We start from the raw sequence: 133476 nt of genomic DNA on the forward strand, positions 1-133476 counted from the left end.
TGTCCCTGGGGCTTAGTGCAGCAGCATGCATGACCCAGGTCCCTGTTGGCCCTCCAGCTCTGCCTGGGTACTGGTCCCCATGCCACCCTTGCTCATGCCAGCACAGTCAGGAGAAAGGACCCATCCCGCTGCTCCCAGTGGGGTTCCCATGCACCCTGGTCTGGGTGGGGAGCAGGAGCCATCAGCCTGTTTCCAGCTGGCCTGTGTCAGGACAGGAAGTGAACATTTCTCTCCCCCAGTGACTTCTGGGGGCTCGGGGAGGACCGGCAGCTCCTTAGAAGGTATTCTGGGAAAAGGTCCTAGAAAAGTGCAGATTCAGTCATCCACAGAGGAATCAGTGACTCTGGGTCACAGCCTATGGACCTGACCGAAAGCCCATAGTAGGCAAAGGAAAAGACTCCCACAGACAAGGGGGACGAAATGGCAGAATGAATGGCAGTAGGGTACTGCCATTCACTACACAATTAGAGAGTTGGGAAAATGTGATTTCAACAATATTTGTGATGGTGGCAGCTCATGCTGGTTTCTTCCCAGCAGGGAAAGGTTACAGACCGTCTTTCTGCAGCAGCCTGAAACCCTCAAAGCTGGGCTGGCTCTCAGGGATAATTATCCCCTGAATGTGCAGGGGGCAGTAGCTCCCTCACCAGCCTGGGAAGCCCCAAAGCCTTGTCTCAAGCTGCCTCCCATACACTCAGGGCTAAGGTGAGGGGTGCACTCTGCCCGCTGGGCACACAATGGGTGGGGGTCAGGGCGCTGGAACAATTTGCATAAGTGGGGTTGCCCAGAGCCATTGAACCAAATTGTAAACCCTGTTTATGATGGAAACCACTTCAAGTCAGGGTGCAGCAGAACCCGTGCACCCCTAGTTCGTGCGGGGTGGAGGGGATGGAGTGGAGAGCCAAATGATGAAAGAATAACTGAGTTTTCAGTTCAGTGGCCTAACAAAATAATAATAATCATAATAATTAATAAAAAATAGTGTTTTGAACAAAAACTGATTTCCCACGCCCCTCAGTTTTTCTCCTTGAAAGAACATTGTTTATGTCCAGTGCCATTTTGAAATGAAATGCCAAAGTGGTTAATTTAAAAAATGTGGAAAAGAATTTTGGGGGCAAAACTACTCATTGAATTTGCTTGGATTGAGCAGATAATTTTGGTGGCCTGAAAAATGCATTTTTCTGTGAATTTATTATTCCTCAGAGAAAATTTGGCCCGGCTGTTTTGTAGTAGTCACACAAATGGGACATCAGTGTTTTTACCGCCATGTCACCTGACTGCTTACAGCACAACTAGATGTTACGGTGGTGGTAGAGTTAGTTGCCTGATTCCTGTCCATCCTAGTGCTCCAGTTGTGGCTACTAATGGTGGAGCTGCTCCTGTGTGGGTACACTGGTGGGAGATTTCCAGAAGAAAACATCTACTCTAGACAAAGCCAAAGAAGCTGGGTTTAAAATCCTGGAACAGTCTTTGTGACATGTTCTCAGCCAATATGTAACAAACCCTGATATGGTCTGTTCTCTCCCTCCTGAGCAGGATTCCAATGCCCAGACTTGATCTGACATCCCAGCTGGACAGAGGGGAAGCACCCTGGCTCCAAGAAAAGGGAGCTCCTGAGTGGCATCTGCACAGGTGAGGAAGTGCTTAAACCAACTCAAAAGGCTTTCAGGCCTTGCTCTTAGTTCTGCCTCAGCTCAGGTCATTCAGAATTATTACCAGTACATGTTGTAGTCTCATGGCAGATGTCACTCGTGGCTTCCCATCCATCCTACCTGATATCTGGCCACTAACCCTTCCTCATGAGATTCATAGATTCTAAGGCTGGAAGGGACCACTGTGATCATTTAGTCTGACCCCCTGTATAATACTGGCCAGAGAACTTCCCCAATCTAATTCCGAGAGCAGATCTTTTAGACAAACATCCAATCCTGATTTAAAAGTTGTCAGGGATGGGGAATCCTCCATGACCCTTGGTAAATTGTTCCAATGGTTAATTACTCTCACTGTTAAAAAAAATTCTGCCTTATTTCCAGCCTGAATTTGTTTATCTTCAACTTCCAGGCTGTTGAAGCATGGTTTTCCCCGATATCCTCTTTTCTGTAGAACTCAGTTCCTGATTTTCAGTTTTACCAACAGAGATTTTAGTTTGGTTTTTATCCTTGTGAAAAACCCTTCGCCATTCACCTCTCTCAGGTTCCCATGCCCACCAGCACTGGGAGTGGCTCCTGTCTAGATCCTCTATCCCTGCAGGTTACGGGATGGTGAGGGAAAACGGGGAAGAGACTCCTCTGCAGGCAGGTCCAGAGCAAGCGGCACCACAAGGGAGGGGATCTGAAGGGAGTGTTTCCAAGAGTCCTGAGCAGGAAAAAGCCTGTGACCATCAGAGTGAGCCAGTCATGGAGAATGGAAACCTCTAAGGAAGAGAGGGAATAAATCCACTCACAGGACAACCAAGACACCTGAAGAAATTGACCAGCCGTGACACTTCAGTGGAAAGAGATCAAACGTGGTGAATGCAGGAAAAGCTTCCTTTGGAGATCCAGGCTGATCACCCATCAGTGACTGCACACAGGGGAGAAACCCTACAAGTGTGATTGCGGGAAAAGCTTCAATGAGAGCTCAGCCCTTAGTGTGCACCAGAGGATCCACATTGGAGAAAAGCCTTTTATATGCCCTGACTGTGGGAAAAATTTCACTCAGAGCTCAAACCTCATTCAGCACCAGAGGATCCACACAGAAGAGAAACCCTACAAGTGTCGTGACTGTGAAAAAAGCTTCAACGACAACAGGCACCTCATTAGACACCAGGCAGCTCATGTTTCTGGAGAAAAGCTATACAAGTGCCCTGACTGCAGGAAAAGCTTCAGCCAGAGCTCAGACCTCATCAGACACCAGAGAACCCTCTCAGGAGAGACTCCCTATAAATACCCTGTGTGGAAAAATCTTCAGTCAGAGCTCGAACCTCAGCACCCACCAGAGAATCCATACAGGAGAGAAACCCTACACATGCCACAACTTCAGGAAAAGCTTCGGCCAGAGCTCAGCCCTGACTAGACATCAAAGGATCCACCTGAGTTAGCCCTCCACCTTCGGGGCCCTGCCCCATCCAAATCAGTGACGAAATTCATGGTGTGAGGGTTGGTTGGGAGCAGGAGGGGAAGCCTCTGGTCACTGGGAAACAGAGGATACTGGTGCTATTGTTATTTGCAATGCCTCCTTGTCCTTTTGGCTGTGTCATAAATATAAAGGGAAGGCAAACCACTTTTAAATCCCTCCTGGCCAGAGGAAAAAACCCTTTCACCTGTAAAAGGCTAAGAAGCTAAAGATAACCTTGCTGGCACCTGACCAAAATGACCAATGAGGAGACAAGATACTTTCAAAGCTGGAGGGGGGGTGGGGAAAACAAAGGGTTCTCTCTCTCTGTCTGTGTGTTGTTTTTGCCCAGACCAGAGCAGGAATGCAGGTTAGAACTCCTGTAAAGGGCTAATAAGCAATCTAGTTAGATATGCATTAGATTCTGTTTTGTTTAAATGGCTGATAAAATAAGTTGTGCTGAATGGAATGGATATTCCTGTTTTTGTGTCTTTTTGTAACTTAAAGTTTTGCCTCGAGGGATTCTCTATGTTTTGAATCTGATTACCCTGTAAGGTATTTACCATCCTGATTTTACAGAGGTGATTCTCTTACTTTTTCTTCAATTAAAATTCTTCTTTTAAGAACCTGATTGCTTTTTCATTGTTCTTAAGATCCAAGGGTTTGGGTCTGTGTTCACCTGTGCAAATTGGTGAGGATTTTTATCAAGCTTTCCGTAGGAAAGGGGGTGTAGGGTTTGGGAGGATTTTGGGGGGAAAGACGTTTCCAAGCGGGCTCTTTCCCTGTTATATATTTGTTAGACGCTTGGTGGTGACAGCAATAAAGTCCAAGGGCAAAAGGTAAAATAGTTTGTACCCTGGAGATGTTTTAACCTAAGCTGGTAAAAATAAGCATAGGGGGTATTTTATGCAGGTCCCCACATCTCTACCCTGGAGTTCAGAATGGGGAAGGAACCTTGACATGGTGGCAGAGTAGTGGGATTAACTTGAAATCCTTTTGAGATCAATTTGAGATTTTTTGAACCAGAAGCACAGATTTTTTAAAAGGAAATATTCTTTTTTTCCTTTGGGCTACTGGAAAGCAGGTTTTAAGCTGAAGGCAGTTAGAGGTATTTTTTGTCTCTGCTTGGGGGCCAGAGCAGAGACAAAAGGGAATTGTCTTTTGTGAGCTGGAGTTTTCTCTACCTAAAGGCAGGCTAGTTAACCTCCTGCAGGGAAATTCACAAGTCTTCACAGACCTGAAGTTGTTTTTTATCTAAGAGCAACTAGAGGGGTTTTCTGTCTATTTGCCTGGAGACAAAGGTGTTAGGTTTTTTTTAAGGATTTTTCTGTAGGGTGTCAGTCACTATCAGAGAACATAGGTATCCGGTTACAGCACAACCTATATATATATAGTTTTTTAACAAGCCAAGTTTTTTTTTGTTTGTTTGTTTTATTTCTAACTCTCAGGTGTAAAGTTAGTTAAAAGCAGAGAGGCAAACATGACAGAGCCCAAGGCAGAAACAGCCAAAGAGGCTGCCCACAGGAGAGTACTGGAGGCAGCGGAAAAAGAAATGGAGGAGAGGGAAAAAGAGAGGAAGCATGAACTGGAGTTGGAGAAGGTAAGGGCTGAGCGGAATCTACTGGATAACCCTAACAATCCTTCCCTAACAGTCCACAAATGGGAGCAACTATGTCCACAGTATGATGAATCCAGTGATATTGCTGAATATTTTCTCACCCTTGAAAGACTGTGCACTCTCCATAAAATTTCTGAAGCTCACAAGATGACTACATTGGTCACAAAATTAACTGGAAGAGCTCTGGACATATTCAAAAAGATGCTTATTGATGAGGCTTCTGACTATAATAAGTTCAAGGATTTGGTTTTAAAGCAATTTCAAATTACATCTGAAATGTACAGAGTAAAATTTCGAACCCTTAAGATAGGGCCTGGACTAAGTAATGTGGCTTATCTAAACCAGATGAAGGATCTGTTAGATAAATGGGTCCAAGGAAGGGGTGTCACTAGCTTTGATGGAATGTGTGATTTGATAGCTCAGGAGCAATTCCTGAATATGTCCAAGGAGGAAATAAAACAGTGTTTATGGGATAAGGAAATGGACTCAGCAGAAAGTTTTGCTTCTTATGCTCATCGATACGAGCAGTCCCAAACTGCCAGAGAGGCGGGGCAAGCCGGAACAAAACGGGTGGAGAGAGGAACAACCCAGGTCACAGTTGGAGCGGATACCAGAAGGAACACCCTCAGACCACACCTTACTACAAGGGGCAGCCCAAGGCCCCAACTACACACCAAGGAATACTCCAGACACCTTATCGTCCTGCCACACTGTTCTCCAGCAACCACCTCGCACCAGTGACCCGTCATCTGGACGATGTTTTAAATGTAATGAGCCAGGGCATGTGAAGGCCAACTGCCCCAAGAACCCCAACAGATTACAGTTCATTGCACTGGAATCACACCAGAGGTCCTCAGGCCCAGATACCTCCCAGATACCTTCAGAGCAGAGGGAAACTGTGAGTGTGGGCGGAAAGAAGGTCACCGCGTGGAGGGACACCGGAGCACAAGTGTCATCTATCCATGCTTCCTTAGTGGACCCCAATTTAATCGACCCGGAAATCCAAGTGACCATTCAACCCCTCAAGTCCAACTCTTTCAATTTGCCAACAGCCAAGTTGCCTGTCCAGTACAAGGGCTGGTCAGGAACGTGGACTTTTGCAGTCTATGATGATTATCCCATCCCCATGCTCTTGGGGGAAGACTTGGCCAATCATGTGAAGCTAGCCAAGAGGATGGGAATGGTCATCCACAGCAAGGATAAGCAAGCCGTCCCGCCTAGCTCTATTCCGGAAACTTCTACCAGGACCCGGTCAGAGGTGATGGACCCAGACCCCATGCCAACATCTGCAACGGCAGTGGTGGATCCAGTCCCAGAGACCCAGACAGAGCCAGTCCCAGAACCGGCAGCAGCCAATAACCCTACACAAGAGGCTCAGCCAGAGCCTGAACCCCAACATAGTGCACCAGCAGAGAGTGGTTCACAGTCAACGGAAACAGTCCCATCCCTTACATAGCTTCCAGAGGGACCAAGCATAGGTTCACAATCCAATGAGGAACTGATTTCTCTCCAACATCAAGGGAACAGTTCCAGACCGAACAGGAAGCAGATGAAAGCCTCCAGAGAGCTTGGACGGCGGCACGGAGCAACCCACCGCCTCTCAGCTCTTCTAATCAATCTAGGTTTGTTGTAGAAAGAGGACTTTTATACAAGGAAACTCTTTCTGGTGGACACCAGGAAGACTGGCATCCTCAGACAGTTGGTAGTTCCAACTAAGTACTGGGTAAAGCTTGGCCCACGATCATCCTAGTGGCCATGCTGGGGTGAACAGGACCAAAGACCATTTGGGGAGGTCATTCCACTGGGAGGGAATGGGCAAGGATGTTTCTACCTATGTCCAGTCTTGTGAGGTATGCCAAAGAGTGGGAAAACCCCAAAACCAGCTCAAAGCCCCTCTCCAGCCACTCCACATCACTGAAGTTCCATTTCAGCGAGTAGCTGTGGATATTCTGGCTCCTTTTCGAAAAAGACACCTAGAGGAAAGCAGTACATACTGACTTCCATGGATTTTGCCACCCATTGGCTGAAAGCAGTAGCTCTAAGCAACACCAGGGCTAAAAGTGTGTGCCAGGCCCTCTGACATCCTCCCAGATGCAAGAACTTATTTCCTGGCAGGAACTATGGAAAGCCTTTGGGAAGCTCATGGGGTAAATCACTTGGTTGCCACCCCTTACCATCATCAAACAAATGGCCTGGTGGAGAAATTTAATAGGACTTTGGGGGCCATGATACATAAATTTGTAAATGAGTGCTCCAATGACTGGGACCTAGTGTTGCAGCAGTTGCTCTTTGCCTACAGTGCTGTACCACATCCCAGTTTAGGGTTTTCACCATTTGAACTTGTATATGGCCACGAGGTTAAGGGGCCATTACAGTTGGTGAAGCAGCAATGGGAGGGATTTACACCTTCTCCAGGAACTAACATTCCGGACTTTGTAACCAACCTACAAAACACCCTCCGAACCTCCTTAGCCCTTGCTAAAGAAAACCTACAGGATGCTCAAAAAGAGCAAAAAGTTTGGTATGATAAACATGCCAGAGAGCTTTCCTTCAAAGTAGGAGACCAGGTCATGGTCTTAAAGGTGCTCCAGGCCCATAAAATGGAAGCGTCGTGGGAAAGGCCATTCACGGTCCAGGAGCGCCTGGGAGCTGTTAATTATCTCATAACTTTCCCCACCTCCAACCGAAAGCCTAAGGTATACCATATTAATTCTCTAAAGCCCTTTTATTCCAGAGAATTAAAGGTTTGTCAGTTTACAGCCCAGGGAGGAGGTGACACTGAGTGGCCTGAAGGTGTCTACTACGAAGGGAAAAGTGCTGGTGGCGTGGACGAGGTGAACCTCTCCATGACTCTTGGGCGTATGCAGCGACAGCAGATCAAGGAGCTGTGCACTAGCTATGCGCCAACATTCTCAGCCACCCCAGGACTGACTGAATGGGCATACTACTCCATGGGCACAGGTAATGCTCACTCAATTAAAGTCCAACCTTACTGGGTGTCTCCTCAAGCTATAGAACAGGAGATCCAAGATATGCCTCAGATGGGTGTAATCCACCCCTCTGGCAGTGCATGGGCATCTCCAGTGGTTCTAGTTCCCAAACCAGATGGGGAGATATGTTTTTGCGTGGACTACCGTAAGCTAAATGCTGTAACTCGCCCACACAACTATCCAATGCCACGCACAGATGAACTATTAGAGAAACTGGGACGGGCCCAGTTCATCTCTACCTTGGACTTAACCAAGGGGTACTGGCAGGTACCGCTAGATGAATCCGCCAAGGAAAGCTCAGCCTTCACCATACATGTCGGGCTGTATGAATTTAATGTACTCCCTTTCGGGCTGTGGAATGCACCTGCCACCTTCCAAAGACTTGTAGATGGTCTCCTAGCGGGATTAGGAGAATATGCAGTCGCCTACCTTGACAATGTGGCCATATTTTCGGATTCCTGGGCTGAACACCTGGAACATCTACAAAAAGTCTTTGAGCGCATAAGGGAGGCAGGACTAACTCTTAAGGCTAAGAAGTGTCAAATAGGCCTAAACAGAGTGACTTACTTTGGACACCAGGTGGGTCAAGGAACTATCAACCCCCTACAGGCCAAAGTGGATGCTATCCAAAAGTGGCCTGTCCCAAAGTCAAAGAAACAGGTCCAATCCTTCTTAGGTTTGGCCAGATATTACAAGCAATTTGTACTGCAATACAGCCAAATCGCCGCCCCACTGACAGACCTAACCAAAAAGAAACAGTCAAATGCCGTTCAGTGGACCAAAGAGTGTTAGAAGGCCTTTAACCAGCTTAAAGCGACACTCATGTCTGACCCTGTGCTAAGGGCCCCAGACTTTGACAAACCATTCCTAGTAACCACAGATGCCTCCAAACGTGGTGTGGGAGCAGTTTTAATGCAGGAAGAACCGGATCAAGAATTCTACCCTGTAGTGTTTCTCAGCAAGAAGCTGTCTGAGAGAGAAAGCAACTGGTCAGACAGTGAAAAAGAATGTTACGCTTTTGTCTACCCTCTGGAAAAGCTACGCCCATATGTTTGGGGACGGCGTTTCCACCTGCAAACCGACCATGCTGCGCTACGGTGGCTTCATACCATGACAGGAAATAACAAAAAACTTATTCGGTGGAGTTTAGCTCTCCAAGATTTTGATTTCGACATACAACACATCTCAAGATCTTCTAACAAAGTGGCTGATGCACTCTCCTATGAAAGTTTCCCAGAATCTACTGGTTAAAATCGTCCTTGAGATGTAGAAAATATTTTTAGTCTTTATATACTTGGTAGTATATTTAGAGGTGCATGTGTCTTATTACTCTTGCATAATGACAGGTTTCAGAGTAACAGCCATGTTAGTCTGTATTCGCAAAAAGAAAAGGAGTACTTGTGGCACCTTAGAGACTAACCAGTTTATTTGAGCATGAGCTTTCGTGAGCTACAGCTCACTTCACTTCTACCAATGTGATATATGCCATCATGTGCCAGCAATGCCCCTCTGCCATGTACATTGGTCAGACTGGACAGTCTCTATGTAAAAGAATAAATGGACACAAATCAGATGTCAAGAATTATAACATTCATAAACCAGTCGGAGAGCACTTCAATCTCTCTGGTCACGCGATTACAGACATGAAAGTTGCGATATTTCAACAGAAAAACTTCAAATCCAGACTCCACCGGGAGACTGCTGAATTGGAATTCATTTGCAAATTGGATACAATTAACTTAGGCTTGAATAGAGACTGGGAGTGGCTAAGTCATTATGCAAGGTAACCTATTTCCCCTTGTTTTCCTACCCTCCCCCCCCCGACGTTCTTGTTAAACCCTGGATTTGTGCTGGAAATGGCCCACCTTGATTATCATACACATTGTAAGGAGAGTGATCACTTTAGATAAGCTATTACCAACAGGAGAGTGGGTTTGTGTGTGTGTGGGGCGGGGGGGGGGGGTGGAGAAAACCTGGATTTGTGCTGGAAGTGGCCCACTTTGATTATCATACACATTGTAAGGAGAGTGATCACTTTACATAAGCTATTACCAGCAGGAGAGGGGGGTGGGGGGAGAGAAAACCTTTTGTAGTGATAAACACCTATTTTTTCATGATTTGTGTGTATAAAAACAAACATCTTCTGTATTTTCCACAGTATGCATCCGATGAAGTGAGCTGTAGCTCACGAAAGCTTATGCTCAAATAATTTGGTTAGTCTCTAAGGTGCCACAAGTACTCCTTTTCTTTTTGCGAATACAGACTAACACGGCTGTTACTCTGAAACCTTTTTATTTTTTGTGACATTTTCAATCAAAATTTTGTATTTGTCTTTTATTGTTCTCCATTTTTGAAATATTAAATGTTCATAAAATTAATTATTTGGGGGTTGCTTAGTCTCATAGTGAGATTTTGTGAAGGCTCGGCACAGAGTGCCGTTAGTGAAGGGCTCTCCCCACACAGACCCCACTGCAGAGCAGCAGCACCTGGGAAGCTCAACCTGGGAGATAGTGAGCCAAGAGAGCTGCCTCCTTCCTCTCTCCCAGCAATAACCAGAACCTTCTGGTGGTGACAGTTAATGATCCTCCCCCCAGCACTGAGGACAGAAACAGGAAAAGGGGAGCGAGTGGGGTGGGGAGGATCCAGGTCAGGTCAGAATCCTTCTCTTTTTCCTGAACAGAGAGAAACCTCCAGAGCGAATGGACCAGAGACAGAGCCCCAGAGAAACCTGCCCCTGCTGCCAGCCAGGGCTTGGGGCATGCCCTGGGGTCAGCTGCCCATCAGCCCAGGGCCCTTTTAGTTTGAGGACACCCTGGGACAGCCCCAGGTCCATGTAAAATCCTCCTCCGGTTCTGCAGGAGTCTCAGATTCCTGTCCCTGCCTGCTGCACACAAAGAAGGGGGAGGCTAATGCAGATGCAGCCATGATAATGAGAGTAGGGTTGACAGTCAAGGCCTCATAAGGGCCCCAGATCCATGGAGTCTCACACGGTTCTGGACAGAGAAATGACTGGCTGAGGGCAGGCGGCCTTATAAGGGGGCTGGACACTTCTGGGACCCTAACTGGAGCTGTCAGAGGCCATGGCTGGGATCTGATATGTCCATGAACTGGGGGTTCTTGTAGCAGGGCAGTTCACCTATTAACAGCTGTAGGGCCTGGGGTTAGCGATCGCTGATGACTAATGGGGCACACCTGGGTTAGATTAGCTGTTTCCCTACAAAGAGCAGCAGGAGGCACTCAGGAAATTGCAGAGTGAGGAAGGCTGCTGTAGTGAAGACTCTGTGACTGGGGAGTTGCCCCAGTTAAGAAGGGCTGGGGGGTGCCTGCCGACTCAGGAAAGACAGTGTAGAGAGAGTTTGCAGGGAGTACAGCAGCTGCCTGGGGAGGGTGAGCTCCAGCAGAGAAACCTCGGGTTCGGGAAATGAGACAACAGGCAGGAAAGGCCGGGGGAAATGGGTAGACTTGAGAACTTTATTCTGAATGCTGGCTAATGTGATAGAGCATGATGTGAGAAGGGATGGGGACGGGACAGGTGTTTATGAAGTTTATGGAACATCCCAATAAATGGAGACTGCCTGTGGTGTGAGCCTAGAGGGAGCACTGGAGGTGCCCTGCCTGCTTACAGTTCTGTTATTTCTGGGTGTGTTTTCAACACCAATAACTCAGGTGCGAGGAAGCAGTGGGAGGGGGTTGAAATAGCAAAGACAAAAGTGAGGCTGAGTCTCTGGAGAAAAGTCCTGGCAGTCAGATCTGTGGGGCTAGGAAGCATGTCCCCAGGGGAAGCAGTTTGGGGGCTTGGCCCTAAGGAGTCAATGGAAGGGTTTGGTACTGGGTGAGGGGGTCTCCTCTTTCCCTTCCCTTTATGGCAATGTCAGCAGAAATTTGACATTTTTTTGGCAAGGGCTTTAGGGGCTTAGTTCCCCACTCCAATGACACTGAAAGAATCTGCTCTCTTCTCTATCCCCTCCCCCAGAGATGCCCACACCATCATCAGCCTGTGCATGCAGAAGGGAAGGAGAAGCATGCACCATGAATATTTCTGCTAGAATGATCTGCAGGGAATTAATGAATAATATTACTATGGAAATGTCATCATTAGGCCCCAGCATCAACATCAGGCTTGGATGGACAGGGACTGAATCTTCCAGGAGCAAAATCCTTACAGAGGTGGGGGACTCTGTGCTGGTGCCACTCTTTATGGCACTGGGACTCCTTATCTACCTGAATAACAAGGAAGGGGATTGGCTCAGGAGTGGGGCAGGTGGCACCAGGATTTCTGTTGAGGGAATTGTCCCCAGAAGGTCTGCTGGTCAATGGTCATAGACAGGGGTGGCCCTAGACTAGCTGCCAGCAACTGGCGCCTGAGGTGAGCCATGCAATCGGCGCCCCCACCCCCAAATCCCAAGGGCAGATCTAAGCTGAGGTTTTTGGTAAACTGGGAAACATTTTACCCAGTTTTTTCTTTTAATGTTTTTTAAAAGTGTTTTTTGTTTTTGTTTTTAAATAGAGGCGTTTGTCAGTCTGTCTGTCTAACCAATGTTTCTGAGATCAGATAAAAGAGACACAAAATTTTCAGAATATATTTGTACACAACAACTAAATGATATTTCAGTCTGATTTCAAATAAAAATGCATTAAAATGTTAATTATAATTATAATAAAAATTATATTTTTTATTATTACAAATCTAATTGCCATTACCACCCCATCCAATATAGAAAGAAATAAGAAAACTCTTCAATAACCTGTATTTACAAAACACTCCGAATAAAAAACACTCTGTGCTCTTAAAACATGACTTTTCTTACTTTAAGTTTTGAAAATTCAGTCACTAATTCTTTTAGATCCAGTTTTCCAGCTATTTCATGCTCTATTGCCATTGTGGCAAGTCCAACAAGTCTCTCTTGCACCATTGTTGAACACAGATATGTTTTTATCAATATTAACTTTGAGAAGCTATGTTCCCCATTAGCTACGGAATAGCAGTATCAAGGCCTGGGAAGTAGAAATTCACTTTGAACCTTTGTTTTGGGTTCTGAATGGGTGTGTCTCATCCTTCATATGAAAACTGCTGTTTCTTTTGCCGAACGTGAACTGGCTCTGGTTCAAATTCTGTTGGAAAGTCTATTTCTTCAGCAAGCTCAAGGGAATCTACCAGTATTCTTTCGAACCCTTCATCACTTCTGAGTTACTCCAGAATATTTTTAGTTTGCTGCAGTTTTTGAATAGCAGAATGTACGTTCAAGTTCTTTTCCTGAAGCTGCTTACTCGTGAGGTTAATCTCGAAAAGGATATTATACCACAAAATGAGTGAAGTCACAAATTTGAACTTGGAAAGGACATTTGCAAGAGCTTCTGCATCTGAACATGCCCTATTGCCAGATGATCCAATAAAGGTAGTATCATCAGAAATTTCAATTAGGGCATCATAAATGTTTCCAAATTCATAGCAAAGAGGCTTCAAAGCATCAGTGTGACTCTCCCATCTTGTCTAAGTGGTTTCACAGTTAGAGAATTCACATCGTGAGTCAGAATCTCCCAATTGCGTGTTGAGCCTGAGAAAAACACATAAACATGTTATACCAATAAAATAAAAACCAGCAGGATCTTATTAAAGGGGAAAAGGCAAAATACCACATTTATTGTGAATACAGAAAGAATCCTAGTAAGCAGTTAGTTATAGCTATAACATTCCATTCAATCTCATATTTATTCACACATTCATTCATACAAACACACACACACAGGTTCTGCAAGGTTGTTATCATAGTTACCAGCCTTACAGTTGCTCATGCCAAGCCACTGGCCAGGTGGCCTGGACATGAGGAGGGAGCAGGGCCTTGTCAAATGCACATCTGATGCTCCTGGAAGTTGGTTTGCAGAATCAGATCCCAAAGTTCTCACTTTCTAGAGTCCATTTTTATAGGAATTTCTTCCTATGCCAGTCTCTGGGAATTGCTTCATCATGCTGTTACTGAATCAATCAGCAGATAGCACATTCCTGATGGCTCTGTGCTGATAGATGTTATCTTGTTCTTTGGTTCTCCCATTCTTGAGGCTGTTGGGTGGATTCCAGTCTGCCCTCCGGGGGTCCTCTGGTTATTTCCACTTGATGCCTTCTTCAGCCAATGGATGCTGGATTCTTAGGCTGGCACCTCCCTGATCATTCAGTTATTATCCACACCAAGCATCCATCCACGTACATCCTCTATCTCTATTTTAATCACAATTGTTAAAACAACAAAAGGGCGGGGAGTCTCTGGGTGCTGTTTCTGTTGTTACAGAGTATTGCTTTGAGTCTCTCTCTGTGTGAATTGCTTTGAGAACAGACTCTGTCTTAGAATGTACTAACGCAGGTAGCAGCTTACAAGTTTCACACACAGAGGGAGAAAAACAGTACCAAAAACCAAGAGACCTCTTAATTAGTAGTACCCTGGAATTTAAACTATGGGGAATCAAACTCATTTGTGATTTTAATACAGAACTTCTTTAATATGATCCAACAAACACATTGCACCAGGTCAAAGAAACTGCTTGCCTCCAAACAGCATCTAGCAGCATCATTGACAACCAAATTCAGAGAATGCGCACTGCAAGGAATGAAAAAGGCCCTAGGATTGATTTCCATCATTCTCCTTTGCACACCATTGTCTTTACCCTTCATATTACTCCCACTATCATAGCCTTGGCCACGTAAGTTTTCAACAGATAATGGCATTGTTTCAAGCTCTTGTAGAATAGTTTCAGTCACAAATGCTCCAGTGGTACGAAACCCAAAAATGTTCCTTTATAAGCACTTCAACATTATCTTCATCTGCAGACTTTTCCATATCCACAAAACAAATGATCATCGTCATTTGTTCAACATGACCACATGACTCAACATGACTTACATTTCTACCGTGGCCACAGAATGCTAAATTTTGCCCACCGAGGACTTCACTAAAGCATTCAGACGTTCTAATATTTGTTGCCAATATTCTTCTTTTTCCTTGATCACAAGTAAATTTTCTTTGATAGTTTTTCCTTTTTTCAATTGTAATTCAAGTTCTTTCCAATTTTGAAAACATTCCAAATGTTCTGTACTTCTTTCATGTGAAGAGAGAATTGAAGATATGTTTTTCCAGTCCTTCGAACCATTTTCAGTAAGTGATGTACCAATTGCCTGATTTCTAAACAACTTGCAGCAAAAGCAAAACACAGAGTCCTTCGACACTGAATATTGTAACCAGTTTCAATGAATTCCTTCCCCATTAATGAGTTTCCTGTTGTAATGCTGAGCAGAGAATTTTCTTTTATTTCCATCCGTAGGGAAGGGAAATTCATGAACTTGTTCAGGTCCATGTTCCATGAGAATTTGCCTCACGCTGTCATCACATCTGGGCCATGAAGTTGGGTCCCCATACTATAACTTGTTTGTAACTTCTTCATCCTTTCTTCTTTCTACTTCATTTACTTCAATTTCTGCATGTGTCTCTGAAGGTGAATAAATTTTCTCCACTTCCATATCAATCTGATGCTGTGAACTGCCTTAATCTAGAAGTAAGCTTCCATCATCTTGAGTTTTCAAGCTGCTTTTTTGTGGATGTGAGCTACGCTCATCTCGAAGTAATATACCTTCATCATAGGCGCTGACTCTGTGGGTGCTCCGGAGCTGGAGAAAAATTGCTCTGCATCCACAGGCAGCTCCCTGCCCCCCGCTCCAGCTCACCTCCACTCCAGCTCCTCAGCGAGCACACTGCATGTCCGCTTTTTCACCCTAGCTCCCAGCACTTGTGCCACGAAACAGCTGTTTCGCATGGCAGGGAGGGAGGGGGAGGAGGGGGAACGTGGCACACTTGGGGAAGAGGCGGGGCTGGGGCTGGGATTTGGGAAGGGATCCAATAGGGGTAGCGAGGGGGTGGAGTTGCGGTGGGGACTTTGGGGGGAAGGAGTTGGAATGGGGGCAGGGGCGGGCAGGGAAAGGGTGGAGTCGGGGTGGGGTCAGGGGCGGGGGGGGGGGTGCAAGCACGCACCGGCACAGGGGAAAGTTGGTGCCTATGACCTTCATCTTGATGTTCCAAACTGCTTCCATGCGAATGTGAGCGAACCTCCTCTCCAAGTCAAATTCCTTCATCTGGATTATGTGAACTGCTTCCATCTTTATTTGGATTAAAGAGAAGATATTTCGGGAAGGATCCCTGCTGTTTTGCTTGGTCCTTTTCCTTCTCGGCCTTTCATTTACAATACTCAGCTCCTGAGGGTTTTCTTTTTCCTCTTTCTACATTTGAATGGGGCATTTGAATATTGTTATGTACTGTGCTCCCAACTGCAAGCATTACAGTGTTAAGGATGGCTGACACACCACATGGTTGGTGATTTAAACCACATTGCAGTCATCCCAACATGTCTTTTCACTGCTTAAAGGTTCAATGATTAGTAACATACACTTACTTACCTATTAAAACAGTTAGTTACAGCATTTACATGGAAACAAAATGACCTTTTTCGACTTTATAACCCGACACTGGTTGTTTGGAAAGTAATCCCCTTCCTCACGGTTACCCGCTTGGAGTGTGACGTCATCACTTTCATAGTCTATTAAGCGTTAACACTGTTACTTTTTTTTATGGACCTTATTTATTACATATGAACCAGTTATAACAAAGAAAAGTTCATAATTATACAGCCCGATAATAACACTAAGGTTTAATAATGCTTAAAGATACTCACGTTTTGGAGTTATAATGCTGAAAGACGTTATTCTTTATTCTTTGGCACCAGGAAACACAATTTTCCATAGTATTCACTCGATTCTTAACCATCTACCTGCGACGCGTGTTAAAGTGACTGTTTGACATGTATCTGCTCGTGATATCTCTGCTCTACATGAATTTCCGGCTAAGCGACCTTGATGTATAGTCAAGTTAGGTGTCACTAGCATTGTAGCTCTTGCCGCTGGTGGATGTGTTTCATTGTGGCTGAGTTATTGCTTAACAAAATTGCAGAGTGGGTCATCTTGACCCTACATCGCAAATTGAAAAAAAAAATTCGCTAAAATGTTATTTATTTTTGCAGTAAATAAAAATTTGACATATTAATAAATTCTCAGAAATGTAGAGAAATGAATTATAATTCATATTCCCTGCATACACACATGGGAATTGAAATAATGACATCTTAGTTATTTTATTTGTATTTTTTCTTCTTTTTCATTTTTTTCATTTTATTCTATTTTTTAGTTTTATTTTTTCCCTCAAATTTAGCACTCCATTTAACTTGGCAACCTAGGCGACTGCCTAGTTCACCTATATGGACGGGCCACCCCTGGTCATGGAGCCTTTTGGATTTCACTAGAGCTTAGGCTTATCATGACGATTGACTTGAACTTCCTCTTCAGGAGGAGACATTGGGTTGTTGTAGACACATTTGATAGAATCCAGGAATCATGAAGTTCCTTTTTGTTTATAAAAGAGCAATCTGTGAACTTCTGACCCTGAAGTTTAGTTTGTTGAATAGGAATGGCTTGTCTCATCCTGTAACCTGGATCCCCTTGCACGCAGTTAAACATTTGGAAGATTATTCTCCTCCCAGGAATTGTTATTATATATCAAGAAAACCCACATGGAAGAGAAAATATGGGAAAAGCATCATTCAGTGCTCCTACCTTATCACCCATCAGAGAATCCATGAGGCTTAATTTTTGAAATCTGTGATCCTTAATTTTACCTGCTTCATTCAAACACATCAAGAATTTGTTGTTTAAGGACTGAAAGGGGATTAACGTGTCTGGCAGATGCAGAGGAATCCCGACATTAAGAGACTGAGAATTTTAGAAACAGGCTGGGTTGGATACTATTTGGGACACTGACATGATTTTCAGTGCCCCTGTGAAATTCCATCTGGTTACCAACCAGCCCTACAAAATTGCCTTGGGCATATGTACAGAAAAACTTCTTCAAGACTTGTCCCTTAACTCTGTGAGTATTCCATCCACGTTGCACATGCTCCAAATCCCCGTGAGCCTCCTACATCATATCATATGCCAGACACAGAGTTAGAGCTGCAGACATAGAATCATAGAATATCAGAGTTGGAAGGGAACTCAGGAGGTCATCTAGTCCAACCCCCTGCTCAAAGCAGGACCAATCCCCAACTAAATCATCCCAGCCAGGGCTTTGTCAAGCCTGACCTTAAAAACCTCTAAGGAAGGAGATTCCACCACCTCCCTAGGTAACACATTCCAGTGCTTCACCATTCTCCTAGTGAAAAAGTTTTTCCTAATATCCAACCTAAACCTCCTCCACTGCAACTTGAGACCATTACTCCTTGTTCTGTCATCTGCTACCACTGGGAACAGTCTCGATCCATCCTCTTTGGAACCCCCTTTCAGGTAGCTGAAAGCAGCTATCAAATCCCCCCCTCCCCTCATTCTTCTCTTCTGCACACTAAATAATCCCAGTTCCCTCAGACTCTCCTCATAACTCATGTGTTCCAGTCCCCTACTCATTATTGTTGCCCTCCACTGGACTCTTTCCAATTTATCCACATCCTTCTTGTAGTGTGGGGCCCAAAACTGGACACAGTACTCCAGATGAGGCCTCACCAATGTCAAATAGATGGGAATGATCACATCCCTCGATCTGCTGGTAATGCTCCTATTTATAGAGCCCAAAATGCCATTGGCCTTCTTGGCAACAAGGGCACACTGTTGACTTATATCCAGTTTCTCGTCCACTGTAAGCCCTAGGTCCTTTTCTGCAGAACTGCGGCCTATCCATTCGGTCCCTAGTCTGTAGCAGTGCATGGGATTCTTCCGTCCTAAGTGCAGGACTCTGCACTTGTTCTTGTTGAACCTCATCAGATTTCTTTTGGTCCAATCCTCTCATTTGTCTAGGTCCCCCTGTATCCTATCCCTACCCTCCAGCATGTCTACCACTCCTCCCAGTTTAGTGTCATCTGCAAACTTGCTGAGGGTGCAATCCATGCCATCCTCCAGATTGTTAATGAATCATAGAATCATAGAATATCAGGGTTGGAAGATATTGAACAAAACCGGCCCCAGGACTGACCCTTGGGGCATTCTGCTTGATACCGGCTGTCAACTAGACATGGGGCCATTGATCACTACCTGTTGAGCTCGACGATCTACCCAGCTTTGTATCCACCTTATAGTCCATTCATTCAGCCCATACTTCTTTAACTTGCTGGCAAGAATATTGTGGGAGACTGTATCAAAAGCTTTGCTAAAATCAAGGAATAACATGTCCACTGCTTTCCCCTCATCCACAGAGACAGTTATCTGGTCATAGAAGGCAATTAGGTGATACGGGGTGGATCATAGATTCATAGGGTGATACCCTGGCCCCTTTGAAGTCATTGGAAGCCTCATCAACTTCAGTAGGGTCAGGATTTCACCCATAGATTTTAAGGTCAGAAGGGACCTCTATGATCACCTAATCTAATCTCCTGCATATTGCAGATCAGAGAATTTCACCTAGAAACTCCTTCACTAAATCCGTAACTTGTTGATATACAGTGAATCTTTGAGAAAGAGATTTCCAGTCCTGATACAAAGACATCAAGTGATGGAGAATACACCATATTCCTTCATAATTTGTTCCAGTGGCCAGTTACATTCATTGTTTAAAATGTTCATCTTAATTCCACTCTAAATTTATCCTGCATGTTTTCCAGACATTCTTTACTGAACCCTTTCCAATTTTCAGTTTGTTGTTTTATGCCAGAGGCACCAAAACTAGACACAGGGTTGTCTACACTATGAAATTAGGTTGATTTTACAGAAGTCGATCTTTAGAAAGCAATTTTATACAGTCCATCATGTATATCCCCACTAAGCGCAGTAGGTCACCTGAGTGTGTCCTCAATACTGTGGCTAGCATCAACTCATGGAGTGGAGCACTGTGGTAGCTATCCCACAGTCCCTGCTGCCCACTGGAATTCTGGGTTAAGCTCCCAATGCCTGATGGGGCAAAAACATTGTCATGGGTGGTTTTGGGTATATGTCGTCAGTCTCCCTCCTTCCCTCTCTCCTTGAAAGTAAGGGCAGACAATCATTTTGCACCTTTTTTCCTGGGTTACCTTGGCAGTTGCCATAGCATGGCAAGCATGGAGCCCGCTCAGCTCATCACTGCTGTTGTGAGCATTGTAAACACCTCACGCATTATCCTGCAGTATGTGCAGAACCTGGCTAGGAGCCTCCAGCACGATGACGATTGTAAGGAGGACTTAGACACAGATGTTCCTGAAAGCATGGGCTGTGGCAATTGGGACATCATGGTGGCAGTGGGGCAGGTTGATACAGTGGAACAATGATTCTGGGCCCGGCAAACAAGCACAGACTGGTGGGACAGCAAAGTATTGCAGGTATGGAATGATTCCTGGTGGCTGTGAAACTTTCGTATGCATAAGGCCACTTTCATGGAACTTTGTGAGTTGCTTTCCCCTGCCCTGAAGTGCAGGAATACCAAGATGAGACCTGCCATGACAGTTGAGAAACGAGTGGCAATAACCCCGTGGAAGCTTGCAATGCCTGACTGCCACTGGTCAGTCAGGAATCAATTCAGAGTGGGCAAATCTACCATGAGGGCTGCTGTGATCCAAGTAGCCAAGGCAATCAGTGACCTTCTGCTAAAAAGGGAAGTGACTCTGGGAAATGTGCAGGTCATAGTGGATGGCTTTGCTGCAATGGGGTTCTCTAACTGTGGTGGGGGTGATAGACAGAATGCATATCCCCATCTTGGCACCAGACCACCTTGCCAACCAGTATATAAACCGCAAGCGGTACTTCTCAATGGTGCTGCAAGCACTGGTGGATCACAAGGGACGTTTCACCGACATCAGCATGGGATGGTCTGGAAAGGTGCATGATTCTTGCATCTATAGGAACTCCAGGCTGTTCAAAAAGCTGCAAGAAGGGACTTTCTTCCCAGACCACAAAATTACCATTGGGGATGTTGAAATGACAATAGTTATCCTTGGGGATCCAGCCTACCCCTTGCTCCCATGGCTCATGAAGCCATACACAGGCAGCCTGGACAGTAGTAAGGAGCAGTTCAACTATAGGCTGAGCAAGTGCAGAATGGTGGTAGAATGCGCCTTTGGACATTTAAAAGCTCGCTGGCACTGTTTGCTGACTAGGTTAGACCTCAGCGCAACCAATATTCCCATTGTTATTGCTGCTTGCTGTGTGCTCCATAATATCTGCGAGAGTAAGGGGGAGATGTTTACAGTGGGGTGGGAGGTTGAGGCAAATTGCCTGGCATCCAATTTTGAGCAGCCAGACACCAGGGCGATTAGAAGAGCACAGCTAGGAACTCTGAGCATCAGAGAGGCTTTGAAAACCAGTTTCATGACTGGCCAGGCTATGGTGTGACCGTTGTCTGTGTTTCTCCTTGATGCAAAACCGCCCCCTTTGTTGAATTTACTTCCCTATAAGCCAGTCCCCCTCCCCACTTTGATCACAGCTGGCAAAGGAAATAAAGTCCCTATTGTTTTGAATCCATGCATTCTTTATTTATTAAAAAAAAAGTGAGATCACTGACAAAGTACCCTGGGTGGGGTAGGGGAGGAGGGAAGGACAAGGCCACATTGCTTATTGTAGTCACACTACAAATCAAAGCTGTTTGAATGACAGCCTTCTGTTGCTTGGGCCATCCTGTGGAGTGGAGTGGCTGGGTGCCTGGAGCCTCCCCACCCCACATTCTTGGGTGTCTGGGTGAGGAGGATATGGAACTTGGCAAGGAGGGCAGGCAGTTATACAGAGGCAACTATGCTCTTGTTGCCTTTCCTGCAGCTCCACCAGATGCCTGATCATGTCTGTTTACTCCCCCATTAGCCTCAGCATCTCCTCCTGCATGTTCTGATCATGCTCACTGCATGTTTTCCTGGCCTCTGCCACCAAATGCCTCCTTGCATTCAGCTGTGCCCTATCAGTGCGGGAGGACTGCATGAGCTCGGAAAACATGTCATCACAAGTGCGGTTTTTTTTGCCTTTTAATCTGTGATAACCTCAGAGACAGTGTTGATACATGGAGCATAGAAACATTTTCACCTGCAGGGGGGATTAAATGGAGAGTAAAATTTAAGAAGATACATTTCTAAGAACAAAAGGGAGACTCTTTCACAGTGAATCAAGCAATTCACAGCTGACAGCACATGAGTTTTAGGTACAAAGTCGCATTTTGCCTTTTATATTGAGCGCCTGCCAGTATGGTGACACATCACACTCGGCTGGGCAACAGAATCTGGTTTCCAGGCAAACATGGTAAGCCAAAGGGTACACGGGGTTGGCTTCTTCTGCCTTCATAACATGTGGGAATGGTTTCAAACTGCAATGCCCTCCTTTCCCATAGCAAGCAATGCCCGTTGGGTTTGTAGTTTATAAGGAGGGGCTGTGGTTTTGGGGTGAATGTGCAGCACACCCCTCCCTCCACCATATGGCTGTTCTCCAGGATGATCCCTTTTAGCCAAGCGCAAACAGCTCAGCATGAATGGGGCTCCTTTTACTGTTCCCTTACAAAAATTACCCTATTTAAACCAGGTGACCATGAATGACATCACTCTCCTGAGGCTGACACAGAAAGATAAAGACCGAATGTTGCGTGAATGCGACCAAAACCCAGGACCATTCGCTGCCATACTTTGTGCTGCTATGAATCCAGACTACTTGCTACTGGCTTGGCGTGGTAAAGTGTCCTACCATGGAGGACTAAATAAGGCAGCCCTCCCCAAAAACCTTCTGAGAAAAGCTTTCAGAATACCTCCAGGAGAGCTTCATGGAGATGTCCCTGGAGGATTCCCGCTCCATCCCCAAACACATTAACAGACTTTTCCAGTAGCTGTACTGGCTGCGAATGCATTCCAGTTCTTCAGGGCAAATCAAACATTAAACATTACGGGGCTTATTCCTTCACCCGCTTACTTCCCTGGTCCTTCTCACATGAACAGAGAGCAACAATACCCAAAGTCCAAAGGTGCAAACAATTAGATATTTATTGGCGTGAACTTCCAGCACACATGATTCCAGTTTCCTTCCTTAGTGTCCCCCTTCCCAGCTCTGACACCACAGAGCCTTACCTGTGTCCCTGTTCCCATTCCCCCCCTTAGCAAAACATGATTCCAATTTCCCCACCCCCATTCCCTGTTCCCATTTCTGCCCCTTAGCAAAACATGATTCCAATTCCCCACCCCCATTCCCATTCCCCCCCGCAGCCACACACTTCCTGATTGACTACAGACTATATAGTAAAACTTGAGTTTTGTTTAGCTATGTTTTAACTAATTATTTTACTAAAATTTAACTAACTAATTTTAATATATTGTAACATAATTATTTCACTAATTATATTTGCTATTTTAATTAGTTTACACCCAGCAAAATTAATTATACAGCAGACAGAAACAATCACAGAACCAGACAGAGATTATACAAACAAACAATAAAAAAATGGGGACTACAATAATAGAACAACACAGAAATAAGGATTTCACATCCCAGCTATTGATAAGTGAGTTCTTGCCAGACAGGATGCTATCAAACTAAGTTTCCTTTTACATCTTCTAGGCACTTCCCTTTCTCTGGAGGTGATAGGCATTATCAGGACAGGATTGTATTCCTAACAGCCCAATAGCACCTGATTTCAGTGTGACTAGTTTGGAATGTGAGGATGTGACCATTCGCTTCCCAGCTTATGGCTGCCTCTGCTGCTTAGCCAAAGACTGTCACAGTAAGAGAAGGCCCTTACACCGGCAGACAGTGATTTTGATTCTTTCTTTTATACCTCTATCACTAGCTAAGTAATAAAAATACACCTAAATTCTTAGAATATAGGCCTTTACAGACAGGCCTAAATATCTGTAACCCTTCTGCCAGGCCAAGTTGATAGCAGCAAGGGCCGGGTTCAGTACACAGGGGTTCCCTCTCATCAAAGCAAACGCAAAACTGGCTCGAGCCCCCACCCAGTGACCTGGGAAAATCTTACACACCCCCTGGGCGCCTCAAAGAGGCAATACTTCCCCTCTCACAAGCACAGAGTCTCGGTGTAGCAGAGAATCTTTAATAACATGAGGAAGACTTCTTATGTGGATTGGAGCCTTCCAAGACCCATTGTTTGTTAAGTGTTTCTTGATTGGGCACTTAATTTGCACGTTCCTTTCTCAAGAAGCTGACCAAATGCTTTACCAAGGCTACTTAAAAATCAAGCAAGTATACAGCCAATATTCATAACTTCGAATACAAAATGATACATGCATACAAATAGGATGAATAGATTCAGTAGATCATAACCTTTACAGAGATATGTTACATGGCATATGTAGTATAAAACATATTCCAGTTATGTCATATATACATTCATAAGCATATTTCCATACAGCCTTAATGGGTACACCGTCACACTTACTATCTTTCCTGCGCAATGGGATAGTTTGCTCTTGTGCCCTTAATAATGTCTCTTTGAAAAACTGCCAACTGTCTTCAATTGTTTTTCTGTTAGACTTGCTTTCCATGGGATCTTACCTACCAGCTCCCTGAGTTTGCTAAAGTCTGCCTTCTTGAAATCCATTGTCTTTTTTTTTGCTGTTCTCCTTCCTACCATTCTTAGAATCACGAATCTATCATTTCATGATCACTTTCACACAAGCTGCCTTGCGCTTTCAAATTGTCAGCTAGTTCCTCCCTATTTGTCAAAATCAAATCTAGAACAGCCTGTCCCCTAGTAGTGTTCTCCACCTTCTGAAATAAAAAATTGTCTCCAATACATTCGAAGAACTTGTTGGATAATCTGTGCCCTGCTGTGTTATTTTCCCAACAGATATCAGAGTAGTTAAAATCCTCCATCACCACCAAGCCCTGTGCTTTAGATGATTTTGTTAGTTGTTTAAAAAAAGACTCATCCATCTCTTCTTCCTGGTTAGGTGGTCTGTAGTAGATCCCTACCATGACATCACCCTTGTTTTTTTACCCCTTTTATCCTTACCCAGAGACTTTCAACAGATCTCTCTCCTATTTCCATCTTAATCTCAGTCCAAGTGTATACATTTTTAATATATAAAGCAACACCTCCTCTCTTTTTTTCCTGCCCGTCCTTCCTGAGAAAGCTTCTATACCAATATTCCAATCATACGTATTAACCCACCAAGTCTGTGATGCCAGCTAAGTCATAGTTGTGTTTATTTACTAGCATTTTGAGTTCTGCCCGCTTATTCCCCATACTTCTCACATTAGTATACAGACATCTAAGATACTGATTTGATTCCCCCCACCCCATTTCTGTCTTGTCTCTCCTTTATCCCTACTATAATAGCCCACGCTGCCTCCAAATTCTGACCCTTCTCCCAGGTCTCCAAGTTTTTGACTTACCTGTGGGCTTTGGTCACCTGCCCCCTTCGAACCTAGTTTAAAGCTCTCCTCACTAGGTTAGCCAGTCTGTATCCAAATATGCTTTTCCTCTTCCTCGATAGGTGGACCCAATCTCTGCTGAGCAGTCCTTCTTCCTGGAACAGCATCCTGTGGTCAAGGAAGCCGAAGCCCTTCTGGTGACACCATCCTCTCAGTCAGGCATCTCTCTCTACCTGGGCCCCTACCCTTGACTGGAAGGATCGAAGAGAATACCTCCTGCACTCCCAACTCCTTCACCCTTACTCCCAGAGCCCTGTAGTCACTTCTGATCTGCTGAGGGTCATACCTGCCAGTATCATTAGTGCCCACATGGATGAGTAACATGGGGTAGTAGTCAGCAGGCCGGATGATCCTTGACAATCCCTCTGTAATGTCTCGGATACGGAGCCCTGGCAGGCAGCATACCTTCCGAGATGCCATGTCAGGGTGATGGGTGCTTCTGTTCCCCTCAGAAGAGAGTCACCAACCACCACCACCCTATGTTTACTCCTGGGAGTGGTGGCTGCAATCTTCCCAGCCTTAGGGGTACATGGCTTCTCCTCTTCCAACTTTGGAGGTGATTCCTCATTGCTCGTTGCCAGTGCAGCATATCAGTTTTCCATCACCATGGTGGGTGGGTTGGGAGTAGGGCTGGAGCACTGCCTGCTGTCAGAAGTAACCAGCAGCCAGTGTCCTCCCTGTGACACAGCCATATCCTCCTTTCCCGGTGGTGTGACAGCAATCCTCTGTAGCTGGATAGCTTCCTCAGTCTTGGATGTCTCCATATGAATACTCTTGACGAATTCTTCAAGGGCACAGATGCTCCTCAGCCTAGCCACCTCCACCTCTCCCACCTGCTTCCTGAGAGGAACAAACCATCCTGATGTGTAGAAAGAATAGTAAATATGGCAGGCGACCAGCTTGGCTTAACAGTGAAATCCTTGCTGATCTTAAACACAAAAAAGAAGTTTATATGAAGTCGAAGATTGGACAAATGACCAGGGAGGAGTATAAAAATATTGCTCAGGCATGCAGGAGTGAAATTAGGAAGGTCACATCACACTTGGAGTTGCAGCTAGCAAGAGATGTTAAGAGTAACAAGAAGGGTTTCTTCAGGTATGTTAGCAACAAGAAAAAGGTTAAGGAAAGTGTGGGCCCCTTACTGAATGGGGGAGGCAACCTAGTGACAGAGGATGTGGAAAAAGCTAATGTACTCAATGCTTTTTTTGCCTCTGTCTTCAAGAACAAGGTCAGCTCCCAGACTACTGCACTGGGCAGTGTTAGGATATAGATATTCAGGCCTGTCTGTAAAGGTGTATTTAAGAATTTAGGTGTATTCTTATCACTTGGCTAGTTCTAGAGGTATAAAAGAAAGAATCAAAATCACTGTCTGCCGGTGCAAGGACCTTCTTTACTGTGGCAGTCTGAGGTTCTGTGCTTAGGCTAAGGCCTTTGGCTAAGCAGCAGAGGCAGCCATAAACTGGGAAGTGAACAGTCACATCCTTACATTCCAAACTAGTCACATTGAAATAAGGTGCTTTTGGGCTGTTAGGAATACAATCCTGTACTATCACCTCCAGAGAAAGGCAAGTGCCTAGAAGATGTAAAAGCAAACTTAGTTTGATAGCATCCTGTCTGGCAAGAACTCACTTATTAATAGCTGGGATGTGAAATCCTTATTTCTGTGTTTGATCTATCACTGTAGTCCCCATTTCCCTATTGTTTGTCTGTATAATCTCTGCTCTGGTTCTGTGATTGTTTCTGTCTGCTGTATAATTAATTTTGCTGGGTGTAAACTAATTAAGGTGATGGGATATAATTGGTTAAATAATCATGTTACAATATGTTAGGATTGGTTAGTTAAATTTCAGGAAAATCATTGGTTAAGGTATAGCTAAGCAGAACTCAAGTTTTACTATATAGTCTGCAGTCAATCAGGAAGTGAGTGGGGGGGGGGGGAATGGGAACAGGGAATGGGGGTGGGGAATTGGAATCATGTTTTGCTAAGGGAGGGAATGGGAACGAAATGGGGGTGGGGAAATTGGAATCATGTTTTGCTAAGGGGGGGGAATGGGAACAGGGACACAGGTAAGGCTCTGTGGTGTCAGAGCTGGGAAGGGGGACACTAAGGAAGGAAACTGGAATCATGCTTGCTGGAAGTTCACCCCAATAAACATTGAATTGTTTGCATCTTTGGCCTTCGGGTATTGTTGCTTTCTGTTCATGCAAGAAGGACCAGGGAAGTAAGTGGGTGAAGGAATAAGCCCCCTAACAGCCAGCACAGTATGGGGAAGAGGTAACCAGCCCTCTGTGGAGAAAGAAGTGGTTCAGGACTATTTAGAAAAGCTGGACGAGCACAAATCCATGGGGCTGGATGCGCTGCATCCAAGGGTGCTCAAGGAATTGGCAGATGTGATTGCAGAGCCATTGGCCATTATCTTTGAAAACTCATGGCAATCAGGGGAGGTCCCAGATGACTGGAAAAAGGCTAATGTAGTGCCCATCTTTAAAAAAGGGAAGAAGGAGGATCCTGGGAACTATAGGACAGTCAGCCTCACCTCAGTCCCTGGAAAAATCATGGAGCAGGTCCTCAAGAAATCAATTTTGAAGCACTTCGAGGAGAGGAAAGTGATCAGGAACAGTCAGCTTGGATTCACCAAGGGCAAGTCATGCCTGACTAACCTAATTGCCTTCTATGATGAAATAACTGGCTCTGTGAGTGAGGGAAAAGCAGTGGATGTGTTATTCCTTGACTTTAGCAAAGCTTTTGATACTGTCTCCCACAGTATTCTTGCCAACAAGTTAAAGAAGTATGGGCTGGATGAATGGACTATAAGGTGGATAGAAAACTGGCTAGATTGTCGGGCTTAATGGGTAGTGATCAATGGCTCCATGTCTAGTTCGCAGCTGGTATCAAGCGGAGTGTCCCCAGGGTCGGTCCTGGGGCCAGTTTTGTTCAATATCTTCATTAATGATCTGGAGAATGGCATGGATTGCACCCTCAGCAAGTTTGCAGATGACACTAAACTGGGAGGAGTGGTAGATACGCTGGAGGGGAGGGATAGGATACAGAAGGACCTAGACAAATTGGAGGATTGGGCCAAAAGAAATCTGATGAGGTTCAATAAGGATAAGTGCAGAGTCCTGAACTTAGGACGGAAGAATCCCATGCACTGCTACAGACTAGGGACCGAGTGTCTCTGCAGCTGTTCTGCAGAAAAGGACCTAGGGAATACAGTGGACGAGAAACTCGATATGAGTTAACAGTGTGCCCTTGTTACCAAGAAGGCTAACGACATTTTGGGCTGTATAAGTAGGAGCACTGCCAGCAGATCGAGGGATGTGATCATTCCCCTCTATTTGGCATTGGTGAAGCCTCATCTGGAGTACTGTGTCCAGTTTTGGGCTCCACGCTACAAGAAGGATGTGGAAAAATTGGAAAGAGTCCAGCGGAGGGGAACAAAAATGATTAGGGGGCTGGAGCACACGACTTAGAGGAGAGGCTGAGGGAACTGGGATTATTTAGTTTGCAGAAGAGAAGGATGAGGGGGGATTTGATAGATGCTTTCAACTACCTGAAAGGGGGTTCCAAAGAAGATGGATCTAGAAAGTTGTCAGTGGTAGCAGATGACAGAACAATGAGTAATGGTCTCAAGTTGCAGTGGGGGAGGTTTAGGTTAGATATTAGGAAAAAATTTTTCACTAGGAGGGTGGTGAAACACTGGAATGTGTTACCTAGGGAGGTGATGGAATCTCCTTCCTTAGAGGTTTTTAAGGTCAGGCTTGACAAAGCCCTGGCTGGGATGATTTAGTTGGGGATTGGTCTTGCTTTGAGCAGGGGGTTGGACTAGATGAACCTCCTGAGGTCCCTTCCAACCCTGATATTCTATGATTCCACCAGCAGACACCTTTCACCCTAGATGGTCCCCCTTCCTGGCTTTTTGTGAGTGGGAAATGCAGGCCACAGTCTCTACAAATCCATACCAGGATCTGGGTAGAGGCATCCATGGTTGTCTGTCTGGATACAGATGGCGCAGGTGGAGGAGACAGGAGCAGCGTTAGCACTGGCGATATGGCCCTTCCTAATCAAAGCAATTACAGAATGACTCCCTCCCACAAACTCCCTCTCAAACTCCCCTGTTGGCTAGCTCCCCTTGGTCGCTTAGCCTCTGGCTTTTAAGGCCTTAATGTGGTATATTAATTTTATAGCCTGGACTTTAGCTAAGAAAACAGACAGCATATTTCCCAAGAATTCATTATGTGGGTTTATTAAAATCATTTCACCAATATGAATATTTTATGTGTAACAGCAGAGAACTACACATGGTGATGATAATGTTTTGGAACCCAGAAGAATAAATAACTTCCAGCAAATAGCCGAAGCTGAGGGTTGGAGTGAAAGAGACTGTCATCTTCCAGTCTTCGCCCCAGCTTGATGGGGGTTCTTTTCAAAGCAGTGTGACCTAGTGGATGGAGCACTGGACCAGGAATCAGGAGACAGGATTCCATTCCTGGCTTTGCCAATGGCCTGCTGGGTGACCTGGACAAGTTGCTGCCCCTCTGAGTGCCTCAGTTTCCCTGTGACATGGGGATACTGATACAGACTTCTTTTGTGAAGTGCTCTGGGCTCTGCTGATGCAAAGCACTGGGTGTAATTGTGGTGCTGCGGGACTGATTCTGATCTCCCTCCCATGGCCGTAAAATCAGGAGCAGCTTCTCAGAAGGCAAAGCTGTGTAAAAACTGGTGCATGTGAGCAGAGAATCAGGTCCTCTACATCCATGATGGAGCGATAGCGCTTGGTCTGCAGTTCAGGTTGCAACTGGATTTCTGGTATTGTGCCCTCCCCTTCTCATCTCTCACTGTATGGCACTTTCTGGAACTCTTCCAGCCCCGGGGGACAGCAGGAGCCCTGAGCCTCTCATCTGGACTGTCTAAAATCCATCTCTCACCCCTTTCCCTGCACAGACAGAGCTCACGGTGCCAGCTAAGCTCAGGGGAAACCCTTGACTTCAATGGGCTCAGGATTTCACTCTTGTTTTGGGGAGGAAGTGGCAGACCTGGAGTGATTATTATGTAGTGACTATTCCTGTCCGGAGGAGTACAGGGTGGGAGGTAGGAGCAATCTTCCAGAGCTCAGGGGCTGGGATGGGAGCAATAGGATCTGCCCCCTCTCTCTCTCTGCGGTGGGGTTACCACCTGGCAGGTATTTGACCAGCGTGGCCTGGTTTTTTATGGATTTGCCAATTGCTGGGGGGTGGGGGCATGTTCGTGGGCCTACAGCTTTGCATTATGTTCATAATGCACTGGGATAGCTAATGTTAAAAGTTTCTATGTCCAGCTGAAGATGCTGCCGTGTTCCCACTTCTGTGGTTTAAGCAATAACAGATCAAAACTGTTGAAAATACAGCAGCTGTCTGCCCACCAACACGCAAGTGCACAGCGCAGGTGTAGGAGGGAAGGTTTGAGTCACTTGAGAGGGCGGAGACAGGCGATGTTATCAATCTTATCTAGAGAAAAGAACAGGAGGACTTGTGGCACCTTCGATACTAACACATTTATTTGAGCATGAGCTTTCGGGAGCTACAGCTCACTTCATCGGATGCATTCGCTCAAATAAATGTGTTAGTCTCTAAGGTGCCACAAGTACTCCTGTTCTTTTTGCGAATACAGACTAAGACGGCTGCTACTCTGAAACCAATCTTATCCAGATGTATCATCTCCCCAGATGCGATAAGTGACTTTTGAAGGGGGGGTTGCTGAGTTTCCTTGTGGTTGGGGGTTGTAGAGAGCTTGCCGTGTGGGGGGAGGGGGTGGGGGAAGAAAAACCTCAGTTGGGATTGGAGACACTGGAAATGCTGGACTAGGGTTGCCTGCCCTCCAGGGTGTCCTGGATTGAAGATTAATCTGTAATGAAAGATTCTGTCATGTGATGAAACCCATTCATGCCTCCACAATGGGCAGCAGCCCTGTCTAGACACGGACCCTGGTCCGGCAGGGAGCTGGCTAATGAAATGATGCCCAGTAACACCAGAGGGCCCTGCTCTGCTTATTGCTCCGGGAAGGAGACGGCTGCTGCTGTCTGCCTGCCTGCTCAGCACATCGGGGGTTGAACTTCCCGGGTCAGACGCCGCTGCCGCCTCCATTGTGAGCCGGGAGCCCGGGCCTGAGCAGCTGCCCAGCGGGGTGTGTGCGGGGAGAGCCCTTCCCCAGCGCCCCTCGGGGCCCAGCCGGGGGGACTTTCTGCGGGGGCTGGAACCAGCCCCTGGGCAGCCCCGGGCTCTGCCGACACCAGCCCCTGAGCCGGAGCCTGCAGGTGAGGGGAGAGACCCGGGGGAAGGGCTGGGGCCGGGCAGGAAAGTGACTCTGCACCAACGGCCCCCCCTCGCCCCAGCTCTGCTCCCGGGGGGTCGGGGGTCTGCGAGTCCCAGAGCTGCTGCCCTCCCTGACCCTCGCCAGGCTCTGGCTCTCACAGCCCCCACGGTTGCTCTGACCCTGCAGGGCACCAGCCGAGGACCCAGCCCTGGGGTTTGCTGGCTGTGTCTGCGCTCTGCCCCCATCCCCACCCCTTAGTGCCCACCTGCCGCAGTCAGGGCGCTGCCCACCGCAGGCACACAGCTCCAGAGCGCAGCCAGCCAGCTGTGTCTGTGCTGGGGCAGCAGCAGGAGCAGGGCTGGGGCTGAGCTCCCCACAGCTGATCGGCTCCCAGGTCCCCCTGCTCCTCTGCCATACCCCAAGCTAAGAGGCTGTGGGGTGTGAGGAGTGTAGCGCCCAGGCAGCTGTCAGTCAGGGTTCGCTGACAGGATGACTATGAACCACCAGTGTGGTGTGACTACAAAGCAGGCAAATGTGATCCTAGGATGTATGAAGTGAGGCATTTCCAGTGGAGCTAGGGAAGTGTGTGGATGTCATCCTGCGAGGTGCTGGGGAGACCTCTTCTGGGATGCTGGGCACAGTCTTGGTCACCCATGGCCAAAAACGATTAATTCAAAGTGGCCCAGGTGCAGAGAAGGGTTGATAGGATGCTCGGGGGTATGGAGAGCCAATCTTCTGGGAGGAGGCCAGAAGACTTGGCTTGTTTAGCCTAGGAAAACGAAGGCTAAGAGGAGATGTGATATCTCACTATAAATACATCAGAGGATGCGGGGAGCACCAGGGAGGGAGAAGAACTCTTTAGGCTAAAGGACAACGTTGGGCAAGAACACATGGGGATAAACTTGCTGAACAAATTCAGGCTGGGAATTAAAAGATGATTTCTAGCCTGGGGACAAACCACTTAATGCTTTTTGAGAGAGAGCTGGACAAATTAATGAGGGAGATTGTGCTATGGGATTGTATATGATGGGAAAGAGGTCAGCTGGCCCGGGAGTCCTTTCCAGTTCCTGTCTTATATTGCTAACGCACATGCTTCAGGGCTTCAGTGCAGGGGTCAGCAAGGGATTCCCCCCAATGCATTCAAGGGATGTGGGGTGTTTTTAATCTGTTTTCTTTGAAGTATCCCCATGGCTGGCGGTGGGCACTAGATGGTGGGGGCAGGGCTCAGAGGTGGCACTGAGCATTCTCTCAGGTGCTAGGCTGGCTGGTTCCTCCTCCCATGCTCAGGGTCTATCTGGTCGCCATACGTGGGCCTAGGAAGGAATTTTCCCCCAGGTCAGATTGGCAGTGACTTTAGGTTTTCACACCTTTCTCTGCAGTGTGGGTCACATGCCAGGATTATCCACGTATATCTCACTTTGACATTCCCCTGCCACTGGCGGGGCCTCGGGCACTGGTGCACCTCAGTCCCTCCTGCCTCTGCCTGTGGCACACAATAGTCTAGTCTCCTGTGTGCTGTGATATTTTGGTCTAATTCTGGTTGTTGAGCTTGGTGTGTGGGTGCTGGGTAGTGTTGGGGGCCTGTGATATGTGGGATAGCAGTCTGGATGATCTGGTGGTCCCATCTGGCCTTAAACTCTGTGACACCAGAGTGGGGCATAGCTGGGGTTGGGCGTAGCATACATGCAGTGCGCAGGGCTGGGAGAATGGCAGGGGGCAACATCGCCATGGGCCAGAGACCACTCTCAGCTGTCGATCCACTTCAGTCCACAAAACCCCAGTAGAATTTAAATATGAATATATTTGCATAAATATACATCTATTTGCAAACACCCCCAGTAGAATTTAAATTGGTGATCTATCCAATCTGATGTCTGGCTGTGGACCCTCCCCTCGTTCCTCTGAGGCGTTGATTGTGGGAAATAGGTCTTGTCAGTTTTCCATCTCCTCAGCAGATATTGAGGTTAGTTCCCCTTTCTGGAGTTCCCATTCCCACAGCCACAGGGACTGACTCCCTCCTGGGTTCTCTCTCTGTCCCAGCAGGTGATGGGATGGTGAGTGAGAATGAGGAGGAGAAATCTCAGCAGGAAGGTGCTGAGCAAGTGAAACTGCATGGGATAGTATTGGGAAGAGCTGAAGGGGATGTTTCCCAGAGCCCTGAGCAGGGAGACGCCTGTGAGAGTCAGCACAGGCCAGAGAGGGAGCATGGAAACCAGTCAGAGGAGAGACTGGGTAAATCTACTCGTGGGAAAAGAGGGGACAAGAACATCCATGCAAAAACAAGCAAAACAAGCCAGCAAAGAAACCCAGCTGAGCAGAGATCACTTGCCTGTGGTAAATGTGGGCAAAGCTTCCCCTGCAGCTCTGCCCTCAGCCTGCACCAGAGGAGTCACAACAGTGCCAGAGAGAAACCCTACAAATGTGAGGAGTGCGGGAAAAGGTTCAGCCGGAGCTTGAACCTCATAATTCACCAGAGAGTGCACACGGGAGAGAGACCCTACAAATGCCCCGACTGCACCAAATGTTTCAAGAACAGCTCTGGGTTCCTGAGGCACCAACTAGCCCACACGGGCGATAAACCCTTCATTTGTCCAGACTGCGGGAAATGCTTCAATCGGAGCTCCACCCTTGTCACACACCAGAGGACCCACACGGGGCAACAGCCCTACAAGTGCACTCACTGCGGGAAAGCCTTCAGCCAGAGCTCCAACCTGATCAGACACCAGAGAACCCACGGGGGAGAGCGTCCCTACCCATGTCCTGACTGTGGGAAGAGCTTCACTCAGAGCTCCAACCTCATGACCCACCAGAGAATCCACACGGGGGAGAGACCCTACAAATGCACCGAGTGCGGGAAAGGCTTCGTTCAGATTGCAAGCCTTCTTTCCCACGAACGAACCCACATGGAGGGGAAACCCCATGAGTGTCCTGACTGCGGGAAAAGGTTCCGCTACAGCTCCAGCCTGACTTCCCATCAGAGAACTCACACGGAGGAGAATCCCTATAAATGTCCCGACTGCGGGAAAAGCTTCCCTCAGAGCTCAAACCTCAGCAGGCACCAGCGAATCCACACAGGCGAGAAACCTTATGAGTGCCCCGTGTGCGGGAGAAGTTTCATTCAGAAATCAAACCTGTTTGCTCACCAGAGAACCCACTTGGTAGACAAACCTTCCAAGTCCCCTCCCAAATGAGGGCTAGGCCTCTGCAGAGGCCAAGTGTTACTGCAGAGGGTATAGTGCAGAAGGGCTCATTCATAGCCCTTTAACTTACAGGGTGACGTTGACCTGGTTTAATAGGCTGTGTAAACACGCTATAATCCAGGCTCATTTTGGTTTAGACTAAATTGATTAGTTCAGGTCTCTACAGACAAAAAATTACCCCAGTCTAAGGGCCTCTCCGAGCAGGGAAGTTATTTCAGAATAACGGAGAGTGTGAATTTGAAGTGCTACAGATATCCCCTAATGACACTGCATGTGGACGCTCTCGTATTGAGATTTAGGGTCCGTGTGGAGAGTTGTTCTAAAATAGCAGTAGCTAGTCAGTTTCCCCATGTAGACAAGCCCTAATTAAAAGTAGAATTATAAACTGATTTAGTTTAGCAGACACAGCTGTATGTGTGATGTTCATATTTCCAACCTTGCTTGGCTTGGTTTAGCTTGAGGTGTTTACACTATGTTAATTAGACCTTTGTGAGTTTGTGTAGGAATAAGGACTTTGCTGGAGCACTGACCTCCACTCCTATCAAAGGGGTGAACTTTGGGGACTAAAATTTAAAAAGGAAATGGGCAGAAAAAGTCATTAACAGTAGGTAGAAGATAAACAATTACATGATTGGACCAAGCAGAATCTACAAACTAATTGTAGGCAATGGAATAGGTAGATGTGAAAGAAACAAACAAGAACCACCAAATCTACTTTGTCATTTAATCCTTCCTTGCTATGTTGTGATGTAGCTGTCCCAGTGACCACAGGATCAGTTATTTGTGTTAACCTCCACCTTTCCAGCCCCTTCACCCAGTTACTGGTTGTAAAACCCACCTGCTGCATTTTTCCTCGTTGTACAAATGTGATTAAAGCTGTTGAAATGTGTATCAGGAGTGGTGAAAAGAGTGAAATGTGATTTTTAGCAGCATTGGCTGGAATTGCTGAAAATTGGCATTTGGGTTGAGTTTGAGCTATGTTTTACCATAGCAGAAATACAATATACTAAGGTGCATGTTCCTTGAGAGGAGAGCTGGTCACAAACAGAATTCCTGCCCCACAGAAAATTCCAAGATTCTGAAATTTCATTTCATCCCTAATTGGGACAAAAAGTAGAATTCTCAGAATTTTTCACAAAATGAAATATTCAGAACAATTTCATTTTGACATTATGGAAATGTTTCAGTAAGAGCTAAACATTTCATTTTAATGTTATAATTTGACTGTATTTCATTATATCATATTATTATAGACATATAGAAATTTGGGCTGGAAGTTAACTCAAGAGGACATCTTCTCCAGCCCTCTGAGCTGACGCAGGACCAAGTAAGCTTAGACCATCTCAGATAGGTATTTGTCCAACCTGTTCTTAAAAGCCTCCATTGATGTGGATTATAATATCATATATCATATCACATAATTAATATCGTTGAAATGACAACATCAAATTTAAACGTTTCAATAATTTCCCATAGAAAATTTTAATGAAGTCAATAAGTCCATGAGCAATGTTTTGATTTAATCAAATCAACATCTTCTGATGGAAAAACATTCCACTAGAAAACTGTTGAGCAGTTCCTTTCTAGTGGAGAACCATGGCTGTTTCTGACTTCTTCACATTAAAACAAAAAAGCTGTGCTTATTGTTTTTGTACAATGTAATATTTCAAAGGAAGTGGAATAAGCAGTGTTACCCCCTCACAATTTTATCACCAGTCTTGCAATATGTGGTGTTTTATTAATACCCGAGCTCCCAGAGTCATGTGTTTATGGGTGAATCTCAGTTTCCACTGGTGAAAAAAGTAAGTTTCTAGATCTTGAGGCTGCAGAGAAAGGCTTGAAAATGTGACCCCTGAAGATTCAAACACTAGAAGGCAAATGAAAGAACCAACACATCGTACTTTAAAAAATCATGAGATTTAAAAAAAAATAATCTCATGATTTTAGGGGATTATAATTCTTAAACATTGGATTTGGCAATACTGAGATGGGGTTTAGCTTTGAAAAGACAGGTACGGGACAGAGACCACCCTTTGTGAAGGAGAAAAAGAAAGTAACAGAGGGGAAATGGATAGTGAGGTTCAAAGTAACAGGTGTACATTCAATAAGACTAGCCAAAGGAATATTGAGGGTGAAAGCCTAGGCTAGAGGTTAAAAGTTCTTCTCAATCTCAATCTTCTCTGATCCAGCAGAAACTGAGGACTCACAACTCATTACTCTAAGTGGGATGTGGAATTACACAGTAGGTCAGAGAAAAGTGTCCCTCTTCCTTAGAAGTTTTATTTAGGACACCTCAGGATCTCCGCACATTCCTGCTGAGTCCACAGACAGAATCCAGAGGGGGAGGCTTAGTACCCGAGATCAGGCTATGGGAAAAGACCCGAGTCGAACGAGATACACGAATGGGACTGTTTTTGTGGATTCAGACTAACACAGCTACCCCCTGATACTATACACGAATGGGAGAATTCTGCTCTAGGCCTTGCCCTGTTCCTGAGCCCCCACCTGGGCAGACAGCAGTGCCTCATGCTCCCTCAGTTAGGACACTTCTGAGACCCACCATGCTGCCCAACTAAGGATCCTGTGCAGACCCCTTCCAGGAGTTACGGCAGAGGCTCTTGCTAGAGCCCTGGGTTCCTTGTGAATGGGAGAGTTTAATTCCCAAACTCAGGCTCTGGCAAACTGGGACATGCTAGGTTACAGTGCCCCTTAGATCCCCCTTTATAGAAGGTTGGAAGGAAAAACAAAACCCAAATGTTGGAAAACCAGGAACTGCAGAGTAGAGGTGATGCCTCCAACCAACACAGCCCCACAACCTTAATTCTGCCCCAGGGAGGGAGAACCCAGCTGTGTACCAAGTCCCTCTGCCTTGCCCAATGGGCAGCAAATGCTTCCCAGTTCAATGGTACTGCATGGAGCCCATGGCAAAGGGAGAATTCTCTGGCCTGGGCTTGCATGAGATCAGTCCAGATGACCTCATGGTCTCTTCTGGCCTTAAACTGTATGAAATTTGGTGACTCACATGGGTGGGACTTATTAGATGGACGGCGCTTCTATCCCATTCTCACTAATTCTCATGAATGGGTCAGGGAGACCTTTTGAACAGACCTCGTGGCCCCTCAGCTACCTGCTGCATCCCTCTACCAGCCCCAGTGGGGTGAGAGGGACAGAGAGAGGAGGGAAGCTGGTAGCCACGGAGCTGAGAACTGTAGCTACCAGCTGGAAGCAGCACTGGGTGGGGGCCTGGGGTCCATATATCATACTGGGGCACTGTTCAGGGAGAAGGGGCTCTGCACACCCTTAACCCCAGGAGTGGGGTGGAAGGGGAGGCACAGGTGGCCTAGACCCCAACTCTGGCCAAATATTTTCCACAAAAACGCTGTTGCGACTGATTCATAGACTCATAGGGTTAGAAGGGTCATCTAGTCTGAGCGCCAAATTGGGAACTGAAAATTGGGTTATCACCAAAACATATTTTTCACAAACAAACAGTGTCTGGTTTCCATGGGACATGTTTTTGTTGTCAGAAACTAAACACCCGAAAACAGAAATATTTCTACTTGGAAATGGTGCTGCAATGCATTGTAGGAGTTCACTCTCAGTCACTTGTTCTCTATGACCCCAAGATCCTTTTCACAGTCACTGCTTTCCGGGACACAGGTCCCCACTCTGTAGATACTGCCTGCATTCTTGTTCCTAGATGTATGGCCTTGCATTTGGCTGTATTAAAACACGTTTGAGGGGACTCAGCTTACCAAGCGATCCTCATTGCTGTCCTTATTATTTACCACTCTGGTTGCCCTGTCCTCATTATTTACCACGCCGGTTGCCCTGTCCTCATTATTTACCACGCCGGTTGCCCTGTCCTCATTATTTACCACTCTGCAAATTTTGTCAGCAATGATTTGATATTTACTTCCAGATTGCAGATGAAACTGTTGAATAGAGTCAGGCCTGGTACCGATCCCTGCAGAGCCCTGCTAGAAACACCCCCCTCACGGATGATTCCCCGTGGATGGCCACTTTTTGAGATCTGTCAGTTAGCGAGTACTTAATCCATTGATACTGCATAGTGCTAATTTTTTAATCAGAATTGTCACAGTTCAGGACTACTGCACCTGTGTTCCCCCTCCATGGTCCCTTGAGGGCACCCCTCTAGGCTCTCAGGTCCTCATCTGCCCCTTATCTCTCTCTCTCTCCTGCCAGAGGTTTTACCAGACTGCACAGTTCCCTGCTTACACTGTGCTATCCCCAACCAGCCAGACTGCCAAACCCGGCCAGCCTCTGTGCTTTGCTTTCTCTTTGAAGGCTATGAACAGTTGTAGTTGCCAGAAACCACAAGTTACCAGGTAGTGCTTTATAAGCTACCACATTTATTCTTACTGTGGCAGAATTACAGAGAAAACATTAACACAATAAAAGTTCCTATCTGCATGCTAAAAGTTCACCAGCCGTCACCCAGCAGTCTTCCGGGGCCTCTGGAGGCTAAGGTCCTTCTTACCAAAGAAATCGGATTTCATACTCTGATGAGATCACCTATTTGGCTGATAATGATGATTATGTTGCTGTAATATACTTGCACTTTGTAAGGCATTTGCGTCGTTTTCTCAGCTCTGCTAATCGCGGTGCTGTGTGTCTGTTCCATGCACCTTGTTTACCCATACTCAGCTCACCTGGTCTCAGCACTGGGTGTGGGCACCATGCACTGAATTTCCCTGTTCTCAGCTCCTTGGTCTTGCCTCTGTGTATCTGTGGCATCATGATCTCAGTTTTCCACCTTCTTAGTTCCCCGGGTTGTAACTCGGTGTCTGGGCCATATACTGAGTTTCCCTATTCATAGCTTCTGAGGTATTAGTGCTGTGTTTCTGTAACATGCACCCAGTTTCCCTATTAGCTCTATTGGTCTCAGCGCCGTGTATATGTGTTCTACACCAAGACTCCCTTTTCTCCCTTCTCCTTGTCAGAGCACTGTGTGTCTGTCACATGCATTGATTTTATGTTCCCAGTGTCTCAGTTCTGTGCCATGCACCGTGTTTTCCTGTTCTCACATCCTGTGGTCTCTGTGCTATTTGTCTGTCCCTACACTGAGTTTTGCCATTCTGAGCTGCATTGGAACTCTGCGCTGCGTGACTGTGACGTGCTGACATTTTCCCCATTCTCAGCCTCTCTGGTCTCAGTGCTGTGTGTGTGTGTCATGTAAAAACTTTTCCCATTCTCACCTCCCCTGATCTCTACACTGTGTGTCTGTGTCATGCACACATTTTTCCTGTTCTCAGTTCTCATTGTCTCAATGTTTGCTTCTGTTCTATACAGCAAGTCACCCCATTCTCTGTTCCCTGGTCTCCATGCTGTGCGTCTGTGTCATGCGCTACTTTCCCCATTCTCAGCTGCCCTGCTTTTAGCTCTAGACATGTGTGCTATGCACTGAATTTCCCCATTCTTAGTTCACTTGGTCTCAATGTGACTGATATGTTCCGAGTTACCCAATTCCCTGCTGATCTCATTTGAGTCCTATGTTTGGGTGCCAGGCACTGAATTTACCTGTTCTCAATATCCCTTTTTTTTTGTATTGTATGTCTGGGGCATGCACTGAATTTTCCTGTTCTCAGCTCCCCTGGTCTCCTTGCTTGGTGTCTGTGACTGAAATATTGTCACTTTGCCCATTGCCTGCTGTTCTGATCTGAGCCTTGCGTGTCTCATGCTATCTAACAGATTTCCCCATTCTCAGATCCACAGCTCTCAACACTGTGTGTCTGAGCTCTACACTCAGTTTCACTGTTCTTAGCTCTTCTCCTATGAGTGCTGTGTCTCTCTGCCATGCACTGATGTTCCCCATTTTAGCTCCTTTCATCTCAGTACTTTGTCTGTGACATGCATTATTCTCACCCCTTCTGGTCTCAGTGCTATGTGTCTCTGCCATGCACAGCCTTCCCCCATGTCACAGACTCTCAGGTTGTGCCCACTCTTGGCCCCGTATGGTCCCTGCGGAGAACCCCCTTCAGTGTGACAGCCCTTCTCGGGGCTCCATTCTCTCTCAGGGGTTAAGCCCCTCTGCATCCTGGAACCACACTTCTCTGAGCCTTTAGCATGCCTGTCTTTTGCTGTGGGCTGCCTCAGGGAGTCCATGCTCTCTGGACCCCCGGGGCCTCAACTCCCAGAGGGGATAATGCAACCCTGTTCTCCAGACCAGAGTGACTCTCAGCCAGTGTAAAGGAGAAGGGTTTACCCAGTGTTTGAACACAGCATAGGAAACAATCAGGGCCCTCAGACCCGGCCTCCTTCAACACAGTACATCTAAGTCTCCCCTGCATCCAGGTGGACTCTGTCTGCTCTCTCCCCCTGAGTCCAGAGACCCCACGCTTTCTAGCTAGGCATCTGAAATAACCTGCCCCCACACCCCGCTTCTGTCCTTTGTCTTCTGTCCAGGTAAACAGGATCACCTGGGCCTCCTCTTCTCTCAGCTGTCCTTTGTTCCCCACTGGCTGGAAACTGCAGGTCAGATCACCGGGGTCCTCTCTCCGCATCCCATTATCCTCCCACTGGCCAGAACCAGCTGTGGCATCCGAGCTGGGCCTCCTGGTCACCAGTCGCTGGGGTATCCATTCTCCTGGCCAGTGGCCGGGGTCCCAAGTTCAGTCGCTGGTGCTCTGTAACAACAGGTTTCAAATCTCCAATTTGTCACACCCACTCTCAGCTCTCCTGGTCTCAGTGCTGTGTGTCTATGCCATGCACAGAATCCTCCCACTCTTAGTTATCCTGATGTCAGTGCTGTGTGTCTGTGCCATTCACAGACTTCCCAAACTCTCATCTCTCCTCGTTTCAGTGCGGTGTGTCTGTGCCATATACAACCTTCTCCCACTCGCAGGTCTCCTGGTGTCAGTACTGTGTGTATTTGCCATGTACAGCCTTCTTCCACTCTCAGCTCTTCTGGTCTCAGTGCTGTCTCACTGCTATGCACAGCCTTCTCCCATTCTCAGCTATGCTGGTCTCAGTGCTGTGTCTCTATGCCATGCACAGCCATCCCCTACTTGCAACTCTCCTGGTGTCAGTGCTGGGTGTCCACACCATATACAGCCTTCCCGCACACACAACTCTCCTGGTTTCAGTGCTGTGTCTTGCACAGCTTTGCTTCCCTCACAACTCTCCTGGTTTCACTGTTGTGTGTCATAGAATATCAGGGTTGGAAGGGACCTCTGGAGGTCATCTAGTCCAAGCCCCTGCTCAAAGCAGGACCAATCCCCGATTTTTGCCCCGATCCCTAAATGACCCCCTCAAGGATTGAACTCACAACCCTGGGTTTAGCAGGCCAATGCTCAAACCACTGAGCTATCCCTCCCCCCAAAATTGCAGGGCTTGTTTCTGCCCGGTTTCGAACCAGGGACCTTTTGAGTGTTAGGCAAACGTGATAACCACTACACTACAGAAACCTAGCTTACACTACAGAAACCCAGCCCTACACAGCCTTCTTACACTCTCAGTACTGTCTGTGTGCCATTCACAGCCTTCCCCCACTCACAACTGTCCTGACCTCAGTGCAGTATGTCTGTGCTACTGTAGTAGGGCAGTTACCCCACTCCTAGAAAAAAAGATGAGGCTGATTGGGAAAGGAGCCACAGCTGGGGCCACGCCCCAATCAGGCCACACCTGGCCCTGTAATAAGGGCTGAGGGAGGAGCTGGGTCAGTCTCTCTCTTTCTAGCTGTGAAGATAGAAGGATCTAGCTGCTGGGGAGAAAAGGGTACCCAGGGCTGGGGAAGGGAGGGGCTAGGCTAGGCTAGGCTAGAGGAGCTGGGGAGCTCTAGCCTGGTAACTCCCCAGGCTGAGGCCTTGTTAAAGGCCTATGTAGGTACTGGGGCTGAGAGGTACAGCCCAGAGATAGGTAGAGGCAGCTGGTCCAATCTCCTTGCCAATGATGTGGGGCCATGACAGACAGCAGTTTGCCCCAGTGAGCGGGGGGCTAAATGATGACTGGCAGTAGCCACTGAGGCAAGGTGGGTGAGAGGGCCCCTGGGAGGGGAGACCCAGAGTGTGGGGGTACTGCTGGGGCAGAACCCCAGGGCAAAAGGGACCAGGAGGGACACAGGGGCAGCAGCAGGTGGGACACTGGCCAGTAGGAGGTGCTCTGGATCGGCTTCCCCAGGTGCAATTTAAAGGGCCTGGAGTTCCCAGCAGCAGCAGCTGGAGCCCCCGGCCCTGCTGCCGGAGCCCTGGGGTAGCGGCAGCGGGGCTGGGGCGCCGATTTAAAGGGCCCGGGGTGGTAGCGGCAGCCAAGCCCCGGACCCTTTAAATCGTCTCCGGAGCCCCACCACCACTTCCCTAGGGCTCCGGCAGGCTCCAGGGACCGTAGTGGCAGGTGGGGCTCTGGGGACGATTTAAAGGGCCCAGGGCTCTGGCCGTCACTACTGCCCAGGGCCCTTTAAACCACTGCCAGAGCCCCCGGCTGCTGCTGTTACCTTGGGGAGGGGAAAGGAGGCACTTGCCGGTACAGGGTGGGCCGGAGCTGGCTCTGACCTCCCCTAGCCCTGCCCCTTCTGCCCGAGGCCCCGCCCCTTCCGGGGGCCAGAGCTGGCTCCAGCCTACCCACGTACCAGTAAGTCCCTAGACTTACTTTCACCCCTGGTTGGAAGGGACCTCAGGAGGTTCATCTAGTCCAACCGCCTGCTCAAACAGGACCAATCCCCCTCTAAATCATCCCAGCCAGGGCTTTGTCAAGCCTGACCTTAAAAATATCTAAGGAAGGAGATTCCACCACCTCCCTAGGTAACCTATGCCAGTGCATCACCACCCTCCTAGTGAAAAAGTTTTTCCTAATATCCAACCAAAATCTCCCGCACTGCAACATGAGACCATTACTCGTTATTCTATCATCTGGAACCACTGAGAACAGTCTAGATCCATCCTCTTTGAACTCCCTTTCAGGTAGTTGGAAGCAGCTATCAAATCCCCCCTCATTCTTCTCTTCTGCAGACGAAACAATCCCAGTTCCCTCAGCCTCTCCTCTAAATGATGTGCTCCAGCCCCCTAATCATTTTTGTTGCCCTCCGCTGGACTCTTTCCAATGTTTCCACATCCTTCTTGTAGTGTGGGGCCCTAAACTGGACACAGTACTCCAGATGAGGCCTCACCAATGCCGAATAGAGGGGAATGATCACATCCCTCGATCTGCTGGCAATGCTCCTATTTATACAGCCCAAAATGCCGTTAGCTTTCTTGGCAACAAGGGCACACTGACTCATATCGAGCTTCTCGTCCATTGTAACCCCTAGGTCCTTTTCTGCAGAACTGCTGCCTAGCCACTCGGTCCCTAGTCTGTAGCAGTGCATGGGATTCTTCCATCCTAAATTCAGGACTCTGCACTTGTCCTTGTTGAACCTCATCAGAGGATTGGGTCAAAAGAAATCTAATTTGTCTAGGTCCCTCTGTATCCTATCCCTATCCTCCAGCATATCTACCACTCCTCCCAGTTTAGCGTTATCTGCAAACTTGCTGAGGGTGCAATCCATGCCATCCTCCAGATCATTAATGAAGATATTGAACAAAACTGGCCCCAGGACCGACCCTTGGGGCACTCTGCTTGATACCGGCTGCCAACTAGAATGGAGCCATTGATCACTACCCATTGAGCCCGACGATCTAACCAGTGTTCTATCCACCTTATAGTCCATTTATCCAGCCCATACTTCTTTAACTTGCTGGCAAGAATACTGTGGGAGATGGTACCAAAAGCTTTGCTAAAGTCAAGGAATAACACGTTCACTGCTTTCCCCTCATCCAAAGAGCCCCATGGACTTGTGCTCATCCAGCTTTTCTAAATAGTCCTGAACCACTTCTTTCTCCACAGAGGGCTGGTCACCTCCTCTCTATACTGTGCTGCCCAGTGCAGTAGTCTGGGAGCTGACCTTGTTCGTGAAGACAGTGGCAAAAAAAGCATTGAGTACATTAGCTTTTTCCACATCCTCTGTCACTAGATTGCGTAGAGGAACCCTGTTCTCTAGACTGGAGTGATTCTCAGCCAGTGTAGAACAGGAGGGTTTATTGAGCATCTGAACAGAGCATAGGAAACTCTCAGGGTCCTCAGGCCTGGCCTCCCTCAGCACAGTACATCTAAGTTTCTCCTTCATCCAGGTGGGCTCTGCCTGCTCTCACTCTCCAGTCCCAAGCCCCCGTGCTTTCCAGCTGGGCATCTGACATCACCTCCCCCAAGCCCCTCCTCTGTCCATTGTCTTCTGTCCAGGTAAACAAGGTCACCTGGGCATCCTCTCCTCTCAGCTGTTCTTTGTACCACTCTTGCTGGAACGGCTGATCAGGTTACTGGGGTCCTCTCTTCACAGGCCATTGTCCTCCCCCTGGCCAGAACTAGCTGTGATTCTCTAGCTGGGCCTCCCGTTCACCAGGACACCAGTCACTGAGGTATCCATTCTCCAGGCCATTGGCTGGGGTCCTAAGTTCTGTTGCTCGTCCTCTGTAACAAAATACTCCCTCTCCCATCACCTCGTTAAACCAGTAATACCCAGGGAAACTGAGTCCCACCCCCTCTGCACGCAAACCATTGGAAAAACAAATAAAAAACCAAGAGAACCCCCCACTTCGTCTCACCTGGTGTCAGTGCTGCAAGTTTCCCCATTCTCAGCACCCCATGTTTTATCACTGGTTGCCTGTGCTCTGCACCATGTGTCCCCATTCTCAGCTGCCCATGTCTTAACTCTGTGTTTGGGCCGTGTACTTAACTTCCCCGCTCTTAGCTCCCTTGGTCTCAGCACTAAGTGTGGGTGCCCTCCCCTGAATTGCCCCCTTCTCAGCTACCCTGTTCTCAGCTGCATGTCTGTCATGTGCTGAGTTTTTCCATTCTCAGCTCCCCTGTTCTCAGTGCTGCATGTCTGTGCCATGCACCAAGTTTCCCCATTGTCAGCTTCCCTGGTCTGAGCACTGAGTGAATGTGTGTCTCACCTCTGTTTGTGTGTGGCATACTCTGAGTTTACCAGATCTCAGTCTCAGCACTGAGAGCTTGTGCCATGCATTGAATTTCCCCATTCACTGTTCCCCGGGTCTCAACACTTTGTTCCTGGTCTGTACATTGAGTTTTCCTGTCCTTAGCACCTCAGATATTAGTGTTTTGTTTCTGTGACATGCACTGAGTTTCCCCATTCTCATCTCTACTGGTCAGTATTTGCAAGGCCATGGCAGTGAGGGTGGAGTGGTACGCTCTTAAAAATGGTGTCCTCTGTGTGTGATACTGGACAAAACCACATCTGATTTTGTCTCAGTACTGGACAGCCGGAAAACCATACCCTGTCCCGCCCCCCCGATTGTCTGTCTTAAAACCGGATGAATGGCCTGTCCGTGTAAGAACTCTGCAGTAACAAACGCAAAATAATCTGGCCCTTAGTAGGCTTGGTCTCTATAATAGACACTGAATTAAATCCTGAAGTAGCAGGATTAATATCCCTGCCAAAATGATCTTTTATTGTAATGATTTTGAAAAATTTCAAACCTTGAAAATATTGTTTCAAAAGATATTATGGGGTTTTTTCCTTATTTGTTTAATTTTATTTTCAAATGTAGGAGCAAAGTCTGGTCACACATAAAGGCTGGAGGACTGTTCGTATCCTTGACAGCAGTGACTCTGGGTAGAAATTTAGGATTCATGGTGGAATCCAGCTGAACACAGGCTCCTGGCATGATGCTGTGTTGCTAAGGGTATGTCTACACTATGAAATTAGGTTGATTTTATAGAAGTCAATTTTTAGAAATCGATTTTATACAGTCGATTGTGTACGTCCACACTAAGCGCATTAAGTCAGTGGAGTGCGTCCTCACTACCGTGGCTAGCATCGACTTCTGGAGCGGTGCACTGTGGGTAGCTATCCCACAGTTCCTGCAGTCTCCACCGCCCATTGGAATTCTGGGTTAAGCTCCCAATGCCTGATGGGGCAAAAACATTGTCGCGAGTGTTTTTGGGTACATGTTGTCAGTCGCCCTTCCCTCCGTGAAAGCAACGGCAGACAATCATTTAGTGCCTTTTTTCTGTGCAGATGCCATACCATGGCAAACATTGAGCCCGCTCAGCTCAATTCACCGTCACTGCGGCTGTTGTGTCCTGGGTGCTGCTGTCAGCAGACGGTGCAATAGGACTGCTAACCATCATCATCCACCATTTCCGCTGCAACTCTGCTCTCCTGCAGACGCCACACCACACTCAGCTCACCGTCACCGCTGCTGTTGTGAGCATTGTAAACAGCTTGTGCATTATCCTGGAGTATATGGAGAACTGGGCTAAGAGACGCCAGCGCGAGGAGGATTTTGATGAGGACATGGACACAGATGTTCCTAAAAGCACGGGCTGTGGCAATTGGGACATCATGGGGGCAGTGGGGCTGGTTGATATAGCGGAACGCTGATTCTGGGCCAGGCAAACAAGCACAGACTGGTGGGACCAAATAGTGTTGCAGGTATGGGATGATTCACAGTGGCTGCAAAACTTTCACATGCGTAAGGCCACTTTCCTAGAACTCTGTGAGTTGCTTTCCCCCACCCTGAAGCGCAGGAATACCAAGATGAGAGCTGCCATGACAGTTGAGAAGCGTGTGGCGATAGCCCTGTGGAAGCTTGCAATGCCTGACTGCTACTGCTCAGTCAGGAATCAATTTGGAGTGGGCAAGTCTACTGTGATCCAAGTAGCCAATGCAATCATTGACATTCTGTTATCAAGGGTAGTGACTCTGGGAAATGTGCAAGATATAGTGGATGGCTTTGCTGCAATGGGGTTCCCTAACTGTGATGGGGCAATAGACGGAACACATATCCCCATCTTGACACCGGACCACCTTGCCAACCATTATGTAAACCGCCAGGGGTACTTCTCAATGGTGCTGCAAGTGCTGGTGGATCACAAGGGACGTTTCACCAACATCAATGTGGGATGGCCGGGAAAGGTGTATGACGCTCACATATTTAGGAACTCTGGGCTGTTCAAGCAGCTGCAAGAAGGGACTTACTTCCCAGACCACAAAATTACCGTTGGGGATGTTGAAATGCCAATAGTTATCCTTGGGGACCTAGCCTACCCTTTGCTCCCATGACTCATGAAGCTGTTCACAGGCAGCCTGGACAGTAGTAAGGAGCAGTTCAACTATAGGCTGAGCAAGTGCAGAATGGTGGTAGAATGTGCCTTTGGATGTTTAAAAGCTCGCTGGTTCTGTTTGCTGACTCGGTCAGACCTCAGCGCAACCAACATTCCCATTGTTATTGCTGTTTGCTGCATAATATCTGTGAGAGTAAGGGGGAGACGTTTATGGCTGGGTGAGGGGTTGAGGCAAATCGCCTGGCATCCTATTTTGAGCAGCCAGACACCAGGCGATTAGAAGAGCACAGCTAGGCATACTGCGCATCAGAGAGGCTTTGAAAACCAGTTTCATGACTGGCCAGGCTACGGTGTGACCGTTGTATGTGTTTCTCCTTGATGCAAACCTGCGCCCCTGGGTTGATTTTAATTCCCTGTAACCAAACCACCCTCCCTCCCCCCTTTGAAATAAAGTAACTTGTTTTGAAACCATGCATTCTTTCTTTATTAATTAAAAAAAAAAAAGTGAGATAACTGACAAGGTAGCCCCGGTGGGATGGGGGAGGAGGGAAGGACAAGGCCACATTGCTTTTTGTACAAATCACACTACAAATCAAACTGTTTGAATGACAGCCTTCTGTTGCTTGGGCCATCCTCTGGAGTGCAGTGGCTGGGTGCCCAGAGCCTCCCCCCCTCATTCTTGGGTGTCTGGGTGAGAAGGATATGGAACTTGGGGAGGAGGTCAGGCGGTTATACAACCTCCTGTTGGCTTTCCTGCAGCTCTGCCAGATGCTTCATCATGTCCTTTTGCTCCCCCTTTAGCCTCTGCTCTTCGCACTCCTGCCTCCCCTCTTCGCGCTCACTTAATGCTTTCCTGGCCTCTAACACTGAATACCTCCATGCATTAAGTTGTGCCCTATCAGTGCGGGAAGACTGCATGAGCTCGGAAAACATGTCGTCACAAGTGCATTTTTTTCGCCTTGTAATCTGCAATAACCTCAGGGATGGAGATGATATGGGGAGCATAGAAACATTTGCACCTGGGGGGAGATAAAAAGGGAAAGTAAAATTTAAGAAGATACATTTCTGAGAACAAAAGGGATACTCTTTCACAGTGAATCAAGCAATTCACAGCAGACAGCACATGTGCTTTAGGTTCACATTTTGCCTTTTATATTGAGTGCCTGCCGGTATGGTGACACATCACATATGGCTGGGCAACAGAATTCGGTTTCCAAGCAGCCATGGTAAGGCACAGGGTACGCGGGGTTGGCTTCTTACGCATAACATGTGGGAATGGTTTCAAACTGCAGCGCCATCCTTTCCCAGAGCAAGCAATGGGTTGGGTTTCACATTTAAAAGGAAGGACTGTGGTTTTCGGGTGGATGTGCGGCACACACCTCCCCTCACCCCACCACGTGGCTATTCTCTGGGATGATCCCTTCACCCCTCCTCTCGCCGTGTGGCTATTCTCCAGGATGATCCCTTTTAGCCAAGCGCAAACAGCCCAGCATGAACGGGGTCCTTTTACTGTTCCCTTGCAAATATTCTCCTATTTCAACCAGGTGACCATGAATGATATCATTCTCCTGAGGCTGACACAGAAAGATAAAGAGTGAATGTTGCTTGAATGTGACCAAAACCCAGGACCATTCACTGCGATGCTTTGTGCTGCAATGATTCCAAAATACTTGCTACTGGCTTGCTGTGGTAAAGAGTCCTACCGTGGAGGACGAAATAAGGCAGCCCTCCCCAGAAACCTTCTGCAAAGGCTTTCAGAGTACCTCCAGGAGAGCTTCATGGAGATGTCCTTGGAGGATTCCCACTCCACCCCCAGACATGTGAACAGACTTTTCCAGTAGCTTTACTGGCCATGAATGCATCCCAATTCTTCAGGGCAAATCAAATATTAAACACTATTGCTTTTAAACCCTGTACTGTAGCTACAAAAGTGCACTCACCAGAGCTGCCTTCTCCGGCTTCCGGGTTGGGGATCCTGCCTTGGGAGGGTATTGGCTCCAGGGTGATGAAAAGGTCCTGGCTGCTGGGAAGAACGGATTCACCACTTGCCTGCTGTGTGTTTGCCTCCTCCTCCTCTTCCTCATCCACAAAATCCTCCTCCCTGTTGTGTGAGACTCCCCCCTTGCAGGTGTCCATGAACAGTGGTGGGGTAGTGGTAGGATCCCCCCCTAGAATGCCATGCAGCTGATCATAGAAGCAGCTTGTATGGGGTTCTGACGTGGAGCGCCCGTTTGCCTCCTTTGTCTTTTGGTAGGCTTGCCTGAGCTCCTTGACTTTCATGTGGCACTGCTGTGTCTCCCTGTTGTAGCCTCTCTCTAACATGCCCTGTGAAATTTTGGCAAATATATTGGCATTTCTTCTTTTTGATCAGAGTTCTGCCTGCACAGATGCTTCTCCCCATACAGCGATCAGATCCAGTGTCTTTCTTTTGGTCCATGCTGGAGCTCGTTTGCGATTCTGGGGGGACTGCATGGTCATCTGTGCTGCTGAGCTCGCCACGCTGACCAAACAGGAAATGAAATTCAAAAGTTCCCAGGGCTTTTCCTGTGTACCTGGCTAGTGCATCGGAGTTCAATGTGCTGTTCAGAGCGGTCACATTGGAGCACTCTGGGATAACTCCCGGAGGCCAATATCTTCGATTTGCATCTGCACTAGCCCAAATTCAACCCAGCAAGGTCGATTTTAGCGCTACTCCCCTCGCTGGGGAGGAGTACAGATGTCGATTTTAAGAGCCCTTTAAGTCGACGGAACGGGGTTGGTTGTGTGGACGCATCCATTTTAAAATCGACCTAACACGGCTAAATTCGACCTAACCCTGTAGTGTATGTAAGCAGTGTCAGGATGAGCTCCACCCTGACATCTGGTGGTGAGGTGTGGCAAGTTGTGGAAAAGAACTTCAGGGGCTGATCTCATTTGCATAGGCACATCCACCACGCCAAAAATGTAACCCTTCTGCCCGTCAGAGTTGGCAGCAACAAGGGCCGGGTTCAATATCTAGGGGTTCCATTCCAATAACACAATGCTAGACCAAAGCCGCCATCCAACACAGACAGTGGGCCCCCTGCAGCTAACTTACCCCTATTCTGCACATCTGAGAGTGAGTCTGAGGAGGAAGACACAACCCTGGTGTATCCTGGGATGGAGACAAGATTTCAGTCTCGATCAGCTGAACCAAACGAGAGTTTTCCCTCTTCCGCCCTAAACCCAATGGCGGAACTATTTAGGCCCCTTTCTGATACCCCGGTGCTGCTGATGAGACCCCCCTGTGATGACACACACAGGTTATTGGACAATGGGGACAGACAGGTAGAGGATGTCCTGGGCACCTTGGACCCTCCAGCGTTAGCACTAGGAGTGCAGGGGCCTACGCCAGTAGCCGAGGGACCCTCCAGGGAAGCCTCTCCATCCGTCACTCAAGAGGATGTTCCCCTTACTTCGGCAACAGAGATTCTCAATAGACGAGACAGGGTGATAAGACCAGTGAAACGGTTAACTTATGATGCACCTGGGGTGACTAGTGAGGAGCCAATACATTTAGCACACAGGCTTGTGGAAGCTAAAGTGGGCTTCCTGAGGCCCTTTGGAGGAAACCAATGAGTTGGTATAAAGGGAGTGTGATTTGTCGGGACGACATAGTCTCGGCTGGGGGGAGGATGTAAGCAGTGTCAGGATGAGCTCCACCCTGACATCTGGTGGTGAGGTGTGGCAAGTTGTGGAAAAGAACTTCAGGGGCTGATCTCATTTGCATAGGCACATCCACCACGCCTAGAATGAGACCATAGCTGCCCAAATGGTCACTTTGGCTGCCGTGGGATCCCCAGTGTCTCTGTTATTGGGGCAGGAAGAATAAATTGTTATTACCCTGATTATGGGAACTGTGCTTGGAACTGTACGTGGCCTTTTGTTATGATGGAGGGATTCACCATCAACTAAGTAGCACTCGCTAGGCAAGGGCCATGGGTTCCAAAACTGTGTGAATGGAGAGAGGCTGGGGACAAGTATTAATACTTGGTGGCATGGGCCCCTTGGTGAGGGCCTTACATGCTGATTGCACTTCCTCCTCTCTCCACTGTGGAATATCAGAGCTAATTTTGATTTCATTAGAAGTCTAGTTATAGGCTGCTGAGCTCACTTTGGGCTGACAGTGCACCAGCACTGGGGCTCCCCTACTATAAGCTGAATTCACCTAAGAGCTGAAATCACTGAGTGTTGTGTTAAGTAGTGGGGGAGCCTGAAGATATATTGTGGAGCAGTTTGCGGGACGGCTGGTGAAGCAGTTCGACGCGGAGCAGTGTGTGGATGGCAGGAGCTGCTTGTGGGCCATGGAGCTGAGTGAAGGAGTTCATGGGGCGGCTGGCGGAGCGGAGCGGAGCGCAGCTGAGCGAAGGAGTTCGTGGGGCGGCTGGCGGAGCGGAGCGCAGGTGAGCGAAGGAGTTCGTGGGGCGGCTGGTGGAGCGGAGTGCAGCTGAGCGAAGGAGTTTTGTGGGGCGGCTGGCGGAGCAGAGCGCCGCTATGGAGCTATGGGGCGGTCAGCTTCAGATCACGTAAGGTGCCTCTTACCCCCGTCCCATTTCCACCCAGGTTGGGAGGTAAAGCTCCGCCGATAAACTTTCGAACTCTGGGGCTGCCCTGACCAGGGACAGAGACTTTTGGGGCATTGGACTTTGGGTGATTTGGGGTTGCTGGACTCAAGAACCAAAGGGAAAAGGGCATGCCCCAATTTGCCTGGGGTGGGGTTGTTTTGCTCATGGGTTGTGTTATGAATCCTGTTGGTGGTGTTTCCCCAACATAATGCCACATTGTTTTTCTCTGTTATTAAAAGACTTTTTGCTACACTCAGACTATGTGCTTGCGAGAGGGGAAGTATTGCCTCTTGGAGGCGCCCAGCGGGGGTGGTATATATTTGTCCCAGGTCACTGGGTGGGGGCTCGAGCCGGTTTGCATTGTGTTATTGGAATGGATCCCCTAGATATTGAACCCGGCCCTTGTTGCTGCCAACTCTGACGGGCAGAAGGGTTACATGTAGACCAGGGCTCAGAGAATCAATATAATCCTTGGATGTAGAAGCAGGGAAATACTGAGTAGGCACAGACAGGAGGTATTGTCTCGATATAGGGCATTAGGGAGACCATTACTGGACACACTATCCACTTCTTGTGTTCTCACTTCAACAAGGATGTTGACAACCTTAAAAGGGGAAAGAAAAGAACCACCAGTATTATTATAGGTCTGGAAAACTTGCCGCAGAGCGAGAGACTTACAGAGATCCATCGGTTCGTTTTATTCAAGTGAAGGTTAGGTGGTGACTTGATCCTGGTTTATAAGTACCTACATGGGGAGATTCATGGGGGTTCTTTATGCCAGCAGAAAAACGCCTCTTGCATTGAATTACTCTCCAGGAAGGGGGGTGGGGGAAGGGAATCGTGACTCATCTAGTGCCACTAACTGTGACCACCAGAGGGCCCTGGCTATTGTCGGATGCTGACTAAGGACAGTTCTTCCAGTGGGTGTTTCCCTGTCTGAGGACACCAGGTTTGAGCTTCCTGGGTCAGAGGCTGCTGGTGCTGCCTCCATTGTGAGCCCGGATTCCTTTCCAGGCTGAGCCGCTGCTGCTCCCCCAGCGGGGTCTGTGTGGGGAGAGCCCTTCCCCAGCGCCCCTCTGTGCCCAGCCGCAGGGACTTTCTCCCGGAGCTGGAAGCAGCCCTGGGCTCTGCCGACACCAGCCCCTGAGCCGGAGCCTGCAGGTGAGGGGAGAGACCCGGGGGAAGGGCTGGGGCCGGGGGGGGAAAGTGACTCTGCACCAGCGGCCCCTCCTCGCCCCAGCTCCGCTCCCGGGGGGGCGGGGGTCTGCGAGTCCCGGAGCTGCTGCTCCCCCCGCGCCCCCGGCTCTGCCCCCCTGAGCGCCTGCAGGAGCCGAGCCAGCGCCGGGAGAGCGACCGGGCCAGGGACCGAGTCTCCCAGCCCGAGGGGGCAGGAGGGAGACAGGGGCAGCAGGAGCAATCAGTGAGGAGGGAGGTCCCGGCTCCCAGCCCTGCCCAGCCCAGCCGCGTTCCCTGCAGCACCCCGGGCAGATTGACTTTCCTGGGACAGAGTGAGGCGCAGGGAGAGGAAAAGCCAGTTCCTGCCTCTGCCTGGTCCCCGCGCTGCTGGGGGGAAGCGCTGCCCTGGGGAGAGTGTCAGGAGGATCCCCCAAAGCGGCTCCTTCGATTCTGATCTTTTCCAGTGTTGGCTCAGGGACTCTGTTACTGGGGGCGTTAAAATGTCTCGGTGGGGTTAGTCCTGGTGGGAGAGGCCGGGTCGGCGCTGGAATAAGGTGGCTGAATCCTGTTCTCAGCACTGCAGAGTCCTGAGTGTCTGTCTGCAGGGAAAGAGCCTGTGCTGAACTGAAGAGCTGTGAAATGCACCAAAACCCCTTCTGAAATCTCTCCACTGGCCCTTCTCGCCCTGACAGGCTGCAGAACCACGTCCGCACTTTGCTCCAGATCATCCCCATCTGCTGGGGGACGGGGAAGGGACATGGCTACAGCAGATCCCGCTCAGGTAGGGGTTCTATCCAGGGGAAGTGGGTTGTGACAGGAGAAGTAACCACCATATGGAAGGGGGAGGGTTAGTGCATTGAGTGAGGAACTTCCCCATTGGGCTGTGTTTAAACTGAGGCAGTGTGGCCTAGTGGCTAGCATTCCTAACTGACTCTCAGGAGACCTGGCTTCTGTTCCCAGCAATGCTGCTGGTCTATGGCCTGTCCTTGGGCAAGTCACTGCCCCACTCTGAGCCTAAGTTTCCCCTTTTGTAACGTGGGGATAATGATGCTGAGCTCCTATGTAAAGTGTTGTGGGGGGGCGTAGCATAAATTTAGATGGAACAAAGGGGCCAAAGAGGTTTACGTAACCCAGTCCCTGTCTAACGTTAAACAAGGGTCAGGGCTTGGTGTACAGAGACCACAGCCTTTATTTGACCGCGGCACACTCACCACTAAACACCCTTTGAACCTTCTATTAAAGATACAGCATTTGACATGTAAAGCGCTAAATGAAGCTTTCGTTTTAATGACATCCCGTGTTCCCTTTTGCTTCAGCTGGAGAGGGTTTTAGAAGGAAAAAGCCACTTGTCTCGCAGTCTCTTACCTGATATCAGAGATGGTAATAACAGTCCTTTAGGGGGAAAAAAGGAGAAGTTAATTGAGGTGGGCTGGAGCTATTGTTAAAGTCTAATCCTATTTCACTGGGATTCCATTGGAGCCGGTACAGGTGGTGATGTCATATGGGTCCCTTTCTCTGGCCCGGGCCGGTCAGGACAGCTCTCAGGATCAGGACGAAGAGTATCCCGGATCCTGGGAAAGGGGCGGGAGGGTGGCCAGGGTGGTGAAGCTCACCCCACTAGCCTCTGTCTGTTCTTTCTGACTTGTCTTCACAAAGTCTCGTTCTTTAAGGAGACACAAAGGGAGTGGTGGGTGGAACAGCCCATCCCCACAGTATTTTGTCCACCAGTTAGGCCCAAGATCCAACACACCAATTTTGGTTCATTAGTTTCCAGCTCCATATCACCCATTTTTAACCAGCATTAGTTTCAGCAGCCATTGGATTACATCAATGTGGCATTTTCGGTTTAGACCAAACCAGTCTCAGTCTGGTTTCCTTGCACTGGTTCCAATCACCGTTTGTTATTACAGGTTTTTGTGAAGCCGTATGAACTCACGCTCACCTTTAGAGTGAATTTGCAGGCCCAGTTCTCCCCACAGAGGGTGAGGGAGGGGGCAGGGAATGGGACAGAGGTGCCCAGCTGTTCAGAGAAAGCCATAGGAAGTGGCCTCCGAACAGCCAGTTAGGTGGTGGCAGGAGCTTAGAGCCCACACGTGCATTGTCTGTCAGGCCAGCCAAGGCCCAGATGCAGCCCCCAAGTGGGGGAGGCTGGAGAGCTGGGCGCACAGGGGGCAAGAGGGAGGCGGAGTCTCTCCTGTGGAGCAAGGGGAGGTCCTGATCCAGTAACAGTGCAGGGGCAGGTCTGTGTGGGTTGTGGGAGGGGGTGATTAGGGACCGTCCTGAGAGGCTGGTGGGCAGGGGATGTAACCCAAGGCCTGTGGGAGCTGCAGCAGATGGTGAGGGAGGCTGGAAGAGGCCGTGGCTGAGCTAGTGCGCTTGCGTCTGGGCAGCAGGCACTGAGTGGTGGATGCTTGCTGTTCCAGGGGTCGGTGACCTTCGAGGAGATGGCTGTGTATTTCCCTGAGGGGCAGTGGGCTCTGCTGAATCCATGTCACCGAGTTCTTTACAGGGACCTCCTGGGTAAGGATTCCTGTCCCCTCAGGTATCAGGAGCTGGGTGTCCCTGAAGTGCCCAGGGCGGGTTCTGTTCTGGTCCCTTAATGTTCAGGAGGAACAGCCCCATAGTCCGCAGACCCCATGTGGGAGAGACTGTCCCGACACAGGACTGGAGATCCGGGACTTAATGATGGTGCTGTTCTCTCTGTAACCTGGGCTCCCAAGTGGGACAAACTCACTGTCTCCCCCACTTCCCAGGGCAGATTCCACTTCTGGGGCCTCTGCTCCATCAGGGATGCACATGTGTCTCCTGACTCTGCTCTGCCTGAGGCCCCACTGGCCAGATTTTTCCTGGTAGGTAGCTGCCTAAAGATGCAGACAGGCACTGAGTGAGATTTTCAAAATTTTCTCAGTGTCTAACTTCCATTTTGCTTCTACAGAATCCCACTAGGCCCCTGTCTGCAACTGTAGGTGCCTAAACCTCTTTAGAAATCTGGCCCAAGTTCCCTGTCTGTGCAGAACCCTGAGCTCACTTCAGGGGACACAGCATGTCTCTCCCAGATGCTGGGCTTTCCCAGTGGGCTCCGGGAGCATTTCCTTGTCTGTTCATATGAAATCTCCCTGCAGCAAAGAAAGGGGCTGGGCACCCTGCAGCAGCCTCCCCAACCTATAAACAGAGAGTGTATGTGAGCCTACTTGCTTTTTCCCCTGAGCAGGGTTTCCTGTTCCCAAGCCGAGTGAGATCTCCCGGCTGGACCGAGGGGAAGAGCCGTGGGGCCAGGATCTCCAGGGCTCTGAAGAAAGGGGAATCCTAAGAAACGGTCACACAGGTGAGGGACTGCTTTGGTCAGCTCCTAGCCCAGTTTTATGTCCTCATGGCAGATGTCACGCATGGGATTCCAACAACCCTGTCTGCTGCCTGGCTTATCCCCCTCCCCTCTCTCCTCTGGGGAAGGATTTGGGGGGATTTGGAACCTGATTTGTTTCACCTTTTTTTGCCTCAGCCTCTCTGAGGACTGACTGCTGTCTGGATTCCCTGTCCCAGCAGGAGACAGGACGGGCAGTGAGAGCGAGGAGAACTCTCAGCTGGAAGGTCCTGAGCTAGAGCAGCCACACAGGAGGATGTCGGGAAGAGCTGAAGGGAATGTTTCCCAGAGCGCTGAGCAGGGAGAAGGCTGGGAGAATCAGCACAGACTGGAGAGGCAGCTGGGAACCCAGCCAGGGAAAGGATTGGATGAATCCTGTCACAGGCCCGTGGACACCATCCACCAGAGAATCCCCAATGAAGAGAGACCCACCATCTGTGAGGAATGTGGCAGAAGCTTCAGTCGCAGCTCAAACCTGATTGTCCATCAGAGACTCCATGCCGGAGAGAAACCCTACAAATGTCTGTACTGTGGGAAAAGCTTCAGCCGGAGCTCCCACCTGATCACCCATCAGAGACTGCACACGGGGGAGAAGCCCTACAAGTGCCCCAACTGCGGGAAAAGTTTCAGCGACAGCTCCACCCTCATCACCCACCAGAGACTCCACACCGGAGAGAAACCCTACAAATGCCCTGACTGCGGGAAAGGCTTCAACCAGAGCTCCAACCTCACTTCCCATCAGAGAACCCACACAGGGGAGAGACCCTACAAGTGCCCCGAGTGCGGGAAAAGCTTCAGCGTCAGCTCCTACCTCATCAGGCACCAGAAAATTCACACAGGGGAGAGACCCTACAAATGTGAGGAGTGTGAGAAGAGCTTCAGTCAGAGCTCCAGTCTTATCAACCATCAGCGAGTGCACACCGGAGAGAAACCCTATAAGTGCATTGATTGTAACAAATGGTTCAGGAACAGCTCGGACCTGATTAGACACCAGAGAACCCACACGGGAGAGAGACCATATCGGTGCCCCGACTGTGGGAAAAGCTTCAATCGCAGCTCGAACCTCATGACGCACCAGAGGATCCACACAGGAGAGAAGCCCTACGAATGCCCTGAGTGCAGGAGGAGTTTCACTGTGAGCTCAGCCCTGATCAAACACCAGAGGACCCACCGGGAGGAGAAGACTTATGACTGCCCTGACTGTGGGAAAAGCTTCATTCGCTGCTCCAATTTTCTTACGCATCGGAGAATCCACACAGGGTAGAAACTGCCATCCCCTGATATCCCTGCCCCTCCATGCCAGCTCAGAAGGAGCTGACTGGAGCCAGGGTCGGCCTGGCTGGCAGACTCCAGGGAGCTGCTGCTCAGTGGGATCTGGGAATCTGGTTTTGGGGCACAGAGGACTGGGGCAGATGGTTATCTCTATGAAGGGAGGGATTGTTTTGTTTTCGATTTCAAACACTTTTATAAACACATTGCAGCAGGGATGGAGGCAGCAGGAGACGCTAGAAATCTGGAGTAGAATTTTGCACATTATGAGGATTTTGTAGAATTTACCTTTCTTGTTTTGGAGAACCCGCTGGAACATCACTGGTGTCTGGAGCTGAGAGGTGAGAACCGCCTATTTATCGCCATAGACTGTTCGCTCTGAATCATAATGGTAACATATCGCATTCCAGTATTGATAATACTTTCTCCTGCTCGTTGTGCTTCATCCGTCTGGGTGGATGGCCTAATAATTTGACAGAGTTCTTCAAAGGGAGAAAGATGCACCTTCTGCAGGAGAGGTTGGTTTATCTTCCTACTGTTTTTCATTTGTTTGGAATTCATTGGATTTCACGTTGCTTAGCTGACGTACAGATGAGAAGCTTTTTATTAATCAGCTTTAGTACTCAGAACAGAATTTGAAGATGAACAAGGCAGAGTGCATGAAGTTACAACAAAAAATGTTAAGACGGGGTTAACCCCCACTTACCAACAAGTGATAAATAAAACCACAAAGGTTTACCAATCAATAGGAAACGTACTCTAGCATGGAGTGGGGGCTTTTACTACAACACTGAATCCTTAGTACAGGGCTGGATCAATTTACCAGTCAAAATTGATGTCCCACTCATGCAGCCTCAGCTGGCGGCACCATGCCAGGCAGCTTTACCCTGCCTGTCCTTGTGATGCTGAGGATGCCTAGAAAGTAGTGGTTACACTAATAAACATGTCTGTGGGCTCTATCGATGTTCCATTTGTACCATGTGCCTGGGGAGGTTACACAAATCAACCTGGCTGTGGAAAAGCAGACTTATACTCAGAGATTCATTAAGTTTGAAAAACTGTGTGCTGAATTAATGGTATTTGAAGCATGCATTTGGATACAGACGCCCCTGAGAAAGTTTATCTATGCCCCGGTTTCACCCGATAAGTAACAAAGAATTAAACATATGTCTGCTCTGGCCCAGCGACAGATCGGTCATTCTAAGTGTTGGGAAGCGTGTCCCTGAGTTCATAGAAGCCTGTACATGATTTAAATGTATATTGTGTTCTGTGTGGCAATAGCCAGCTGTCACAGAGTCACAGGGTCTGGTCTGGTCCCAGCCTGTCATCAGCCCCGTGGGAGTGACCTCTTTAATGTGCCTAACCCAAGGACCCACACAGCTCCACAGAGGCAGGCCTGTGGCCTTCATGACTCCCAGACTGGGCCTTCGGCACCAGCAATCCCTGTCTGTGGCTCCCCACAGAGAATCCAGCCCAGCCAGAGTCCTGCAGGACACAGTGCTCTCAGTGAATATCTGCAGTGACACCAAGTGGCCCATTCAACAGAAGGTGACAATTCCTTAGTTACCTGGCGTATAGAATCTGAAAGTCCTTACGTTAGCACAGTGGGGCAAAGGTTAACACATGGTCTGTGCTAGCTACACCAGTGCAACCAGCCATCATCTGTTTTGGTCTCTGTTTCTCCTCTCTGTGTCATCCCAGGTGAGAGCTCCAGACTCTTTGTAAAAGCCAGGAGTTATCCCAGTATCCTGACACCAGTTTAACCCATTGTTCTTGAGCTGGGGCCTTTGCTCTGCTTCCCTGCTGAGAGGTGGGGGGGGAACTCCTTCCTTTTGGTTTGATTTCTGGATCTGAATGTCCTGGCATTTAAAAAAGGGTCGGTTTCAGTCCATCCTTTAATGTCCCAGTCACTGCACCCCAGTCAGCTACATGATACAACATCTCATGTCTGCTGCTCTGCCACAAAAGCCGCATTTTGAACCCTTTTTCACCCACTGGGTGGCTATGCAGAGTACAGAAGGAAACTGAGGCATGCCCAAGAACCATAACAGTATTGCAGAAAATTCCTGCTTGTCACACCAGCCTCACCCTGGCTGTCTAGGATTAACATTTAGTTAGTAAATGTGACTTGGGGATTTGTTATACTAGCTTAGCATAGAGCTACTTTGCCAGGAAGATGTTTGCGCATACCCCAAGGAGGAGCTGGTAGCCTGTAGGTGGACTGATGGGCACTCACTGCAGCTCAGTCACAGATGACGCTTTCTTAAATTTGGGTAGTTTTATAAATCATTGTTTTACCACTTGGTGAAAGTAGTAGAGGAGCTTCCAGTACACCACGACTGGGATTGCAGAGTATTTATGGTTACACCTTCTGGTGAATTGCCATATAAATAGCCCCATGGTAACCAGTATCAAAGTTACGTTAATGTGAGATATCTCTGTGAAAGGAAGAGGCTTGGCTCTGAATTGTCATTGTCCCAAGGCAAATTTAAACTGAATTGACACGTCAGTGACCAAGCAATTGTTTAAAAGTTGCCTTTTAAGAATGGCTCTTTGTTGAGCTGCCACTCACAGTCCTATAACTTTGGGTTACAAATTTTGACTGGTAAATTGATCCAGCCCTGTACTAAGGATTCAGTGTTGTAGTAAAAGCCCCCACTCCATGCTAGAGTACGTTTCCTATTGATTGGTAAATCTTTGTGGTTTTATTTATTACTTGTTGGTAAGTGGGGGTTAACCCCCATCTTAACATTTTTTGTTGTAACTGCATGCACTCTGCCCTGTTCATCTTCAAATTCTGTTCTGAGTACTAAAGCTGATTAATAAAAAGCTTCTCATCTGTACGTCAGCTAAGCAACGTGAAATCCAATGAATTCCAAACAAATGAAAAACAGTAGGAAGATAAACCAACCTCTCCTGCAGAAGGTGCATCTTTCTCCCTTTGAAGAACTCTGTCAAATTATTAGGCCATCCACCCAGACGGATGAAGCACAACGAGCAGGAGAAAGTATTATCAATACTGGAATGCGATATGTTACCATTATGATTCAGAGCGAACAGTCTATGGCGATAAATAGGCGGTTCTCACCTCTCAGCTCCAGACACCAGTGATGTTCCAGCAGGTTCTCCAAAACAAGAAAGGTAAATTCTACAAAATCCTCATAATGTGCAAAATTCTACTCCAGATTTCTAGTGTCTCCTGCTGCCTCCATCCCTGCAGCAATGTCCAGTAGTGATACAATATACTCAACAAGAAATTCCCTCTGCCCCAGGGGATAATACTCTCAAGTGCGACTGGAGACAAGGATACTGCCTGCAGGAGCATCTTCCAGCAGCCACGGGGTTAACTCAGTAATGCTGAGGGCTCTAGTTATTGCTAAGGAGGGAAAGCTTCTTTCTCTCATCAGTCATTGGGGTCTTGTACATTTCGAAGCCAGGCCCATTAACTACACTAGTTCCATTGTAGTTAGCTTGTTATTTCACTTTTTGAGTATAGGCAATAATCACAAAAATATATTTTAAAAAATCACTTCAGAGTCAAGACACTGTAAATACTTTGAAGCTAATTCTCTGGAATCTAAAATACCCATGTGACTGAAGATGCAACAAAAGCGATACTACCAAGAGATTCCATTTTAAAGTTAATCTGCTGCTTGTATGAACTCATGGTAATGGTGGGCGAAAAGAAGATCACAGTAATTACAGTCACTGAGGTATGAGAGAATCCAATTTGTCTACCTTGAATTGGAATATGATGGAATCACTGAGGTTAGGCCTGGTCTACATCGGAAAGTTTTCACATGTATGTTTTTCTGCTCTATCTGTACCAGTATAGCTACGGTGAAAGGATGCATCTATACTGTTTTGTTTACTGTAGCTTGAGCTAGTTCCTTTATGAATCATTGTGGTCGGAGGAAGGGGATGAGATCAAGCTGTTACTCTTACATTCAGTTTTCCCACAGTGGCTTCAGTTGCTGGAGAACCTCTTCTGTTCATGGCCCCCTAGCACTGATGGGTGGGACAAGACAGTGCTGCAGAGCTGGGGTGAACAGCAGTGACCACAGAACTTCAGGCTGCAGAAGGCTACTTCCCTAGACATCTGGGCGGAGCTCGCCACCAAGCTGCAGTGGTGGAGAACCAACCTGAGAGTCCCCCTCAGCGTGGAGCAGTATGTGGCCATCAGCATCTGGAAGCTCCCAACTCCCGACAACTGCTGTTCAGTAGCTAGACAGTTTGGTGCTGGGAGATAAATTGCCGGGACTGTTGTCATGTAGGTGTACACTGCTATCAGGAGGGAGCTGCAGGGCTAGAACATAACACTTGCCAATGCACAGAAGGCTACTGATGGCCTTGCATAGCTGGGGTTCCCAAATTGTACAGGAGCCCTTGATCAAACCCATCTGACGATCCCACCCCCCTTACACCAGATTAGAGTTTATTGACAAGAATGGGTATTTTTCCATGGTGCTGCGAGGCCTGATTGATTGCCATGGGATGGGGTGGACAGGTCCATGATGCCAGGGTCTTCAGAAATGCACCTCTGTTTTCTGCAAAGAAAAAGAGAACTTCTGCTCCCATGGCCATTATGGGTATTGGTGGTATTGTTCATACATTCCAAGGCCAGAAGGGACCACTGTGATCATGTATAACACAGGCCAGAGACCTGCCCCCAAATACTTCCTACAGCAGAGCTATTAGAAAAACATCCAATCTCAATTTTAAAATGGTCAGGGATGGAGAATACACCATAACCCTTGGAAAATTGTTCCTTTGGTTAATTACTCTCAGTGTTAAAAAATGTACAGTGTTTTGATTCCTCCTGTCGTTCTGGGAGACCCAGCTTATCCTCTGCTTCCCTGGCTTATGAATCATTTTCCTGGAGACAAGGGCGGGAGAAAGGATCTGTTTGACTGTACCTGGAATAGCTGAAGAACAATTGTGGGGAGGGTGGTTGGAAGACTTAAGGAAAGGAGGAGATGCCTCCTGACGTGGCTGAAGGCTGCTGAAAAGTATCTGCCTTATGTGATAAGCACTTGCTCGGTTTACACAACATCTGAGAGAGCCAGGGGGAGATCCTCACCAATGGCTGGGAGGTGAAGATGATGGCACTTTCTGTACCTTATTAACAGCCAGCCACAAGTGGTCAGGGACACGGGGTCAGGGATGGGTTGTGGTAGGAAATGAATGTCCTGTAGCCAAGGAAATGAATGCAGGGTGTTTGTGTAAAGATCTGATTAAGAATTGGTGTTACTGGGGGGAGCTGCACTTCAGTGAAAGTTTTCAGTTGATTTGTACATAACATTTATGGATTTAATGTAACCGTGAAAAGTGACAACCAATGGATGTGTGGCAGAACATGCCCAAAGTGTTGAGCGTACACTCATTGCTGTGCTGATGGGCTCACAACAAATGTGTAAGTGGGACGTGTTCTCCTTGTTTGGGGGTGGAATGGTGTGGGCAGGGCCTGTCATTTGGGGAAACAAAAAGAGGCTCCCAGAATCCTGTGTTCTCCACAAGTTGCAGGACATGGCTGGGTAGGGTGCTGGCAGTGACCATAGCACCACAATGTTCTCCAGCAGAGCTGTTTGCCTCTATCTGAAGGGTATAGTCCAGCATCCTTTCCTGCCTATTCTCTCCTTTGTTCAGGATCTCCCTTGGGAGCCTCTCTTTCTGCTGCAGAGACCTCCCTCTGCTCTTCTGTCTTCTTGGTAGGATACAGTCACAAAGTCTGTGAACATGTCCTCCCTTGCTTTCTTTTTTTTCCTTCAGAAGTGTGCCTGGGTTCTGAGGGGAATCACCACCAGTGCCCTCACTTCCTGTTCCTGTGCCTCAGGGCTCAGTGTACTGAAGAGAGATTGGCTGTATGGTGCAATCACCTCCTGTTTTGTGTCCTAGGCTTGGGTGCCTTCCATGCTCAGCTCCATACTGTTCTGAACCCCATGATAGCGTTTGATGGTGGCGTCCATTTAAAAAATCTGGCCCTGCTGTTCATATAGGGCAGGCCCTGGGAGCATGGGTGCAGGTCCCGTTTTCATCCCTTGTGTTCCCACAGCTCTGCTGAAGCTCCTTTGCCTTGGCACAGTGCTGGGCCATGTCTTGGGACTGACCTGTCTCCTGCAAGGGCTCTGCCAGTTGAGATGAGTAAATAAGGGATTTTTCAGTTTGAAAATTTGACAGAAAGTTTGGTTTTTGGTTGAATGGAATGTTTTTGAAATTTCTGGCAAATTGAAACATCAAAGTGTTTTTGAGCCGCATCAAAATGAAACATTCTGTTTCGACATGACCTGAAAGTTTTCATTTTGGTTTTGACAAAACCTCAGGGAAGACCTGATTAACAAAATGGCTGAGGGGACACAGTGAAGGCAGCCTCCCTTATAACCCTTCAGCAAGTGGTTAGGGACCTCCCCAGATATGTGGTTTCAATTCCCCCCTCTGCCTGATATGGAGCAGAGATCTGAATTTGGGGGTCTCATACTGCAGGAGCGTGCTCTACCCACTGGCTAAGAGAGAGTCTGATGTGAGGCTTTCTCAGTCTCTCCTGCTGAAGCTATTCCCTTTTTATCAATAAGTAAATAGCCATTGGAGCAGGGACTTAAACTGGCATTGGCCGCACCCTTAGGTGAGTGTCCTAACCACTACCCTATAGAATCATTCTGGGCACTTCCCTGTGCCCAAAAGCTAAACAAAAATTGTCAGGCCAGGTTGAAACAAAAAGTTTCAACATTTCTAAAATTTTGATGTTTTGGTTCAGCCAAAACTATTTGAGACTGAGTTGGGGTCAACCAAAACTGCATTATTGGGGTGAGTAAATTGTTTGCATTCCCCCACTAAAATTGCCCAACTGTATCTGCCAGGCATCCATAGATCCTGGCATTCCAGAGACACTCGTTCAGATTCATAGATTCATAGAAGGTTAGGGTTGGAAGGGACCTCAGGAGGTCATCTAGTCCAACCCCCTGCTTGAAGCAGGACCAATCCCCAATTTTTGCCCCAGATCCCTAAATGGCCCCCTCAAGGATTGAACTCACAACCCTGGGTTTAGCAGGCCAATGCTCAAACCACTGAGCTATCACCCCCCCCCCCCCAAATGGGACTGAACATGTCTACTCCTCAGAGGGCAAGGTTGTGCAGGGCCTGAGACAGGACCATGTGGAAGCATGGGGCATAGCTGCTATCATGGAAAGTTGACTCGGGTGTGTGAACATGGCAATCACAAAGGGGCACACCTGCCTATGTGCTGGCATTTACATAGGAAAGTGACATCCAGCCAAGATGACCCTGGAGCAGTAGAGGGCACATAAATTAAGAGATTGGCTGTTCCAGTGCGATACAATGCAGTATGGAAGAGCAGCTGGAGGACCTCTGGAAGACAAACTGTTAATCAAAAATATGGATGTGTCCATGCAAACCTTAATACTGATATAAATCATTCCAGAATAGAATTATGGCACTTCTAAAGAGTGTTAATTAAATTGGAGAAGTCATTCAATATATAGATTAGATAGGGGTGTATGGGGATAGATAGGTTAGATGGGGGGGGGTATGGGGAGAGAGAGAGAGATTAGATTTGGTGGAAAAATGTGTTTATACAAAAACTAGTTTTATGTAAAATTTTGCCACATAGATCAGGGCTTATTGAGGGGATTCCCCATTTGTCTCCATCCTGTCTGTATCACTCAGTCAAAAGAGGATTCTTCATTACTGCCAGGGCCACATGTTTTCTGCAATTTCTTGGCTGCAGATTAAGCAGCAGAATCCACCCACCGTTAAAGTAATTCTGCTCCAGAATCTAAACTGTCCTTTAAAATAAATTCTGTGGCAAGCTCTTACAACTGCAAAGAACATCTTAAAAATGTGGATTGAGTGTAACTGATGCAGGTGTGTCGGCCTAAATTCACAGACCACTGACACAATAGCACTGAGCACTGGGGACTGTCCCCATCCATGCCAATAATCCCTGATGATGACATTTACATTGTTAACAGCTCATCAGTAACAGCTCATCTCCATTGCTGCTGGATGCAGGGTTAGAGATTTGGCATGGCGGGGTAAAAGAGGATAGGGAGCGAACGGGTTTCTGCCCAGATTGTTGTGGTAGTGTATTGGGGCAGCTGCCCCACACTGGTATGTAAGGGGTTAAAGCAACCCTGGGGAGGCTCTGTGGGCGGTAGACAATAAGGAAATGGCTTGTAGTGCCAGCCAATTAGGAGAAGGTTTATTGGAGGAGCCAATCAGGGCCAGGTTGGCCTATATAAGAAGGGGCTGCTGAGTAGAGTAGAGGCAGTCACTCCCTGGAGTTTGAGGGAGGAAGACTAGTTGCTTAGAGAGCTGGAGTGCTATGGACAGAACAGTGCTTGGTAGGGTTACAGAGTAGGAGGACGCTCCAGGCTGATGGTTGCTAGACTGAGGCCCTGATACAAGGGCAGCAGAGAGGTGCTGGGGCTAGGGGGAAGTGGCCCAGGGAAGGAGATGGTGGACTTGGAGGAGGGACAGTATGTGGCTGTTGGCTATAGGGTCCCTGGGATGGGGCCTCGAGTAGTAGGTTGGCCTGCCCCCCCCCCCCCCCCCCCCCCACTGGCTACTGAGGGAAGTGGCCAGTGCATTAACTGTAGTCTGCCACTGAGATGAGTGGCTAGAACAGGGACTGCAGATCGCCAGTGAGGCATGTGGTAGGACTGAGGACTATCTGTCCCCTGGAAGCGGGGAAAGACTTGAGTGGGGAATAGCTGGAGGGCTGCGTCCAGAACAGAACAAAGTGGTCTGGGGAGTGATGTGGGTCCTGAATGCAGAGACAGGAGTGACAATGGGTGAGACACCACCTGAGGAGGGTGCACTGGCAACCCTGAGCTAATTCCTAGGACAGCCAGCAGAAGGCACCGTGGTGATGAGTCAAACCCCACTACAGGTAGAGAACCATATCCTTACACCCCCAAGAGAGTCCTGCCCCCTCTGAACTTGCCCACAAGGGAGATGGAAACAGGAGATGCATTTACAACCCTGTCTCTTTGGTCCCCAAACTGCTTCCTAACCTTTCCCTTGGGGAGATAGTTCCCTGCCCAGAGATCTTGCTGCCAGATCCCCTTCTGGATCTAGCAAGGCTCAGTTCCCTCACCACTGTCTGTTCCGCAGCTGGAGACACAACATGGGCTGGAACGTAAGCAAAACAAAAAGGCTACCCAGCTGTATGTCTCCTTCCCATCAGATGGGAGCAGCACCATCTCCCAGCCCTCCCACTGCCCAGCACCACCTGGGTGGAGAGCAGTGGCCTGGACTTGAATACACCGGCCTGGTGCTTCTGACTCTATACCAACACCCTACTGAAGGGCTCCATTTGATCTCCAAACTGCTCCCTGGGACTGTCCGGAGCTCGCTCTGCTGGCAGCAACATTCACTGGAGCAATGAACCTGTCTGCTCACAGGCAGAACTTTCACAGGAGCTAGCCCCAGGCTAGGGCACCCCTGCAGGAAGTGAGGATGCTGTGTGCACTGAGCGTCTGCTTCCTGGGAGGCTGTTTGGAACATTGCCATCAGCCAGGTTTCACTCCCTGGCAGAGGAAGCTCTTGCAAAGGAGGAAAGAATGGCCTAGTGGCTGTGGGGTTGGACTGGATTCACTGAGGGCAAGTCATGCCTGACCAACCTGATTGCTTTTTATGATGAGATAATTGGCTCTGTGGATATGGGGAAAGCAGTGGATGTGATATACCCTGACTTTAGCAAAGCTTTTGATACAGTCTCCCACAGTATTCTTGCCAGCAAGTTAAAGAAGTATTGACTGGATGAATGGACTATAAGGTGGATAGAAAGCTGGCTAGATTGTTGGGCTCAAGGGGTAGTAATCAACAGCTTGGTGTCTAGTTGGCAGTCGGTATCAAGCAGAGTGCCCCAGGAGTCGGTCCTGGGGCTCGTTTTGTTCAACATCTTTATTAATCTGGATTGCTCCGTCTGCAAGTTTGCAGACAACACTAAGCTGGGGGGAGAGGTAGATACGCTGGAAGGTAGGGATAGGGTCCAGAGTGACCTAAACAAATTAGAGGATTGGGCCAAAAGAAATCGGATGAGGTTTAACAAGGACAAGTGCAGAGTCCTGCACTTAGGATGGAAGAATCCCATGCACCGCTACAGGTTGGGGACTGAGTGGCTAAGCGGCAGTTGTGCAGAAAAGAACCTGGGGATTACAGTGGATGAGAAGCTGGATATGAGTCAACAGTGTGGCCTTGTTGCCAAGAAGGCTAACTGTATATTGGGCTGGATTAGTAGGAACATTGCCAGCAGATCGAGGGAAGTGATTATTCCACAGTGGTTTTGAAGGCCCGGCTTGACAAAGCCCTGGCTGGGATGATTTAGTTGGGGTTGGTCCTGCTTTGAGATGACCTCCTGAGGTCTCTTCCAGCCCTAATCTTCTATGATTCTATGAGCCCCCCGCCAGTCATTGAATGTCTCACCAGCATTCCTTTTGCTTTGTAACTAAATTCACTGATGTGAACAGGCCATCGCTGCGGTGGCATCAGCAGAGCTGGGCGGACTTACATCAGATGGATATCTGGTCATTTGGTTTGTAATCACCACCGCAGGGATGTAAAACAAAGCCATTGTGTCCATTACACCCCAGCTCTAGGGCCAGTTCCCTCTGGCAGCTCCTGGGGCTGTCTCCGCCTCTTTACCAGCCCTCACAGCCCTGCCCATCATTTCTCTGCCACCCACCATGACCGCCTTGGTAGGTCCATGTCCAGCTGTGAGAGCACCCCTTCCCCCCGCTAGTTCCCTGCCTGGCACCCCCATTCTCCTTAGGGGCAGCCTGGACACCCAGCAGTGTCTCCCCCCCCCCGACACAGAAGGTGGGGATGAGGAGACTCTAGGAGACACAGGGGGTAACTTTAGGGCTGTGGATTGTTCCCTCGGGGACCACAATATAAATAGCTGCAGGGCTGGTGGGTCCAGGCCATGGTCCCGCAGCAGGAGCAGGTTCCTTTAGGGCTTGGTGAGCCTCTGTCTGGCTCATTTGCCCAGGAGGTTTCTGTTTGTTGAGGCAGGAGGGAAGGAATCAGACCAGGTCCCCCCATGTGCTGTTTCTGTCCCCCGGGGAACCCCAGGGAGGGGACTGCATTCCCAGTGGTCACTAGAGGGCCCTGGCTAGTGCGGGGTGGCAGCGGCTGCTGTTCCTGCTCCTCTCTGCCTCTAACTCTTTGTCCACGCAGGAGATCTGAAATTTTAACTTCCTGGGTTGTGATCTCGGGCTGCTGCCGCCTCCATTGTGAGCCGGGAGCCCAGGCTGAGCTGCTGCCACTCCGCAGCGGGGTGTGTGCAGGGAGAGCCCTTCCATAGCACCCCTCTGTGCCCAGCTGGGGAGACTTTCTCTGGGGGCTGGAGGCAGCCTCATGCTCTGCTGACACCAGCCGCTGAGCCAAGTGGCTCTGCACCAATGGCCCCTCCTCGTCCCAGCTCTTCTCCCGGAGGGGCAGGGGTCTGCGAGTCCCAGAGCTGCTGCCCTCCCTGACTTCCATCCCCGCCCAACGCCCCGCTACCCTGGCCCGATGGAGTCTTCCAGCCTGAGGGGAGAGGGGACAGGAGAGAGACGGGTGTGTGTGTGTCAGGGTTCCCTCCCCACTCTGAACTCTGGGGTACAGATATGGGGACCCACATGAAAGACCCCCTAAGCTTATTTCTACCAGCTTAGGTCAAAAACTTCCCCAAGACGCAAGTTCTTCCTTGTCCTTGGATGGTATCACTGCCACCACCAAGTGAGTTAGACAAAGATTTAGGAAAAGGACCACTTGGAGTTCCTGTTTCCCCAAAATATCCCCCCAAGCCCCTTCACCCCCTTTCCTGGGGAGGCTTGAGAATAATACACCAACCAAATAGGTAAACAAGATGAGCAGAGACCAGACCCTTGGGTTTTTAGGACACTAAAAACCAATTTGGTTCTTAAAATAATTACTTTTTTTCTTTATTATAACATTCCTTTTTGGTGATTGACCAGTGGCTTTCCCTCTCAGACATGTTTCTCAGCAAAAAACTGACAGGATGGAATTCTTGATCTGGTCCTTCCTGCATTAAAACTGCTCCCACACCATGCTCAGATGTATCTGTGGTTACTAGGAAAGGTTTGTCAAAGTCTGGGGCCCTTAGCACATGGTCAGACATGAGTGTTGCTTTAAGCTGGTTAAAGGCCTTTTGACACTCTTCGATCCACTGAACTGCATTTGGCTGTTTCTCTTTGGTTAGGTCTGTCAGTGGAGCAGCAATTTGGCTGTATTGCAGTACAAATTGCCTGTAATATCCAGCCAAACCTAAGAAGGATTGGACCTGTTTCTTTGACTTTGGGACAGGCCACTTTTGGATAGCATCCCCTTTGGCCTGTAGGGGGTTGACAGTTCCTTGACCCACCTGGTGTACAAGGTAAGTTACTCTGTTTAGGCCTATTTGATGCTTTTTAGCCTTAACAGTTAGTCCTGCCTCCCTTATGCGCTCGAAGACTTTTTGTAGATGTTCCAGGTGTTCTGCCCATGAATCAGAAAAGATGGTCACATCATCAAGGTAGGTGACTGCAGATTCTCCCAATCCTGCTAGGAGACAATCTACAAACTTCTGGAAGGTGGCGAGTGCATTTTGCCCCAAAGGGGAACACATTAAATTCATACAGCCCTACGTGGATAATGAAGGCTGACCTTTCCTTGGCAGATTCATCTAGCGGTACCTGCCAATACCCCTTGGTTAAGTCCAAGGTAGAGATGAACTGGGCCCGTCCCAGTTTCTCTAATAGTTCATCTGTGTGTGGCATTGGATAGTTGTCTGGGCAAGTTACAGCATTTAGCTTACAGTAGTCCATGCAAAAGTGTATTTCCCTATCCGGTTTGGAAACTAGAACCACTGGAGATGCCCATGCACTGTTAGAGGGGCGGATTACCCCCATCTTTAGCATGTCCTGGATCTCCCGTTCTATAGCAGTTTTGGCTTGAGGAAACCCCTGGTAAGGTTGGGCTCTAATTGGGCGAGCATTACCTGTGTCAATGGAGTGGTACTCCCGTTTGGTCCGTCCTGAGGTGGCTGATAACATCGGCGTAAAGCTAGTGCACAGCTCCTTGATCTGCTGTCACTGTATATATCCAAGAGTCATTGAGAGGTTCACCTCTTCCACGCTGCTGTCAGTTTTTCCTTCATAGTAGACACCTTCAGGCCACTCAGCGTCATCTCCTCCCTGGGCTGTAAACTGACAAACACTTTTAATTCTCTGGAGTAAAAGGGCTTTAGAAAATTAACATGGTACGCTTTAGGTTTGAGGTGGGGGATGCTATGAGATAGTTAACTGCTCCCAGGTGCTCTTGGACCATAAATGGCCCATCCCACGACACTTCTATCTTACTGGCCTGGAGTGCCTTAAAGACCACGACCCCGATCCCCTACTTTGAAGGAATGCTCTCTGGCATGTTTATCATACCAGGCCTTTTGCTCTTCCTGAGCATCTTTTAGGTTTTCTCTACCTAGGGCTAAAGAGTCTCAGAGGGTGTTTTGCAGGTTGTTTACAAAGTCCAGAATATTAGTTCCTGGAGAAGGCGTAAACCCCTCCCATTGTTGCTTCAACTGTAATGGCCCCTTAACCTTGTGGCCATATACAAGTTCAAATGGTGAAAACCCTAAACTGGGATGTGGTATAGCCCTGTAGGCAAGGAGCAACTGCTGCAACACAAGGTCCCAATTGTTGGAGTGCTCAGTTACAAATTTACATATCATGGCCCTCAAAGTTCCACTAAACTTCTCCACCAGGCCATTTGTTTGGTGGTGGTAAGGGGTGGCAACCAAGTGGTTCACCCCATGAGCTTCCCACAGGCTTTTCATGGTCCCTGCCACAAAATTAGTTCCTGAATCTGTAAGGATGTCGGAGGGCCAACCTACCCTGGCAAAAATATCTGTTAATGCCTAGCACACACTTTTAGCCCTGGTGTTGCTTAGAGCTAATGCTTCCAGCCAACAGGTGCCAAAATCCATGAAAGTCAGTATGTACTGCTTTCCTCTTCACGTCTTTTTTGGGAAAGGACCCAGAATATCCACAGCTACTCGCTGAAATAGAACCTCAATTATGGGGAATGGCTGGAGAGGGGCTTTGACCTGGTCTTGGGGTTTTCCCACTCTTTGGCATACCTCACAAGACTGGACATAGGTAGAAACATCCTTGCCCATTCCCTCCTTACCCCCCCCCCCCCGTGGAATGACTTCCCCAAATGGTCTTTGGTCTTGTTCACCCCAGCATGGCCAGTAAGATGATCGTGGGCTAAGCTCAAGAGCTTTACCAGGTACTTAGTTGGAACTGCCAACTGTCTCTGAGGATGCCAGTCTTCCTGGTGCCCACCAGAAAGAGTTTCCTTGTATAAAAGTCCTCTTTCTACAACAACCCGGGATCAATTAGAAGAGTTGAGAGGCGGTGGGTTGCTCCGTGCCATGGTCCAAACTTGCTGGAGGCTTTCATCTGCTTCCTGCTCTGCCTGGAACTGTTCTCTTGATGCTGGAGACATCAGTTCCTGACTGCATTGTGGACTTGGGCTTGGTCCCTCTGGAAGCGATGTTGGTGATTGGGCTGTTTCCATTGACAGTGAACTGCTCTCCGTTGGTGCACTATGTTGTATTTCAGGCTCTGGCTGAACCTCTTGCACAGGGTTAGCTGCTGCTGCCAGGGCAGACTCGGTACTGCCCTCTGGCGTTGGAGTTGTAGATGGGGTTGCAAGCGCTGGATTCAGTGCTGGCAATGGTTCTGGTGCTGGTTGCAGCAGTTCTGCAGAAAAGGACCTAGGGGTTATAGTGGACAAGAAGCTGGATATGAGTCAACAGTGTGCCCTTGTTGCCAAGAAGGCTAATGGCATTTTAGGGGCATTGCTAGCAGATTGAGGGATGTGATCATTCCCCTCTATTCAGCATTGGTGAGGCCTCATCTGGAGTACTGTGTCCAGTTTTGGGCCCCACACTACAAGAAGGATGTGAAAACATTGAAAAACATCCAGCGGAGAGCAACAAAAATGATTAGGGGACTGGAACGCATGAGTTATGAGGAGAGGCTGAGGGAACTGGGATTGTTTAGTCTGTGGAAGAGAAGAATGAGGGGGGATTTGATAGCTGCTTTCAACTACCTGAAAGGGGGTTCCGAAGAGGATGGATCTAGACTGTTCTCAGTCATAGCAGATGACAGAATGAGGAGTAATGGTCTCCAGTTGCACTGTGGGAGGTTTAGGTTGGATATTAGGAAAAAGTTTTTCCACTAGGAGGGTGGTGAAATACTGGAATGCGTTACCTAGGGAGGTATTGGAACCTCTTTCCTTAGAGGTTTAAGGTCAGGCTTGACAAAGCCCTGGCTGGGATGATTTAGTTGGGGGTTGGACTAGATGATCTCCTGTGGTCCCTTCCAACCCTGATATTCTATGATTCGAAGCGCTACAGGTTTGAGTAAAAAGAAAAGGAGTACTTGTGGCACCTTAGAGACTAACCAATTTATTTGAGCATAAGCTTTCATGAGGTACAGCTCACTTCATCGGATGTATACTGTGGAAAATATAGAAGATGTTTTTATACACACAGACCATGAAAAAATGGGTGTTTATCACTTCAAAAGGTTTTCTCTCCCCCCACCCCACTCTCCTGCTGGTAATAGCTTATCTAAAGTGATCACTCTCCTTACAATGTGTATGATAATCAAGGTGGGCCATTTCCAGCACAAATCCACGTTTTCTCCCCACCCCCCACCCTCCTGTTGGTAATTCATAAACCAGTCGGAGAACACTTCAGTCTCTCTGGTCACTCGATTTCTGATCTCAAAGTGACTATCCTTCAACAAAAAAACTTCAAAAACAGATTCCAACAAGAGACTGCTGAATTGGAATTTGCAAATTGGATACAATTAACTTAGGCTTGAATAGAGACTGGGAATGGTTGATTCATTATAAAAAGTAATCAACCATTCCCAGTCTCTATTCAAGCCTAAGTTAATTGTATCCAATTTGCAAATTCCAATTCAGCAGTCTCTTGTTGGAATCTGTTTTTGAAGTTTTTTTGTTGAAGGATAGTCACTTTGAGATCAGAAATCGAGTGACCAGAGAGACTGAAGTGTTCTCCGACTGGTTTATGAATTACCAACAGGAGGGTGGGGGGTGGGGAGAAAACGTGGATTTGTGCTGGAAATGGCCCACCTTGATTATCATACACATTGTAAGGAGAGTGATCACTTTAGATAAGCTATTACCGCAGGAGAGTGGGCGGGGGGGGGGGGGGGGGAGAGAACCTTTTGTAGTGATAAAACATCTTCTGTATTTTCCACAGCATGCATCCGTTGGAGTGAGCTGTAGCTCACAAAAGCTCATGCTCTAATAAATTGGTTAGTCTCTGAGGTGCCACAAATACTCCTTTTCTTTTTGCGAATACAGACTAACACGGTTGTTACTCTGAAAGGTTTCAGAGTGGTAGCCATGTTAGTCTGTATCAGCAAAAGCAATGAGGAGTCCTTGTAGCACCTTAGAGACTAACAAATTTATTTGGGCATAAGCTTTTGTGGGCTAAAACCCCCTTCATCAGATGTATGGAGTGAAACATAGTAGGGAGGTATAAATACACAGCATATGAAAAGATGGGAGTTGCCTTACTAAATGTAGGCCATTTGAAATGGGCCACCTTGTTTACATTGGCCTCATTAGCACTATGAAAGTGATTTCAACCCCTTCTTTTCAACTGTTAATAAGCCAATTCAATTAAGGTGGAAGTGGGCTGTTAGCACTGACCCCCGCCCCCCCCCCCCACTTGGTAAGGCAGGGAGGTGGAGTACCTGTGCCCATTGGCGTAAGTAATGTCTTCACTGCAGTAATTCAGCTGCACAGTCTGTTAAGTGTAGACAAGCCCTAAGTGAGTAAACAACTCCTGTCAAATGGGGAGGAATCTGTATGTATACAGAAAGGAGATTTATTCAAGCGCTACCCTACACACATATACCTCAACACAATTTTTTTCCAGTCTATAGAGAGAAGAGTGTCTGACCTAGTAAGTCTGTACCTGTCATATATAAAGTTTACAGCCAAAATGTTTAACATGTTAGAGCTATTGAAAATCTGAGAACTTTTTAAAGTGATGAAATTTTTGCTTAAATTTCCCCCCCGCTCTCCCCAGTTCAGCCCCTTCTCAAAAACAGGTTAAGTGTTGTTTACTGAAAAGTTTCTAAAACAAATTCACCCATCAACAGAAATTGTCAACCTTAAAGATGAACATAAAATTTGCCAGACTGGATCAGACCCAAGGTCCATCTAGTAATTCTGAGCATGTTATAAGCAAAGGAACTGGTCCCTTTAGGCTGAAGTTGTGCAGTCAAAGAGCAGAATCTAAGCAGCTGCTTTGGGGGATCCCCCGATACTGTCTTTGTCTAACTCACTTGGTGGTGGCAATGATACTGTCCAAGAACAAGGAAGAACTTGTACCTTGGGGAAGTTTTTAACCTAAACTGGTAGAAATAAACTTAGGCAGTCTTTCATGTGGGTCCCCACATCTGTACCCCAGAGTTCAGAGTGGGGAGGGAACCCTGACATAGTGGCAGTGTGGTGGGATCATTTTGAACCAGAGCACAGGTTTTTAAAAGAGAACATTTTTTCTTTTGGCTGATTGAAAACCAGGGAGGTTTTTTTTGTTTTGTTTTTAAACTGAGAGCAGCTGGAAATCCCCCCCTCCCCCTGCTTTGCCTGGAGGCAGAGGAGTTAAGTTACAGCAAGGGAATTCACAAGCTGTTGGGGTGTTTTTTGGTGTCGTCCCCCCCGCCCTTCTTTCTAGCTCTGGGGTTAGGCTAGGCTAACCGCAGGGAGGCTAGGATGACAGAAAGTGAGGTCCAAAAGAAACTAGAATTAGCCAGATTGGAAGCTGAAGAGAGACAGACAGAACATGAATGACAAATGGCCTTAAAGCGCTTGGAGTTGGAAGCGGAGGAGAGGAAACAGGCAAAACACTTGGAGATGGAAATGGAGACAAAATGTTTGAGGCAGAGGCGAAACATTTTGGATACAGAATTAGAGCTGAAGCGCTTAGATCTGGAAAGGGCTAAGCTGGGTCTACCAGATAACCCTAACAATCCTTCTCCAGGTACCGCTCCCCATTCCAAAAAATTCCCCACCTACAAGGTAGGTGATGATACAGAGGCCTTCTTAGAAAATTTCAAAAGGGCCTGCCTTGGGTACAGCATCTCCACAGACCAGTATATGGTGGAACTGAGGCTGCAGCTCAGTGGACCCTTAGCAGAGGTGGCAGCTAAAATGCCTAAGGAACACATGAACAGCTACGAACTTTTTTTAAAAAAAGGCCAGAATTAGAATGGGGCTAACACCCGGGCATGCCCGTTGGCAGCTCAGAGCCCTAAGGTGGAAACCAGACATGACATTTTCCCCGACACGCCTACCACATTGTAAAAAAATTGGGATGCCTGGATATCAGGAGCAAGTGTTTAAATCTCTGGAAGATCTGTCCTTCCTAATGCAAATGGAGCAGTTCTTAGGGGGTGTTCCTGAGGAAATAGAAAGGCACATCCTAGATGGGAAGCCTAAAACTGTAATTGAGGCGTGGGAGATGAAACCAAATGGGTGGAAGTGGTGGATGACTCATGAGCTAAAAGCCATATGCTTGTTAGCTAAGGCTGTAGAGCAGACTTATTAATCTCTCTAAGTGGTCTTGGTGCCACTAGATGGGACAGAACCCCACACCCAGGAGATATGTGGGTTACATAGACAAGCCCCTTAGGCTATGTCTACACTAGCATTTTTGTTGGTAGAACTTTTGTTGATCAGATGTGCGGAAACCTCCTCTTCCTCACCGCCCCCCTCCAGGACAGACATAAGTTTCGCTGACAAAAGCACCAGTGTGGATAGCGCTATGTCAGCGAAAGATGCTCTCCCACCATCATAGCTACCGTGGCTTAGAATCATAGAATATCAGGGTTGGAAGGGACCCCTGAAGGTCATCTAGTCCAACCCCCTGCTCGAAGCAGGACCAATTCCCAGTTAAATCATCCCAGCCAGGGCTTTGTCAAGCCTGACCTTAAAAACCTCTAAGGAAGGAGATTCTACCACCTCCCTAGGTAACGCATTCCAGTGTTTCACCACCCTCTTAGTGAAAAAGTTTTTCCTAATATCCAATCTAAACCTCCCCCACTGCAACTTGAGACCATTACTCCTCGTTCTGTCATCTGCTACCATTGAGAACAGTCTAGAGCCATCCTCTTTGGAACCCCCTTTCAAGTAATTGAAAGCAGCTATCAAATCCCCCCTCATTCTTCTCTTCTGCAGGCTAAACAATCCCAGCTCCCTCAGCCTCTCCTCATAAGTCATCTGTTCTAGACCCCTAATCATTTTTGTTGCCCTTCGCTGGACTCTCTCCAATTTATCCACATCCTTCTTGTAGTGTGGGGCCCAAAACTGGACACAGTACTCCAGATGAGGCCTCACCAATGTCGAATAGAGGGGAACGATCACGTCCCTCGATCTGCTCGCTATGCCCCTACTTATACATCCCAAAATGCCATTGGCCTTCTTGGCAACAAGGGCACACTGCTGACTCATATCCAGCTTCTCGTCCACTGTCACCCCTAGGTCCTTTTCCGCAGAACTGCTGCCTAGCCATTCGGTCCCTAGTCTGTAGCGGTGCATTGGATTCTTCCATCCTAAGTGCAGGACCCTGCACTTATCCTTATTGAACCTCATCAGATTTCTTTTGGCCCAATCCTCCAATTTGTCTAGGTCCTTCTGTATCCTATCCCTCCCCTCCAGCGTATCTATCACTCCTCCCAGTTTAGTATCATCCGCAAATTTGCAGAGAGTGCAATCCACACCATTCTCCAGATCATTTATGAAGATATTGAACAAAACCGGCCCCAGGACCGACCCTTTGGGCACTCCACTTGATACCGGCTGCCAACTAGACATGGAGCCATTGATCACTACCCGTTGAGCCTGACAATCTAGCCAGCTTTCTACCCACCTTATAGTGCATTCATCCAGCCCATACTTCCGTAACTTGCTGACAAGAATGCTGTGGGAGACCATGTCAAAAGCTTTGCTAAAGTCAAGATACAATACATTCACTGCTTTCCCTTCACCCACAGAAGCAGTAATCTCATCATAAAAGGCAATTAGATTAGTCAGGCATGACCTTCCCTTGGTGAATCCATGCTGGCTGTTCCTGATCACTTTCCTCTCATGCAAGTGCTTCAGGATTGATTCTTTGAGGACCTGCTCCATGATTTTTCCAGGGACTGAGGTGAGGCTGACTGGCCTGTAGTTCCCTGGATCCTCCTTCTTCCCTTTTGTAAAGATTGGCACTACATTAGCCTTTTTCCAGTCATCCGGGACTTCCCCCATTCGCCACGAGTTTTCAAAGATAATGGCCAATGGCTCTGCAATCACAGACGCAAATTCCTTCAGCACTCTCGGATGCAACTCATCCGGCCCCATGGACTTGTGCACGTCCAGCTTTTCTAAATAGTCCCTAACCACCTCTATCTCCACAGAGGGCTGGCCATCTCTTCCCCATTTTGTGATGCCCAGCGCAGCAGTCTGGGAGCTGACCTTGTTAGTGAATACAGAGACAAAAAAAGCATTGAGTACATTAGCTTTTTCCACATCCTCTGTCACTAGGTTGCCTCCCTCATTCAGTAAGGGGCCCACACTTTCCTTGGCTTTCTTCTTGTTGACAACATACCTTCTTGTTACTCTTAACATCTCTCGCTAGCTGCAGCTCCAGGTGCGATTTGGCCCTCCTGATATCATTCCTACATGCCCGAGCAATATTTTTATACTCTTCCCTGGTCATATGTCCAACCTTCCACTTCTTGTAAGCTTCTTTTTTATGTTTAAGATCCACTAGGATTTCACCATTAAGCCAAGCTGGTCGCCTGCCATATTTACTATTCTTTCGACTCATCGGGATGGTTTGTCCCTGTAACCTCAACAGGGATTCCTTGAAATACAGCCAGCTCTCCTGGACTCCTTTCCCCTTCAAGTTAGTCCGCCAGGGGATCCTGGCCATTCATTCCCTGAGGGAGTCGAAGTCTGCTTTCCTGAAGTCCAGGGTCTGTATCCTGCTGCTTACCTTTCTTCCCTGTGTCAGGATCCTGAACTCAACCAACTCATGGTCACTGCCTCCCAGATTCCCATCCACTTTTGCTTCCCCCACTAATTCTACCCGGTTTGTGAGCAGCAGGTCAAGAAAAGCGCCCCCCCTAGTTGGATCCTCTAGCACTTGCGCCAGGAAATTGTCCCCTACGCTTTCTAAAAACTTCCTGGATTGTCTATGCACCGCTGTATTGCTCTCCCAGCAGATGTCAGGAAAATTAAAGTCACCCATGAGAATCAGGGCATGCGATCTAGTAGCTGCCGGAAGAAAGCCTCATCTACCTCATCCCCCTGGTCCGGTGGTCTATAGCAGACTCCCACCACTACATCACTCTTGTTGCACACACTTCTAAACTTAATCCAGAGACACTCAGGTTTTTCTACAGTTTCGTACCGGAGCTCTGAGCAGTCATACTGCTCCCTTACATACAGGGCTACTCCCCCACCTTTTCTGCCCTGCCTGTCCTTCCTGAACAGTTTATAACCATCCATGACAGTACTCCAGTCATGTGAGTTATCCCACCAAGTCTCTGTTATTCCAATCACGTCATAATTCCTTGACATCACCAGGACCTCCAGTTCTCCCTGCTTGTTACCAAGGCTTTGTGCATTTGTATATAAGCACTTGAGATAACCTGTTGATCGCCCCTCATTCTCAGTGTGAGGCAGGAGCCCTCCCCTCACAGACATTCCTGCCTGTGCTTCCTCCCGGTATCCCGCTTTCCCAATTACCTCAGGGCTTTGGTCTCCTTCCCCTGGTGAACCTAGTTTAAAGCCCTCCTCACTAGGTTAGCCAGCCTGCTCGCAAAGATGCTCTTCCCTCTCTTCGTAAGATGGAGCCCGTCTCTGCCCAGCACTCCTCCTTCATGGAACACCATCCCATGGTCAAAGAAACCAAAGCCTTCTCTCCGACACCACCTACGTAGCCATTCGTTGACTTCCACGATTCGACAGTCCCTACCCAGGCCCTTTCCTTCCACGGGGAGGATGGACAAGAACACCACTTGCGCCTCCAACTCCTTTATCCTTCTTCCCAGAGCCACGTAGTCCACAGTGATCCGCTCAAGGTCATTCTTGGCAGTATCATTGGTGCCCACGTGGAGAAGCAGGAAGGGGTAGCGATCCGAGGGCTTGATGAGTCTCTGCAGTCTCTCCGTCACATCGCGAATCTTAGCCCCTGGGAAGCAGCAGACTTCTCGGTTTTCCCGGTCAGGGCGGCAGATAGATGACTCAGTCCCCCGGAGGAGAGAGTCCCCGACCACCACCACCCGCCTTCTCCTCTTGGGAGTGGTGGTCGTGGAACCCCCAACCTCAGGACATCGCATCTCATGCCTTCCAAGCAGCGGAGTCTCCTTCTGCTTTCTCGCCTCAGACATATCATCTGGTCCACTCTCGGCAACGGTACCTGTGGAGAGAACATGAAAGCGGTTAGTTACCTGTGTCTGCGTTACTGGAACCCGGACATTCCGCTTACCTCTTCTGGAGGTCACATGTTGCCAAGCTTCTTCACTGGCCTCTTGGCTCCTCCTCTGTGCAACCTGCTCTATATCTTTAGAGCTTTGTGCCCCTAGAAGCCTAGCCTGAGTTTTGTCCAGAAAATCCTCAGTTTCTCGTATGCAACGCAGGGTCGTTATCTGTTGCTCTAGACCTTCAATCTTCTCTTCCAATATGGAGACCAGCTTGCACCTTGTCTGTACGAAGTCGCTTCTGTCCTGTGGAAGAAAGACAAACATGGCACATCCAGTGCAGGTCACAACAGCTGACCACCCCCCCTTCCATATCACCTTCCTACTATGAGCTTCCTCAGAGCAGTTTGCAAGACGTAAGCCTCACTGGGCTCACTCCAGGTGAACTCCCACGCAAACTCCTGCTGTGTGCTGCTCTGCTGGTTCGCCGCCGCTCAGCTGGTTCGCGAAGCTCTGGCTATTTTTAAACAGCCAGGCTTCCCTGATGCAAACAAACAGACACCCTAATGCCCGCCCCCTGCAGGCTAGCAGCCAATCAGACACTCACTCAGGCTCTCACACTGCCCTCCCAGCAAACACACGCTCGGATACTTCCTCAGCAAGCAAACAAACACACACTCGGATACTTACCAGTCCCAGGCAAACTCCTGCTGTGTGCTGCTCTGCTGTCCCCCGCTGCTCAGCTGGTTCCCCGCCGCTTGTTAAGGGTGGTTTAATTATGCTGGTGGGAGACCTTAAAGTGGCATCACTATAGCCGTCCCCTCAGGTATGAAAAGCTGTGGAGTCTGAAGCTTCTGTGCAGGGTTCCTTGTGGGTTTCCTTGATTTCAGGAGAATCAGTCTCTCTAATCCCCAGAACGCACGAGTCCCCTCCACATCCCTCCCACGGGACAGGAGACTAACTTGCAAGTGTAGCCATGCCCTTAGAGCACATTAAAGCAGCCCCAGGCGCCCGGACTAATGACACATCCACACTGGCAAGGCACATAGAGTGCCTGGACTCCGTGGCTTGAGTGCTCATGGTAATCCACCTCGACAAGCTTACCGCTCCCCGGCTGGAGCGCCAGTGTGGATGCCCTGTTCTATTAATGCGCTCTGATCAGCCTCCAGAAGTGTCCCACAACGCCTGTTCTAGCCACTCTGGTCATCACTTTGAACTCTACTGCCCTGCCCTCAGGTGACCAACCGTCAGACCCGCCCTTTAAATTCTCTGGGAGTTTTGAAAATCCCCTTCCTGTTTGCTCAACAAGGCACAGAGTGCTCTCAGTGACTCTTTCCAGGTGACCATGCCTCCACACGCCAGGTGATCCCCAATATGGAGCAATGGCAAGGTGCTGGACCTCATCAGTGTTTGGGAGAAGGAAGCTGTCCAGTCCCAGCTGCACTCCAGCCATAGGAATTGCACTATCTTCGGGCAGATATCAAGGGACATGATGGAAAAGGGACATAACCAGGACGCACTGCAGTGCAGGGTTAAAGTGAAGGACCTGTGGAATGCCTATCACAAGGCACAGGAGGCAAACCGCCGCTCTGGTGCTGCCCCTGTGACCTGCTGTTTCTACAAAGAGCTGGACGCAATACTTGGGGGCGACCCCACCTCCACTCTGAAGACCATCATGGACACTTCAGAGCCCAGCGAGGGTGCTGAGGAGGAGGGAGACAGCCCTGCATCCCTAGATGTAGGCAGCCAGGAGCTGTTCTCAAGCCAGGAGGAAGGTAGCCAGTCGCAGCGGCTGGTGCTTGGGGAAGAACAAAAACACCCGAAGAGGTGCCCAGTAAGCAGCTTTTATTTTGGGAAGGAAGTTGTTCAGTGCGGGCTCTTGGGGCGAGGAGGGTTAGGGCTGCATGCATGCATGCCTAGATGCGGAACAGGGTGTTGATGTGCTCTCTCACATCACAGTAATTGGTCTCAGTGATCTCTTCAAAGGTCTCACGCAGAAGCTGGGCAATCCGCTTGGGCAGGTTCCTTGGCAGACCTACTGTGCTCCTTGTCCCAGTAAGGCTAACATGTCCATGCCACTGTGCCGTGAGGGGTGAGGGGGACCATTGCTGCACACAGGCAAGCTGCATATGGGCCAAGTCGGAAGCCGCATTGTGGTAGAAGACCCTCCCTTGCTTCCCAGGTCACCCTCAGCAGTAAGATGTCTTTCAGGATGAACTCCTGTGGAAAATGTGGGGACAGCGTTCAGTATAGTGGCGCTCTGCAGCTGTTGGCTCTCCCCAAGGCACAGAACAGAGGACAGTACGGCCATGAAACAATCAGTCCCCCTTGCCCCTGTGCTTACTCACCATTTTGGAGCTCCTGTGGGTTATGTGCGATCACTTTGGGATGGGCAATTTCTGCTATTGTGTAGACTGTGCTTGTCTACTTTAAGTACGGCCGAATCATTGCTCTGTCTGGTGTGAACAATGCTGTTTCTGTTAAGTGTTGCATTTTGGCTTTACAGATGCAGCCTTGAGCTTTCAGCCATCCTTGTTATCGCTGGCCAAAAGACTCTAAAGAATCAGGAAGCGGCCATGTAGAAGCAAAGAGGACGTGCTGCATGAAGTAATGCAGTAGTCCCTTAATGAAAATCAAAAAGTGCATGATGGCAGGAGAGTGAAAGGAGGGTCTGCCAGCAGAATGTGGATTGCTGGCACGAAAGCACAGAGCGGCTGCTAAACATTATGGAGAGCCAAGGGGACTCGATACAGGAGCTCATAGCAATGCAGGCAGAGCACTTCCGTGCCCACACCCCCTGCCCCCACCCTGCAGCCCTTGTCCCAAAACTCTTTCCCTTGTGCCCCTATGTCACCTCCAACCCACTTTCTCCCACATCCAGGTTCTTATCACCACCAGCCACTTCCAGCAGCCGTAGCTTCACCACCCAGCCCTGCAAATTACCTACTGCACTCAACTCCCATCACCATGCATTTTAGCCAGCCAGAAGTGCAGCACTCATTGCACACCACTCGAAACAGGAAGGCTGAGTATGATAACAGGACACATGCAAATCTGTGAGTGTACCGTTCCCCATCCGACCCCCTTGCCCTTTCTGTTTCCCAAGCAGTTGTTTTTGTTGAATTTTCTTTTAAATAAATGGCTTTTTTGGCTTTGAAACCATTCTTTACTATGGAAAGCAACAGGCGCTGCAAGTCAGTGTAGCAAACACAGATTCCTACTAACATTAGAACCACTGCACTTCACTCCCATGTAGGGCACCAAACATTACTAGTGGCTTTGAGCCTCAAATTGCTCCCTCAAGGCATCCTTAATCCTTACAGCCCCATGCTGGGCCCCTCTAATAGCCCTGCTTTCTGGCTGTTCAAATTCAGTCTCCAGGTGTTGAACCTCTAAGGTCCATGCCTGAGTGAATCGTTCACCCTTCCCTTCACAAATGTTATGGAGGGCACAGCACACGGATATAACCGTGGGGATGTTGTCATTGGCCAGATCCAGCTTCCCATACAGACAGCACCAGCGGCCCTTTAAATGGCCAAAAGCACACTCCACAGTCATTCTGCGCTGACTCAACCTGCTGTTGAACCGCTCCTTGCTGCTGTCAAGGCTCCCTGTGTAGGGTTTCAAGAGCCATGGTATTAAAGGGTAAGCGTGGTCTCCAAGGATCACAATGAGCATTTCCACTTCCCCTACAGTGATCTTCTGGTCTGGGAGGAAAGTCCCAGCTTGCAGCTTCCTGAACAGGCCTGTGTTCCAAATGATGCGTGCATCATGCACCTTTCTGGACCAGCGTTAATGTCAGTAAAATGCCCACAGTGATCCACAAGCGCCTGGAGTACCATAGAGAAATACCCCTTCCAATTAACATCCTCGGAGGCTAGGTGGGTTGGTGCCAGAATTGGAATATGCATCCCATCTATTGCCCCTCCTCAGTTAGGGAACCCATTTGTGAAAGCCAGCCACAATGGCATGCATGTAACCCAGAGTCCCGGGTCTTCTGAGCAGGATGCAATTAGTGGCCCTGCAAACTTGCATCAACATGATTCCAGTGGTCGACTTTCCCACTCCAAACTGGTTAGCGACCGATCGGTAGCTGTCTGGAGTTGCCAGCTTCCAGACTGCAATAGCCACCTGCTTCTCCACTGGCAGGGCAGCTCTCAGTCTCGTGTTCTTGCGCTGCAGGGTGGGGGGCGAGCTCAGCACACAGTCTCATGAAAGTGACTTTTCTCATCTGAAAGTTCTGCAGCCACTGCTCGTCATCCCAGACTTGCGTGACAATGTGATTCCCACTGCTCAGTGCTTGTTTCCCGAGCCCAGAAGCAGCGTTCCACTGTGATGAACATGTCCGTGAATGCCACAAGCAATCTCATGTCGTATGCATTATGTGAGTCAACATCATCGTCGGACTCCTCACTGTCAGTTGGTAGTTTAAGGAGTAACTCGACTGCCATTCATGATGTGCTGGCGAGACACATCAGCATATTCCTCAGCAGTTCAGGATCCATTCCCGCAGACCGAAAGGGAAGACAGTACAAAAAACGTTGAAAGAGGGTGCCAAATGTGGACAGAAGCACAGGGATTGCTGAGATGCAAAGCGATGCATCATGGGGCGTTGGGACAGGACCCAGAATGCCCCACCCAAGCCACAGTACCAGAATGGGAAGAGGTGCTCTGTGGGATAGCTGCCCATAATGCACCACTCCCAATACCTCTGTGAGTGCCGCAAATGTGGCCACGTCAGTGCACTTGCAGCTGACAGTATGAACACACTGTAGCACTTTCCCTACTGCGCTTTCTGAGGGCTGGTTTAACTCACAGCGCTCTACATCTGCAAACGCAGCCATGCCCTAAGGGATGTTACGATAGCATAGAGCGTCTCCACTGGATGTGCTGAGGTTGTAGTGGTACAGCTGCAGCACTGTACGTATAGACATGGCCTAAGGGCTGGTCCACATTAGAAAATTAGATCAACCCAGCTACACTGCTCAGGGGTGTGAAAAATTCACACTTCTGAGTGACGTAGTTAAGCCAGCCTAAATCCCCGTGTAGACAGGGCTACTGTAGTGATTAAGTGTAAACATTTAATACAATGAGGGGAGGGGTTCTCCCTTCACTATAGTAAATCCAATTCCCCAAGAGGCAGCAGCTAGGTCTGTGGACGATTTCTTCTGTCAACCTAGTGCTGTCTGCTTGGGGACTTAGGTCAGGATAACTGCATTGCTCGGGGGGGCGGGGGAGGAATTGTGCATTTTTCACACCTGTGAGTGAAGTAGCTGGGTCAACCTAAGTAACATATTCCTGTTCTGGCCTGTGTTGTGGAGGCCTATGGGTGGGTGGGGGCACATGTGTGAGGGGGTGCAGAGGTTGTAATCTGTCGTGGAAACTTAGTTGCAAACCACATACCTAGAGAGTGTAGCAACCTGCTCAGTTCCCCCAGGGAATAAATTAGGACTGTTCCCTAGGCAGTGGTTGAATCCTTGCTCCAGACCAGTGTGTCATGGGATCTTGTATGATTTATAGCCCAGTCCCTGTAAGGTGGGGCTGGGGAGAGGAAGAAGCCTCTCTCGGGGACTACTCATACCCTGGGTCTGGAAGTACACTGACCTTAATGAACAAGATCAACCCTTGTTCCTGTTCCTCCCTACCCCCCTGCAGCAGGATTTCCAATTTCCAAACTGGATGTGATCTCCCAGCTGGAACTAGGGGAGGAGCCTTGGGTCCCCGATCTCCAGGGCTACAAGAAAAGGGAGATCCCGAGAGATACCGACACAGGTGAGGATTCTGCTAAAATGACATAGTTTTTGTATCCTCATGGCAGACATCACTCTGGGGGTTTCACCGGTTGTGTGTGACCCTGTAGCCCCTACCCTCATCTCTAGTTGGATGGGATGAGGAGGTAGAATTGGTCCCTGGCTCACTCTCTTCTGGGAAAGGGTGTGAGGTAGAAAGAGGTAATTTTAATTGGTGGATGCTAATGCACTTAATTTTAAAAATTATTAAAAATATGTAGAGTTGATAAACAAGCAATGTCAGGTCAGCTTTTACTAATTGCTTGTCTTCTGCCAACTCGGGTGTGGCTCCCACTACTTTTAATCATAGGGGTTCTTTGACATTGTATTAAGAGTTGGGTGAAATCTTGTTATGGGTTGAGTTAAAACTCTATTGAGATTGTAGGGATGAAGTTACCCTTCAGTCAACAGAACTGTAAGCATAAGCCCTACCTAAGACAAAAGGTGCATGTGAACCCAACCAGGAGCGTCTGGCTAAGTATTGTTTTGGGTAGGGGAGTGTGTGTGTAGGAACAAAAATCACACAAGAACAGGCTGAAGTCAGGTCAACACCTAAAACTTAGGTCACCTTAGCTATATTGCTCAGGGATGACAAAAATTTCATGCATTGTGTGATGTAATTATGTTGACCATACATTTTCTCCATATTTAAAGAATGAAGACATTAGTGTGTTTACAAAAGAAATCAATTTCAATCAGGATATTTCTAGAATTCTTTGTGTGGGTTTAACTGAAGTTTTTCTTTGTAAACATGATGGCTATAAAAGACTTTGTTTAGAACTGTGATAGCACATCTTAAGCATTACTTATTTTTGAGGTTTTCTGAATAAAAACATCCTCCTATTCTTTTTCACATCCAGGACTCTTTCTCAGCCATACATATCTGATAAAATCTCTTTTCTGGTGATAAAGATCATATCTATACCACATTGGCATCTTGTACAAGAGGGAAGTGTTCTGTTTCTTCATGAAACACTCTTATGGGTTTGGCTGCTTTTTGACCAAATGGTTTCTAGATTTACAACCTACCATTTGCAGGATATTGTAATTACAGACTCTTAACAAATATTCTCTACAAAGCAGGAATCACAATAACTAACACACATACATCTTTCAGAGCATGGTAGAAAATAGTGTATAGAACAGGGGTGGGCAAACTTTTTGGCCCGAGGGTCACATCGGGGTGTGAAACTGTATGGAGGGCTGGGTAGGGAAGGCTGTGCCTCCCCAAAGAGCCTGGCCCCACCCTCTATCTGACCCCTCCCACTTCCCACCCCCACTGACTGCCCCCCTCAGAAACCCCCACCCATCATAGAATATCAGGGTTGGAAGGGACCTCAGGAGGTCATCTAGTTCAACCCCCTGCTCAAAGCAGGACCAATCCCCAATTTTTGCCCCAGATCCCTAAATGGCCCCCTCAGGGATTGAACTCACAAGCCGGGGTTTAGCAGGCCAATGCTCAAACCACTGAGCTATCCCTCCCCCCTGCTCCTTGTCCCCTGACCGCACCCCCGCTCCCATCCCCAGAACCTCTGCCCTATCCAACTGCCCCCTGTTCCCTGTCCCGACCATCCCCCCTGCCGAACCTCTGCCTCATCCAACCACTCCCTGTCCCCTGACTGCCCCCTGGAACCCTCTCTCCCTTATCCAACCCCCCAGCCCCGGTACCCTTACCATGCTGCTCAGAGCAGCATGTCTGGCAGCCAGCTGCACCACCCGTGTGGTGGTGTGGCTGTGCGGGAGAGGAGACAGCAGGGGAGTGGCTGGGTTTGAGGGATTCATCTCCTAATATTTCAGTCTCCCCATCAGCTATTTCGGTTGGTTCCCTCCCCTCAATATACTGAGTGACTCCTGTCTGGTTTCCCTCTGTCCCAGCAGGTGACTGGACAGTGAGTGAAAAGGAGGAGGAGACCCCTCAGCAGGAATGTCCTGAGCCAGTGAAACCACACAGGGTGGTCCCAGGAAGAGGTGAAGTGAACTTTTCTCAGAGTCCTAAGCAGCGAGAAGCCCATGCGAGTCTGCAGGCCAGAGAAGATACAGTGTAAATCCTCTCAAAGGAGCAGAGGATCCTCTCGAAGGAACAAGAAAATCAAAGAAGCTGTTCAACAGAGAATCCCCACTGGAGAGGGACCCTACATGTGCGGAGACTGTGGAAGAAGCTTCCCTTGGAAATCCATTCTTCTTACTCATCAGAGAATCCGTACAGGAGAAAAACCCTACAAGTGCCCTGACTGTGAGAAATGCTTCAGCCAGCGCAGAAACCTCATTGCACATCCACACAGAAGAGAAATTCTATACATGCAGTGACTGCGGGGAAAGCTTCAGTCTCAGCTCAGACCTCACAAAACATCAGAGAAACCACATGGGAGAGAGACCCTATAAGTATCCCAAGTGTGATAAAAGCTTCAAATGTAGCTCATCGGTTATCAGACACAAGAGAATCCACACAGAGGAGAAGCCCTATAAATGCCCCAACTGCGGGAAAAACTTCAGCCGGAGCTGGTACCTTATTACCCATCAGAGAAGCCACACAGGAGTGAAGCCGCACGCATGCTCCCTGTGTGGGAAAAGCTTCCACCAGAACTCGCACCTTATTTCACACCAGAGAACTCACATGGGGGAGAGCGCCTATAAATGCCACCAGTGTGAGAAAAGCTTCCATCAGAAGTGGAAACTTATTAAACATCAGAGAACCCACATGGGCAAAAAGCCCCACAAATGTCCCGAGTGTGGGAAAAGCTTTGGTCAGTGCTCACACCTGGATTCAAACCAGAGAACCCACACGGGTGAAAAACCCTGTGAATATCCCAAGTGCAGGAAAAGCTTTGGTTGGCACTCCAATCTTATTGCACATCAGAGAGTCCACACAGGAGAGAGATCATATAAATGCCTGACCTGTGGAAAAAGCTTCCAATACAGCTCAGACCTCAGCAAACATCAGAGAAAACACATGGGATAGAAACCCTAAAAATGCAATGAGGGCACATCTCAGAGCAGACTTTAATACATATCAGAGAATCTACACCGGACACAAACTCTAGAGGGGTCCTGGCTAGGGATGGGATGGATAACACCTTTGCCGATTCCCATGGATCTGAGTGTCAGGCCAGGCTGGAGTGGCCAGGTAACAAGGACGTGTAACAGTTATTAAAGCAGAGAATAAAATCACATTCCTGGAAGGGAGTCCAATAGAGCAAGAGACTGAGACGTTGTGATGGGATTTGATTCTCACTTCTCAAGGAAGCTTTGAGTGCCCCCTCTTCAGCTCCTACATTTAAGTTTGGTACTAGAAACCTAGAACAATCTTTACTTTGTAACTTCTGGTTTATTCTTCCCAGTGTGTTATTTAATGGAATTGATACATACAGGAGTAATGTTGGACTCAGGTTCAAAACATCCTATCTTGGGCTCTGAGCACTGAGTCAAGGCGATGGTTTAATTGTGATTTTTCTTGCTTTGAACAAGGAGGAATGAGGTAGATCCCAGTTCCTCAAATGCTCAGAGTCCTTTATCTGGAGAGGACAAGTGTGTGAAAATTTATCTTTGTGGGGTGAAATGGGCCTCCAGGAAAGTCTCTTTAAGGGTTTATTTTATACTGTACAATCTAGCAGCTGAAATTACACTTGGATTCTGCTTTTTATTCCCCTGTAGTTACTATGAATTCACAGATCTAGAAGGTTTAGGTAGATGACTGAGTTACTGATATCTGCCAGTCAAGTTACATACATACACTGTCATGGGTCTGCAGTTCTCCTTTTCAATACATGTATACACTACAGAGCCCCCATAATGAGTAGGTGAACTGCATGTCCCGTTTACTTGTTCCTATTCCATAACAACAGCCATGCTAGGTCAGACCAAAGGGGCTGACCACAAGGCTGAGTAATCATCCCTTGTACATTTAGAATCTAGGTCCATTAAATGCACTGTCGTTCCATTGTAATTATCTCGCTGTTTCTTTCTTCTTTTTTTATACAGGCACTTAAAACACACAAAAATATCAGAGTTCACTTCAGAGTCAGGACAGTGAAAAAACATAGAAGCTAATTCTCTGTACTCCAAAAATATCTCATCAACTGAGTTTGGAGCGGGAGTGTTAATATTAAAAGATTCCATTGTAAAGTTAATTGGCTGTTTGTATGAACTAGTGGTAAGGACAGGTGAAATGAAGAACGCAGTGAAATTGAAACCACAGGTTTACATTTGAATTTGAATTTTAGGCTGATAGACTCATTGAAGTTAGGCCATGTCTGCATGGGAAAGAGTTTTCTGGTGTATGTTTTTCTGCTCTAACTGTATCAGTATAACTATCATGAAAGAGTGTATTCACTTCTCTTTGTATATGCCACTTTTAGCTGCTTCCGTTCTGAATTGTTGCTCTTCACTTTAGCCAAAATAACTGTGCAGTATCCTGAGCAGATACCCCAGGACACAATGTTTCACCACTGGGCTCTCTGCATTGTGGGATTTTTTTCATGGTGCATTGTGGGATGCCTACCACAACCAACTGGGACTTGGGGTCAAACTAACAAACTCCTAGGATTCCTCTTCTGGCATCCCATCATTCATCCATTTTTTTTGTCCCTCACCAGTGACATTTTCAAACTGCAGTAAGGCAGCGTGAGGAAGCTACTGTTGAGGCCATGGTCCTGACAGTTCCTAATATGAACAGGCTGTTCTGTGTGTACGGGCAGTCATGCAGCTGGACAGCTTCAGATGGGTGGGAGACAGCCAAGGCAATATGGCTAGCAGAGAAGAAAGAAATAGAGCAGTTACTTTTACATGACAGTTTCCTGAGGGGACCACTGAGGGGACTAGTCTGCCAACTAGCACTGGCTGATGGGACGGGATAGCACTGCAGAACAGGGAGGAACAGCCATGGTGGCAGAACCTCAGGATGAAATTCAGCATAGACAAAGGTAAGATGCTGCACTGGGGGAAGAAAAAACAAATACTGAATGGGGAATAACTGGCTTGGCAGCAGCACTGCTGAGAAGGATCTGGGAATTGTGGATCACATCCCCAGCATGAGTCAACAGTGCAACTCTATTGCAAAAAAAGGAAGTCAATTTTAGGTTGCATTAGCAGAGGCTGTTAGGATATAGATATTCAGGCCTGTCTGTAAAGGCCTATCCTCTAAGAATTTAGGTGTATTCTTATCACTTAGCTAGTTATAGAGGTATAAAAGAAAGAAACAAAATCACTGTCTGCCGGTGTAAGGGCCTTCTCTTACTGTGACAGTCTGAGGCCCTGTTCTTAGGCTAAGGCCTTTGGCTAAGCAGCAGAAGCAGCCATAAGCTGGGAAGCGAATGGTCACATCCTCACATTCCAAACTAGTCACATTGAAATAAGGCAATCTGGGGCTGTTAGAAAGGTGATCCGATCTATCACCTCTAGAGAAAGGGAAAAGCTAGAGGATGTAAAAGGAAGTTTAGTTTGATAGTTTTCTGTTCGGTAAGAACTCACATCAATAGACACAGCTGGGAAACCCTTATGTCTTTATAGATGTAGTTGTGAAATCCTCACTTCTGTATTGTTTTGTCATTATAGTTCCCACTTTGCTATTGTTTGTCTGTATAATCTCTGTCTGGTTCTGTGATTGTTTGTCTTCTGTATAATTAATTTTGCTGGGTGTAAACTAAGGTGGTGGGATATAATTGGTTACATAATCATATTACAATATGTTAGGAATGGTTAGTTAAATTTCAGGAAAATGATTGGTTAAGGTATAGCTAAGCAGAACTCAGGTTTTACTATATAGTCTGCAGTCAATCAGGAAGTAAGGGGGAGGGGAAATTGGAATCATGTTTTGCTAAGCGGGGGAATGGGAACAGGGACACAGGTGTAAGGCTCTGTGGTGTCAGAGCTGGGAAGGGGGACACTAAGGAAGGAAACTGGAATCATGCTTGCTGGAAGTTCACCCCAATAAACAATGAATTGTTTGCACCTTTGGACTTCGGGTATTGTTGCTCTCTGTTCATGCGAGAAGGACCAGGGAAGTAAGTGGGTGAAGGAATAAGCCCTTTAACAGAGGCATAGCATGTAAGTCACAGGAGCCAATAGTACCGCTCTACTCGGCGCTGGTTAGGCCTCACCTGCAGTACTGTGTCCAATTTTGGTTATCAATGTATAAAAAGGATGTATAGAAACTAAAAAGGATTCAGAGGCATGCAACAACAATGATCAAAGGGATAGAATGCAAGTCATATGAGCAAAGGCTGAAGGAACTGAGTATTTTTAGTTTAGTTTGGAAAAGAGGAGATTAAGGGGGGACATGACAGCAGTCTTCAGATATTTGAAAGGGTGCCATAAAAAAAATGGAGAAAAGTTGTTCTCTCTTGCCACAGAGGGCAGGACAAAAGCAATGGGTTCAAACTACAGCATAGCTGTCATAAATATAAAGGGAAGGGTAAACACCTTTTAAAATCCCTCCTGGCCAGAGGAAAAGCCCTTTCACCTGTAAAGGGTTAAGAAGCTAGGATAACCTCGCTGGCACCTGACCAAAATGACCAATGAGGAGACAAGATAATTTCAAAAGCTACAGGGAGGGAGAAAAAAACTCTCTCTCTGTCTGTGTGTGTGATGCTTTTGCCAGGGACAAAACAGGAATGGAGTCTTACAACTTAGTAAGTAATCTAGCTAGATATGCATTAGATTCTGTTTTCTTTAAATGGTTGAGAAAATAAGCTGTGCTGAATGGAATGTAGATTCCTGTTTTTGTGTCTTTTTGTAACAAGGTTTTGCCTCGAGGGATTCTCTGTGTTTTGAATCTGATTACCCTGTAAGGTATTTACCATCCTGATTTTACAGAGGTGATTCTTTTTACTTTTTCTTCTATTAAAATTCTTCTTTTAAGAACCTGATTGCTTTTTTCATTGTTCTTGAGATCCAAGGGTTTGGGTCTGTGTTCACCTATGCAAAGTGGTGAGGATTTTTATCAAGCCTTCCCCAGGAAAGGGGGTGTAGGGTTTGGGGAGGATTTTGGGGGGAAAGACGTTTCCAAGCGGGCTCTTTCCCGGTTATATATCTGTTAGACATTTGGTGGTGGCAGCGATAAAGTACAAGGGCAAAAGGTAAAACAGTTTGTACCTTGGGGAAGTTTTAACCTAAGCTGGTAAAAATAAGCTTAGGGGGTTTTCATGCAGGTCCCCACATCTGTACCTCAGAGTTCAAAGTGGGGAAAAAACCTTGACAATAGCACATTTAGATTAAATGTCAGGAAAAACTTCCTAGCTGTAGGAACAGTAGGACAATGGTACAGACTGGCTAGCGAGGTCATGGAAATTCCTTCACTGGAGGTTTTCAAAGGAGGCTGGATAGCCATCTGTTCTGGATGCTTTATCTCACATCTTGGCAGAGGGTTAGACTAGATGACCTTTGCAGGCCCTTTTAACCCTATGATTTTAACACAAGCACTCCAGGTGAATACACGCAGCGCTGACACAAGCAGCCAAGTATACACATGCCCAAGCAATGTATAGACTTTGGAAGCTGCATGCCAATGTAACTTGTGTTGACCAAAGTTTGTAGGGTAAATGTGGCTGTATATGATAGACTCAAGAAACAATCTATTTAGCTTAACAAAGAGAAGGTTAAGGGTAACTTAATTACAGTCTATAAGTGCCTACATGGGGAATAAATATTTGATAAGGGGCTCTTCAGTCTTGCAGAGACAGTTATAACACAACCATAGAATCCATAGTATTGGAAAGGACCTCAAGAGGTCTTCTAGTTCAGTCCCCTGCACTCATGGCAGGACTAAGTATTGTCCCTGACAGGTGTTTGTCGAACATGCTCTTAAAAATCTCCAATGATGGAAATTCCACAATCTCCCTAGGCAATTTATTCCAGTGCTTCACCACCCTGAGAGTTAGGAAGTTTTTCCTAATGTTCAACCTAAACCTCCCTTGCTGCAATTTAAGCCTATTGCCTCTTGTCCTATCCTTAGAGGTTAAGGAGAACAATTTTTCTCCCTCCTCCTTGTAACAACTTTTTCTAATCAAGTGGCCAGAAATTAAAACTAGTCATTCAGACTGGAAATAAGGCATACACTTTAATAGATAGTGAGAGTTATTAACCATTGGAACAGTTTACCTAGAGCCATGGTGGATTCTCCATCACTGGCAATTTTAAAATCAAGATTGGATGTTTTCTGCTAATCTGCTCTAGGAATTATTTTGGGGAAGCTCTGTGGCCTGTGTTAACAGGATCAGACTAGATCAGGGGTTCCCAAACTTGGTTCGCGGCTTGTTCAGGGTAAGCGATACACTTTTTGTTTACCTGAGCGGCCACAGGTATGGCCGCTCGCAGCTCCCAGTGGCCGTGGTTTGCCATTCCTGGCCAATGGGAGCTGTGGGAAGCAGTGTGGGCCGGGCCACCGCTTCCTGCAGCTCCCATTGGCTGGGAACAAAGTGTCTTGCAGCCCGCCAGGGGCTTACCCTGAACAAGCCATGAACCAAGTTTGGGAACCCCTGGACTAGATGATCACAACAGACCCTTCTGGCCGTGGAGGGAATCGATGAATGAGGAGACTCCAGGAGCCCGCCTGGGGGAGGGTAATTTTAGAAAGACTGGGGACTGTTCTTGCTGGGACAACAAAATAACTCCAGGGCTGACAGTGCTTGGAGCCCTAGAGGGAAACAGGAGCCACAGTTCTCTGGGCCTCTCACTTTGATTTATTAACTCTGGCTGGTCCAGGGCCGGCTCTAGGTTTTTTGCCGCTCCCCCAAGCAAAAAATTTTTTGCTGTCCTCCCCACTTTGTTTTTGGCTTTTACAAATGTTTGCACTTTGCAAATTTTTTTTGACTGTTTAAAATTTTAAAAAAATGAAAACAGAGAATTTGTAGTTAGTGAAATAAAACAATTTCCTATTAGTATACTCATTTAATTTTAAGCATTGAGAAATGTTTGAGAAATACTTGTCTTGGTCTAATCAACTGTGAATAATTTACATTCTGAGTCCAACTTTTCAGTATAAGTGAATCTGACTTCTCTCAAAGCTGTATATGTGTTTGTGTATCCCTTCTGCCCATCAGAGTTGGCAGCAACAAGGGCCGGCTTCAGTATTTAGGGGTTCTGTTTCAATAACACAATGCAAAACTGGCTCAAGCCCCCACCCAGTGACCTGGGACAATTACATACCACCCCCGTGGGTGCCTCTAAAAGGCAATACTTCTCTTCTCGCAAGCACGGAGTCTGAGTGTAACAAAAGCCTTTTAATAAAGGAGGGAAACAGTGCGGAATTAAGTTGGGGAAACACCACAAACAGGATTCATAACACCAACCATGAGCAAAAGACCCACCCTCCCAAGTAAGTTTGACAGTGTCCTTTTCCCCTCAGGGTCTTAAGTCCAGCAACCCAGTAGTCCACCCCCCCCACACACACACATAGTTTCTGTCCTTGGCAGCCCCCCCAGAGTTCAGAAGTTCATCTGGAGAGTTTACCTCCCAGCCTGGGTGGAAGTGGAGGGGGGTATGGGGGGTATCTTACATGCTCCTCTGCTCAGGTCGAAGGCCAAGTGCCACACCTCTCCATGGAGTTCTACTGCAGTCTTCACCACCAGCCATACCTCTCCGCCAGCCACCCAGCTATCCACTCTGCTCTCCTGCTGTCCACTCATCTCCACCAGCCACCCAGCTATTTGCTCCTCTCTAGCCATCTTGCTGTCTGCTCACCAACTTATCTTCAGGCCCTCCCCCTTAACACAGCTCTAAGCAACTTCAAGCTCTCAGTGATTGTTAGCTGGTAGTAAGGGAGCCTCAGTACTGGTGCACCACTAGCCTAAAGTAGGTCTAATGCTTAGACCTAAATGGCAGTGATTTCAGCTCTTCAGCATTTAACAAGACTCCTAATGAAGCCAAAATTAGCTCTATCGGTACACTGAGACAAGAAGTCAAAGTAGCATTCAGCATACACTCTTTCAATTCCTTGAGTTTTGGAACCCGTGTCCCTTGCCTAGCGAGTGCTACTTGGTTGAGGGCGAGTCCCTCCGTCATAAAATGCCAAGTACAGTTCTACTGTCCTTGATTCACATAACCAGGATAACAACCATTTCTTACTCCAGTGCCCCAATAACAGAGAGACTGGGGATCCCACAGCAGCCAAAGTGACCATTTGAGCAAGCAGTCCATCATGCTAGGCAGGGTGGGTGTGCCCATGCAAACGAGATCAGCCCCTGAAGTCCTTTTCCACAGCTCACCACCAAATGTCAGGGTAGAGCTCATTCTGACTCTGCTTACATTTGAAAGACTAATTTTCCCCATCTACTAAATATATTCTCCTGTTTAGCACTTTCTTTACCAAAGTGACAGAATCTGCCAACCGGTTCTATTGCTGTTCCAGTGCCAGATTTCCATGCTACGCTGAGCCAGTCCTTCTGTAGGGAGTATTTCTTGCTAGTATGGTACAGCAAAAAAAGGTAAAGCAGACACAAAATCTGTGGAGGTTCCTTTGCTCTGGCAGAAGAGGGGGGAAAAAACCTGGCAAATCTGGTTCACCACTGAGATCAGACTGATTGATTGCAGTAACAAAGCCAAGTAAAGTTTAACATGGATTTAAGGTTAACAGTATGGCCTTGTAAAAGACCATTTGAGTTTTTTGACTACAGTCTCTGGCTTTTGTCCTTTTGGGGCACAACCTGAAAGTTACTTATTATTTCTATTTATTTTTTGGAGTTCTGATCTCAGAGCATAACTTTTTGAAGAATATATTGGTACATCTGTAAAAGAATTTACAGCTAGAGTGGAGAAGGCAGCAGCAGGGGCTGTGCACAAGGCTGCTCAGCAGGGGGAATTATTGCTCCAGCTGTTTGGACAAAGACACAAAATCCTAAGAAGGGAAAGGGTGGAGGATTCGGCAGCCCAGGAGCGGCGGCTGCATTGTCAGGAGCCAGGCTCTTGCGGACTGAGCTGGCAGGCTCGGAGTGACTGGGATTCCTGCCCCCCTCCCTCCCACGGTAGGCTGAGGCTGGGCAGAGGAGTCAGGCACCTGCCCAGGGGCGGGCTTGGCTCAAATGCTGCAGCCCCAGCTCCACTGGAGAGGGGAACCGTCGGATCCGCTTCTTAGCCGGGCTCCCCGCTCTGGCGGCCAGGGGATACTCCCGGGAGGGGACCGGCCGCCCCCGGCACGTGCCTGGATGGAGCTGGTGCTGCTGCCCCGGTCTAGCTGCCATCTGCTCCTCCAGTGCACAGGCCTGTGCCCGTGTGCAGCCACCTGACAGGAGCAGCCCCTGGGCACGGGCTTGTGCCCAGGCCGTGCTGGTGCAGCTGCCCAGCGTTAGCCCATGGGCCGAGCCGCTGCCCGGAACTAACCAGCCTCCTGCGCTGCCCATGTGCTCCAGCCTGCACCCGGGCGACAACGACGACGATGCAGCTGCCTGGGACTAGCCACCTCCTCCCCTGGCGGATGCCTCCAGGGAGCGGGCGTAGTGTGCAGCCGAGCAGGGGGCTGCCAGGGCCGCCGGAGCCACAGATGGTGATCGCGGCAGGAACCGTGATGCTGGTTTATTACTTTGAGTACATGGACACCTTCACGGTCAACGTGCAGGGCTTCTCCTGCTAGGCGGACTCCTACCCAGGGCCGGTGCAGTGAAATAAAGTGCTCTGCGCAGAACTGTGCTACTCATGCTCTACTGAGCATGCTCAGTACATCTGCTGAAGCCACTGCCCCTCACACTGCCCTTATTATCCTTAAGATTCGGCGGACTGCTTTTGACAGGGGTTAAAAAGGGCAAAGGGGGCCAGTCGGAGTAGGGGGGTGGCCAGGGTCTGAGCAGGGGGCAGAAATTGACTGGTCGGGGGGGGGTCAAGCAGTTTGAGGCAGGATTAGGAGAGGGGCTAAAGGGCAAAATCAGGGCTGGGGGGAAGGAGCAGGAGTTAAGCTTGGGGTGAGGCACTGGCAGAGGGTGTCAGAGGGCAAAACCCGGCACAGACAGGGGCAGAGGGTGTAACAGTTACTCCAGTGGGATTGAGACACCAGTTTGCAAAAATGGCGGGGGCAAGGGGGCTTTTTTTTATTTCCCCTCTCACAGACAGCACCTCTCAGCATGGGCTTCCCAGGGCTGGGTTCTTAAAGGCACAGGCATCCCAATGCCTAGTCAATGCAGCTCCTCTTTGTATGTCTACACTACAAAGTTCAAAGCACTGCAACGGGTGCCAGTCCTCCTGGTAATCCACCTCGATGAGGGGATTAGCTCCAAGCACTGGGAGCTGAGCCTGTCCACACTAGCGCTTTAAAGCGCTCAAACTTGCTGCCCTCGGTGGGGGGGGGTGCTTTTTCACACCTCTGAGGCAGCAAGTTAGAGTGCTTTAATTTGCCAGTGTAGATAATCCCTGAGATTTAATTCAGTGAAACATTTTACATATACCCCTTCAGAAACAAAGAATCCCTTGTCACTGTATCTGATTGCATAGAGTCTCCTAGCAGTTTCCCAAGTTGTCTTATCTGCAGCTGGTATTCCCTGAATTCCCTGAATTTTTAAATTTAATTTTTTCTTCTCATTTTAGAACTGACTGAATTTGTGGCCTACCATCAAAACTTTGTTTTGAGTCAATCCACCAATGGGCATTGCATTTTAGCAACTGTTATTTTGCCTCTCAGTCGAGCTCTTAGTGTTTTTCTGCATGCCATTGTGTACAACTTGAATCTCAAATATTCAATAAAGACAGTATACTATCTCCTATAATGTCTTTCTCCCTTGAAAAAAATCTATTGTAATTTTTGCATAAAATTAAAACTGCCATTGTGGGTCAGACCAATAGTCCGCCTAATCTAGTATCCTGTCTTGTGACAGTGGCCAATGCCAGGTGCTTCTAAGGGAATGATCAGACCAGGCAATGACTCAGTGAACCATCCCATTGTCCACTCCCAGCATCTAGCAGTCAAAGGACAGTTTAGGGACATGCAGAACATGGGCCTGCATCCCTGATAGTCTTGGCTAATAGCCAATGTACTTATCCTGAGGGACTGATCTAATTCTTTCATAGAATCATAGAATATCAGCGTTGGAAGGGACCTCAGGAGGTCATCTAGTCCAACTGCCTGCTCAAAAGCAGGACAAATCCTCAATTAAATCATCCCAGCCAGGGCTTTGTCAAGCCTGACCTTAAAAACTTCTAAGGAAGGAGATTCTACCACCTCCCTAGGTAACGCATTCCAGTGTTTCACCACCCTCCTAGTGAAAAAGTTTTTCCTAATATCCAACCTAAACCTCCCCCACTGCAACTTGAGACCATTATTCCTTGTCCTGTCCTCTTCTACCACTGAGAATAGTCTAGAACCATCCTCTCTGGAACCACCTCTCAGGTAGTTGAAAGCAGCTGTCAAATCCCCCCTCATTCTTCTCTTCTGCAGACTAAACAATCCCAGTTCCCTCAGCCTCTCCTCAGAAGTCATCTGTTCCAGACCCCTAATCATTTTTGTTGCCCTTCGCTGGACTCTTTCCAATTTATCCACATCCTTCTTGTAGTGTGGGGCCCAAAATTGGACACAGTACTCCAGATGAGGCCTCACCAATGTCGAATAGAGGGGGACGATCACGTCCCTCGATCTGCTTGCTATGCCCCTACTTATACATCCCAAAATGCCATTGGCCTTCTTGGCAACAAGGGCACACTGCTGACTCATATCCAGCTTCTCGTCCACTGTCACCCCTAGGTCCTTTCCCACAGAACTGCTACCTAGCCATTCGGTCCCTAGTCTGTAGCTGTGCATGGGATTCTTCCGTCCTAAGTGCAGGACCCTGCACTTATCCTTATTGAACCTCATCAGATTTCTTTTGGCCCAATCCCCCAATTTGTCTAGGTCCCTCTGTATCCTATCCCTGCCCTCCAGCGTATCTACCACTCCTCCCAGTTTAGTATCATCCGCAAATTTGCTGAGAGTGCAATCCACACCATCCTCCAGATCATTTATGAAGATATTGAACAAAACCGGCCCCAGGACCGACCCCTGGGGCACTCCACTTGACACCGGCTGCCAACTAGACATGGAGCCATTGATCACTACCCGTTGAGCCCGACAATCTAGCCAACTTTCTACCCACCTTATAGTGCATTCATCCAGCCCATACTTCTTTAACTTGCTGACAAGAATACTGTGGGAGACCGTGCCAAAAGCTTTGCTAAAGTCAAGAAACAATACATCTACTGCTTTCCCTTCATCCACAGAACCAGTAATCTCATCATAGAAGGTGATTAGATTAGTCAGGCATGACCCTCCCTTGTTGAATCCATGCTGACTGTTCCTGATCACTTTCCTCTCATGTAAGTGCTTCAGGATTGATTCTTTGAGGACCTGCTCCATGATTTTTCCAGGGACTGACATGAGGCTGACTGGCCTGTAGTTTCCAGGATCCTCCTTCTTCCCTTTTGTAAAGATTGGCACTACATTAGCCTTTTTCCAGTCATCCGGGACTTCCCCCGTTCGCCACGAGTTTTCAAAGATAATGGCCAATGGCTCTGCAATCACAGCCGCCAATTCCTTTAGCAGTATCGGATGCAACTCGTCCGGCCCCATGGATTTGTGCATGTCCAGCTTTTCTAAATAGTCCCTAACCACCTCTTTCTCCACAGAGGGCTGGCCATCTATTCCCCATGTTGTGATGCCCAGCACAGCAGTCTGGGAGCTGACCTTGTTCGTGAAGACAGAGGCTAAAAAAGCATTGAGTACATTAGCTTTTTCCACATCCTCTGTCACTAGGTTGCCTCCCTTATTCATTAAGGGGCCCACACTTTCCTTGGCTTTCTTCTTGTTGCCGACATACCTGAAGAAACCCTTCTTGTTACTCTTAACATCTCTGGCTAGCTGCAGCTCCAGGTGCGATTTGGCTCTCCTGATTTCATTCCTACATGCCCGAGCAATATTTTTATACTCTTCCCTGGTCATATGTCCAACCTTCCACTTCTTGTAAGCTCTTTTTTTTATGTTTAAGATCCACTAGGATTTCACCGTTAAGCCAAGCTGGTCGCCTGCCATATTTACTATTCTTTCGACTCTTCGGGATGGTTTGTCCCTGTAACCTCAACAGGGATTCCTTGAAATACAGCCAGCTCTCCTGGACTCCTTTCCCCTTCATTTTAGTCCCCCAGGGGATCCTACCCATCCGTTCCCTGAGAGAGTCGAAGTCTGCTTTCCTGATGTCCAGGGTCCGTATCCTGCTGCTTACCTTTCTTCCCTGTGTCAGGATCCTGAACTCAACCAACTCATGGTCACTGCCTCCCAGATTCCCATCCACTTTTGCTTCCCCTACTAATTCTTCCCGGTTTGTGAGCAGCAGATCAAGAAAAGCTCCCCCCCCCCCAGTTGGCTCCTCTAGCACTTGCACCAGGAAATTGTCCTCTACGCTTTCCAAAAACTTCCTGGATTGTCTATGCACCGCTGTATTGCTCTCCCAGCAGATATCAGGGTGATTGAAGTCTCCCATGAGAACCAGGCCGTGCGATCTAGTAGCTTCTGCGAGCTGCCGGAAGAAAGCCTCATCCACCTCATCCCCCTGGTCCGGTGGTCTATAGCAGACTCCCACCACTACATCACTCTTGTTGCTCACACTTCTAAACCTCATCCAGAGACACTCAGGTTTTTCTGCAGTTTCGTACCGGAGCTCTGAGCAGTCATACTGCTCCCTTACATACAGTGCTACTCCCCCACCTTTTCTGCTTTGCCTGTCTTTCCTGAACAGTTTATAACCGTCCATGACAGTACTCCAGTCATGTGAGTTATCCCACCAAGTCTCTGTTATTCCAATCACGTCATAATTCGTTGACATCACCAGGACCTTCAGTTCTCCCTGCTTGTTTCCAAGGCTTTGTGCATTCGTATATAAGCACTTGAGATAACCTGTTGATCGCCCCTCATTGCCAGTATGAGGCAGGAGCCCTCCCCTCACAGACATTCCTGCCTGTGCTTCCTCCCGGTATCCCGCTTTCCCACTTACCTCAGGGCTTTGGTCTCCTTCCCCCGGTGAACCTAGTTTAAAGCCCTCCTCACTAGGTTAGCCAGCCTGCTGGCAAAGATGCTCTTCCCTCTCTTTGTAAGATGGAGCCCATCTCTGCCCAGCACTCCTCCTTCATGGAACACCATCCCATGGTCAAAGAAACCAAAGCCTTCTCTCCGACACCACCTGCGTAGCCATTCGTTGACTTCCACGATTCGACGCTCCCTACCTGCCCCTCCTCAGTGTCTACCATCTCACACATAGTGGAAGCTGCCCCACTATAGGCACAGACACAACTTTTTTTGTATAGTGATGTGCCCTGTGAGGGTTAATGTGTATACATTAGATTCCAGGGCCTTGTACTGTCCAGAAACATATGTAGCAGCGAGGATCGTACTACCTGCAGCAGCGACAGGTCCTACTTTGCTAAAAAAGGCCATCTGATGTAGCTAATTGCTACAGATAGCAGTCTCACATACCTACTGTGTGAGAAACTGCTATCTGTAGGAATTAGCTTCATCACGCACACACATCAGTGTTACAGGTAACACATCCCTACAGATTGCAGTTTCTTGTGTGTGTGTGTGTGTGTGTGTGTGTGTGAAAATGCTATCTGTATTACAGGGCTACCTGCAGCAGCAACAGGTCCTACTTTGCTAAAAAAAGGCCATCTGATGTAGCTAATTCAAGCAGTCTCACATGTTAAACCAAACTGATAGTTTTCTTTAACAGTGTAACAAGCATTGTGGATGGTGGGAAGTGGTCGATATGGTCTATCTTGCCTTTAGTAAGACCTTTGATACTGTCTCATAAACAAACTATGGAAATGCAACCTAGATGGAGCTAAAATAAAATAGGTGCAAAACTAGTTGGAAAACAGTTCTGACAGTAGTTATCAGTGATTCACAGGCTGAAAGGGCTGAGTCAGGCTGAAATGGCATAACAAGTGGGGTTCTGCAGGGATCAGCTCTGGATAAGTTTCTATTCAAAATCTTAATCAATGATTGAGATAATGGCATAGAGAGTACAATTATAAAGTTTGTGAACGATAACAAGCTGCACACATACAAAATTGGAAATGACTTCTTAGGAAGGAGTACTGAGGAAAGGGATCTGGGGGTCATAGCGGACCACAAGCTGGCAGTATTGTGTCCAGGTGTCCAGTTCTGGGCACCACATTTCAGGAAAGATGTGGACAAATTGGAGAGAGTCCAGAGAAGAGAAAAAAAAATTAAGGTCTAGAAAACAAGACCTATGAGGGAAGTAGCATCTTTTTACAAAAGCTGTTCCTTACAATCTATGTATAAATAACTGATATAGATAGCACATTTCTACATGTAGCAATTTCACATACACTACAGGGCAAGAAACTGCTACCTGTAGGCATTTGCTACATCAGTAGCAGTTTACTACAGTAGCAGTTTCTTACAATCCGTTATGTATCAGTAACTGCTACCAGTAGTACATTCCTACATGGAGCAGTTTAATACACTACACCTGGCTCTAGGTTGCTGCCCCTGGAAATGTGCCACCCCAAGCACATGCTTGCTTTGCTGGTGCCTAGAGCCGGTCCTGGGCTGGTCTCTCTGTTCAGGAAGGAGAGAAGGGTTCTGGCTACTGTCTGGCAGAGCTGGGGTTAACACGGTGTGATGAAAGACTGCTTGCAAGTTGATTATTATTATTACTGTTCTTGCCTCTGCTGCTCAGTAGATGGGGGTTGAACTTCCTGGGTCAGATGCAGCTGCTACTACAGCCTCCCTAGCCTCGTCCTCTATTGTGTGAGTCAGGAGCCGGAGCTGAGCTGCTGCTGCTCCCCAGCGGGCTGTGTGTGGGGAGAGCCCTTCCCTAGCGCCCCTCGGGGCCCAGCCAGAGGGGGAGGAGGCTTTCTCCGGGGCTGGAACCAACCCCGGGCTCTGCCGACGCCAGCTCTTGAGCCGGAGCCTGCAGGTGAGGGGAGAGACCCGGAGAAAGGGCTGGGGCCAGTGTGATGACACAAATCTCAACCCTCCCCTTTTGCAACTAAGTTCAGTTTCTGCCACGCAAAGTGACCATCTTGGCTACTTCTTAGGACTTGCTACTGCCTGGCCAGGGTTGCAAATCAGGAGGGATGGGGTTTTGGTGGAAACACTCACGATTTGCTTCCTCCTTGCTAATGTGCCAAATTGATTTTACCACCTGGTCCAGGGGTTGCGAATCAGGAGGGATGGGGTTTTTGTTCGAAAACAATCACAATTCCCTCCCTCCTAGCTAATATGAGCAACTGATACATGAAAAGGGAGGTAAGGTTTGGGGTTACCGAGCATGCCCATGAGCCCAAGGTGATACCACAGTGGGCCCTTTGATTTTATTCACTGGCTTCCTCCTTGCTTATTTCCAATGACTTGGCTGCCCATGCACCTGTCACTGATCCAGGGATGGTTGCAAATCAGGAGGGATGGGGTTTTGTGGTCAAAAACACTCACAATTTGCTTCCTCCTTGCTGCTTTTATAATTTGCATTATACACATGGACACAAATACCGAGAATATTTTTTTCAAATGAAAAACATTTATTATTATGTAACCCTTCTGCCCGTCAGAATTGGCAGCAACAAGGGCCGGGTTCAGTATCTAGGGGATCCATTCCAATAACACAATGCAAACCGGCTCGAGCCCCCACCCAGTGACCTGGGACAAATATATACCACCCCCGCTGGGCGCCTCCAAGAGGCAATACTTCCCCTCTCGCAAGCACAGAGTCTGAGTGTAGCAAAAAGCCTTTTAATAACAGAGAGAAACAATGTGGCATTATGTTGGGGAAACACCACCAACAGGATTCATAACACAACCCATGAGCAAAAAACCCACCCCAAGCAAATTTGGGCATGTCCTTTCCATTGGTTCTTGAGTCCAGCAACCCCAAATCACCCAAAGTCCAAAAAGTCCAATGACCCAAAAGTCTCTGTCCCTGGTCAGGGCAGCCCCAGAGTTCGAAAGTTGATCTACAGCGCTTTACCTCCCAACCTGGGTGGAGATGGGGGGTGGGGGTGGGAGAGAGAGAGGTAAGGGGCACCTTACATGATATGAAGCTGACCACCCCACAGCTCCATAAGCCTTTGCTCCGCTCCACCGCACCAGCCGCCCCAGGAACTGCTCTGCGTCCCACAAGCACCTCCCACCATCCCACAAGCAGCTCCACCAGCCTGTCCACAAGCCGCTCCAGCCCTCCCGCAAACTGCTCCACAATCTATCTTCAGGCTCCACCACTACTTAGCACAACACTCAGTGATCTCAGCTCTTAGGTGAATTCAGCTTGTAGTAGGGAAGCCCCAGTGCTGGTGCACCATTAGCCTAAAGTGAGCTCAGCAGCCTGTAACTAGACTCTTAATAGAATCAAAATTAGCTCTGATAGTCCACAGTGGAGAGAGGAGGAAGTGCAATTAGCATATAAGGCCCTCACCAAGGGGCCTATACCACCAAGTATTAATACATGCCGCCCGCCCACCCGCCTGCCTGTATTCATGGAGTTTTGGAACCCATGTCCCTTGCCTAGCGAGTGCTGCTTAGTTGATGGTGAATCCCTCCATCATAACAAAAGGCCAAGTACAGTTCCAAGCACAGTTCCCATAATCAGGGTAATAACAATTTATTCTTCCTGCCCCAATAACAGACACTGGGGATCCCACAGCAGCCAAAGTGACCATTTGGGCAGCTATGGCCTCATTCTAGGCGGGGTGGGTGTGCCTATGCAAATGAGATCAGCCCCTGAAGTTCTTTTCCACAACTTGCCACACCTCACCACCAGATGTCAGGGTGGAGCTCATCGTGACTCTGCTTACATCTATAGTCTGTTATATAAATAAAAAAATTTCTTTTGGTTGTGTTATGTTTTGAACAAGAGACATTTAAACATAATGGGTTTGGGTTTTTTTTTTTATAAAGAAGGGAACTATGCACAATTTTTGTAGTTGTACTTTTTCTTCTCATCAGTCAGGTAGTCTTGATTGGTTCCTTCTGTAATGCAGGGCACATGTGCCCACCTCTTGCAAGAATCACACTGGACCTTTGATAAGTAACAACTGAGAAAATGAAATCACAGAAGTTATAAGGTTACACATACTTTGCATTCACTCATGCTATTCCTTCCACATGTACCTAACATATGCCTATCAGCATGATGAAAATGTTTACTGATGTGGAATTTTTACAAGAATCATGATCCTTAGGCAGTTTATGGCATTTATTTCTCATACAATTGTATGTTTCTTACCATTGTGCAATCCTCACTTTCCTTTCCACAGTTGACAAGGTTGCAGTATGGGCAGTAGTCCTCCACGCTTTCTTAAAAATAAATACAGCGCTATGGAATGATGAATACATTATGACCAATGCTGAAAATGCAAATCTTGATTTATTAATTAATGTCAATATTTTAATCCAGTCACTGGTTTGAATATATCTTTTTCTTTTTTGTGAGTCATATTTTCTCAAATTTTTACTTTACTGCACCTGTATATAAAAATACCAATTTCATTCAACTGGTCGATCAATAACAACCATTCACCCCATTCAATTTTTTGTGTACTTAAAGATATTATTGATTCATAGTCACCACTGCAGAACCAAACCTGTGAGATATGCCACTTCAGGGATATTAAGATAATTGTCTGTTACGTGACATAATTCCACTCTTCCTGTTATCTTCACATGTACCTAATGAGTCCACAGTACATGGTAGAAAGTAATTACCTGACTCCTTCATTAGAAGAATTGCTATATGTTTTCTAAACGCAGTATTAGCCTCTTGTGTTGTTTCTACTGTACTGATGTCTTTTTGCTGCAAATACGTTTCTGCAAACTAACAACACTGGTATTTAGAATAAACATCATAATGACCAGAGGTGAAAGTGGGCGGGTCCAGCATACCGGTAAGAACCGGCCACCGGTTCCGGCCCCTACACGGCTGACGTTACACTTCCGCTCTGGCAGTGCGTTATGCTTTAACATCCTTTAACACATTCCTCCCTCCCCCGCCACATCAGCGGCCCTGCCAGAGGGTCCAGCAACGCTGTTGCATGCTACTGGCAGCGCCGCCGACAGTGTGGGAGCAAAAGGGGCCCTGGTGTTCTGGCAATTTACAAGAGCCTGTTGCTCCTGGTCACTGCAGCAGCAGCTGTCAGGAAGGACTGGCTGGTGGAATCTGGCCCCCCAGCACCGCACCTTCCACCGGAGCCACCATCCCTTCTGGGGGCCACAAGCCCACCCCACACACCTTGGCAAGGATGCCAGTGCAGTGCCCACAGGTAATCTCTGGCATTTACTTTCACCTTGGATAATTACACACACATAACAAATGATAATGGCAATTTGGTGTTCAATACCTTTAAGATGAGTGGTCCGCAGTTGTGGCCATAACTTTGTCTGGGATGCTGAACAATTTTACTATTCCAATCAGATGAGGATTTTCTAGTTAATCATTTGATGAAGTTTCTGAAATTTTTAGAGAGTACATTAGCGGACTGCATAAATGAGCTTCTTTCCTTTTTTTTTTTTCCCTCTGGTTACTGGATATAGATACAAATCAATTCTATCTCTTTTTAATTAATCATAGAATCATAGAATATCAGGGTTGGAAGGGACCTCAGGAGATCATCTAGTCCAACCCCCTGCTCAAAGCAGGACCAATCCCCAATTTTTGCCCCAGATTTCTAAATGGCCCCCTCAAGGATTGAACTCACAACCCTGGGTTTAGCAGGCCAATGCTCAAACCACTGAGGTAATGATTGAAATGACTTATTGCTCACATATATACACACTTGCTTTCATATGATTATCTCACTCTTACATAATGTATCACCTGATTTGCTGTGCCCCATGTTGATAATAACACCTTCTCAATCATGCAACATGCTACTGTTTCGTGTCCACATTTTGTGAAGTCGTTCCCCAGAGTCAAATCACACAAGTTCACTCAAAGTCCATTACTAAGCATATTTGGTACAAGTACTTGCTGTTTCAATTTTTAGTTGTAGCTAACAGGAAAATATTACTCTCACTATTGTTGCCGGCACCCAGTGCCGAGAGGCTGAACAACAGCTTGAGTTGGTTCGTTACCCGGTGTGCTGCACCCAATAATCACAACGGGGTGGAGAAGCAGAAAAGTTTATTTGAAGCTTCAAAAAGGTACAGGGAGATTTGAATCTCAAATCCTGTACAACAGAGCAGGAAGTTACACAGGCTTTTATACGTCCTTTTTCCCAGCATACTTATCCAATAGCAAGCTGCTCCAAGTATCCATATAGCCAGCCAATCCAGTTCCCAGCTAGTTCCCTGTTTCTCTGTATCATTTGTTAAACTATACATAAAGCTGCTTTATTCAGCATTGTTCTTCCATATCTCCCCTGTTTGGCCTTGCTTAGTTTCAGGCAGTCTGACTCTGCAACATATTGTTGCAGATTCTCAGCATAACTGCTGCGAGTGCCTCCAGGCAGGAGGGGGGGCCAAGGACACCGGGGCCTAGTGCGAGGGGGCTTCATCGACACTCGTGGTCTTCCATCCCCTCGAGTTGTGTGAGGGAGCTTCATCGACACTCGTGGTCTTCCATCCCCTCGAGTTGTGTGAGGGGGCTTCATTGTCAAGAGTAACAAGAAGGGTTTCTTCAGGTATGTTGGCAACAAGAAGAAAGCCAAGGAATGTGTGGGCCCCTTACTGAATGAGGGAGGCAACCTAGTGACAGAGGATGTGGAAAAAGCTAATGTACTCAATGCTTTTTTTGCCTCTGTTTTCACTAACAAGGTCAGCTCCCAGACTGCTGCGCTGGGCATCACAAAATGCGGAAGAGATGGCCAGCCCTCTGTGGAGATAGAGGCGGTTAGGGACTATTTAGAAAAGCTGGACGTGCACAAATCCATGGGGCCGGACGAGTTGCATCCGAGAGTGCTGAAGGAATTGGCGGCTGTGATTGCAGAGCCACTGGCCATTATCTTTGAAAACTCGTGGCGAACCGGGGAAGTCCCGGATGACTGGAAAAAGGCTAATGTAGTGCCAATCTTTAAAAAAGGGAAGAAGGAAGATCCTGGGAACTACAGGCCAGTCAGCCTCACCTCAGTCCCTGGAAAAATCATGGAGCAGGTCCTCAAAGAATCAATCCTGAAGCACTTGCATGAGAGGAAAGTGATCAGGAACAGCCAGCATGGATTCACCAAGGGAAGGTCATGCCTGACTAATCTAATCGCCTTTTATGATGAGATTACTGGTTCTGTGGATGAAGGGAAAGCAGTGGATGTATTGTTTCTTGACTTTAGCAAAGCTTTTGACACGGTCTCCCATAGTATTCTTGTCAGCAAGTTAAGGAAGTATGGGCTGGATGAATGCACTATAAGGTGGGTAGAAAGCTGGCTAAATTGTCGGGCTCAACGGGTAGTGATCAATGGCTCCATGTCTAGTTGGCAGCCGGTATCAAGTGGAGTGCCCCAAGGGTCGGTCCTGGGGCCGGTTTTATTCAATATCTTCATAAATGATCTGGAGGATGGTGTGGATTGCACTCTCAGCAAATTTGCGGATGATACTAAACTGGGAGGAGTGGTAGATACGCTGGGGGGGAGGGATAGGATACAGAAGGACCTAGACCAATTGGAAGATTGGGCCAAAAGGAATCTGATGAGGTTCAATAAGGATAAGTGCAGGGTCCTGCACTTAGGACAGAAGAACCCAATGCACAGCTACAGACTAGGGACCGAATGGCTAGGCAGCAGTTCTGCGGAAAAGGACCTAGGGGTGACAGTGGACGAGAAGCTGGATATGAGTCAGCAGTGTGCCCTTGTTGCCAAGAAGGCCAATGGCATTTTGGGATGTATAAGTAGGGGCATAGCAAGCAGATCGAGGGACGTGATCGTTCCCCTCTATTCGACATTGGTGAGGCCTCATCTGGAGTACTGTGTCCAGTTTTGGGCCCCACACTTCAAGAAGGATGTGGATAAATTGGAGAGAGTCCAGCGAAGGGCAACAAAAATGATTAGGGGACTGGAACACATGAGTTATGAGGAGAGGCTGAGGGAGCTGGGATTGTTTAGCCTGCAGAAGAGAAGAATGAGGGGGGATTTGATAGCTGCTTTCAACTACCTGAAAGGGGGTTCCAAAGAGGATGGCTCTAGACTGTTCTCAATGGTAGCAGATGACAGAACGAGGAGTAATGGTCTCAAGTTGCAGTGGGGGAGGTTTAGATTGGATATTAGGAAAAACTTTTTCACTAAGAGGGTGGTGAAACACTGGAATGCGTTACCTAGGGAGGTGGTAGAATCTCCTTCCTTAGAGGTTTTTAAGGTCAGGCTTGACAAAGCCCTGGCTGGGATGATTTAACTGGGAATTGGTCCTGCTTTGAGCAGGGGGTTGGACTAGATGACCTTCTGGGGTCCCTTCCAACCCTGATATTCTATGATTCTATGATTCTATGACACTCGTGGTCTTCCATCCCCTCGAGTTACCTAGTGGCCATGCCCCAGTGTCCCCAACACTATTGTTACATTCCCTTTAAAAAAAATTTCAGCGGAACAGTTCATGTCCACTGTAAAAGTAAATATCTAATAAATCACCTCCAATTCCTCAGGCATGTTCTTTCATATCTCATCACACCAAGGGGTCAATTATTAACAATTCCGTTTTTTTTTATCAAGGCTATCTGTAAGTGTAAATATATTCACAAATTATACTGGTAATGCGATTATTTCAAAAATTTTATACTGATTTATCAAAAATCATTATGCAATTAACATATTCTCATTTGTAATGTCTCAGTAACACACCAGAGAAAAGCATATTGTGCACTCATTGATCAGTTCAATACAGACTGTATTCTTCCAAGTTACATTATCAACTAAACTTGAACAGGAGCATTTTATTTTGAACATTCACATTCCACTTTCCTTTGCATGCACTGAATTCACTGAAAACCCGCAACACGGGAAATTATATCAGTGTTACCATAGTTGTGTTACAAATCTCTTATTTAATACCACATTTATTGCCCATAATCCAGAAGTACAATACAAAACATCTCACCGCAAGAACTCAGTGACCTGGTGTGTGGTAAGGAAGTAATAATATATAATTTTGAAGTAATTCACTCTGTATTTATTTAAAAAAAATTAGAAAAGCAATTATAGTTTCCAGTGAAGCAAATCATGAAATGTACATTATACTGTATTTCCCAATTTCATTAAATGTATTACTATTAGAGTACTCCTCCACATCAAAACATAGCATTGTATTTGCTGTTTCACACTGTGTTTAACTCACTGAATGAAATTGTGCTTTGCTCATGCTATGTATGAAAGTGTGTTAGCATTTACCTTCACTTTCATTTGTGGAGCTCTGCCTGAGAGAATGACAGTGGAAACTACTGATGAGATGGCTTGTACCTGTTAACAGTCAACAAAGTTATTAATGCATTAATAATTCTGGCACATCAAGAACATAATGAATTTAATATAGACAGACATGCAAGGGTTCCTTAGTGTTACAAATCAGATATGTAAGAGAGTCCTGTAAAAACAAAAAGATTTGTAATCAATGTGCTCTGTCTTACTTAATGTAAAAACTGACTAAGCTGTTCGCATACTTGTGTTTAATTAATGGACCCACTGAACTGTACAGCAAAACTGTACAGCCACTAACTGTGGCTCTCAGTTATTCTAGTATTGTACGTCCAATATGCACCTCCAAATACATTTCAGTAAATGTTTGGCAGCAGTAAATACACTGAAATGTTGCAATTTCAGGTTTATGTTGATATTTCAAGGGTATTTGGACTTAAATATGTTGTGCCACCTTTTCACGTGATTGTTTACTTATTGAATCAATGTATACTTTCATGTACCATCACAGTAAGTAGCCTACCTTTCCATCTGCTTTCTCAACCACTCAGCTCAAATATGCATCAATAACCTACAACACATGATGAAAGAAAAGGCACAATTTCAATAATATTTGATGAATCAATGCCGTTAACAAATACATGATTAGTGGTACTTAAATGTACCTCATCACTTATCCAGCTTCTCGGTTTCAGGCAATGAAATGAAGAGCCATGCAATTTTATGTTTCTCACTTTGGCCTCCAGTCTCTCTGTATGTTTGCCGGTCATTACAAATTTGACTAGGAAAAAAATATTAACACATATTACATGCATGGTAATACAGTTTCCTTTTTCTCTGTTTTACTACTGTGAATGCCTCCACTTTGTACATGAAAACCTTTAACGTAGTTTCTTACTTTATGAAGTATGTTAATCTATTTAAGAAAGGTGCGGTAACCAATTACCTTTCAGAATCCATTGCTTGTCTTCCACCTCGTCCATAAGCATGTCATCAAAATTGTCATCAGCATCACTTGTATCATTGTTTGAAACATCTTGCCCTATATAGTCCTCTTCTTCCGTTGCTGTGACCTCGATGGTTTTCACTGTGCTGTCGTGAGATACAGTGCCATTCACATTTCTAATCTCTTCTGAGGGTGTTTCTGGTTCAGTGTCACCAACTGCAATTTCAGTACGGATTTTTCCCTCTGATGTGCTTTCAGCAGCTAATGTGGGTGGTTCTTTACATGGTTTTAAGTGTGCGATACTGTACATGGTTCCTAACCGTTTCCCTGAGATGGTTTGTAATTTCACTCTCTTACCTTCAACAGTCGTAATTTTGTATGGTCCCTGATACCTAGGTTCCAGTACTCTCCTTTTCTTGTTCTCTTTCTAGCGTTCAGTAACAGAACAGAGTCCCCAACATCAAATGTTATTTCCCCATATTTAGAAGTCTTTCTTTTAGCATAATGTCTTTGTTGTTTTTCTTGTGCTTTAGAAATGTTACTTAGGGCCAGTGCAATGTCAGCATCATGTCTTGATTTCATATTTGTGCTGTACTCTTTGCAGAAATCTTCCCCGAACGTATTCATATCTGGGATCTTTGTAAACAAATGGAGAAGGGGTTGTATTTGTAAAATGAAGACACACTGAATGCCATGTGTACATGAAAGGTGCTGGTAATAACATACACTTACCGTGTAATTCTCTGAGACTTCTTCTGGAAACACTGGGTCAGCACAAAACATTAGTCGAAAGGGTGAAATTTTTGTTGTTGCGTGTACTTTAGTTCACAAAGAAAACAAAATGGGGTCAAGTAATTCATCCCAATTTCTCCCATTGTCATCAACCATCTTCTGCAATGCTCTGCAACAAATACTCATTGATTGGTTTGTTTAAAAAAAGAAAGTCTCATGTACGGTCTTGACTGAAACAGATCATACATAATCAAAAAGGTGTAATACATAATGAAAAAGACTTTCCATGTAACACATTGCTTTTGAAGATTTTTTTGTGAGTTGCATCTTCTTGCATAGCACACTGTACTTGCCATTAGTACTGTAATATTCCCACCCATTCACTTACCTTTAGATGGATTTATTAGCTTTTTCAACCAAGCCATTGGTTTGTGGGTGGTACGGGCTGGTGAAGCTATTCTCAATCTTTCACAAATATACAGGTTAAACTGAAAGAAAATAAGTTACACCATAAACTTACATATAAACTTGTGTTAAGGAATGTTCCTTTGCGTATTTGCCATTGCTTTTATGTGTAATTAGCAACAGGAATAGCCCATCTTTTAATATTTGTTTTGGAAACAAGTAGTTGTGTGTTTCTTTGTTAGATATGAAGACACCGAAAAATAATTTTGTAGCAACACTGACAGTGACCAACAGCAGTTTATGATTAAAAGTATGGTGATTGTTTGAGATCAATGGGTGACCTGAGAGTGAGTTTGACTACATAGTACAAATAACCAGAAAAAAAACAGTGATTACCTTATTATTGAATTCCGGACCAAGATCTGTCAGTATCCACTGTGGGCATCCACGTCGAACAATCATTTTGTACATGCCCTTTGCCGCCTCAGATGCTGACTTACTTCTAAGTGGAAAGGCTTCCACTCATCTTGAAAGATAATCTATGGCTGTCAGTATATACTGATATCCATCCTTTGTTACTGGTAATGGTCCTATTAAATCCATTCCCACCAATTCCCAGATCCGAGTGACCTACATACAAGGGTACCAGTTACAGTCATAATACACGTGTTTCTTACTAAATGTTCTCAATAAACCCATAAGTCATAAGCAGAGAATGTAAAGCTCATTTTTAAATACAGAAGAAAAAGAAAGAAAGAAAAAACAAACAAACAAAGAGAAGTACAGGAATGGGTAACAATACAAGAGTAAAGCTGAAGAAATATGTGCAAAGGCGCATTAGAGGTAATTGCTGCACTATGCTTTGCCACTTGTATGTATTGGACTCGTTTGAAAATCAAAGCCTCATTGTATCGCAAGCAATAACAATGGATAACGATAAACAATAATGTGTCTGATTCCAAAATTCACCTTTATGCTTTCTGGCAAGTCAGACATCGTGCAACCTATTTTTGATGGAACAATATGATGATATTAACATTTTGTTATGGAAATAGTATTGCAAGGGAACAGAGTTCAACCTTGCACACCAAATATATTTTTATATTTCTTTTATACATTTTGAACTTCTATTTCAATTGTAAATAGCATTCTTCAGGATTTAGTTTCATTACTTTACATACCCAATTGGCAATGTCTTTGGTCATCCCTGGCCAATAGTATTTTGATGTCAGCATATTCCTCATTTTGAATATTCCTAGATGTCCACCCAATAGATTGTCATGATACCTTTCAAAGAGCTGCAGGGCTTCTTTCATGGTATGCACAACGACAACCTTTCTTCCTTTTGCAGAATGGAACAATGTCCCCTCTGTTGACCATAGAAGATGGAACATGGAGGATGATTAAGGTTTCTTGGGGCCCTGGGCCAGAGCAATTGTTGGGCCCCTACCCACCCTGTCCGCCGGCTGCGCCACCTATGGCCCTATCCCTTTCATCCTCTTCCCCAGGATCTCACCCATGTTCCACCTAAGCTCCCCACTATTTTGCCTGCCCCACAACTCCTTTGTTCATTTCCCACCACCCTGCTCTCCTCCACAGCCCCAGGACTGGAGAAGCTCTGTCCCTGTGTCAGAGCCCCAGGGCTGTACCAGGGAGTGAGAGCTCCTCCAGTCCCAGGGCTGCGGCAGGGGTTTGGATGCTGCAGTTCTTTAGGGGACCAGGAGCGGGGTGCTGAATACACTTACTGAATATTTGTGACTCAGCTTCTACACACAAGCAATGACGTGTGAACATGGGATTGTAAGGGCTGGATTCACAGGCAAGATAAATGCAGCAAAAGGCAATCCTAAAATCTGTGAACTGTTATGAGACTTCACATAGACAAATAGTGATAAGAGACTTTTAAATACTCAAAATGTGTGACGCAGAGTTTGATGGAATGTAGGGAAATTATTTCACTGGATAGAGTCTCCTGTAGCAATAAAATAGTACCGGGGCAGCAGGTTTTTATATTTTTGGGGGGCCATTGAGAAATGGTCCAAGGGAGTTTTGCTGTGGGAGGGGGCTTGGGGTCAGTACTGCGTTTACAATGGTGCCAATGGTGCCATGGCACCAGGCCCACCCTGGGAAGGGGCCCATTACAAACCCCCTCTAACCCATCCACGTAGCCGGGTCTGGCCCCTCACCTGGGGCACTCCAGCACACAGGCCTTGCTGTGTGAGCAGCTCTCAGCCAGCAGGTTCCACGTGCCTGTAGGAGGCTCATCACCCAGCAGCTGGGGGCCACCATGCGGGCTCGGTAGGGCTGCTGGCCACGGGGCCCAATGGGTGTGGGTGGGATCTCGGGAGTCACGTCCCAGGGATCTGCCCCGCTCCCCAGCACTGCTCCAGCTCTGAGCTGTCGCCGCTGCCTGGGACCTGTGGGGCCCCACCGGCCTCCCCGGGGGAAGAGCCACATGGGACTGGTGCAGAGGCTGGGCCAGTCTCAGCCAGTCACAGGGGACAGTGTGGGGGGGCTCAGCTGGGTGGGTCCTGCCAGGCAGGTGGGTCCTGAGGGAGCCTGGCCCGGGTAGGCTCTGCTCCTGCTCCAGCCTGGCTGATTGCACCACTTCCAAAGGGCCAGAGTTATCCTGCCCCAGGACCAGCTCTGGCTGCGCTGCCGGCTCAGTCTGGCAGACACAGTCACCTCCCACCAGGGCCAGCTATTGTGGCTGGGGGTCAGGGTGTGGCAGAGTAGGTCTCTAGTGGGTCTGGGAGGGTGCTGGGCAGTGCGGGGTGGGGAGATCTGTGTGTGTCGGGGTGCTGGGAAGTGGTGGGGGGGTCTGTGCGGGATACTGTGCAGTTGTGGCGGTGGGGGGCACTGGGCAGTGAGGGGATCTGTGAGGGGGGCTCTGGGTGGGGAGGTGCAGGGCACTGGGCAGTTGTGGGAGGGCTGTGGGGGGTGGTCAGCGGGGGCACTGGGCAGAGAGAGGAGCTGTGGGGGAGTTCTGGGTGGGGGGCTGTGCTTGGCATAGTGGTCTGTGGGAGGGCATTGGACATGGGAGTTTGTGGGGGTCTCTGGGTGGTGTGGCACTGGGCGTAGGGAGTCAGAGGGGTGCTAGGCAGGGGGGTAGCATGGTGCAGCATGGGCCCGCCCCCAAGGGGAAGAAGCATGATGGCAGTGCAGGGCCGGGCTGGCCAGTGTGCGTCTGGCAGCTCCTGGTTTGTAAACAGTGCCCTTGTACTGGGCTGGGTGGAGCGGGGCTGTCCCTGCCATGCCATGACCCATCTCCCATTGCCCCCGGCCAGCCCCTTGCTCTGAGGACTCTGCCCCCCTGCCCCATGTCCCCATTGCCCCCATGGGGGCCCACAAATATGTTTAGCACCAGGCCCACAAAACGTTAATTCACCCCTTTTTGGGTTGCAGGCTCTGGGATGGAATTGGGGTGCAGGAAGGTTGCAGGCTATGGGGAGTTTGAGTGAGGAGTGCAGGCTCTGACTTGGGCAGGGGATTGGGGTACAGGAGGGGGTGCAGACTTGTGGGCTCTGGGAGGGAGTTACCAACTCAGCACGTTATGTAAGAGAAAGGAGTTGCAGTGATTTCATATAGACATAGAGCCCTGGTCTACACTAGGACTTTAGGTCGAATTTAGCAGCATTAAATCGATGTAAACCTGCACCCGTCCACACGATGAAGCCCTTTATTTCGAATTAAAGGTCTCTTAAAATCAATTTCCTTACTCCACCCCTGACAAGTGGATTAGCGCTTAAATCGGCCTTGCCGGCTCGAATCTGGGGTACTGTGGACACAATTCGATGGTATTGGCCTCCGGGAGCTATCCCAGAGTGCTCCATTGTGACCGCTCTGGACAGCACTCTCAACTCAGATGCACTGGCCAGGTAGACAGGAAAAGAACTGCGAATCTCATTTCCTGTTTGGCCAGCGTGGCAAGCTGCAGGTGACCATGCAGAGCTCATCAGCACAGGTGACCATGATGGAGTCCCAGAATCTCAAAAGAGCTCCAGCATGGACCAAACGGGAGGTACAGGATCTGATCGCTGTATGGGGAGAGGAATCCATGCTATCAGAACTCCGTTCCAGTTTTCGAAATGCCAAAACCTTTGTGAAAATCTCCCAGGGCATGAAGGACAGAGGCCATAACAGGGACCCAAAGCAGTGCCGCATGAAACTTAAGGAGCTGAGGCAAGCCTACCAGAAAACCAGAGAGGCGAACGGCCGCTCCAGGTCAGAGCCCCAAACATGCTGCTTCTATGATGAGCTGCATGCCATTTTAGGGGGTTCAGCCACCACTACCCCAGCCATGTTGTTTGACTCCTTCAATGGAGATGGAGGCAATAAGGAAGCAGGTTTTGGGGACGAAGAAGATGATAATGATGATGAGGTTGTAGATAGCTCACAGCAAGCAAGCAGAGAAACCAGTTTTCCCGACAGCCAGGAACTGTTTCTCACCCTGGACCTGGAGCTAGTACCCCCCGAACCCACCCAAGGCTGCCTCCTGACCCAGCAGGTGGAGAAGGGACCTCCAGTGAGTGTACCTTTTAAAATACTGTACATGGTTTAAAAGCAAGCATGTGAAAGGATTACTTTGCCCTGGCATTCGCGGCTTTCCTGGATGTACCCCCAAAGCCTTTGCAAAAGGTTTCTGAGGAGGGCAGCCTTATTGCGTCCTTCATGGTAGGACACTTTACCACTCCAGGCCAGTAGCACATACTCGGGAATCATTGTACCACAAAGCATTGCAGTGTATGTTTGCGGGCGTTCAAACAACATCCGTTCTTTATCTCTCTGTGTTATCCTCAGGAGAGTGAGATATAATTCATGGTCACCTGGTTGAAATAGAGTGCTTTTCTTCAGGGAACACTCAGAGGAGCCCATTCCTGCTGGGCTGTTTGCCTGTGGCTAAACAGAAATGTTCCCCGCTGTTAGCCACAGGGAGGGGGGAGGGTTGAGGGGGTAGCCACGCGGTGGGGGGAGGCAAAATGCCACCTTGTAACGAAAGCACATGTGCTATGTATGTAATGTTAACAGCAAGGTTTAACCTGAAAGAGTGTAGCCACTGTTTTATAAAATGTGTCTTTTTAAATACCGCTGTCCCTTTTTTTTCTCCACCAGCTGCATGTGTTTCAATGATCACAGGATCTTCTCCTTCCCAGAGGCTAGTGAAGATTAGAAAGAAAAAAAAACGCACTCGAGATGAAATGTTCTCTGAGCTCATGCTGTTCTCCCACACTGACAGAGCACAGATGAATGCGTGGAGGCAAATAATGTCAGAGTGCAGGACAGCACAAAATGACTGGGAGGAGAGGTGGCGGGCTGAAGAGAGTAAGTGGCGGGCTGAAGAGAGGGCTGAAGCTCAAATGTGGTGGCAGCGTGATGAGAGGAGGCAGGATTCAATGCTGAGGCTGCTGCAGGACCAAACCAGTATGCTCCAGTGTATGGTTGAGCTGCAGCAAAGGCAGCCGGAGCACAGACTGCCACTGCAGCCCCTGTGTAACCAACTTCCCTCCTCCCCAAGTTCCATAGCGTCCACACCCAGACGCCCAAGAACGCGGTGGGGGGGGGCCACTGGCCAACCAGCCACTCCGCCACAGAGGATTGCCCAAAAAAAAGAAGGCTGGCATTCAATAAATTTTAAAGTTGTAAACTTTTAAAGTGCTGTGTGGCATTTTCCTTCCCTCCTCCACCACCCCTCCTGGGCTACCTTGGTAGTCATCCCCCTATTTGTGTGATGAATGAATGTGAAGCAACAATGACTTCATTGCCTCTGCAAGCAGTGATCGAAGGGAGGAGGAGAGGGTGGTTAGCTAACAGGGAAGTAGAGTGAACCAAGGGGCGGGGGGTTTCATCAAGGAGAAACAAACAGAACTTTCACACCGTAGCCTGGCCAGTCATGAAACTGGTTGTCAAAGCTTCTCTGATGCGTACCGCGCCCTCCTGTGCTCTTCTAACCGCCCTGGTGTCTGGCTGCGCGTAACCAGCAGCCAGGCGATTTGCCTCAACCTCCCACCCCGCCATAAACGTCTCCCCCTTACTCTCATATTGTGGAGCACACAGCAAGCAGTAATAACAGTGGGAATATTGGTTTCGCTGAGGTCTAAGCGAGTCAGTAAACTGCACCAGCGCGCCTTTAAACGTCCAAATGCACATTCTACCACCATTCTGCACTTGCTCAGCCTGTAGTTGAACAGCTCCTGACTACTGTCCAGGCTGCCTGTGTACGGCTTCATGAGCCATGGCATTAAGGGGTAGGCTGGGTCCCCAAGGATACATATAGGCATTTCAACATCCCCAACAGTTATTTTCTGGTCTGGGAATAAAGTCCCTTCCTGCAGCTTTTGAAACAGACCAGAGTTCCTGAAGATGCGAGCGTCATGTACCTTTCCCGGCCATCCCACGTTGATGTTGGTGAAACGTCCCTTGTGATCCACCAGAGCTTGCAGCACTATTGAAAAGTACCCCTTGCGGTTTATGTACTCGGCGGCTTGGTGCTCCGTTGCCAAGATAGGGATATGGGTTCCGTCTATGGCCCCACCACAGTTAGGGAATCCCATCGCAGCAAAGCCATCCACTATGACCTGCACATTTCCCAGGGTCACTACCCTTGATATCAGCAGATCTTTGATTGCATGGGCTACTTGCATCACAGTAGCCCCAACAATAGATTTGCCCACTCCAAATTGATTCCCAACTGACCGGTAGCTGTCTGGCGTTGCAAGCTTCCACAGGGCTATCGCCACTCGCTTCTCAACTGTGAGGGCTGCTCTCATCTTGGTATTCATGCGCCTCAGGGCAGGGGAAAGCAAGTCACAAAGTTCCATGAAAGTGCCCTTACGCCTGTGAAAGTTTCGCAGCCACTGGGAATCGTCCCAGATTGCAACACTATGCGGTCCCACCAGTCTGTGCTTGTTTCCCAAGCCCAGAATCGGCGTTCCACAGCATGAACCTGCCCCATTAGCACCATGATGCATGCATTGGCAGGGCCCATGCTTTCAGAGAAATCTGTGTCCATGTCCTGATCACTCACGTGAACGCGCTGACTTCTCCTCCTCGCCCGGTATCACTTTGCCAGGTTCTGGTGCTGCATATACTGCTGGATAATGCGTGTGGTGTTTAATGTGCTCCTAATTGCCAAAGTGAGCCGAGCGGCCTCCATGCTTGCCTTGGTATGGCGTCCGCACAGAAAAAAGGCGCAGAACGATTGTCTGCCGTTGCTCTGACGGAGGGAGGGGCGACTGACGACACGGCTTACAGAGTTGGCTTCAGGGAGCTAAAATCAACAAAGGGGGTGGCTTTACATCAAGGAGTATTTCAGGCAGGACTTCACAGAGGGTTCCAATAAGAAATGGTGCACCTAAGTTATTGTTCTTATTGGAACAAGGAGGTTAGCCTAGCCTCTGATTGATACATGGCTAGATTTACCTCGCTGCGCCTTCTCTGTGAATGACCGCAGTGTGACCTAGAGGAATGAGTCCCCTAGACAGAGAAGGGGGGGAAGCAAATGAGTACAAAACAAATCTGGTCTATTTCTTGTTTTGATCTACTCCATCTATCTTTTACATCTTTGGCTGGCAGCAGACGGTGCAGAAGGACTGCATGCCAGCCACATCTCATGGCTGCTCGGCAGAAGATGGTACAGTACGACTGCTAGCAATCCGTATCGCCTAGCCATCCTCATCTCTTGCCTGCCCGGCAGAAGATGGTACAATACGACTGCTAGCAATCCGTATCGCCTAGCCATCCTCATCTCTTGCCTGCCTGGCAGAAGATGGTACAATACGACTGCTAGCAATCCGTATCGCCTAGCCATCCTCATCTCTTGCCTGCCTGGCAGAAGATGGTACAGTACGACTGCTAGCAATCCTTATCGCCTGCCTGCTCACCATAAGATGGTTCAATAGGACTGACTGCAGGACTAAAGAGAATGACCTGGTCAAGTCACTCCAAATTTAGTCCCTGCGCCAATGTCTGCCCAGGCACTCCCAGCCGACGTGGCCAGGAGCACCTCGGACATGATGAGGACGGCTACCAGTCATATTGCACCATATGCTGCCAGAAGGCAATGGGTTGCTGCTGCTGTGTAGCAATGCAGTACCACGTCTGCCAGCACCCAGGAGACATATGGTGACGGTTACCTGAGCGGGCTCCATGCTTGCAAAGGTAACTCAGGAAAAAAGGCGCGAAACGATTGTCTGCCCTTGCTTTCACGGAGGGAGGGAGGGAACGGGGGCCTGACGATACGTACCCAGAACCACCCGCGACAATGTTTTAGCCCCATCAGGCACTGGGATCTCAACCCAGAATTCCAATGGGCAGCGGAGACTGCGGGAACTGTGGGATAGCTACCCACAGTGCAACGCTCCGGAAGTCGACTCAATCTCGGTACTGTGGAAGCACTCCGCTGAGTTTATGCACTTAATGCACTTACAGCATTTTCTGTGGGGACACACACACTCGAATACATAAAACAGATTTCTAAAAAAACAACTTCTATAAATTCGACCTTATTCCCTAGTATAGACATACCCAGAAACTGATAGAAGACTCTTTTAAATATTCAAAATGTGAGATGCAGAGTTTGAGGGAGGGCATGTCTGTACAATATCAGTCTCCTGGCTGGAGCAGGAACGTAGCCCTGCTGCACTTGGATATGATAGTGAGGAGCTGCAGTGTCTGAGCATTGACAGTCTAGGGATGGGGAGCCCCCAGCCTTTAAGAACCCGGCCCCAGGAACCTGCCCTCTGCTCTGGGGCTGACATGCAGCGTCCTGGGAGGGGAACTAAAAACACCTCTGCACCCCACCCCCACCCCTAGACCTGCGAGCACAGCATGTGGCTCATCCCACCGCGTAACCATCACCCCCTCGCCCCCTCTGGAAACGGGGGTTTTGTCCCCACACAGGGTCTGGCAGCGTCTCCCCCCCCCCGCTTAACCCCGACTCCCACCCCCCACCCCCGATTTTTCCCCTCCAGCCTCTCTCCTGCCGCTGTCTACAGTAGCTTGATCCCCCCCGCCAGTAAATTTCTGCCCCCTGCTCAGATCCTGACACCGCCCCCGCTGCGATTTGCCCCCCTTGATCCTTTTTAACCCCTCCAAAGAGGAGGCAGCAAATCGTAAGGAGAAGTAAGGGCAGAGAGAGGGTAGGGGCAACAGCGAAGGTTACTGGGCGTGTTCAGTTCGGGTGAGACTGCTCGGGGCACCTGCAGTAGGGAATTGGGAGAGGGAGCTTTTTGTGTCGTTGCACCGGGCAGGAAAGTGACTCTGCACCAACGGCCCCTCCTCGCCCCAGCTCTGCTCCGGGGGGAGCGGGGGTCTGCGAGCCCCGGAGCTGCTGCCTCCCCCCCCGGCTCTGCCCCCCTGAGCGCCGGCAGGAGCCGAGCCAGCGCCGGGAGAGCGACCGGGCCGGGCCAGGGACCAAGTCTCCCAGCCCGAGGGGAGGGGAGGGGGCAGGAGAGAGACAGGGGCAGAGACTGGCAGGCGCAGCAGCAGCAGTCAGTGGGGAGCGAGGTTCCCGGCTCCCTGCCCAGCCCCATTCCCTGCAGCACCCTGGGCAGATTGACTTTCCTGGGGAGAAGGGGAGGGGCAGGCAGAGGAAAAGCCAGTTCCTGCCTCTGTCTGGTCCCTGCGCTGCTGGGGGGATGCGCTGTCCTGGGGACCGCGTCAGGGGATCCCCCCAAGCGGTTCTTTTGGTCCTGCTCTTTTCCAGCCCTTGGTTCACACACTCTGTTGCTGGGGGGTTAAAATGTGTCAGTGGGTTTAGTCATGGTGGGAGGGGGTCTGCATTGCTCTGTAGAATTTTTAGATGCATCTAAATGATTGAGGAGCTGAAATCTCACTTTTCAAAACAGACTTTCAATGAGAGCCAAGCTTGTAATGTGCCTCTGGCTGTGTCTACCCACAGTAGCTGCACTGCTTTGTCTATCCCCTTAGAGTGACATAATCCCCCTGGCATTGACACAATGACATCCTCTAGCCCCCTCCTATCCATTCAGCATGCTGCTGCAAAGCTCATTCTCCTGGCGCTTTGCTTCGACTATGTCACCCCTCTCTTTGCTAGCCACCCCTTCTAGAATTATAGAATCATAGAAGATTAGGGTTGGAAGAAACCTCAGGAGATCATCTAGTCCAATCCCTTGCTCAAAGTAGGACCAACACCAGCTAAATCATCCCAGCCAAGGCTTTGTCAAGCCGGGCCTTAAAAACTTCTAAGGATGGATATTCCACCACCTCCCTAGGTAACCCATTCCAGTGCTTCACCACCCTCTTCTCTGTCACATCTAGCTGCTTGTCTTCCCTGTGGACATCTTTCATGGTCTATTCCTCTTCTTCCTGTCATCTTTCATTTGCTACTGGGATGCTGACCTGTATTTGGCAGGTAGGGATAGCTCAGTGGTTTGAACCTTGGCCTGTTAAATGCCAGGGTTGTGAGTTTAATCCTTGAGGGGGCCATTTAGGGATCTGGGGCAAAAATTGGGGATTGGTCCTGCTTTAAGCATGGATTTGGACTAGATGATCTCCTGAGGTCCCTTCCAACCCTGATATTCTATTATTGTCTCCTTGTGCTCCCCCATCTGTTGTGTCTTGTGTAATTATATTGTAAGCTTTTTGGGGCAGGGACTTTTTTTGTTCTGTTTGTACGGCACAAAGCACAAGGTTCTGGCCATGACTGGCAATTCTAAGTGCTATGGCAATACAAATACTGTAGTTATTACTATTATTATGATTTATTTATTTTTGACCATATAAAAGGGTTTATACTTGGACAGCTTATTCCCTTTAACTATATGAGTAGAAAATCATCCCCTACAAGCATGAGTAGCTCAATTGGTACAGAACCTCTGTGTAGATTAGGCCACTTTTGAAAACAGGATTTTGGTTTCTAAAACACTTCAGTGCTTTTGAAATTTTTATCCCTCCAGACCAATTCTTTTTCCTCGCATTGCATTGTCTGGAACTTCCATCTGAAGGGAAAGAACCAGCGGGAAATTTAAATGTGAAATGTGCCATATACCAGTGTCAGAGAGCAGGTCCAGATGACACTGCCATAAACATGCTGGTGTCTCCCTGGATCCTGTCTATACTGGTGCTGCTGGGGTTGCCAGCACTGTTAGCGTTAGGGATTTCCAAGAAATATCTAGTGCAGAGGAAGGTAAATGAGGCTGAGTTTAGAACCCTGGGTCAAAAATTCTTTATAACAAATACTTAGTGTGGATGGAACACACCTGAACTCAGCTGTTCTCTTTCTTCCAAGCAGGATTTCCCCATTTGGAAAGCGTACATGATGTTCATGATGGAAGGAGAGGAAAAGCTGTGGGTGCCTGACCTCCAGGTCTCTGTGGGAAGGGAGATCCTGAGAGGGGCCTGCAAAGGTGAGGAACTGGCTAAACTGATTTGAAAATCATCAGTGGATTAAGGAAGAAGCTGGGATTCCCACAAAGGCCCCGTGAGCTCCTCCCATTCTGCCTCATCTCACCCAGACAGGTGTCATATCCTCACAGTGGATATCACTTATCGCTTCCCACTCTCCATGACTGACCCCTGGCAGTAGCTCCCTCCCTCTGGGTGTTTAGGTGGGATGTGGAAAATGAATTGGTCCCCTCCTCTCTCTCCTCTGGGGAAGGGTTTGGGGGACTCAGCTCCTGATGTTTCAATCTCTCTAGCATTTATTTGTTCTTATTCCTCCATTTCCCATTCCCCGTCTGAGGTTCCCTTCCCCCCCAGCACAGGGAGCGACTCCTGTCTGGATTCTGTCTTTGTCCCAGCAGGTGATGGGACGCTGAGTGAGAGCGAGGAGGAGACTCCCCAGCAGGAAGGTGCTGAGCCCAGGATGGTGTCAGGAAGAGTCGAAGGGGATGTTTCCCAGAGCCCCGAGCCTGTGAGAGTCAGTTCAGGGTATCTAGCCATGACAGAAGCCAGCCAGGGAAGGGAGGGAGTAAAACTACTCAGAGGGGAAGAGGAGTCAGGAAACTCAAAGAAATCATTCAGCAGAGAAACCTGAGAGAGGAGAGATCCATGACACGTGGGGAATGTGGGAAGAGTTTCTACTGGAGATCAGCCCTCATTGTGCACTAGAGAATCCATATGGGCGAGAGACCCTATAAATGTGAGAAGTGCAGGAAAAGCTTCAGTCTGAGCTCGATCCTTTTTGAGCACCAGAGAATCCACGTTGGAGAGAAGCTTTATAAATGCTCTGACTGTGGAAAAAACTTTAGAGCCAGGAGGTATCTTATTCAGCATCAGAGACTCCTCCTGGGAGAGAAACCATACAGGTGCTCTGAGTGTGGGAAGAGCTTCAGCCAGAGCTCAACTCTTATCAGGCACCAGCAAATCCACACAGGAGAAAGACCCTACAAATGCCATGACTGCAGGAAAAGCTTCAGTCAGAGCTCCAACCTCATCATGCATCAGAGATCCCACACGGGAGAGAGACCATACATATGCCCTGACTGCGGGAAAAGCTTTGGCCGGAGCTCAATCCTTATTCGACACCAGAGAACCCACATACACTAGAAATTCACAGTTTTCCTTTATTGGAGCCTAAAGCAGTGCAAATAAACTAGGAAATGCATTGTCTGGGGAGGGGTAAGGGAACTGACGTGCTGAGAGGCAGAGGAAGGTGCTGGTTACTGAGATTGTAGGAGTCAGAAAGGGGTGTGAGGATCCATGGCCCAGATCCTCAAAGGTACTTAAGCATTGCTCTGCTCAGTCTTGCAACACCTAATTCCTCAGCACCCTGCTGCCCAGTGGAATTCACTTCCCTCCCCGTACAATGCGTGGGTAGAGTTAGGTATCCAGGGAATAGATTCCTGAAGCCAGCAAACTGTGCGGGGAGCTGTCGAAGCTACCCAGGAGTGAAATGCCAAGCAGAGGGGTGGGGAGAGGAGAGGGGCTTAGCTGTCTAAGCAGTTGACCTGGTGCACAGGGCTCACAGGCCAGATAGGACGTGTTTACACTGCCGCTGGGAGTGTGCCTCAGCCCAGGTAGACAGATTTGCACTAGCGGGTCTTGACCTGCCACACTAGCAGTGTGAACATCACAGTTGGGCTGAAGCCGAGGATGTTGGTTGGGCTCAAGTGCCTGAGATGCAGCCCAAGCCACAATGGCCACACAATTTTTATCATGCTAGATCGTGGCTTGGTAATGTGAGTCTTGTTTTCAGCTGCAGTGTAGACATACTGTCAGAGAAAAACACCGTTCTCACTCTCAGGTTGGGTGCGACAAGTCAGATACACTTTATTATCTCAAGCAATTGCCTGGAGGGAGAGAGTGCACTAGGACACAGGGTTTCCCCCACCTAGGCAGGTCTCTCCCAGATAAACAATTAGAGCGAGTATTTATGCCTTTATTACAGACAGTAATAAGCAACAACTGCATATTGTTTATACATATTCCTTCATGATATCTTATTTTTCTTACCATTTCTCTTATAGTCTGCATTCTATTCTTATCTAATACAAGGTCACAAGAGCCTCTTTCACAGTTGTTTTCTACTCGCTTCACCCTATCTCCGCTTCTACAAACCTCACGTTATTAAAGCTAGAGTTAGCCTGACTCCTGCTCATTTCAGAGGCCTGCATCCAAATTCCCTTTATCTATCTGCACAATACCCAATAGGGCCCTGTGCAGACCCCGCCTGGGAGGCTGGGCCCAGTGCAGCTGCCCAGAGCCCTTATTTGCAGGGACCCAGCTGTCCATGTCTCACTGTCCTCTCTCTCTTGTGAGTCTTTTTATCATTTAAACAACAAGAACGTGACTCTGACCTCATACTCCTGGCCATTGTGGAGGTGCACGTCTGGGGCATGAGCGTAAATAGGGCAGGTAGAGGGGAATGAAGAGCTGCAGTGACCTCGGGGAATGCCTGAAATAAAAGGTTCCTGGTGCTGATGGGCACCTGGCCCCCGTGGCTGCCCAAAGCCCCAGCTGGCAGCAGGGGGCAGGTTTCTCTGGGCTCTCTCTGGTCCATTCGCTCTGGAGGTTTCTTTCTGCTCAGGAAGGAGAGAAGGTCTCTGGCTGGATCCCCCCTGTACTGCATTTCTGTCCCGAGGGGAGCATGAGAATGCTCTGATTATTGCCAAGGGCGGGGGAATCACAACCCAGATCCACAGAGGGACTCGGGCATGGTGGGGCTCAGCGTTTGGGGGCCAAGGAACTCACAGGAACAGCACCATGATCCACAGAGCCTGAGGTTGGTGCCTGGGCCCCCTCTCCAAAGAATGGGCTGAGATTGAGATAGGTGCCCCTGAAAGGGAGCCACAAAACCCAGCATGCTAGATGGTACCTTGCCTTGACTAGCCAACGGGAGGTGCCCAGCTGAGGGGTGTGTTCTAAACCCCACTCCTCTCACTGAGTTAGATGTGTAAGTCCAGGCTGCAGGGAGGTGCCCAGCTCTGCTTGTGAGCCATGCCCAGGAGCCCTCTGCCTGGAGTCAGGTGGGGCCAGTTATTGCAAGAATGCATTGGGCACCTGTCTCATTCCATGCACAATGGCTGGAGGAGACAGTGGTGACACCACTCATGTTGGAGATCCATGTTCAATTCTACCATGTCGGGGAAAAGAGAATTTGAATGGGAATTTCCTAAGTCTTAGCTGAGTGCCCTGGCCTATGGGATATTCTGATGTGGGGCTTCTAACAACTGGGCTAAAAGTTATAAGAGAGATAGTCCCTCAGCCAGATTTTGGATGGGACCTGATCTGGTAGGTGTTCTCAGCACCCACCCACTGGATCGTAGGTGGCTGAACACCTGCCTTTCTCCATGGATCACTCTGGGGCTGAGGCAGGGCACATAGGGGTCAGGATACCCAGAGTGCGGCAGGCATACGCATGCCCAGAGACATGTAGGTGCTGAGGGAACTGTCACTCTGCATACTTAGGGGAGGAGTGAGTTTAGGCTCCCACAGGGTTCAGTGGGAGTTCTGTGTGTCACAGAGGAGCATAAAACAGGGATTTAGCACCTAGGTCTTGGGTTAGTGGCCTAATTACCCATGTGGCTTGGGGCGCTCCCTCCATTTGGGATCCTCAGCTGCAAATCCTCTCCTGGCATCAGGCCAGGTCAGCCGCTCAGATAGCCCAGGCTGGAGCAGCCTAAACCGTCTCTCTGCTGTCTCCTGGTCACACCCAGTCTATCTCTCACTCTTGCCCTATGTTTCCCTGTGCCCCCCCGCTGTCTTCTGTGTGGGAACTGTGCTGCCCCGACTCCCTCCATCTCTGGCCCTCCTGCTGCAGGGCCTGTGACCTAAAAGATGTTAGGGGTGCTCAGAGCACCCCTACAGGATCGGGCCTGGCTGGGGAGCAAGGATTCCCCAGCCTCATTTAAGAATCTGACTTCTGGGGTGCTGGCTTGAGCGGGGGCACTGAGTGACTCCATAGCTGTGGGGTGGTGTCAGCCTCTAGGCAGATTTGTGAATGTCGACCAGTGGAAACATAGGTGCTGGGAGGACATAGGTGCCTATGGGGTTAGGTGGCAGCTTTGACGATGTCAGTGATGCCCAGTGGCAGAATTAGGTGCCTGATGAGGCAGAGAGGCACTTGAACACCTTTGTGGAGCTGGGCCCATGTTCCCCTTGTTATCTGTAATTCCTCCATGATGGACCCCACCGAGTGCCCCCGACCTAGTGCACTCCTTCCTGGACAGCAGTCAGCAGGGGCTGGAGGCAGGAGATATGGGGGGCTTGTGCAAGGACATGTCTGGTGCTAGATCAGAGTGCACTTGTGGGGATGTTCTCCACACCCAGAGAAGAGACAGCACAAGGAAACCCAGTTAATCTGAGAGAAGCAATGCTGGCAGTTGAAAGGAGCCCAGGAACAGCTGGGCTGGACTGTGCAAACACCGAAGCTTGATTTGATTGACTGATTTATTAAGCTTAGGCGCCATCTATATGCAGCTTTTATACAGACTTAATTAAATTGTTTTCTGATCAGCAACAAACTAAATTTAAGCTATTTTTAAAGCATTCTTAAACTGATTTAAATGTAAAAAGAAAAGGAGTACTTGTGGCACCTTAGAGACTAACAAATTTATTTGAGCATAAGCTTTTGTGAGCTACAGCTCACTTCATCGGATGCATTCAGTGGAAAATACAGTGGGGAGATTTATATACATAGAGAACATGAAACAATGGGTGTTACCATACACACTGTAACCAGAGTGATCACTTAAGGTGAGCTATTACCAGCAGGAGAGCGGAGGGGGGGAGAGGGGGGACCTTTTGTAGTGATAATCAAGGTAGGCCATTTCCAGCAGTTGACAAGAACGTCTGAGGAACAGTGGGGGGGGATAAACATGGGGAAATAGTTTTACTTTGTGTAATGGCTCATCCACTCCCAGTCTCTATTCAAGCCTAAGTTAATTGTATCCAGTTTGCAAATTAATTCCAATTTAGCAGTCTCTCATTGGAGTCTGTTTTTGAAGTTCTTTTGTTGAAGTATTGCCACTTTTAGGTCTGAAGACGTCAAGAATTATAACATTCAAAAACCAGTTGGAGAACACTTCAATCTCTCTGGTCACTCGATTACAGACCTAAAAGTGGCAATTCTTCAACAAAAAAACTTCAAAAACAGATTCCAGTGAGAGACTGCTGAATTGGAATTAATTTGCAAACTGGATACAATGTACTTTTTCCAATTCAAATATAATCTTTTTTTAAGATGGGGCACCCAGAACACAGTATTCAAGGTGTGGATGTCCCCTAGATTTCTATAGTAGCATTATAACATTTTCTGTCTTATTATCTGTTTCCTAATGGTTCCTAATTTTCAATTCACTTTTTTGACTACTGCTGCACATTGAGTGGATGTTTTCAGAGAACTATCTACAATGACTCCAAGATCTCTTCATGAGTGGTAACAGCTAATTTAGACCCCATCGTTTTATATGTACAGTTGGGGTTAGATTTTCAAATGTGCATTGCTTTGTACTTATCAACACTGAATTTCCTCTGCCATTTTGTTGTCCAGTCACCCAGTTTTGAGAGATCCCATTGTTGCTCTTCATAGTCTGCTTTGGATTTAACAATCTTGAGTAATTTGTATCATCTGCAAACTTTGCTACCTCACTGTTTACCCCCTTTTCCAGATCATTTATGAATATGTTGAACAGCACTGGTCCCAATACAGATCCTTGGGGGACCCCACTATTAACCTCTTTCCTATATTTTAATCAATTACTGATCCATGAGCGGACCTTCCCTCTTATCCCCTGACTCAAGAGCTTTTAGTATGGGACCTTATCAAAGGCTTTCTGAAAGTCCAAGTACTCTGTATCAACTGGATATAGTTGTCCAACTTGTTCACATGCTTGTTGAAATGCTCAAAGAATTCTAACAGATTGGTGAGGAATGATTTCCCTTTACAAAAGTTATGTTGACTATTCTCCAGCATATTATGTTTACCTATGTTTCTGATATTTCTGTTCTTTACTATTGTTTCAAGGAATTTGCCTGGTACTGAAGTTAGGCTCACTGGCCTGTAATTGTCAGGCTCTACTCTGGAGACTTTTTTTTTTTTTAAAATTGCATTGTTAGTTATCCTCCAGTCATCTGGTACAGAGGCTGATTTTAGCAATAGATTACTGTACATACCACAGTCAGTAGTGCTGCCATTTCATATTTGATACAGTGTTGTAGCCATGTCAGTCCCAGGACATTAGAGAGACAAGGTGGGTGAGGCAATATCTTTTATGGGACTAACTTCACTGTGAGTGGTCCCTTGAAATATGTGTTAACTAATAATGCTAAACAGTCTGTTCCACTTTGTATTTAGCTGGGACACTATGAGTACATTTCCCAGCCCTGAAGAGCTCTGTGTAAGCTGGAAAGCTCGTCTCTCTCACCAACAGAAGTTGGCCCAATAAAAGATATTATCTCACCCATCTTGTCTCTCTAATTTCATATTTTGAATTCCTTCAGAACTCTTGGGTGAATACCATCTGGTCCTGGTGACTTATTACTGTGTAATTTATCAATTTGTTTCAAAACCTCCTCTATTGACACCTCAATCTGTGACAGTGCCTCAGATTTGTCATCTAATAGGAATGGCTCAGGTGTGGAAATCTTCCTTACATCCCTGCAGTGAAGACCAACGCAAAGAATTCATTTAGCTTCTCTGCAGCAGTCTTGTCTTCCTTGAGTGCTCCCTTAGCACTTTGATCATCCAGGGCTTGTACACACTAACGCTTACTTCAGTATAACTCAAGTCACTCAAGGGTGTGGAAAAGCCCCCCCACCCTGAGCAATCTAAGTTACAGTGACCAACACACCGGTGTGGACAGCGCTGTGTCAGTGGGAGAAGCTCTCCCGTCAACATAGCTACCGCCAATCGGAGAGCTCCCTCCCGTCAGCATAAAGCGTCTGCACTCACAGCCCAACAGCAGCTTCACTGTAGTGATTCTAGTGTAGACTAGCCCCCAGTGGCCCCACTGGTTGTTTGGCAGGCTTCATGCTTCTGATGTACATCTTTCTTTTTCTTTTCTTTTTTCTTTTGATGTTAGGGTTTGTGTCTTTTGCTAGTTGGTTTTTGCCCTGCCTCTTTATACTTTTACACTTGCCAGAATTTCTGCTCCTTTCTATTTTCTTCAGTAGGATACCAAGCAGTTCAGCTATATTCGCCACTTGGACAGATCCTGTACTCCACTTAGGACCAAATCAAGAATTGCCTCTCCCCTTGTGGGTTCCAGGACTAGCTGTTGCAAGAAGCAGTCAATTAAGGTGTCAAGAAACTTTATCTCTGCATCCTGTCCTGGGGTGACATGTACCCAGTCAATATAGGAATAGTTTAAATCACACATTATTATTGTTTTTTGTAGCCTCTCTAATCTCCTTGAGCATTTCACCATCACCATCCTGGTCAGGTGGTCGGTAGTATATTCCTACCACTATATTCTTATTATTCAAGCATGGAATTACTATCCATAGAGATTCTATGACACTGTTTGAGTCATTTAAGATTTTTACTATATTTGACTTTATGCTTTCTTTTACATATATTATCACTCTCCCACCAGCATGACCTACTCTGTCACTCCCATAAATTTTGTACCCTGGTATTACCATGTAGCTTTGATTATCATCATTACACCAAATTTCTGTGATGTCTATTATATCAAGGGCCTCATTTAACACTAGGCACTCAAATTCACCCATCTTGGTATTTAGATATCTAGTATTATTATTGACAAGCACTTATAATATTTGTCAATAATTCGTTGTCTGCCTTCATGTGATATAATTGAATGGGACTTTTTTTCGATTGACTTTTTCTCTTCAGTTCCTACCCATACTTCAGCAATTTCTATCCTCTCCTCTTTACTAGGATATAGAGGAGACCCTTTGATAAATCCTCCCCTAAGGCTCTCTCTGTCCAACCCATGTGCTCTTTAACACCTGTCACCTTTCCCCCAGCCCTTTGTTTAAGGGCATTATACCAGCAGAGCTATATCAGTATATTTATGCAGCTATGCTTGTACAATTTCCTCATGTAGACAACCTTTAAACTGGTACAACTATTGTGTGAAAAATGTTATACTCGCACAAGGCGGTGGGGGCCTTGCAGGGGGGTGGGTGGAGGAAAGGAGTGACTCAGCAGGCGGTGGGGCCTCATAGGAAGGGGCAGGAATGGGAAGGGGCAAAATGAGGGCAGGTCTTGGGAGGGGGGAAAAGGTGGAGTGGGGGTGAAGAGGAGCAGAGTGGGGGAGGCAGCGTGGGGGGAAGAGTGGGAGTGGGGCTTTGGGGTGGAGCACAGGCAGGGCTATG

At 47.9% G+C, this 133476-nt stretch overlaps 1 protein-coding gene, 1 long non-coding RNA gene and 2 other non-coding genes across 4 annotated transcripts; 3 read left to right on the top strand and 1 right to left on the bottom strand.

Moving 5' to 3' along the window:
* Positions 1 to 2565: 2565 nt before the first annotated feature.
* LOC144929109 (uncharacterized) lies at positions 2566 to 35480 on the top strand (the record flags this gene model as incomplete). Its single annotated transcript, XM_078848694.1, is given in 4 exon segments — positions 2566 to 2927; positions 2929 to 3075; positions 31175 to 31392; positions 33432 to 35480. Coding segments are annotated over 4 exon segments (1878 nt in total), but the record flags the coding sequence as incomplete, so codon positions are not given.
* Positions 35481 to 35823: 343 nt separating this feature from the next.
* On the top strand, positions 35824 to 48105 carry LOC140898253 (uncharacterized). The gene is made up of 3 exons (XR_012154931.1): positions 35824 to 35942; positions 46153 to 46287; positions 46623 to 48105. It is a non-coding gene; the product is annotated as an uncharacterized LOC140898253 (long non-coding RNA).
* On the bottom strand, positions 41946 to 42018 carry TRNAV-AAC (transfer RNA valine (anticodon AAC)). Its single transcript has one exon. It is a non-coding gene; the product is annotated as a tRNA-Val (tRNA).
* Positions 48106 to 53198: 5093 nt separating the features above from the next.
* On the top strand, positions 53199 to 92311 carry LOC140898229 (uncharacterized). The gene is made up of 6 exons (XR_013634647.1): positions 53199 to 53415; positions 54123 to 54211; positions 55854 to 55950; positions 56642 to 56755; positions 56971 to 58051; positions 88481 to 92311. It is a non-coding gene; the product is annotated as an uncharacterized LOC140898229 (transcript).
* Positions 92312 to 133476: the final 41165 nt, after the last annotated feature.

The sequence above is a fragment of the Lepidochelys kempii genome, chromosome 14, assembly GCF_965140285.1.
Source record: "Lepidochelys kempii isolate rLepKem1 chromosome 14, rLepKem1.hap1, whole genome shotgun sequence".
NCBI classification, from domain to species: Eukaryota; Metazoa; Chordata; order Testudines; family Cheloniidae; genus Lepidochelys; species Lepidochelys kempii.